A 144,179-nucleotide genomic window follows, 5' to 3' on the forward strand; every position below is an offset into this window, starting at 1 on the left:
CCCCCAAAACAGGTTTGGCCGCCATGGTGAAGGGGTTTTTGCACTGCAGAGAAGCTGACTTCTAGGTTTCTTGACTAGCTTCAATACTTTGAAGTGTAGCGATCGCGGAGAACCGCGCATCCCTCCGAAGCACCGCGCGCCGCGGAGGATGAAGGGGACAAAAGCATTCCTTCTCTTCCGAGGTTGAGTAACCCAAACGGGTTTCTCGATAGCGCCGCGTTTCCCTCTTCCCTCGCCGGGCGCAGGAGCGCACCGCTAGGCGTCGCAGACGCGACGCTCATTGGCCGAAAAAGGACAAAGGGCAAGATGCGCCGAGATCGGCGGGAACCGGCTACCGCCGAGGAGAGACGACAACGAGCCGCGACAACGGAAGGACGCAAGGTAAATACCTCCCCGCTATACTTCTTTGTTGTCGCCATCTTGCCCTTCGAAGTGTCAGGCCCCATCCAAAAGGATAGGGTCTCCAGCAAGACCTTCACCAGCGTTCTTTTTGGGAAGCAGGGTTGCCAGATTTGGCTACTTTACGCCAAATTGGCTACTTTCTGAGCCGCCTGGCGACAAAAATTTTAGGTTGGCTACTTGGCTACTTTCTGGCTACTTTGAAAAATTTTCGCCTATTCCAACGAGCCCGTTTGCGCGCTGTTCAGGATGCTCGTTTTTATAGATAGACAGATAGCAAATCTATCAACGGTAGCGCTGCAATACAACTAACTCTGCATGGTGACGACTGTCCCCACTGTGTTTCAAAGCGGACGCTCTTAAAGGGCAACTCCGGGGGTTTTTTGACATTCGAATATTGTAGTGAAACTTTTACCACAGGTTCTTCTCTCCGTCCTGACGCATTCTACAAAATTTGGGTGCCGTACGATAATCCGTTCACGCGCAATACGGCTTTAAAATATGCCGTTTTCGTGGCTTAAGTTGAGAGTATTTCTGCGGGCAACACTGAGTTTCTGACGTCACAAACAGTATACAGGCGTTAATGTCTACTTCCCGCGTGATTATGAAATTGTGAGGTTTATATTGAACTACCTCAGACATTTTATGTAGTGCGGCATGATTTCCATACTTTATTTTCACCATCCAACGCACGTACGAGTGTTTTTCTAATACTGAGTGTGACGTCACCATTTCGTCAAATGTGACGTCGTTTCTGGCCGTGAAATCAGTTTCGGTTTCGATCTGCTGTTTTTCTTTTTTAAAAATACTTCTAATTGGAATTTTGGAAAACGGTTTTTTGTGTTGGAGTCAGGACGTGCCGAAGAATGTAATTCAATTAAAAACACAAAATGATGAAAAAACCACCGGAGTTGCCCTTTAACATCCATCCACTAAAACCCCTTGATAATTTGAAAGTAGCGACACTCTCCTCCGCGCCGCGCTTTCCTCTTCAATTCTCCTCGCGCGGCTAAGGGGCGCGGCGGCTACGAGCTCTGCGCACGACACGCTTTTTCTCCCTGGCGCCCGCCGTCCGGCGGCAGCAGTGAGTGATCCTCTGTCTGGCTGTGTTTGGGTTTTTTTATCTTTTTTTTTAGTGTGAACTCCGTCACCGCGGTAAAACTTCGCAAAACGAGAGAACGACCCAGGCTGGTGCTTTGAACTTTAAGATCAGAGAAAGTAAAAGCGGCCGCTTAGTTTATTTCGCTACTTTCAAGCTATCTTGGCTAAGCATAGTATATGTCACGTGATAAACCTTGAGTTTGGATCATTGGTTAATTATACACTTATTTTGACCAACTACGGGCGAAATTAAATGATATTTAGTAAATCGCACTTGAAACCCAAATTTCCGCTGCAGCATCGAGTCATATACCGCTGGAAAGCTTAGGCCAAGTGTAATGGCACTGTGCTAGTGATCCTCATTAATCTGCGTTAATCATTTAATTTTGTATAAAACCAAACTTTAAGCTAGACGATCAAGTCATATACCGTTGAAAAGCTTAGGATGTCATCCAAATGCTCTGAATTAGTTAGCAATCCATATTAGTTAGCGTTAGTGAGCTATATGCATCGTCATATACCTTTCGAAAGCTTAGGTTGAGTGCAAATGAGTTGTGGTAGTTATCGAACCAAATTAATTAGTGCTAATTATTTAACTGCACTTAAAGCCAAACTTTGCATTATAGATGGCAAACTAAGGGCAAATGTAAAAGGTTTATGCTAGCTAGCCAAACTTAGATAAAAATCACAACAGAGCTAACATACTAACTAGGCTTTCCACGAACTGCTTCGAAATGTTTTTCTTTGCCCGTGCATATTTGCTTGCAGTACGTCTTATTTAGCGTGCACCCGCTGACAATAAATTAGTCATGAGTGCATCTTCCGTCCATAGGTTTGTCTCATCAGTGTGAAAGTGGCTTTTGCACTTATACTTTGTTCGCAAAATAAAACAGTTGCGCACTTTCAATGCGATCAAGGAGCGCGGACAACCATTCATTGACCGCAATTCGCCGAATATTATTAGGCACTAGTGTCAAGGAAGCTTACGAATATACTCGGTATACCTATGAAAGAATGATTTCTATATCTCTAGGCAAGGTAAACGCCTCTCGATAATGTAATATTCTTGAGAAACCGAAGGTTCCCGTCCAACGCCTAGTAGTCATGATCAAAAAGAAGTGTGTGTGATCATGTGAACACCCCCTGCACATTGGCCATATCCTTGATAAACCCAAACGATGATTGAGAAGGTCAACTCAACTATTTACGGCAGGCCTGAACATCGCACCTGAGTGGTTGCAGTTTCCTTTCATCGTGTTCTCCTTTTGTAGACATTGTTTGAGACATCCAACTCCACTAACATTTTATACTTACATTTTCGTGGACATAATTTTATGCATTTTATATTGTTTCTAATCATCACAGACAAGTTTCTGATAACATGTGTGTTTATCTGGTCAGTTTAGTTTTATGTCTGTTTATATAATATCGCAATCTTACGCAGCCAGTTTTTTTTTTTTTTTTTTTCAGAAATCTTTTCTACGTGATTTAGTTTCTATAAGACGCAAGTGGCATTTGTTTCTTCACGAGCGTTGGAATAAAATGACGATTAAACGAATGTTTTTGGTTGTCTTTTTGCAGTGAGCGCTCTATTTACTGCCCCATGCATGGCCTCATGGCTCCTTTTTGGCTACTTTTTATTGCTCTTCCTCTGGTTGGCTACTTTCTGGCTACTTTTCCCATTTTTGTGGCGACTTTTCGTTTTTTGGACCTGGCAACCCTGGGTAATAAACATCTGGTTCCGGGCAAAGTCCTGTTCTGTGTTGTGTCGTACTTCGCATTACCACTTTGCGGCCGTGAGAACGGCTGCCCATGGTGTGTGATCGCGGGAGCTCTGTGTTTGCGGCCTAGACCTCAGAAGAGGCTCGACGGCTTAGTAAGAACCCCCACAGAAGGAGTGTAGTCACGCGCGCCTCTCCTGGCGATTGAATGAACTCACTTTTACTGCTTTTACCTAGATGGCGCTAGCAGTAAAAAACCTTTAATGACCGAATACAGGTGCAAATACTAATTATCACCATTGTTTGTGCTTCTTATTTTAACTTTATTTTACAGTAATACAATATTTAAAAAAAGCCAACTCAAACAAGGCTCACGTTGTTGAGTATGACGGCCTTCTCGATTGAATGTCGTGTAGGAAAAATTGATTATATTTGAAGGCTCAGTATAATCGTGCTAATTGTATAAAGCGCAATTTGCGCTCATTTTCACAAATAACTACTATTCTAGTTTCGCCATGCATGATTCCTAGGCTGTAGAATGAGCGGTTTTTCTGGTCAAGCTATGCGATGTGAGGCAGTATTACGAAAATCTTCAAATTGGAAAGGTAATTAAAAACGAACTAGCGAATAAATTTCGATGAAACTTCGTACACTCAACTATTATAATGTGCGCCCGAAGTGGTAAAAAGTTTACTGCTGTGCACGTTGATAAAGCGCAGATATTCGTGCCCAAAATAGCCAAACTTTACCATGTTTAAAAGGCTACCGATCAAATACTGATTAAATTAAAACTGATTACGCGCCCTGTTTCCTAATATAAGTACCCATTCTATGTGTAGGCCAAAGGAAACTGTTCTAAGTGCAGCAGTTTCTTCAGCAAATTAATCCGAAGTAGGGTATATCAACGACGCTAGCGAATTTGTCATCTGCAATACCACCTCTCATGCAGTTGATAACGTTGACACACTAAAGCAGCGCACATCATTTGACAGAGAGTACATTAAGCTTTCGAATGATGCCTACATTGTGATGTTCGAAAAAGAACGCGCAGAATGCTCACGCAAACATTGCCTAAAATGGCACATTCGCGCTGCCGGAGTGGGACCCCCGCCTTAACTTACGTGGCTTAATTGCGACCTGAAATGACCTGATCGCCATCAAATCGGTCAGTGAAGGTGCTCCGCGCCAGTTTGAGACATTTTCGGACAATCTACGTCCATATTTGCTCATGTTTTGAGGATTTCGTCTTCGTGCCGAGCGCGTCTCGTCAGGCCTAGCTCACCAAGGGCTCATACATTTGTCGGTCAGGCCTAGCGCCGCCGGCTGCTCATCGCCCAAACTCCTTTACTGCTTCATCTTTCAAGATGGAAGTTGGTGTAGAAGGAGAAGATATTTCACCAGAGGAATTTCATAACGATCCTCGTTGGACCCGTGCGGTGCGGGCCCGGAACAAGCTCTACCCCAACCTGAAGCAAGCCTCGGACAGCGGCGCGTCCGCGTCTGCTGGAGCCTCGACAAGTTCGGACAACCTTGCTTCCGCGCCGAAAGGCAAGACTTCCACTCTCAAGCTGAAGAGGCATGCTCCTCTTCCCCGGTTGCCGACATCGGACTACAAGGTAGTTTTCCGACCGGGCGGGGGCTTGGATCTTCGCCTAATAAATGGAGGTGCACTTCTGCCTCTGATCTGTGCTGATGCAGTAGTCGACTACCACGAAGCGAGAATCAACGACAAGTTGCGCATCAACCCGCACAACAACTCTTTCACGGTGAGCACACCTTCTGAAGCTCGAATGAAACAGTTTGTCCGCATGCAAGGTCTTCGCCTCAACGACCAGATGTACCCCCTGAAAGCTTACGTCGCGGCCTCCGACAACGCCGTAAGAGGCATTATTTACAGAGCCGTCTACAATCAGACGCAAGATGAAATCTTCCAAGACCTTGTGGCCCTTAATCAGAGCAAGTACTTCACCATCGCCGACGCCCGGCAGCTCGGCAGGAACAAGTCAATTTTAGTCACGTTCATCGACACCGCGGAGGTACCGCGTCAACTGAACTTCTACGGCACTATTTATTCTTGCTACCCATTCAAGGCAAAAGTTGAAGCTTGCTTCAACTGTTGGAAGCCTGGACACCGTGCCGACGTCTGTCCCAAGGAGAAGACTTACCTGTGTTCCCGCTGCGGCGTTGCCCATCCACCCAAGCAAACGCCGGACTGCACGCCCAGGTGCATCTTATGCGGTGAAGCCCACTTCACGGGGACCAAATGCTGCAAAGTGCGCTTCGAACGCTCAGGAAACACTTCCAAAAAATCCACACCGCCGATAATGCTTTCGGACGCACGGCCTCCTGAGACAACTCTCAAGTCATCTAGACCATCAAGAAGCCGGTTTCGATCGTCTTCGAAGTCGCGCAGCCGCTCGAAGACGGGATCCCGCCATGGCCACAGCAGAAGCCGCTCGAGGTCCTTCCCGTCACTCCCGGACCAAACAGTCCAGGAATCCACGAAACAGGTGAGCTGGAGGCCGCAGTCTTTCCCGCTCGAGCGAGAGAACGCGGAACTTAAAGCTCAGTTAAAAACACAGTCTGAAGAAATTGCCGAGCTTAAACGGCAGCTGCAACTCCTTTTAAGGCGAGAGCAGTCCCCTGCAGTATTGCAAACCCAAGGTACCTTTCACCATTTCCAAAACTCCTTCAAACTCTCCCCCCTCCGCGTCCTCTTCGCGCTCTACGTCGCCTGCTCGTGGCGTTCCCGCAAAACGCAAGATAGCCACTGGGGTAGTTCCTTCCGAGCCATCAATGCCAGACCAGACTGCCCTCCTTATGATGGCAATGCAGTCCCTGGAACGCTCGGTACAATCTTTCCGCGCCGAAACCCAGAACTGGATGACGAACGCCGCAAAACGACTAGAGGCTATTGAGAAGCGTCAAAGTGCTCAAGAGGCCTCGTTTTCTCAAATCCAAACCCAAGTTTGTGAGCTTCTCCCCAGAGGTTGCACTGTACTACCCATCCCTTTAGCTATTACTAATAGCACCCAACATGGCGGCACACCTCAACAGAATTAGCGTGCGGCAGTGGAACTGCAGAGGTTTCCGCACAAAGCGGAATAATCTGCAACTTCACTTATCTACCCTATCCCCTAGCGAGATACCGGCAATGATAGCGCTGCAGGAGACGCTTGTTTCGGTTAAGCTCCGCGACTATACTACTTACGAGCCCTCCGCCCAGCCTCAATCCAGGGTAGCGTCGTTGGTGCACCGCAACTTTACCGCGGTCGAACACCCTCTTGAGGTGGATGACGTGGATGGTCTCTTGCTGGAACTCCTACCCCGCACACGAAAAGCACACACCCTTTTTGTTCTCAACCTCTATGCCCGCCCAAGAGCCCTCCTGCCCCCCTCATTGGCGCAATCAAGAAAGCCCTCACAGTTAGCGCGGGAGGATCCCTACTAGTGGTAGGCACAAGAATGCTAAATTGGGCGAGTTGGTGCATTCGCATTTTAGGAAAACGTAGCGCAAAGAAGACGGTAGGCGACTTCAATGCTAGCCATACCAGCTGGGGCTACCGAAAAAACTGCCGTAAGGGTACGGCAATTTTGTCCTTCGTTCAGGGCGAAGGGCTTTCTATTCTCAACGACACCTCCTATCCCACCCGAATCGGATCTAGCGTTCAGCACGACACAAGCCCAGACTTGACTCTCTGAAAAGGCGTTCGAGAAAGCCGCTGGACTAATACCACTCACTCATTAGGCAGTGATCACTACATTTTATGCACTGAGCTCTCCATCTCTTCCCTCACCCCACCCAAACGCAATCGGGCCTGCGTGGTCGATTGGGATCGATTTCGCCGCATCCGGCAGAACACACCGGACACCATTGTGGACTTGGAGGCCTGGGTGGCTTCTCTCACACAGGATGTAGAGTCGGCGACATCCACTATCCCGGAACCAGAGGACACTTCGGCTGCGGATAGTCGCCTTCTCCACATGTGGGAGGCACACGCCAGCCTTCAGAAACGCTGGCTGTCCCAAAAGCATAATCGCACCCTCAAACGGCGAATTTCCCGCCTTGTGAAAGAAATTGAAGCTTATACAAGGGACCTCGCTCGCCAGCAGTGGGGGCAGGTCTGTGACCGCATGAGCGGTAATCTAGGCCTTAAAGACACCTGGTCGCTTTTACGCTACCTCCTTGATCCTAGGCACACCATGGCCACGCAGCGTAAGAATATTACCCGCATTATTCATCAGCTTCCCCTAGATGATGACGCCCTCCTTCAAACCTTAAAAGATCAGTACGTCACTACAACCCCCTCTACCCCCTTCCCTTCCTACACCGGTTCTCCCAACCCTACCCTTGATGAGGAAATCTCTTCAGCTGAAGTCAGGGCGGCGATGCACCGCCTCAGGACGACATCAGCTCCGGGGACGGACCGAGTCACAAATAAGATGCTTCGTAACTTGGATGACCCGTCTGTCGATGCGGTCACGGACCTCTTCAACCAATGCTGGCGCACGGGAACCCTTCCGGCCCAGTGGACACACGCCCGTATCACATTTATCCCTAAACCCGGCAAACCACTCGACATCAAGAATCTCCGACCCATATCTCTAACTTCCTATCTTGGCAAACTCTTTGAACATGTTGTGCTGGCACGCCTCCAGAACCACAGAGATGACCACAACCTCTTCCCTGACACAATGGTCGGCTTCCAGCCACATCTCTCCACGCAGGATGTTATGCTGCAACTGTCAGAAGATGTCCTTCACCCCCGCCACGCAAAGCGCACCCGAGCAATTCTCACCCCTGATCTCACAAAGGCCTTTGATAATGTCCGTCACGCAGCCATTTTAGATGCTCTCTCATCGCTTCAAGTCGGCTCGCGTGCCCACCAGTACATATCCGCCTTTCTTAGTCATCGCATAGCAGAAACCACAATCGGCTCGCTCTCATCTCCATCTTTCAAACTCGGTAGCATTGGCACCCCACAGGGTTCTGTCCTCTCTCCACTGCTTTTTAATATTACCCTTATCCCCATGGCACACGCCCTCAACCACATCCCTGCCCTGTCCCACTCTTTATACGCCGATGATATTACACTGTGGACCACCACAGGTAGCATTGGCGCCATGGAAGATACATTACAGGCCGGAGCAGACATTGTAGTATCTTTTGCCGCAAATGTCGGCTTGGCTTGTTCCCCTACCAAATCGGAGCTTCTCATACTCCGAACTCCTAGGTGTCGTAGCAGGCCGCGGAAAGTCAGGGGCACTTCCGTCCCGTCTAATTCTCCCAAGCGGGGGCGAAAGGAGGAAAGAAAAAGCTGAGAGGAGGACTTCTCCCTCGCGCCTAAATTTTCCCCTCGCACTGACTCGTCTGCTCATTGTGCATCTCGTCTGCTCATTGTGCTGGCCATTACAGTCGGCGATATCCGCTGTGTTTTTTTTTTTTGTAGTGGTTATTTATTGTATGTACAAAAGGAAAGAAAAGATGTTTGCCAGCCCCGGTATCTGCTATCTTATATCTGAAGCACCTGAACTGGGGCGGCGGAAATAAAGGGATAGCGAGGAGAAGGTAGAGGAAATCAAAGAGGTGAGTGATAGGGAGAAAGAAAAGAGTAGGTAAAAGTTGAACTTGTTACCTTCATGTACTGTGGAGAGACATGCGTTTCGAAGACGACGGTTCTTCCAGGAAGGGTAGTGTAAATTTTTAATCATGCATTTTGGTTATGTATAGCGCAGTGACATGTGATTACTTGCATCAAATACCAACCACTAGGTAACTAGAACGCAGGCATTTGCTCATGTTGCTACATTGTTTTGATGGTATGGAATGCGTAGAATGAATATGTGCATCATTTATTTAATTTCATATCAACTGTACAAATGCTGACAGAAGCAGTGCCGGCAAACTGGGTTCTTTTGTAGTGATAAAGCAAGCATGCAAGATTACAATGTTAGCGCAGAACACATAACACTACTGTAAACTGTTAGCTATGTAAAGTGCGCGTGTGTGAGGGATACCTTGTCGCATCTTTTCATTTTCTGTTTCACGTGCAGCTAATAAAAAAGAGAAACGATATCTGCTGTTCTCTGTGCTATTTCTTGCTGCGGTCGGGTACGCTTGCTCGCGAGCGCCTGCGCCCTCGAGAGCGCTATGTTTGTGGTTTTTCTTTCCATCACACTGTTCCTGCCGCGAGCCGGTCGCATGGTCGCGCCGCGGCAGAACGATGATGCGGTAGAAAATCCACGGGCAGAGCGTTTTCCCGGGCGCGGGCGCACGCGAGCGCGCGACCCGCGCTGCTTGAAGCAGCCTACCGACACCCCCTTCAGCGCACCGTTTTTTTGGACCAGTCCGCTATACGGCCTCCCCCGTCAAGTCCATTTTTTACGCGCCCCCGCCCGCTATAATCCTATAATGGGGAGTTTGGCGCTAGCGTCTGTAATTCGTGGCCGCTGGGAGGTATAGGGAGTTTCACACCCCTGGTCGTAGAGACAAAGGCCCTCCTCCCCCCATCTTCTTGACAATTGACAACACCCGGATACCAGAAGTGGACAACATCAGGATTCTTGGTATTCTGATACAAAACAATGGCAAGAATACCGCAACCATCACTAAGCTGACGGTGATGGTTCATCAAACAATCCGCCTCATTCGCCGCATAGCCAATCGCCATCGCGGCATGCGCGAGCATGACCTCAGACGCCTGGTACAGGCATTTGTCCTGAGCCGTGTTGTGTACTCGCTCCCCTACCTTTTCCTCACGCGGGTGGAGGAAGACAAGGTTAACGCCCTTATTCGACAGGCGTACAAGGCCGCCCTCAACTTACCCCGCTACACTTCCAATGAACGCCTTCTTCACATGAGCATCCATAACTCCCTAACTGAGCTCACGGAAACCCACCGCTCAGCCCAGTTGGAGCGATTATCATCTACCCTCACCGGCCGGAACATCCTTGCTCGCATCCATCTCTCACCTCCCGGCCACTGCTCTACACAACATACACTTCCCCCTGCGATACACCGCGTTCTTAAGGTGCATCCCCTGCCAAAGAATATGCACCCAGAGCACCATGTCACTCGCCGCAAGGCACGCGCAGAAGCTCTTCGCAAGCACTATGGCTTCCAGCCAGAGACCGTTTACGTAGACGCTGCCTCATACCCCTCCCGCCCAGCGTTCGCCCTCAGCGCTGTTTTCAACTCTTTGCAACTGGTCGCGGCCGGTACAACTTTTGCCTCCACTTCCCTGGAGGCGGAGGAGGCGGCGGTTGCCCTCGCCATAGCTATAGTGCTCTAGAAGATTGGGCAGTGTGTCGACACCTGCCGGTCGCCACCGCGCGATCTTGGTAAGCTGCGCATGCGCGAGAAGAAAGAAGGTAGGCGAGGAGGATTTGTTTATAATCTGGCGGATGTGACGTAATAAATTGCTTATTTTTGTTTTTTGCTTGCGTGTACTCTCGTACCCAGACGTTTTTTTTTTCATCGCCGCCTCCGCAGCCGCAGTTGCTTTTTTTTTTTTTTTTTTTTTTTTCCCCGTTTTCAATTTTGGCGCGCAGTGGTACAAGCAAGCGGGAGGCTTGTTCGCGCCGCGTTGGTTCAGATTGACCAGACTGGAATGTATTCTGCAAAATAGACTGGGCGGCACCCATCCTTGCAAGTTTCTTCAGACTTTCGTAAGTACAGCGAAAATGCAGCGCAAACCACTTACGGCGGCATCCCGTACTTTCCTCGCCAACTTAGGAGAGCTCATGGCGCCGCTCTTCTCACGTTACAGCTTGTCTGGAAAGTTTTTCTGCATCGATGCGTTATTGCTAAGTGATCTCAATTCTTTTTTCGGCATCTTGCTGTGAGTCGGTGGCTTCGTAGAGGATCTACGAAGCTCTTTTGCGTGCGCCAGGAAGCAGTCCCTTCAATATCCGTGCTTCGATCGGTCGCCAGCGGCTCATTTTCGAGTGCGCCTCCGTTTTGCTCCCGAATAGCCCTGTCTTAGCAAGAGCAACCATTTCTATTTTTTGTTTCAGTGTGTGCCGAAATACTCTTGCTGCACAGCGTTTTTGGGATCTTGGCTACGTCGCAGCTTCTGCTCATGGGCTCTCCTGCACCATGAATGCCTTGTGCCTCATGAAAGGTGGGTACAAAATGTGTGCTGGCAAAAACAGGTTGCTCCACAAGAGCGCTACTATATGAAATCGAAGTGACCTTATTTATGAAGCTGGCACTGGGCATGCATTTCGGTCAGCACCGTCACAGCCAAAGCAGTAGAAAAGGGGGAGGGGGGTGGGGGTGCCAGTACATATCTGCCGGATTGTTCTAACCACTAGATAGGACTAACCCGGTCATGCGACTACAATTGTATAACATTTTAGCTAAGCGTGATAATATTAATGTTGACATTTTTCCCTAGGTGAATTCAAATTCTGTTTCTAGTTATGACTGTATATTGTCTTCTGTACCATACAAGGTAATTGCTGTTCATGGGCACGGTAAAAAAAATGTTTTCCAATGTTCACCAGCAAATCTACTCAGTGACAGTGCTATTTCTGTGGCCATTGTATAGATCCTTTTTGTATTCCTGACTAGAGCTGGTGAAATTGCTTCTTTCAGCTGTAGCGCGTTAACAAAATGAATGCTGGTGCATATTTTCCAGTAGCTGTCAAATACAGTGAGAGGGCATTCAGGTGCACAAGGTGGGACTAGGCTGAACCAGTCTGTTCCATATAGAGATAATAGTGCCCACGTAGGCCTGTCATGGTAGAAAATAGAATTGTATAATTGCTCGAAGAGCTTTCCAGTAGCATGTTTTGATGGGCTAGCTGGCACACCACTGCAGTGTGGTTTGGCTGTGCGAACAGGCCAAGGATGAAAGGAATGCACATGGAAATGCCAAGTTTGTTTTATCATTTCTTCATCTCCGTGTTTCTTTGGTTTACACTGCCAAATCATATTCACGCTTTCCTATATGTTATCTTGCAAACAGCAAATGCACTGCTGACACTAGGGGCAAATGTTATTTGCTCTTTTTAGTTGAGGCCAATTTATTTTACTGATAGAACATTAAATGTTTCCATGTGAGTGCCATGCGACAGCTACTAGCATTATACTTTCCTTCTGTGTTGCAGCGGGATCATTCATGTCTTACCTTTCCCAGGAGCCGGCATTTATTGCACTGCTCTGATTTCCAGGCCCTTCCCTGTCTGGTGCGTGTGCTGAAACAGGAATCCCTTGGAGGCGATTTGCAGCTTTTGTTCATCATCTTGATTCCGTCTCCACATAGGTGATAGCCACTGCGGTGGCACAGGATTAGGGTGCTCAATTGTTAAACCCAAGGACACGGGATGAAATCCTGGTTGCGGCAGTCCCTTTACAATGGAGGCGAAAAGCAATGCCGTGAACTGTGCGATGTTGACACACATTTAAAGATAAGGTTGTTGAAATCTCTGGAGGCCTTCACTAAAACATGTATCTATGTCCCAATATGGAAACAGTCTGTCCGGGCAATGGACAGGGAGAAAATCCAATGAGGTCATTGAGAGCATATTTACCACGGTACCAGGGGTGAATCCAGGTGCCTACCCTGTTGGGGGGGGGGGGGGGGGGGGGGGGGGCACAGCTAGTATTATTGCAACATATCTGTAGTGCTTCCTGATATCTATTTTTTTACATAGTGGCCATGTAGACCAGTTGGTGCAAACCTAACTTGCTGGACATGGACATGGGAAGCCAAGGACATGGGAACTCAATACAAAGAAGTACATGGGACAACACTGTTTGGTCTGAGACCCATTTCCAAAGCATTTTTATTTATTTATTTATTTTATTTATTTACACATACTGCAGTCATAGAGACCAAGCGGGGGGCAACATTCAAAAAGCAAAAATAAAATCAAACACTACGCAAATCCAGCGTTCCGGCAACAATAAAAGAAGAAAACCAAACAGAGGGCAATGATATTGTTAAATTTACACATACAATAAGACACTCTTTTCAAAAGCAGCGGCATCCTGAGCCGAAAAGACATTTGCTGGCAGTGAGTTCCATGTTGTGATTGTTCGGGGAAAAAATGAGTTTTTGAACGTATTTGTGCGTGCAAAGTACGGGGTAAGGTTATGGTTGTGGCTATTGCGTGTCTGTCGTGTAGAACGGGGGAATATATAGGGAGCAGCATTAATATTAAATTGACTAGAGTAAAATGAGTACAGAAATTTAAGCCTTGCAAGTGCTCTCCTTCTTTCTAGCGTGGATATGTTCTTCGTAGACATCAGAACGGATGGCGAGATAGAGCTATGGTAAGCGTTAAAAATGAAACGGACTGCTTTTCTTTGGATCATTTCAAGTTTCCTTATATCCTTTTTTAAGTGCGGATCCCATACGACGGAAGCATACTCAAGTTTCGGACGAATTAGTGTGTTGAAGGCAAGTTGTTTAAGTTCAGAGGGAGCGTGTTTTAATTTGTGTCTTAGAAGGCCGAGGTTCCTTGAAGCAGACGAGCAAATGCTATTAATGTGGCTGGACCATGAAAGGCGATTTGTAATGGTGACTCCAAGATATTTGTATTCGCTCACCTGTAGCAGTGGAAGATTGTTTATTGCGTAATTAAAACTGTATGGCACTTTCTTGTTAGTAACCTGAAGAAGAACCGATTTGTCGCTATTTATTTTCATGGACCAAAGGGTGCACCACTCTAGGACATTATTAAGATTTGACTGCAAGCATTTTTGGTCGATAGTGCTGCTAATTTTCTTAAACAGAATGCAGTCATCTGCGAATAGTCTAATACTGACTTCGGACATATTTACGGAGTTAACCAAATCATTGATATAAATAAGGAATAAAAGAGGCCCAAGTACGCTGCCCTGAGGCACACCAGAGGTAACGGGTAAAATACCTGAATGAGATTTTTTAACATCGACGAACTGTTTTCTGTTGGAAAGATAGGTTTTAATCCACCTGACAAGTGCTGTTGGAAGACCAAGATGTTGAAGTTTAAAGATGAGCTTATTGTGCATGACGCGATCAAACGCCTTGCTGAAATCTAAAAAAATGACGTCAACCTGTCCAGCATTGTCAATCGATGAAGCGAATTCATGCACTGTAGTGACGAGCTGAGTAACCGTAGATAAGCCTCTTCTAAAACCATGTTGAAAGGGAGACAGGATGTTATTTTTTTCCAGAAATGACATAAGATATTTAGATATAACATGCTCCATAAGCTTGCAGGTACCTGAAGTTAGCGATATGGGACGGTAATTGTTAACGTTCAAACGATCACCTTTCTTAAAAATTGGAACAACGCGAGCTAAGCGCCAGTCATCAGGGACAACAGAATCTTTTAATGAAAGTTCGAAGAGGCGAGTTAAAATGTGGGCTAATGGTTCGGAATAACGGCGCAGAAACTCATTAGGGATATCATCAGGCCCCACTGCCGATTTCGTTTTTAAGTTTAGCAGCATGTTTAGTACGCCTTCATAGCTTATAAAGTCATCTGATATATCAGATCCAGATACCTGCAGTTCCAAATCTTGATCACTCGAGGCAAAGACAGAGTGAAAGAAACTATTGAAGTGATTTGCAATATCCACAGGAATCTCCGAGACCATGCCGTCAATAGATAGCTGTTTTACCTCATCTTTAGAATCACGTAGGTAACGCCAAAACTTCTCAGGGCTCTCTCTTAAGAATTTGGGCAGTGCCTGCGAAAAGTAGTGTTTTTTTGCTTCGGAAAGCTTAGAAGCTAGCTGAGTTTTCAGCGTGCGAAAACAGGTAGTTTTATGACCGCTTCGTTTAGTGCGTTTAATTTTGCGATGCAAATGAATGATTTCTCTAGTAATCCACGGATTAGGCTTATTTGTACGTACACGCTGGTTGGGAACGAAATTTTCAATGCAAAAGTGAATAGTGTCCTTAAGTGTAATCCATAATGCTGTGACGTCGCTAGGCAGGTTATCACATAAATCCCAGAGTTTGTCTAGGATCGCAAGATCATCGGCACGTGAAAAATTTTTTACAGTGTTATTGTTCGCTATCTTATGGTTTTTCTGGGCATCAAGCAGCAAAGACAAATGAACGCTTTTGTGATCAGAGATAGCCGTGTCAACATACACACTGTATTCAGATAAACTAGCGCTGACAAATACCAAATCAAGAATTGAACGAGCGTTACCCACTTCTCTAGTGAAATCAGAGACAGTCTGCACCAAATCACACATCAGCATAATATTCAAAAGAGGGTTGGTTGAATCATTAAAAACACAATCAGGGTTAGCCCAATCAAGTAAAGGAAGGTTGAAATCACCAGCGAGAATAAGGCGGTCATCTTTGAACAAAGACATATGATCATACAGCTCAACCAAGAAATCGGGGGAGGCAGATGGTGGTCTGTACACTGACTGTGAACAAACTACCCCAGCAGTTTACCCTAACAAATAAACTCTCATGATCATCTATCTGGTTAAGAACATTCAAACAGTTTTTTATTATGACGGCTACGCCCCCACCACGGGTAGGTCGGTCTCTTCGGAACATTTTATGTGACGCGGGGACAATAACACTGTCAGTAATGCCGTCATGCAACCAAGTTTCGGTAATTATCATTATGTGGGGATCATGGGCCAAAATGAGAAACTCAAGCTGGTCAACTTTATTGGCAATACTCTGTGCATTCAAGTTCACTACCCGTAATTCTTTGGGCGCAGTGGATGCATTCCGTCATGTCTCTACGGCGTTCCGAGAAGGAAGCGCGACGCGTGTGTTATTAACTTCGTCCCAAACGAACAGGTTACCGTCAATTTTCAACTTATCATAAACAAGATACACCTTTACAAGGTGTACAAGATACAAGATTCACCCCAAAAGAGCCAAGCATCAGGTCGGAGGAAATCCTGTACCAATTGGAAAACTGTTGAGTACCTGGCGGCACCTGAAATCAAACCTGGTACCTTCTGAATGCGCAGCATTTCTTTTTCTTGTGTTCCAGTGTCTTTGGCTGGTCCAATATGTTAGATTTAAGTTTAGTACAATACCCCAAGAAAACAAAAATGACAAAATATTTTTGGTGAGTACATAATCTAATTGCCCACTGTTCTTTTAGTTTTCATGCCATTATTTGTCTATAAAATATATATCCATGAAATTTGTTGCCGCCTAACTAAATTTGTGCAGAGCAAAACACAAAATTTCACCAATCCAGTTTTTGTGTGTGTGTGAGTGTGTTCAGGTAAAGACTATCAGTGTTAAAGAAACATTGTTCTACATGCTAGTTCAACATATTTGACAATGGCTAAGTTTAAGAAATAAAAAGCACAGTTATGAGGTTCCTGAAAATTTTCAGACAGCTCGTCTCAGTGTATATTATTATTTTTTTTTAAGAACATTGGTAAGTATGCTGAGCACTGATGTCTTCTTACAATGAAATTTTTTCTAGCTTGGTCAGTTCTTTCAAGAACAAACTTAGTATTATTTTTTAACCATAATCATCACGGAATGACACCTGTAAAAAAAAAAAAAAAAAGACGAAAATGTACTGCATACACCAGCGCACCTTTGACCAAGGCCTTTCTGAATTCATGAACGATCATTAAGCTTTTTTAAGATCTTCCAAAGCCACGTTGAACACCATTAGAACAAGAACCCGAGCAAGGGCTACTACCCCACCAAGACATGATGGTCTTGTGATAGAATCTGCCTCACATTCAGGAGGTACCGGTTTCAGTCCTGGTGCTGGTGGGTACAAGATTTCTCCCGGCCTGATTCTGGGCTCTTCTGGGATAAGATGCTTGGGAAAGGTATTCTAGTTCACTTCAGGAAAAGGGTCATGAACCAAAATTCTCGCTTCGTTTTACCATTAGACAACCCTAAGTCCGCTTCGTGCAGCAGAAGCCCACATGCAGTTCCTTTTTCCTCCTTTCCTAAGTCATGAGCCCTGGTAAGCCAAGCACCAGGCTGGGCCATAGCTGGTACACATTTGAGAAAATTGGCAGTGGAAGTCGAACCCACCACATTGCTGTAATGTGGAATGATGCTGAGATAAGGAAATAGTGAGCCAGCCCAATTACTAACCATTCAAGAAAGACTACTGATTACTCACACTGTGGTTCATTAAAAGGATGTACTCAGGGGTGCAAAAGCTCAAATAAGATTTGTAGCGATTTTTGGAGCAGCAAAATCTTCGTTTTAGAGCAATAAAATTCATATTTGGAGCAGCTCACAAGAAAAAAAACATTAATTCAAATTTTGGAGCTGTTAAACAGGGAAGAAACTTTACTTTCGGCACAAAAGAATGAAGAGGTATGAATATCGGACTGTATGAATGTGATCCAAAGGAAGTCTAGCAAAGGCCACCTATCACCGATGCTGCTTGTACTATTTATTTTTGTAAATAAGCTTTTTGTACTGCTAGGCATGCTATCACACACACAAAAATGTGAGTCATAAAATTGAAGAGGCTAATAAAAAAAGCTAGAGAATATGCTTTTTTTTTTTTTTTTTCATTTAGCACGGTTTGACAACCTTAATCATGGGACTTTATGTTGCTTGCAAGGCTCAAAAAACATTGTTTTACTCTCTGCGAAATCCACAGCTCGTGTCGTGCGAGGGCAGCTACGAAAGAGCTTAATTTGAAGCAGTGACTGCGATCAGCCTGTGTCCAGAAGCAAGCGCAGTGCAAAGACAAAATGTTGATTAAAAAGCAAATACAGAAACAAAGACAAAAAGAAACGCCGACCAAAAGGCGAAATGGCAAATGCCGAAAGCAAGTTTTAAGCAAAGAAAACCGATGAGCGAGCACATCTTCGGCTTGTGAATTATACTTCTTGTGGACTGGCGGTGGCTTTGACACAATATTTTGATTAAGGAGAGGTGGACGATTATTAGGTTATGTATTTCATTCACAATGCATACTTTATAGTACTTCAATGTTGCAGCATGCATAAATGTTAATTTTGGCAGTTTTGGGCTCCACTGCGGCATTATGGAATTCAATAGCTAGGCTGCTGTGCGTTTCTCGACCTTCTGATGTTCGAAATAAATTTCACATGTTCCACCTCCAGTTGTATTAGCACAAACTTCGGCGGTGATGCAGGCATTGCGAAATCAGGGGTTAGACGAGTCGTATGTGAAAGTGCTGCAAGATATATTTAGTGGGTGCACAGCAATCATAGTTCTGCATAAAAAAGTAACAAAATTCCCATACAGAAAGGTGTTAGGCAAGGAGACACGATCTTTCCAGTACTATTCACAGCTTGCTTAGAGGAAGTATTCAGAGACTTGGAATGGGAACAGTTAGAGATAAGGGTAGATGGAGAATACCTCAGTAATCTGCGATTTGCTGATGACATTGCTTTGCTAAGTAGCTCGGAGGATGAACTGCAAATAATGATTGATGACCTAGATAGCAAAAGTAGAAAGGTAGGCTTAAAAATCAATATGCAGAAGACTAAGGTAATGTTCAACTGCCTCGGGAAGGAACAGCAGTTTACGTTAGGTAGCGAAGCACTGGAAGTAGTAGGCGAATATGTATACTTAGGACAGGTAGTAACCGCAGATCCGGACCATGAAAAGGAAATAACAAGAAGAATAAGATTGGGATGGAGCGCATTTGGGAAGCACTCGCAGATTATGACTAGCAGCTGACCGGTATCGCTCAAGAGGAAAGTATACAACAGTTGCATCTTACCTGTACTCACCTATGGGGCTGAAACGTGGAGGCTAACCAAGAGGGTTCTACTTAAGTTGAGGATAACTCAGAGGGCTATGGAACGAAAAAGGGAGAGGGCAACATTAAGAGATATAGGAAGCGTGCAGAGTGGGTCAGAGAAATAACTCAAGTTACTGACATTCTAGTGGAAATTAGGAAGAAATGGGCATGGGCAGGACATGTAGTTCGAAGAGAGGATAACCGATGGTCGCTTAGGGTAACAAACTGGATTCCAAGGGAAGGAAAGCGTAGCAGGGGGCAGCGGATGAGGTTGAGAAGTTCACAAAGGTCAAGTGGATGGGAGAGGCCTTTGCCCTGCAGTGGGTATAGTCAGGCTGATGATGAAACACAGAAGCCACCTCCTGCACTATCTGATGATGGGAAAGTGAGTCTATCGACAAGACAGTATGAAAATAACCTTGCTGTACATGAATGAACCAACAGGATATCGAAAACTTCCATGAGCCGCATAAAAAACTAAGATACATCACATAAGAACATGCAGCACTTAAAATGCAGTGTTGAAGTATTGCTCCAAAATCACAAGTACCACCACGGCCCACCACGGAAGCAATAGCAGTGGTGCCTCGTCACAAACAGCCCATTTGCGTTATAGGGTTCCTTCAGCGCAGAGACAGTGACTGAACTGGAAAGCGGTGAAAGCACATGGATGCAAAGAAAATATGAGTAGGCATTAGAATGCCATGCCGCCATCTCAAAATAAAACTAAAATGCCAGTGACGCATGCTACAGTGTCTGAAGTATCGTGATTGGTTATATCACCTCCGCAGAAAGTTGTCACTGAGCATGGCAAACTTTTGCGGATAGTCGGGGCATTTTGGCACAGCATGGCGCAAATTTCACGCTTAATGCACAGCTTGGTGCAGAAATATGTAGCCGTATCAAAATATGCAATTGGTGCAGCTGTTGCACCCCTGTGTGCTGTCCGCTCATCATTCTTGGATATTCAGGCACCAAGCCGCTTCTGCTCTTTGAGGCCTGGGAGAGGTCTGTTGTCTTTGCCTTTTTAACTGCTTGGGGCACGACAGATTTTATTAACCCTATTCAGTATACCAACTCTTTTCAGCCTTCCGTTAATAGCTTGGTACGCAGATTTAGGGTGTCTTTGGCAGGCGCACCTCCTGCATATCCTTCAAAACCTCTAGCAGTCTCTCCACTGCTTTGAAGCTCCGTTCGATCGATAGCCTTTGTCCTGCGAAGCTCCCTAGAAACCAAATACTGAGATTGTTGCACTGGAAGTCTCGTCACTGACACGAAAGAAAAAGTAAGGGGAACAAAGGACTCCTTTGCGGCGCGACGGAGTCCTGTGTTTTTTCTTCATTGTGCATGATCATCCTTTATAGATGTGGTATCGCTGTCATACCTGCTTAAGTGCTTCCGCACTAACTGGGAACCAACATGGCGGCCCACCAAGCCTGACTGCCGTTTTTAGCCAAAATAGGGAACCCTAGAATGAGATGTCACCACCCTAAGCCGGGCGCCGCGGCGCAACATGTAGGCTCCCTATCCTCTGAATTCGGCGCCATCTACTATTAGTGTTGTGAGAAAGCGTCTGCTGTCCCATATTGTTTCCAAGATCATCCCCAAGCTTGCAGGGGTGATCTCTGAGGCCATGCTTCCCGCCCTTCCTCGCAAACATCTCCTCGCCTTCGACTGTCTTTTGACCGAGCCACTTTTTTAAAAGAGCGAGAATAAGTGGCGACTCACTGAGCGGCCACTCTTTTGGAGAGCCGTCGCTTAGTGAGCAGTGGTTCTTTTGGAGAGCCGCTGGTTCAGTGAGCCATCGGGAACCGTGAGCAGCGTTTCTTTTGGAGTGCTGTTAGGAACCGTTCTGCCAGAGTTAGGTCTTCTGTTTTCTGCTACTTTAGCGCCATCTATTAGCAGTACGAGAAAGAAACTCCAGTGGGCAGGCACAGGTGGATTGGGCCGGCATATAAAGAAAAGAAAAAGGTGTGCTGTCTGCACAATCCTTCGCACGTAGTTGGTCGGCTGTTTCGGCGCCGTGTCGAGGCTCCGCGCCGGCGACCTGGCAGCCGCAATGTGTGCATGCTTCGGGTGGTCGCCGCTGTTTTTGTGCGTCTTTTGTTTTGCTTTCAATAATTGCTATGCATAGTTTTCTCAAGCTGCATTACAACAGGGCGAATGTGGAATGCATAGCCCCTTCCGCAGCCAGCCCAGCAGAAAAAAAATATCTGGTTCAGTTATGAACAGCACCGACTGCAGCGCGTCGTGTGCTCAAAACGGGAACAGATGCTTTGAGAAAATTAAAACCACACTTCAGAGCATGAATGGCGAGCGATTCGGCTTGAAGTAGATACAAAATGAATGAATGAATTAAATACGGTCGGTGTATGTATGTGGCGGCAGAAACAGGAAGGTTGAACAAGTTTGGGTTAGGGTACTGGGCCAAAAACCTGTTGCCAGGAATAAAGGAAGCAATGGGAGAAGCCGGGGCGCTGAGAGCTGTGGGCATTGAGAAAAACTGTCGCAAAGTTGAACGGGGTTATAAGAATATACGAAAAACGAATCAGCTAGAGAAAGCATGTAGGGGGAGGGGGGGATTTAGAAAGTGAAAAAGGACTAACGCGGACTCGAGCTACAAAGCGCACACTGCATTAAAAAAAATGATGCATTTACATTATACTTCAGGCTCCTGAGTTCACTGTCTCCGGGAATATAAGAGGGACCTCGAATCGGGTAATCTGCTTTCTCTATATTTATAATTCACTATCTATATCTGTCTACATTGTCACTATCAGTATTTATTAACAGTCAGTCCACACGAGATTTTGGGCTAGAGATTGATGGCCCGAAGTATTTATTAAGGATAATTCTCAGTGTGTTTAATGATGGCCAATGTTATTCAGATAATTTTGAAACGATAGGGTACCAAAAGAACGAAGTCCTCTCTTGGGGAATGGGTGCACCTCCAGTAAATATAGTGGACTTAAATAGAAAGAATCACGTCTAATGAAATATGGATTTTGCTGTTTACTGGGATTTTGTAGTCATCATGAGGGGAGTTAGGATGGACACACAAATATTTCCATGCTTTCGTTTAGTTTTGGGAGGTCGAACGGGTGCGGATCAGTGAACGAGAGAGAGGCAGAGTTGTCTTTCTCTCCAATAGACCGCTGTTCGCTCCTGAGCGCCCCAGGCTTAAGTGAGCCAATGAACCGTTAAAATGAGCCGGCTCACTTCAGTGAGCTGAGCCGTTCTGAGCCACTCACTAAAGTGAGCCACGTTGCCTATCTCTAGGTCGTCGTCTCTTCAGCTCACTGTTCCCGAGTCTGCGTCGCTTAGATGGTAGCCATTAAAAGGTACTCTTGAGAAGATAAAGGTGGCAAACCTGCCACACGGCGGCTGCGACGAGGTACTGGCGAATCCAGGATGTTTTACCCAGCACCTCCACCAAATGTAGCGGATGAAATAGGTTTAATAGAGGTGAACGTTTGAATAATGAAGGCTGCTTACAAACGGCCCAAAGCCCAGACCAGTCTGCACGCATCTCTCTCTGCGTCAAACTCCTCATTTGAAAGTAAAAAAGGGGTATTTCACATATAAACCTCTCTGGCACCCATTGCATTGACTTATGCTTTAGTTCACTTCAGCAGACCGTAATGGTTGCGGAGCACTGCAAGTTTCATTTTCAACCCTGTCAAAATGTAGAGCACATGCAGTCGAACCCCGCAATAAAGAAACTTTCTGCAAAGGAATTTTTGTTTTGTTTTGTTTTGTCCCCGCGAGAATTTCACTCTTGCAAAAGTTGACAAATAAGTAAATATTAGCAATTGGCAAATAAGCTATAAGTTGTGATGGCCCAAAAAGTGAGCATGGAAATGGCGAATACGCACTTGTCGGAATTCACAACCAGGCCGTGCCGTTGGAGGCGCTGTAAACTGCACGCAGGTAGTTCTCGTTATCTATAGACATATTGCTGACTGTGTTTGCATACATCAATGATCGATGTATGCGAACACAGCTGGGAGGCCTTTTGTGACCTTAGCAATGAACTGCTGAAAGGTTTGAGCTGGGTTCTGAAGTCCAAAGGGCAGTTGTGATGGCTGTTTTAGGTATGCTGGCAAACACAGTGGGTATCTGGTGATGTGCCTAACCAGGTCCACTTTGTTAAAAATGGTGCAGCCATTCAGATGTGATGTGAAGCAGTGGATAGCTGTCATGGATAGTCTTGGCATTCAACACTTTATAGTCACCGCACGGACGCCAGTCACTTGGATCTTTTTTAGATACGAGATGGAATGACAGAGCCCATGCGCTGGATGATGGGTGTATAATGTAGAGCTGCATCATGATTGAACTCCCGTTTAGCAGGAGACCACCAAACAAGAGGTGTGATCGTGCTGCTGGTGGTGGTCACACCGTATGCTTTGGTGGCTGGTGAGATTGCAACGCTTCGCCAGTTACTGAAATTACACCAGGATGTTCTCAAAGGAGGTGACGGTATCAGCATGCCAATGCCAGTGGGGGACAAGGTTAGACTCGACACCAGATATAGATAGCCGAGTGAAGCTGTCTGTCGGGCTACATGCTGAATGAAGCCCAAGTCAAAGTATGATAGGAAATCTGCGCTGATGATTGGGTCAACGTCAGCGATGACGAACACTCATCAAAAAGTGTAGCAGAGTACCAAGTTAAGGGTGAGGGAGCGAAGTCTGTATGTCAATATGGTCGAAGAGATGGCAGCCCGTTGCGATTGCCCCGCCAGCTAGGCACGACGGCTTTTTTTGAAGGATCACGCTGACCTCTGCACCATTGTTGACAAGGAACGGATTACGACAGGTCTTGTCAATTACCACAAAAGATGGCCGCATTGGGGAGCCACGAGTTGCCATTAATGGTCTTGAGGGGTTTTTCCCAATCACGAGACGTGCACTCCATGGCAGGATGTAGGAATTGCCAGTCATACCAGCAGTGTTAAGTTATGGCTCTTTGTGCGCGATGGAAAGTGGTGACTGGAATATGGTGAATGGTCTCTTGGGACAGGCTTCTGAGTGTCAACTAAGGTAGTAAGCTCATCAGTACATGCCTCGAGGCAGGAAATTGCAGAGTCTGCCAGTGGTGAGACAGCTGTGCCTAGCTGGAAGGCCACCTCATGAACCTGGTTGGTCAGCTCCATGGTTGTGTCACTGGCCACTGGGAAGGCAAGATGCAGATGCTTGGGCATCAGCAAGAGCTGAAGAAGAGCTCTCGAAGCAGTGGAACATGGGTGGAGAGTCCTCACCGAATAGCTGCCAAATCCGGTGAAGCAGTTGTGAAAGGAGACAGTCGCCAAGGTCCACCAGTAAGGAGCTGCTGTAGGTGAGAGCGTTCTTACGCCATAGTTCTCTCGGGTACTTTGGTCTTGAGAGCTCTCTTGGGTATTTCGGTCTTGAGGTGCTGATGAGGGCATCTCCCATGAGTTCATAAGAATATCCTACAGGTCACTGATCATGTCAGGAGAGAGCGCAGATACGACATGATTGTACTAAATCATCTTGTGAGGTGATGTGGTCAGTAGAAATGTGCACGGGCGGAAATTCTGAGCCCGAACTAGCTTGGAATCTGTGTTACAGACCCGAGTCTGGCATGGCAACGTGTTCAGACTTAAAGGGCCCACGAAGAGCTATTTACGAAAACTAGAAAACGCACTCTAGATAAAGGTATCCTGTCAGTCCTCTTTGCAACACGCAAATTTTTATGCTAGTGTCAGTAATACCGAAAATATTGGCGACTGAAAATGACGCTCGTCCTCTGCACGCTTAACCTGACGCACGGCGGCACGGAAGAAAAAAAAAATGAGAACAAGCTGAGACGGCACCCCACCACGTTCCATTCTGCCTGGGTCACCTGGGAACATCCAGTGAGCGGGCACAACCAGCAAGCCCCGATGGAGGTTTGCGCAGGGGAACATGTCGCCCTAATCAGTCGAGAGCTTTAACCAGGAGCACTTTTTAAAAATTAGTTGTCAATTGTCTCCACGCAAAGTGTTTAAATTTGACTCAAATACTCACAAAGACCCTCTCTATTGGATTTCTTTCACTAGAATATTAGAGCAAATATCGTTTTAATGGCCCTTTAAGGCCCTGGTCTGCCCCAGAATCTGAAAGAAATAATTTCCAAATAATGAGTTGACCTTGAAAGACCTTGAAATGCTCAGTTGTCACGTTTAAGATTGAAATTTGTGGAATATATAGAGACACAGGACAACATAGAATTATTATTTTTTTATGTTGTTATGCAAGAACAATTTATGCATTGATGAATGCTTAAGACATTTGTGGCACTCCTGGATTGTGAACCCAGCAACGCTGAAGTTCTTTTCACTGCTGTAACTTGTGGCTGCAATGAATAATGTGTTCTTAGCAAGAAAGGAAAGATTTAGGTACATGGTTTCCTCACTTCACCAAAAACACGCGGCCTCTGAGCAAGGGGTTGATTCTGTGGCCAAGTACTGTACTCGGTAAGCTTATCTTGTTCACTGTGCGTCTTTCATGGCACCGACAAGGTCGTGGACCGCAGATGCTTTGACTAGGTGTTACGGCCCATTTCTACTGAGGCTTGTTGAGGCCTGGCACAACAGACGTGGAAGAGCTGACAGCATACCGCGAATCTGGAAACTGATACCTAAACATCTGCCGAAGAGGAAGAGACAAAAGTCAAAATTCGATAGCCCACAATCAGCCCTTTTGCTTGGTCGTTGACAGCTAGCAAAGATCTGTTCATGCCAGGGGTGTGTGGTGTAAAGGTGCATAAACATCTGTATAGAGAATTCACACACTCTTGTGTGGGAAGGATGCTGCAAAACACTGCTGTATTGTGACACCTAGCACACCACAACCATATTCGTGCCTTTAAAAAAGTTGTGAATACTCTGGATTGGTGTGTCTGGCCTGGCCCCGCCCAAGCTTGAGGCACAGGGCTTCTGAGCGGCCAGAGTACGAGCTTTTGGGCTAAACCGAGCCTTCGCATACCTCTAACGGTAAGGGCCGAATTGTGCCTCAATCTGGAGAAACCACATTTGCGGGTTCTGGGGTCAGAAGGGTGAAAGGCAAAGTTGCAACAATGAAACGTTCTGCGAGAGTAAGGGCGGCTCTGTAGAGCAGGTGCCGGCTTCAGTCATCCTCTAGTCCTAGATAATCAGTTGTAGATGTGGTGCTCTAGGTCGGAGGGAAATATAAGCTTCCCACACATTTTAAGGCATAACCAAACTACTGAGCTGTGGCAGCACGTGCCTCCGGCCCAGTGCATTCTTTGTTGTCCTCCTCTTATGCAGCCGCGCTTAAGGCACAGCCAAAGAAGGATGCTGCAAGGGTAGTTTTTCTAACCAATTATTCCAGTTTAGTCTCATATTTTATGTTGAGCTTCTGTACTCTGTGAAATTTCTGGAACTCAGCGGAGAGTACTATAACTGTCGCAGCATTCAACAAATTCTTTTATTACAGTTCTTTATTCTCTGCATGAACAAGACAAATTTATATAAAAAAAGGAAATGAATACATAACTCCTCAGGGCTGTTTCTTGGACTAGTTAGTGGGGTTTACTCATTTTGGTGAGGCCTGAAGTGCAAAACAGAGTGACGTGAAAGAAACACAGGGCAAAGCGCTAACTTGCAAATGAATACTGAGCTCACAAAAATATTGGGGGAAGGGGGGGGGGGGGGACTTAAACTCTTCCTTTAAGGTCATGGCATGCCAGCGTTAATGGCGCCAGTTGCCGGTTTTCCTTGTGGACCTTGTAGACACATTTTGCCACTCACTTGTTCAGAAGCTTTTAACTTGCGGCTGCATTGTCCCATACATAGTCGCAAGATACCACATTATAAAACCACCGCGACAAAGATCTAAAGCACCATTTTAACCAAGCCACACAAAGGTATCTTCGTGGCCTAGGGGTCCTGAAGGGCTGGATTCCGATTTCACCCTTCCATGTCACACCTGTGTTGGCAGCGCCTACCAATTCGGCCATGCCATGTCTCATGCCATCACACAACTCAATGACTAGTCATGCATGACCATGTCGTCTGCCAGCTACCACTTGCCAGAGCCATGCCCATGATTTTTTGCTCATAATGCGGACAATGGCTTTTCTGGGGGACGAAGCCTTTAATGGTGCTGAATGGGAGAACTAGGGTTGGAACACTTTCATCCAGCGATAGAACTAGAGCAGTTTCTTAGCACCAAGAACAGTCAAGAGCAGTCCAGGCTGCACTTCAAACACAAGTTTGAAGGACGTTGCCTGACATCAAAAACACTGCATAATTGCTGTTTCACTCCTTTTAGCAGAACATTTTCGAGAACACTGCAGGATCTGCACTGGAGAAATGCGTAAGCATGCTCATTGCTGTGTTGTCCGCAAGATGTGTCAGCGGGATTCCGAGAGTAACAGATACTGCGCCTCTCCTTTCCTGTAAACCAATTATAGAAGGGTGGTGAACTGTGATGCGTTCAATGGAACACTGGTTGTGTTCAACAAGGGGCATGCGATGTACTGTGTGCAGCAGCAATGCTCAGGCTTTCGCATTTCTCCACTGCAGATCCTGCAGCGCTCTCGGAATTTTTCAGATTGCAGTTGGCTGATTACCTCTCTTTACACACTTTCTAACCATTCCTACCATTTGTGCACGCAAATCACGCCCTTTCCCGCTTGTTCACGTTTCAAACATTTCAAATTTCCCGCCACTGGAAGTTAGTACCACGTGACCCGTTTAGATGTCGCCATTACCCCTCTAATTAATTACCTAGTTAACCCACATGCATCAAATTATTTACCCAGCAAGATTTTTTGGCCCTCTATCTAATGCAACCATTCTTTTTCTTATAACTTGTTTCGTTCAAATGTAATTGTGATGACAATTCTGGTGACATGAAACTGCCGATATACCTACATAATGCTGACGCATTAAAATGGCAGTGACAAAGCATTACTGCCCTGTGAAGTCATACCTATTTGACAGATGGTGCCTCTGTTGCCACAGAGGACATGGGCTCAACTTCAATGTCTTAGCCGTGAGAAGCTGAGGAAATGGAGGTTAGCATTTCATTTACAATCATGCCAGTCACAATACTGCGGTCTGGCTAGCGGTGGTGATCGTTCAAGGGGCAGAACATGCACACCCTCTCTTGGCATGCTACTGCACTACTCCTCACTACTTGGCATCTCTGCTCCAATCCGCCTAATGCAATGAGCTATACGAGTACTGATGCGACAGCATTTGCTGACCGTGAAGAATGTCAGGCATTCGGCGTCAGTGTCCATGCGAAGCCTTCGCCTACTAACTGTGGCAGGTGGTGTTAAGAGGTATTTCCCGCCCTCCATTTATGGGAGAGGAGGGAGATATTTGGACATGAAAGATACAGCAAAGTTGAACCAAAAGCCACGACGAATAGAAATAGAATATAATCGTGATTGGAATAATTGGAGAGTGAAAATACGATGGAATTAAAATTGGATTGGTTGAAACATTCCAAATTGACTCTGGCTATGAGGGACGCTGTAGTGGAGGGATGCAGATAATTATGACTAAGTGAGGTTCTTGAATGTATGTACTCTGAAATCGCACAGCACGTGGGCACCTTGCATTTTGTCTCCATTGTAACATGGCAAGGATCGAATCCGGGTTTCCAGGCTCTGTAGTCAAACACCCAATGACCAAGCCACCACAGTGCACAATGAGAGTAGTAATACATTGGTGAGTGAATTTCGTCTGCAGTCAGTCGAACTAACCGTCCTTAAATTTGTTTTTCCTACCACAAAACTTCCTATGAAAATGCTCTTCATGAACCGTTCCCAGCACTCGGAGGTGTCAGGCATTGCCCCTAGTATGTGGGCCATTCACTTCTGATCTCTTCAGTAGGCACTCCAATCCTGAGTGACCCTAGTTCATTGCTGCAGAAGTGGTGGCTGCACAGGATATTGGTGGCTGCAGGAGACAGGATAAAATGGAAAAAAGTCCAATTGACTTATTTTCAGTAATGCTACTGCACATGTGCGAAGCCTTCTTCTCTATTTCTACATAGTAGGGCAGCAGTTCACTGCGTGTGTGAAAACCATGCTGTTGCGCAATAATTACATGCATTGCTAGCATGTACTCTGCTCTCAGGACCGCATGCATTGTCACTGCCTGCTATTGCAATAAACGAAAAGACTCTGCCAGGCTTGCCATCTAAGAGATCAAGTGCCGCTTGGAAAATAAACCCACCCTGCTATTGTGAAAGAATTTCTGCAGAAAATACGTGAGGGAGACCCGGTCACCCGCCCTGTCAAACATACTTTGCCTGAAGTCTGCAAGAGGAGGCGTGACTAGAAAAAGGTCCATAACAGAGCTACATTGCATGTGCTTAACAAAGTTGTTTGCTGGGTTAACTAGTATAGCATTCTAAAATTTGAAAGTGCTTGGAAAGACAAGGACAAGAGAAGTGGACGAGACAAAAGCATTTGTCCTTGTCTTTCTGAGCACTTTCACATTTTAAGACTGCAAGTGCTGCTGTGTATAGCAATAAATTTGGTTATTCATAATTTGTCTGTTTTTTATTCTTTTTTTGGCTATTCATGACAAGCTTACAGAGGGGTATTTACATGACCTCACACGTGCCGTTTTATTGCCCAGAAGATAGCTTTTGCTAAGAAATCCGGAGTAAATTGTGGTGAGCCGATGAGACATGCATAGCAGTTTTTTGCAACGCTCCATGAACAGCAAATTGGTGGCCACTGTGCTGTTGGTGAATAGACCAAACACGCACGCACAGTTTTATGTAATGTAAACCAAGGATTAAAAAAAAAAGGCGGAGCACTGCAGCTGACTGAAACCGACGACATATTATTAGTCTTCGTGTAGTTCTGTTTGGAGTATTCCTTATATTTTATCTAGTTAGTTAATTAGTTGAGATTAATTCTATTTTTTTTATATTCAGTTTAGGCCCAAGTACCCTTAAGTTTTAGAGGGGGTTCAAGTACAAATGACCCAGTTTTTTCTACTAACATACTTCCTGCATGATTGTTTTTTTCCAGCATTTAAACAAAGTGCGCAAATATGAAAGGAAAAGAAAATACCACATGACTACGGTCTTGCTTTGCTAAAGTTTAAATTATCTGAATTCAGGTTTTATCTTGCATGAAAGATGACAGAATCCTCTTCATGAGTATGTGGCTTCCGCCCACACTGAAAATCCGGAAAGCCCGTCTTTTTTTTTTTTTTTTCCGAATCAATGAAGCATACACGCCCACTGTTTCAAAGTGAGCAGCCACCGCCACTGTCAGCCAACTCTGACAAAGCTTTTATCGAGCTGTCCCACTGACAAAATTTGGCAATGGCAAACACAATGATGATCCCCAAATTTGGTCCAAACCACCCTCAAAATTTGGCTTCGTCTGATTTGGACCAAAACCGACGTTCAGGCTAATTCAGCTATGTCAAGCATGATGGTGACTTTCAAATTTAGTCCAGGCCACTCTCTGCTGAAGCTGGATTCAGTTTATTGACAGGCACACTGGACAGCACTCAAAATATTGTTATGTCGCTAGTGAGATCATGTATGTAACAATGCAATAAAACAAGGTGAGCGCTTGTTAAAGAACAGAGAGCACGTGCAATTAAAAAAATCATAGACTTTTTCCCGAGACGTGGTTACAGGGATGATGACAGTGTTTCACTGCAAGAGATTCCTTCAGTCGTTTTTATGCAATTTCAGTGCCAAATTAAAATAAATCCTCAATTCTTGGATATTGTAGTGCTCGATCTATACTAAATCAGGCATTTTTTTTTACACCATAATCTAATTTAATACATATTGTTACATTTTGGTCCATGTTTTGTCCCTTTACAGGTCCAATGGGCACATTCAAGTGCAAGGCCCTTAGTAACAATTGCGCAGCAATAGTACCGTGTAGCTGTGCACTATCAGACATAAAGGGCCAGTTCTGGAAGGCCTTTTTGGTGTCCATGGGATCAAAACATAAGTTATAGTCCTGTGCATTGTTGATAAATTCAGTCTAGCCCCACCATCCACTGGTTGTCCTGGTTAGATGACTTTGTAGACAAACTGCCCCACATGAGTAACAGTCCAGGGTTCACTCCTTGGACCACGTCAAATTTTTCACTACTGAAGCTTCTGGAAAACTTATATAGCTTTTCTTTTTACCTGTATGGCTGCACTTATATGGGTGCTAATGAGTAAGTAGCCTTTATTTGAAGTCTACTTTATCTTGTTTCCACTAAGTATACATTTGACTGATCTAGCAGCCAATGCGTGGTACTGCTTTCTTTGATACACATCGCATAATTCAGCACTCTGCCTGAGATGAGCAGTGCACCTGCTGCTAATCATATTGCTGTAACGCATGTAGCTCAGCCAGAATGTTCTCCTCAGTTGAGCAAACCAACCGTTTTCTGGTCGGAGCATTTCATCAATTAAAATGATTAGTGGACAACACACTTTGAAACAAAATTATCTTTATTATTTCAATCAGTAAGCTACTATCATTTGCTTACCATGCATGAAACATTTTGTAGATTTTGAACTGTATACTCACCACAAGATGAGTTGAAACTGTTCCGACTGATAACAGCTACAAGTGAATGGCATCCATCCTTCCACCAGTGTTCTTGTGATCTGCAAAGAGCAAGGCTCCTGAAGTGAAAGCTGCATGGGCCACAATCTCCACACGAAGTCTTGTATCAAGGAATTTCTAGAACAAAAGAGTTTATTCTAGTAATGTCGATAGGCAGTTCATTGAAAGGTTTTACAGACACAGCTGCTTCTAGCCAAGGAGGAGCTTCAGTTTCTTGGGGTGTATTACCATTTTGTTTTTGTTCATGAACTTGCCGCAGAATACATATCTTTATCTGCCAACAGAACTTTTTTTTATGTACTTTGTTCTTTTCAAGGCTGAAGCAGTACAAGAAAGATAAGGCTGCAAAATAGATTGATTCTTGTGGTAAAGTATGTGAAGTAAATGAAATAGGCTTCTGCCACAGCAAGAACCCTCCACCTAGTAAACAATCTATTTCACTCCGGCAATGTAGTGCAAAGAGCGACGTGTCAAAGAACGCGAACTAAAGAAAACTAAGCGCTGTTAAAGCTGATCACACCATCGATCACTTCAAATCTTGCGTGCACGTTTCTGTACGGTCCTGTCGTTTTTCAGAGAATAACTGGCACTTTTTACATCGGAAACAATAAATTACTTTCTTCCTGCCGATACATTCCGAACATGTTTTTAGTGCGCTCGCCCAAGTTCTGTACTTGCCCCACGCATTGACATTATAAATGGCACTGAACCATTTTAACCTCGCAGAAGCCGCTGAAATCATTGTACTCTCCTAAGCTCGTTTCCGATGCACGGACATTTTTTAAATAAGAGCGAACTTACCAAGATTAGGTGAATTGCGCGTATCGGTGGTCTCGGTTCGCCGACGTTGCAAGTGTACGACAACAATGTTTTAGCACAGCGTTTAAGGGTCTGGTTGCAGACTTATAAAAACTGGGAAAGCATATGACAACCAAAGAGGAAATGTAACAGCATAATAACAGCGCATATTTCTGCCTCTAACGCCGTACGTTAAATGCTTCAAGCACGGCGCCATGAAGAAAAATGCAAAAGCGAATGCAGCGCCACTACTGGAAATTACAATTGCAACTTCATGCAAAATATTAGTAACAGAAAAAAGTTCCCTTCTGAATGACATCTAACGACATGACTTCAACATTTAGAACTGTATTCTTGATGAGAAAGCCGAGTATGTTGCATCCTAAAGAGAAGAAAAAAAAAAATGATTGGTAAGTGCCGCCATCTGCACCGCTCGCAAATGCAGGTTCGGCGCCCTATTTGAAATAATTATTTTAAACGAGCGCATGTTTGCGCAGATAGACCTCGCAAGGGCCGCTTTGCTCCTTCGAAGCATTTGACGCACATGTAGCAGTGATCGCAAGGCACATCCGCGCAGACCTGTGAGGAACCAGTGCAAACGTGAAGATATTCCCTTGCTCCTTTTTCTTCTCGCAAGCAATATTCCAAGCACAAATAGAAGTGACTATGAAAATACTTTGCCGAGCCCAAAAGGAAGAATACACTGACGCTGAGCAGTCCCATTACGAATCCAACTGGATTGACATGTTGGAAAACAAGTGGCTGATTTGAGCCTGGCAGTTTTGTTGATGTGCTCAACTGACAGCAAGCAGCCTAACTACTGGCATCAACTAGAGCACAACTCACCCTTGACGATTTTTTTTTTTTTTTACTTTTTACAGTGACTCATGCTATACAGATATTTTATAAATGCACTAAACAAAGCGGCCCAAGCATACAAACAAGCGATAGTTTGTTTTGTCTCGCACTCTTATTTTTTCCTTCATGCATGAGCGCCCACACACTAGGAGGATGAAAATCCTGCAGGTTATGCACCTGTATGGATATGAACGAGGAATGACCAATGATGCAGCATTTGTCCAAACAAAGGCACATAATGCTCTTGAGCCTATAGAAACTCTCAAATTGAAATAATCTTATACTACAATCCTTCTTTTTTTTCTGGATGAACACAACGCTTATAAAATATGTTCTGTAATGCAAGCACCTTTCCTGTCATCAGCAGGACATCCGCAGCTATGCATCTAAAACTTGCCGCCACTGTGGGGAAGCAATATGAAATGCAACAGTAAGATGCACTGCTTTGATCTAGCAATCTTTTTCCGCCTCAAATGAGAATTCAGTGTACTCACCACGTTTACAACTATTACAAGGTCCTTACTACCCATCCGGTTAGCCCCTGAATTTAAATCTCCAAAATGAGAGGGCATGTGCTGCACTTAACATATTTGCTAAATATGCACTCAGGCACAACAAAACATAGTGCCTTTCAGGTCTTGCAGACATGCGTTATGTTCATCTGTCAAGAAATGTCTAAATACTTGCGTGTCTAGTTAGAAACAAGCCCCTATTTCACAAAAACTGGGGCAACTAAAAAATGTTAGGAACTCACACAAGCCGCACAGTTTCATGCTTGCAGAATAGCAGCTATGTTCTTCTACCAAGCACATATATGACCAACTGCTTATTTCTGTTATCTGAAACTGCTTCCCCAACAAAATCTTGGCTCTTCAGTAAAACTTCCCATCATGTCAGAAAAGAAAGAAATGAAGCACCATACAACACTTCCTAGCTGCGCCATAGAACTGAGCAGTGTCCACTTTTATTTTTTTGGTAAAGTTGTTTTTCTTTTTTAGATACGAAATGGCTGCGCTATTCCAAGTTTGACATTGTGTCCACTCCTATCTTCGTCCAGGTTGGATCGACAGTATGTATAAATCGATAAATAAAAAATGAAGCTAGTGTGACTCGATGAAAATAATGCTCGGCACTTTCTGCACACAGGAAAGTACAAAACACTAGCCATGCAACAATGACTAGCATCTCACAAGTAGGTTTCCATGGATATTGTGTACGTTTTTATGTAGGGGTGTCTTGCACTTTTTTTTTTTAGGTGAAGAGGATGCGATAGTGTGCAACAGCAAAGAAAAAAAAATGGCAAGAGCATAGCCGAACAGGTTCCTCATCATCATCCTAACCAGCCTGACTACACCCACTGCAGGATAAAAACTCCTTTAATTCTCTTGTAAGGAGGAAGATGAGCATGCAGGAAGCTCAATGTCGGCAGCCACAGCCAGTTTGCTCAAAGTGGGAGACAAATCATCAAACTGCATGGGAGAAGTTCTAATTAGGCATTAACGCAGATGATGATGATGATGGTGCCGTGGTCAGAGAGAAAGTCAAAACCTGAAATGGTGTCACAGCAGCACGACGAGAGAACAAATTCTATGGTACATAATGAGCTGTGAATGGTGGCCCTGGCCGTGCAGGCAGTCAAAGGCGAAAGACGTTGCGCATTACGATGCGAGAAGCGAAAGATCCGATAATGTTGTCCACACTTTTATTAGCTTGTGCAGTTTCCTACACATCACAGATACAGTAGCCCCAGTATCAACAAGGAACGGCCCTACATTTGTTGACGTATTTGCAGTTCTTGCCTCAGGCAGTAACTAGTTTTCCTGGGGCAGAGATGCAGCAAAGAAACCGAGTGGCATTATGAGGATGGAGGCGAGTAGGCAGGTGGTGAGTGGAGGTGTCAAAGTTGTCTGCAGGACAGACGTGGCCAAGGCTCAGGGGCGCGTAAAGGCAGGCACATCTGCAGGTGGCGACAATGACTCACAATGTGACCAGAAACTCTGCACGCATAACAAATAAGAAGGTTGTCATATGTGCACCAGGAGTCCACACAAAGAGGGGACAGTTACGTAGGAATGAAGGTGGCAGGCTACAGTGGAAGGCGGAACGGGATAAACATGTCTGACCAGATCTGACGTAGCCATACATGAGCGTTATTGCAGCAGGAACCTGCAGATGAATGAATGGCAGCACTTCAATCACTTGCTTTCAAATAAGCCTGAAGGGTCATGGCCATGGAGATCCCCAAATGTCCTCAATTAGGAGTAGCTGTTATATCACCTCCCCAATCGCAGTCTTTAAACTGGAAGTGCACAGAAGGTGGCTGAACCAGAATGCGCTGCTTTGCTCCTGGCAAAACATGAATATATTGGCAACAGTGATAGGGTTTAGGACAACTGCGTCAGCCTCAATGTTTTTGAGAATGTGCTTTATCTGGTCCATCTCTGGCTGGAGACTTCTAGATGTGTACACAGGTTCACAATGTCTTCAGTATAACTGGTGAAGGATCCTTGCAGCTGGGTTTAGGCTCACAAGTACTGTTTGGAACACAGCTTTTGTATGCAAGGGCAGCCAAAGATCTAAGAAAAGGCGCGTTTAAAAGCAGACTAGGTGGTGAAGTTTGCTTTGCGGTTTCTGCTCTACAAACTGGCAATGCCTGTCACGTAAAACACCATGTCGTTCAGCTTCACAGCGTCGTCTCCCTGGTTGTGGACGCTTAACCGCTTGTAAGAGGTAAGCCAATCCTATGTATCTTGGTCATTGAACCCATTGAAAATGGCCGGGTCCCACTATCGACATCAAGGTCCCTACATACCTATCTTAATGTTTAGCCAGCTGTGGCGACCTAATCCTTGAAAACTTCATCTCATTCGCACACTTAATTTTCTGCTGCCCCTTGCTACACGAAGTCAAGAATGTAGCACAAAAATAAAGAACAATGGACGAAGAAGAACACATAAGGCGATTGACTAGCGCTGGTCAATCATTTTATATGTCCTTCTTCGTCCGCTCTTTATTTTTGCGCTAAATTCTTGACTTCATGAATCATCAACTAGCCCGGCAGCAAGCTACACTTGGGAGGGAACGAATAAGGTTTGCCACATGAGGGACGGTGCACGAATTCAGGATCTCTGAACAGAACAGATATTCAGCTTAAAGGGCCACTGTCCAGGGAAGGCCCTTTTAAGAAAAGGAGCCCAGTGTTTCGATCAGGTACCGGAGATAGTCTGTGCAAAATTCTACAGCGACACGCGCGCCGCAAAGCATCGAAAATACAATTCAAAGCTCCCTCATGCTCTCCTTTGAGAAGCCAGCTTCACCGCTCCCTGCGCTGGCCCGACGGGCACCGATAATGACGTACGTATCGGGAACGACGTCCATTGGTCCGTCTAGCTGACTGACGGGAGAAGGATGGGTGTCTACCGCTCGCAGCGCGCTTTTCCCTCGCCACGGCCAGACTAAATCCAGCGGCGCGCGCTCCCTCGACCGTTTTTTTTTTTTTCGCGCTCGCGGAGAGCCACGCCCCACCTCCCGCCAAACGCGGAGGAGGAAGGGGAATTTGTATTGCGGAGGCTAGACGACCTCGGGCACGAGAGTGAAAAACCTTTGCGAGGGAACGGAAGGAGAGAGGCAGGATAGAATCGGGTGATTGCGGTGGCTGTAACTGCGTTATTAGTTACTCCTTTCAAAAACATTTTGCGGCCTTGCGTTCCAGGGGCGAAGTCTCACAGTCACCGGGGAAGAAAATATTTTCGACCGGAGGGTGGATAGTGGGCCTTTAAGCGACGAAGGCGATCTTAGTCTAGAAGCAATGAGCGATAATTTCAGAGCCATTGATAATGAGTGCATGGCAGAGGTAGGCAGTAGGACAATTAGACAGGCTACCAGTAAACTATCTAAGCAGACGAAATATCCGATTATGAAATGGCAAGGCGTGAAAACCTCCCTCCGATGGGTCAGGATAGAACTGGCAGAGATGTTAAAGGTACTCAGTGAACGTAATTTGTTCGACGCAAGGGAGTATATTACGGAGAGAATCGAGCATGCTCTAAAATACAATGCTAGCCTGAAAGAGGTGAAGGGGAAATTAAGTAAGTGAAAATCCGATGTATGCATACCAAGGTAGCCGAGGAGTTCTACACTTAACCAGGCTGATAATGAGATTAGCAATAGTGAAGAGCAATCAGACATTCCGTCAGTGACAAAGGAAGAGGTTAAGAAAGCTTTAGAAGCTATGAAAAGGAGGAAAGCAGCTGGGGAGGCTCAGGTAACTGCAGATTTGTAGAAGGACGGTGGGGATATTGTGCTTGAAAAATGGCCACCCTGCATATGCAATGTCTGGACATCGTCACCGGAGTTTTGGAAGAATGCTGACATTATTTTAATCCTTAAGAAAGGGGATGCTAAGGACTTGAAAAATTACAGACCAATCAACATACTACCTGTTGCGTATACGGAATTTACTAAGTCATTGCTACTACAGTTATATATATATTGAACTCGAAGTGGATCACGGAATAGTTAGATACATAGGCAATTTCATATATAAGGCAAACCAACAGATGAGGCTCTCTATAACCAAGAAGCATGAATATGGTACATGTATGGCAGTGGTGCGTTGCCTGCCGGCAACACACTGCTCACCAAGGGTGCGGCGATGACCTGCAAGGTGTACACACGCACTGAATGTCACCTGCCACCTAGTGTCGAAAAGGAGAGTGGGAACACTTCCAAATGCCACTTCGCAGGCGCCAGAAATCTTGGCAGGCAGCAGCTGCCATGACTGCACAACCCGGCTCTATGCATGAAAAATGATTGCCGGTGAGCTGTTAAAACAATCCTTTGCAGGGCACGACGCGCAATTCGATGGACATGAACAACGCTGCTGAACTTTAATGTGGGACTTTCAGGGGGATATTTTGAGAGTTCGATATAGGAAAATGATATATATGCATTTGATATATCCGGGATCAAATACAGAATCAGGACAACCTTAGACTTTAATCAACCAAATGATCAGGCAGGTTTTCGGAAAGGGTACTCTACCATCGATCATATTCATCATGCTATCAACGAGGTGATAGAAGGATGTTCGGGATATAACCAGCCTTTATAAATAGCATTCGTTGATTAGAATAAGCATTTGACTCAGTCGAAACGTCAGCAGTCATTGCCTAAGGGTGTATATGAGCCGTATGTGAAAGTATTGGAAGATATCAATAGTGGCCGCATAGCAACTATAGTCCTCCATAAAGAAAGTAATAAAATTCCCATAAGGAAAGGCACTAGGCAAGCAGACACGATCTCCCCAGTACTATTTGCCACTTGCTTAGAGGAAGTATTCAGAAACCTGGAGTGGGAACAATTATGAATAAGGGCTGATTTAATACATTGCCTTGTTAATTAACTCAGTGGACAAATTACAAAGAATGCTTAATGACCTAGGCAAGCAAAGCAAAAACATAGGCCTAAAAATTAATATGCGGAAGCCTACGGTAATGGTCAATAGCCTCGGATAAGAGCAGCAGTTTACAAAAATTCCGAGAGCACTGTGGAATCTACACTGCAGAAATGCGACAGCCTGAGTGTTGTTGGTGCACAAGGTGCATCACATTTGCTCTCATTATCATTACCAACTAATTGCATCGTCATTGTTAATTCCATCACTGTCATTATCACTAATTGCAGCATTATTGTTATCGCTACTATCATCCTCACTGTAGACAAGAAGAATTATGATGTGTTTCACGATTCCGGGCATGGCGCAGTAGGTTAAAGCGCTCGGCAGGGGATCCGAGGTATGGAGGTTCGATTCCCGGTGGAGATCGGACTTTCATTTTTCTAGATTTAAGGACAAAGTTTTCAGCGCAAAGGCATGCGGCCAAAGGAAAGAAAAGAAGGAAGACTATAGGGCTGAACACAGCGCAGTGTTTGTCCCTATAGTCTTTCTTTTTTTTTTTTTTCTTTGGCCACGTGCCTTTGCGCTGAAAACTATGTCCTTAAATATAGAACACCAACTAGCCCAACAACTTACTCTACTGAAGTTCATTTTCCTGATGACGTTACTTTCGGTTTTGGGTGATGACGTCATAGGATTGATAGCTTTGTCTGACCGGACGAACAAACAGCAACAGTATGAGCCGTTGAAGGCTTTCGCCTTAATAGGTACACGGGTGGAAGCAGGCACGAGCATTTTGGAACAGCTCAGGGAGCACTGGTAATGCCACTTTGGAGCAGTAAAACGAGTGTTTTGAAGCACTCGAATTATGCTTTGGAACATGTTTCTAGGGTCAAGCACTTTTAATAACTACAATTTTTTTTCTGATATACAAAAAAATCCAATTTGATTACTTTTTATTCAAGATTCAATGCTGTACTACCTATGCACGCATATCTCAACATGTAAAGATGTTTAAAGTAACACAGCTGACTAAAAGCTTTTGCCTATTCTGACTTGACAGCTTTAGACATGTCCACGCTCAAGCACCACCACTACGTTGGAATTAAAATAAACAAGCTGCACATCGCCACTTTTTGATTCCGCAGCTGTGCTGATAAATTCCTGGGCACTGCTCAGTAGTACCTTCAGGAAGGATAGATGGCACTGAAGAATAGCCTTTTCTTCCTTAAGCTTCTTTACTTCATGGTTGTCTCCCAATGACTCATGTTTTCTTTTAAATAACACTGGGGCTACACGTCGGCAACAGGCAATCTATGCCTTTCCAACACTCTTGAAAGCATTTCTTGCAATTAACACCGTCCTGGCATCACCCCCATAATGCTTCAAGTATGCTTTTGTCTATGTAGACTTGACAGGTTTGTTGTTAACAACGATTCTATAGTGAAGTACACACTCATTTTCACAGCAGAACTGTTGGAACAACTCGTGTAGTTCTTTGTAACCAGAAAAGTTTCCTCAACAGCTCGTGGTAGTCTGTGGCAATTGCTTTGCTCCTTGCCCTCACTTCTCTCACCACCGGCGATTCAAAAGGCTGGGAGAAGTTGCTGTCATGCGCACAAAACATTTTTCTCGCAATTAATTCCTCCCAGTCGTTTGTGACTCGTTTTAGAATAACTTGAGATCAAAATATTTCTTATGCTCGCTTTTCTAGTTTATTAAAATTTTATATGTGTTAGCTAGGCCCAGCCAAGGTGCATTGTACCTCCACCACTAGTGTGCTGCCATCGTTTAAACTATGACGACCCTTATAGACCAGAATACGGAGGGTAAATTGATCGCTGCCATATTGAGGGCGCTATAAGGCTACCTAGAGGTGCTGCAGCGAAATGACTGCTCTGCACTACCAAACGAGGTGGCCATGGCTATTCATAGCGCTTACGCCTTTACGTTTCTTTGAAGTTTTCACAACTTGCTGCTCACAAAATCGTCAAAATTGCATTTCTGCCTCATGGAAAGGCTGTTCTACACATCTCGCAATGGCAGAGGCAAGCACAGCGTCCACAAGTGGAGCGAGTGGTTCGGTTAAGTGCATGGTACCTTTCTATGCGAAAAATACTACGGTTGTGACTTTTCTTACCCTCGCGTGGTGTCTGCAAAAATTTGTTGCAGTCCGCACCGCACAAACAGGTGGCATGCCACAAGTGCGAGTAAACCTGATGTCTCCGTTTGCATTTCAGCAAGGAAGTGCCTTTTTTTTTTTTTAACAGCCATGATAAGCAACGCCAACCAGTCACAAAAATAAGACCTTGATATCTCCTGTTTGGTTGATGTGCTGCTGATTCATTCTTCAACCCTGCTGGAAAGGAAAAAAAAACAAAAGAGACACCGGGAAGTCATCGCCAATGAGAAGCATTCGCTCGCAGTAGCGGCATGTGGTCTGTTTTGTGAGGTGTGGGCTGCGGCAGATTTTTTGCAGTCACCACGCAAAGGTAAAACATATAGCAGACTGCAAAGGTTTTGCTGGTACATGGGACATTACTTGGGGGTGCAAATCAAATCAGAAAAGTCACAGCCATAGCAAGCCTGCATGCAATGGTACCATGCGCTTATAGGAACCACTCACTTCACTTGTGGACACTGTACTTGCCTCTGCCCTCGCAAGATGTAAAGAATAGTCTTGCTGTGAGGCAGAAATTAACTTTTGACCATTTTATCAGCAACCAGTTGTGAAAACTTCAAAAAGAAACATAAAAGCAAGAGCTAGACACCCACGGCTGCCTCGTTTGACAATCCAGAGGCATAGTTTCGCTGCGGCAACTATAGATGGTGCTAGAACGCTTTCAAAATGGCAGTGTTCAATTTACCCTCCTTGTTCTGGTCTATAGACCTTTTTGAAAAGGGGTCGTGGGCGCTGCCATATTGAATACTGGGCTGTGCTGCTAGCATAAGAAAAGTTGAGAATTATTTCTCCCAAAGCCGCCCCACAGCCCAGTCAAACCGGTTTCGCCGAGGCTCGTGAAAAGGTCTATAGCACAACATGCCACTGCCCTGCTGCACTTCTCAGTCACCTAACCAAATTGCATCGAACCGCATTTCTTGTACCTGGCGCAATTAATGGCCCAATACAATTAATGTTAAGCAAAAATCATGTTTCGCTAAATTTTATGGCAAAATACCAAGGCATCAAAACATCATGGCAAAACATCAAGTTTTGGAGTTTTGGAACAATATTGTGTTTTGGGGCAGGATGGTGCAGGCAAAGCAGTTTGGAGCAGAATAAAGCAAACGGAGTGAATGGAGCAGTACTTCCACCCTGCAGGTAACAAAGCTCTGGATGTTGTTGGCAAATGTGTCTGCTTAGGACAGGTAGCAACCGCAGATCCGGACCATGAAAGAGCAATAACTACAGGTTTTTCCCCCCGAATTTAATCCTAGTGCTAGTGCAAATAATCTGAGCGCTGACTGATATAATCTGCGTGCCATGTAATTTAATTCGAGTGCCAAGCATTTAATTAAAGCGCCAGCATATCTATTTCAAGCGCGAGCTCAAATAATGCCAGCGCCAACTAATTTAATTTGAGTGCCAAAGCAATTAATACAAGTGCCGGCAAATTTAATCTGTGTGCCAACCAATTTAATCCATATGTGGAAAATGAATGCAATAGAGGGCTCCAAAGCACGAAACATGAATTCCAGAAATAAATCAAAATTGAGATCATCTTTCAGACAATGCGCCGAATCAGCAAAGTGTCAACGTATAGGATAGCCTTCATCAGTATTATGACAAACATTGCCTTGATGCAAGTGTTTTAAACCTAATGTCCCCCAGAAAATAAAACTGCATTTTAAAGACGGCCGCTTCTGTGCTTTTACAAGCCTGTAGTTTCCTACGCTGCTACAATTACAGCCCAGGCAAATTAAGCACTGCTGTTTGGGTTAAAAGCTCTGCTGTACATAGTTTCAGCCACTTTGCCATGTCAGAGCCAGACTGAATGCAACAGCACGCGCTCTCTCTTTCCGTGGTAGTGGCCGTGTAAAATTGAGAAAGCGGCAAAATGAGATATGTTTCTCTGGCTCCATGTCTTCTCGCCTGAACCAACTCTGCTTTACACTAATCCTTCTTTTCTGCTAGTGGTGTTGAATCATTATTAGAAACACAAATACATTTCTGCACCGGTTGCCATTTCACAAAAACAGCAGGCTGTTGTGTGAAGGCCGAAATGCCATCAGCATGCAGATTCAGTGCATATGACAACCCATAATAAGCAGTGCTTAACCAGCCAATTAGAAGACGACAGTCATATTTATTCACTTGTCATGCGTCTAAACTAAAAGCTGCAAGAGGCGTGTCATAAACTGCAGTTTTTCAGCTGCGCGTGGTTCTTGGTTTTTGCAAGATACAAGAACAAAGCAAAATAGTGCATGCAGATGTGACGCTTAAGCGTCGCATGGTCTGCGAAGTGATCTCAATTTCTATTTATTTCTGGAATTCATGCTTCGTGCTTTAGAGCCCTCTACCGCATTTATTTTCCACATATGAATTAAATCCACTGGCGCTTGTATTATCTGCGTTGGCAGTCTGATTCAATTGTTTGGCGCTGTCATCATTCGAGTTGGTGTTCGGATTAAATAAACTGCCGCTTTTATTAAATGCTTGGCACTAAAATTAAATTACACGGTGCGCAGATTGTATCAGTTGGCGCTCACATTATTTCCGCTGGCACTAGGATTAAATTCAGAAGGAAAACCTGTAGAACAAGTCTAGGATGGAGCGCATTTGGCAAGTTCTTGCAGGCCATGACTAGCAGCTTACCGGTATACCTCAGGAAAACGGTAAACAACAGTTGCATCTTACGAGTACTCATCTATGGGGCTCAAATGTGAAGGCTAATTAAAGGGGTTATACTTAAGTTGAAGTAGATGCATAGAGCTGAGGAATGGAAAATGGTAAGTGTAGTCTAGAGATAGGAAGTATGCAGAGTGGGTCCAAGAAATCAACTCTAAATAATGGCATTCTAGTCGAAATCAAGAAGAAATGGTCACAAGCAGGACATGTATTGCAAAGAGAGGATAACCGATGGTCGCTAAGAGCAACAAATTGAATTCCAAGTGAAGGCAAGCGTGGCAGGGGGCGGCAGAAAGTCAGGTGGGTGGACGAGGTTAGTAAGTTTTCAGGGGTCAAGTGGGTGCAGCTAGCACAAGACCGGGTTAACTGAAGGATTATGAGAGAAGCCTTCGTTCTGCAGTGGGTATAGTCCAGCTAACGATGATAATGATGATGAGCTATGGACAAAGAAAAACCGTATGGCAACAAAGGGCTCCTTTATCACATAAAAAACTGAATTAAAAAAAAAATCTTCCCACCAGTTGAACCAGACTTGCAATGACCTCATTAAAATGGCCAGTTTGCCGCCACTCTGAAATTAATGGCCGAGCAGCATAACTTTTGGGATCTGCACTCGCAAAATCAATACTGACATATACATTTCACTTGAGAAATCTGTCACCACGGTGACACCAGCATTTCATCTCTCCTCTTGAGTATACCCGTAACTCCCTGCCACTAAAAAGAAATATTGCTGACAAGTCGTATTGTCTACGAAGAGGCTTCACAAATTCATAAAACATTTAGCGTAAACATATGTGCGGCTCCAACGCCTCAATTCGTCTTTTAATTAAACTGCACGTGCTCTTTTCTCTCTGTCTGAGCACGTGGAGGGGCAGCTGAACTGTGCATGTGCAAAGGTTATCGCGGCGCGAGACTTGTGCTTGACGCGGCAGAAAGTGTAGATAAAGGGACAGAATGGAAGAATCGGGGGAGTCTGGCGGGAGCCCCGCTTGGGGAGCGATCACGTTGTTAGCTGTTGGCGAGCAGCCCGAAGCATCCTGATGTAATGGACTGTGGAGCAGAGCAATACCAGGATGAAGACGGAAGCGATGCCTCCTGAGCTGGGTTTTTTTCTTGAGTTGCAGCCAGACGAGGAGCAATGTATTTAGTATTGCTCGGAGCCCCTTTTGCCATGTCACATAGGCCATCTTCACACCCCACTATGTTTTGTCTTGCCATGTAAAAGCACTGGCCCCTTACTTTTGTAGCAAAGCATTGTCCTGTCACGAGTCTCGACCACATGCTTCGCATTGCAGCAGCGTGCAGTGTTGTATCTTTGCAAAGTGCTTCTCTGCTGACCCGGAAATAAACTGGCATTTTTATCATCATCATCATCAGCCAGACTATACCCACTGCAGGGTGAAGGCCTCTCTCATATTTCACCAATTGGTATTTTGGAGCAGAATGGAATTCATGTGAATTTGTGACTAGTAGTCGGGCGAGGCCCTGACTCGCAGACCCATTCTTTAGAAGGCGGGGCCTTCATATTAAACTACAAATAGATTAGGTATTTTTAGACCTGCACCATTAACATCACCACGTCGCTTTGTTGCTTCAGCAGCGAGTCATGGCGAGTCAGTGTGCCAGGTTCATCCATGCTATGATAGATGAAAGAATTCAGAAAATGTTGATGAATTCTGAATCAACAGTTCCTGAATTCCTGACCAAACCAAACCGAATTCTGAATCAGGTGAAAGTAACACAGATGAAAAAAGAACCTGGAAGGAAGTGAGGAGCAGTCACAAAAAAAAAAAACTTGGCAGTGAAAGGGTTAATAACAGTGCGCTCTTTGTGATTAGGGTCATCGGCTCTACCTCGTCCATCCATCCCAGAGGTCTTTCATCCTGCCATTTTCCATTCACTTCACGACATCTGCCATCTCAGCATCAGAGCCACATAGTGCCTCATTACCCAGCGGTACGTCTGGCCAAACAATAGACGTTCGCCAGTGGGCCCGCTTGTGTTTTGCTTGCCAGTCCGTCAAAATGACTCACTATACAAAGACTCCTCCCCAGTCTTTCCTGCCATCTGGTTGTTGCTTTGACCACGTTCACCTTGACTTGGTTGGACCACCACCTCCATCTAATGGCTGCCGGCACATTCTGATGATGACTGACCGCTTCACTCGTTAACTCGAAGCAGTGCCCACTCTGGACATTACTGCGCAAACAGTTGCCAAAGCCTTCGCTTCAGCATGGATTTCCCACTTTGGCTGTTACCACGGATCGTGGCCGCCAGTTTGAATGCATCCTCTTCACTTCCCTTACCAGTCTGCTCGGCACTAAACACTGCCGCACCACAGCATACCATCCTTGTGCTAACGGCATGGTTGAGAAGCTCCATCGTCAGCTCAAGACTGCCCTCATTGCTCGCCTAGATCGCAAGCACTGGGCTGGTCACCTTCCTATGGTGTTTCATGGCCTACGCACCGTTTTTCGTCGCGACCTTGGCTGTTTGGTGGCCGAAGTCATCTCGGAGACTTGTTCGTTCCTTCGGCTTCCTCGTCCCAGCCCCTGCAGTACCTTTAACGCCTTTGGGACTGCATTCAACACCTAAACCCAGTCCCACCTCTATCATCTGACCGTCAGATCTTTGTGCACCTAGATCTTGCGTCCTCGAGGCATGTTTTTCTAAGGCGATACACTGTAAAGGCGCCTCTTAGCCCCCCCTATGATGGCCCGTACCATGTCCTCAACAAGACTACAAAGTCGGCGACTATCCTGCTGGATGGTCGTGAGAGGTAGTCTCCCTGGATCGCCTTAAACCCAAATATATGGAGACACCTCCCCAGGAGCTCCCCTCGGATGTTGCTGGCTTATCTGTCGACATGCCTGCCGCTGAGGCACCCTCATCCCTGCCCCGTTGGCGCATACATTTCGCCGCTCCGTTTGGTCGGGGGGCCCTGTAGCGCACAGCGCCGCTGTAAAGCGGAGGCGCTAAGATCGGCGTTCACAGCCAGCAAGCACGGCACAGGCTGCTCGGTTCGAGAAGCCTGCCACGCTGGTCCTCTTGTTCTGGTGCTCCGCTGCAACGCCGTAAATTCCTTACATGCTCTTCACTGCAGGACACTTCCTGCCAGCTGCAAATATACACAGAACCAGCACTCCACTGCTTCAATACAATGCTGCTTTAGGCTTGGGCACTGCCAGCTTCGACAATAAAGGAATCTGCTGAAGGCCACGGACACAAAGAAAAATTTAAATGAAGCTGTAGTACAGCAGAAGGATCAGAATTCCCCGCAAAGTAATTTGAGATGCGGATCAAAAAGCTGCAAAGAAGACTGTTCTTTGCCCGCAGCTGCGAGGAGGGCCATCAAATGCAGGTGCCATATTCGGTTTGAAGTCGAGCACAGAGACTGGCATTCAACAAAAACAGTATGGAGCTCCTATCGGGATGGAGTCTGATGCCGATTTACGACCTACGGGAAGTCGGCGCAGCCGTGGGCGAGCAGCGCACCACGGGCGTACTGGCGGCCCATGACCGGTAAGCGAGCCATGATAATTCGCCCCCTTATGTTTCCTCGTGACTGCGGCGACGGGGATTTCAACAGAACGAGTCGGATGTACGGCCTGCATGCGGGGTCCTTTCGGCATAGAGGGTGGCCTGCCTCACTTTGGCAGCGGCACCAGGAGCAGAGCCCAACAACCCAAGTCCGGACCCCTGCCCTGATTCCTGTATTACATGGGCCTGCTGAAGGACCAGCCGTGCGACTCCCAAGGGGAAAACGGCACCCAGGTGGAGGTCATGATTAAGGGAGGAGGGTGTGGGAATTTAAGATTACCCACGCTTGCACGACACGGCTCTGTCTGCCTCACGGGGATACCTCATCTCTCTCCTTCCCCTGAAGCAGTGGCGGAGAGGGCAGGGGCGAGAGACCTGGCGTAGCGTGCCGGGCGGCCCCTCCTTCCCCCTACCCTCTAATATCGATGCACAGCATCTCATCGGGGGGAGACGACGCCGCGACGCCAGAGCCCGCGGATGCTGCTATGACCAAGGATAAAAATTGGGCACTCCCAATAAACAGCCCAGCCCGGTGGCTCTGCCTCAGTGTTCCGTTCTTCCCTGCCACGGATGTGGTCAGAGCTAGCGGCGGGGCGTTCCGTTCTGAGCACAGAGCCCGAGTCCCGTGAGAACCCCCACAAGGTGTTGTTACATGTCTCCTTGACGTCAGCTCCAGCATCCATTGCAGTGAAGAGCAAGCACAGAGCAACGCCAGGGTTCAAAGCGATCGCTGAATGGAAATGTTTTTTTTTTTTTCATCTAAAGCACAAATTAGATTAAGCTCTAAAAAATAAATGCCATTGAATGGTACTGTGTCATGCAATATATATATATATATATATATATATTACCCCGCACCTCCACCAAGTGTTAAGTGGGGATCCAGGCACTGGTAGCGGGCACTGGTAGCGAGAAGAACCGGAGCGGTGGTGGCTTAACTTTTGAGTCAGCTGGTCCGCAAAAGCACTTCCTCTTCCTCCTTCTCGGCTATCTGTCCGCTTAATCAGAACTTCTTCTTTACAATACACATATATAACTGCAAAAAATTTGCACATTTAAAGCTGACAGTGCCCAGGCCTAAAGCACCATTGCACTCAAGCAGTGGACTGCTAGTTCGCAGCCAGCAGAAAGTGGGCTGCTGCGATGAGCAGGCACAGAGCAACACCGTGGTTGCCTGCAAAGGCTCAACTTGAGAAATTATTTTCTCACTTAAAAGCACCCTGAATTAACTTTCAGTATTAAATGGCAATGAATGGCTCTGTGCAAACTAGTATTTTTCATATCTTTAATAGGGCCACTTCATTACATAACTGACGGAGGAATAAACCTCAAACCTCAATAAGGTAATTTTCTCTGATTTAGTATACTTTTGCAGGTGCACCTTACATTGTTTGATCTCTTTTATAATGTTTTCGCAGGTGCAGCTTAAGTTGTTTGATCTCTTTTATAGGTTTTTTGTCTTCTAAAAAAGTTGGAGAAATAGATTGAGTACTATAATAGTAATAATTGGTTTACAGGAAAGGAAAAGTTTTCCCGTGGACACCTGAATCACGCTACAAGGGAAGGAAGATGGGAGCGAAAGCGGAAAGAGAGAGGCCCCATAGTGGAGGGCTACGGAGTAATTTTGACCACCTGGGGATCTTTAACATGCATTGACATCGCACAGCACACAGATGCCTCTCCGCTTTGCATCCATCGAAACGCAGCTGCCGGCAGTCAGATTCGAACCCAGGCACTCTAGTCTAGTGCCTAGACCATAAGAATATAAAATTTGACAAACATTTCAAAATTTCAGCTTTTTGTACCATATTTTATGATTTATATTTGAACAAATATAAGGCAGAGTTTGTTTATTCCTGCACATCAAAAGAACAATGCATTTTATTAATATGAAAATTTTTGTTTATAGTGATGCATCAAAAAGTTAATTTTTTTACAAATTTATCTGTGTGACTAGGTTTTGCTATTACTTGCAAGCTTAAAGGAGTATAGACCACCTTCACTCTGGCTACGTCATGAAGATGCGGTGGCGCTGTCGTAATTACAGACTTTCGCGTGGTAGGAAAAACAATGCTTCAGTTGCTTTCGCCTATTGTGATTGTGCGATGGTTTGCTGCAGCCGAAAAAATAAAAAACAAAGCACCATGCTGACTAGTTGCATCACCGTGGCATGTGCTGGAAGGCAAAGAACGCAAAGTTTAGTAAGCTTGCACAGGTTTCTTATGGGCGAAGGTCGCCGTAAACAGTGGGCCATCGCAGTGTGGCGCGAAGGCTGGATACCGACACCTTTACGCCAGAGCGGTTATGGGCTCAAAGGCCATGAATAACTCGAGTTTGGCCTTCTTTATGACGCGTAATGGTATTTTGTGAGTGCACGTAAAATGTTGACGAGGCAGCCAGTATATTAATGCGTAGACCTGTTTATAATGTAAGCAATTCCTGAAGCAAATTTTTTTTTCACTTTCTAGTTGTATGTATTATGTGCATAGTGAGCTGCTGCGCATGCGATCAGTATTGCACTCCTCCGTGGTTATATTGTATGGCTAACATTAGCTTTGTTCACCTCAAATTATTTTAAATTTTGTGATGAAATGTGCGTGTGCTGACAGCCACTGATTTGCTCAATTGGAGATGAATTTTATTATACCGAGGGGTTTGAGTGGTATTCACTGCAGCTAATTTTGAATGCGAGTTGTGGGGTTGAGCGTCCCGAGTGACATATGGGCCCCTGTTTCAGATTTTGAGGATCTTTACATCAACTACGTACTGCATGGCACACTGTCGCATTCAGAGTTTATCCTACATAGAAACGTGGTCACGGCGGCCGGGACCGAACTGGGTAGCCCTAACTACGGAACCAGCATGTGGACGCTGCAGCTTGTAATGCAAGCTAAAAGCTTGAATACCCATGAAGAAATTATAAACGCTGACGCCAATAACCTTCCACGAACAGAACAGATAGGCGTGCAGCGTGGTGATTTAAAGGAATAATGCAAGGATAAGCAAACCTGTACGGTGCCAAGGCACAGTGCCCTTGCTACTGTTGCCATGCTTACCAACAACGCTCATTTGATGCTCGGTATGAAGAATCATCCGAGAATGCAATGATGTTTTGAGCGGAATACTTCCTACCTGGTTTGTGTGTGCTGTTTACGAGCGAGAAAAATCACATTCCACTTACCCGACTGAAAGTTGTTGTATGCACCCAAAGCTTTACAATTCTCGACGCATTCTGCGGCTAATGTGCTGGGCAAATAGCAAATAGATATAAATCAACGCTACTCATTTTCAAGGCAGCAACAACTTCGCTCGTGCGCTTTGAACCCGCTCTTGGTCTGGTACGGTGTGCAGGACAAGGCGATGCATGCTGTGTACGTGAAGTTTTTCCAAGTATTGCTTTTGTACTCACACAGCGCGTGGGTATTTTATCTGCCAAAAAGGTGCCTGCATATCACAATAACACGCTCTTGGCAAGTATGGCCACAGCAGTGGGGTGGCACCACAGTGCCGCTCCCGTGCTTTCCGCCTGCTCTGGGGCCATAGACGACTGCCACGCAACTTTGATTGCTTTGTTTGTTTTAAACATGGCGGAGACCTATAGACACCTAATTTTTGGGTTCGTGTTTAATTAGCTGTAATGATGTGCAAGGTATTACTGTACAGAAAGCACCAGGTGATATCCACCTATGACCGCTAAACAATTTATCATTGAATTTCTTTCCTCATCCGTTTCGGTTTCAAAAGCTGTGTGATGGCTGTGACGCCAAAGTTAAGTCTAGGTGACGTGACGGGTGAAAAAAAATTGTGATATCCTGTGATGTTTAAATTCACTGCAACGCTGAAACCAGCCTGCCTCAAGAACAGGAATCGCAACAATTGAAGAGCTGGAGATTATACTGTGGCTTTTTCATGCTGTGCATGGCTTGGACTTGATTGTGATGTCACAGCCATCTCTCAGCTGTTGAAACCGAAATTGGGGAGAAAAGAAAATTGAACTGAAAATTATTTAGCAGTCGTAGGCAAAAACCACTTGGCGATCCGTATACAGGAATGTCTTACAAAAATGCCACCAAAATTTGGCGTCTATACTCCTTTAAGATGGTGGTCACGGGCAGAAAATATTTTTTCGCCAAAAACAAGCTGGGATAATATTCCTCATAGCAATACAATTTGCTATGATTTTTTAAAAAGAAATTGAGGATGGTCAAGCCCACAACCTGTATCAGTTGGTGCGGAATGAAACCAGCACTTTTTACCTTAGCAGATCATGCTAGCCATAACAGCCTAGCATTATCCTTGATGCATTAGCATGACAGGAAAAAAAAAAAAAAAAAAAAAAAAAAAAATATATATATACAGTGGTAGCATACCATATATACACCATTACAAAATCGAAGAACTTGAAGGTAAGCTGTCTAAAAATTGTAAAAACATTTTTTTTTTTGTGTGGAACTGCAGCAGCATCACACCTTGTACCAAAAAAAATTGCCTTGACAAGCACTAGACCATATATATGCTGGTCTGCAAATATGAAACGCCTTTGCCCACACGTACCAGCCACAGCTATCCGATGGAAACTAAGGCAGAATCAAAAGCACAGAAGAAAGCCCCAGGTTGCCTCCAAAGGATCCTGTTTCAGCACACGCACCAAAGACAGGGAAGGGCCTGGAAATCAGAACAATGCAATAAATGCCCACTCCTGGGAAAGGTAAGATGTGAAGGATTTTGTTACAACACAGAAAGTATAATGAATGAAAGTATGAATTCCGCAATTCATGGCAGTTGGTTGTGTCTACTATCTTTGCAAACATTTGTCGTCACTTCAAGTAAAGGATCCATTTCTCGTTCCTAATTCTGAGGCAGTTGCTGATTTGCTCCAAAATGAGAGCTTGGTATACAGTGCTGGTTTTAGCGTAGATGTGGTTAATTTGTATAATCTCTTCCACACTCTCAACTCATCCAGTATGTTCAGCAATGTATTACGGAGGACAATGATGAATGCTGGTTCCAAAATGAGTGTGGAACCTTAACCGGATCCTTTTTGGAAATGTTATCTTACTACCCGAGTAACACGTTTTTTGAGTGAGATGGTTGACTTTATACGCAAAAATCTGGTGTGTGCATAGGTGCCAAGATAGCTCCCATCCTCAGCGACATTTATCTAAGCAGGGTTGATATGAAAGTTGAGAATGATTTAGCCAGTTGTTGCATGCACATTTTCCGTTTCGTGGAGGATTTTCTGGTGCTAGCTAGCTCTGTGAATCCTGAATTTGTGTCAAATGTTCTTGATGTTTTTGCACGTAATGGGTCGGGACTAAGGCTCACGCATGAAGTCCCCCAAGAAACAGCCTGACAATTTCTCGATTTAATGTTGTCTTTCCAACCCCACCATGTCTGTTGGCAGTATTCACCTAGGAGTGAAAAGCCCCTTCTGAATTACAGGTCCTTTCATTCAAAGCTCGTAAAAAGTAGTATTGTTACGGGATGCTTAGGCATGGCAGTGAAGAAATCTTGTCATCATAAAATGATGTCCAGTCTCTTAACTCAGGCGGACAAATGCAGGGAAGCTGGTTTCCTGAACTCAGTTCTCGTCTCGAGTGCAGACAAAGTCCTCTGCGCGCTAAAATTGTCTTCAAGCATGTGAGGGCGGGAAAGGTGTTCGGAGGAAGGAAGAAGAAAGGTATGTAGTAGTCATGCCATATGTACACACGCTGTTGCACCGAATTAAAAGAGTAGGAAGCAAGCATAATGTAAACGTTCTGTTTCCTTCTCCTAACAAACTAGAAAGAGTGGGAGCCGCGGTTCAAAGAATGCACGAGGGGGCAGAAGAAATGTGTGCAACATAAATCATGAAAATAGATATGTTCCTTGTAAGACTGGCATAGTATATCAAATCCCTCTGTCCTGTGGCCTTACCTACATAGGCCAGACTGTGCAATGCATTAAAGTGCGGCTCATGGAGCACGCTAATTCGCTGAAAAAGAAAGAAGCTAACCTAGCGAAGCACTGATCCATGTGCGAATGCACGTCATTTTTTGATGACAGTGAGGTTTTGTTCGTTCATTCTTACCAGTGCACTAGAGAAGCTTTTCACATCAGAAAAAGTAAAGGGTGCGTGAGTACGCCTTTTGTCACATTATCTCCTCGGGAAATGAATATGCTGCACAGTGGGCAGCAGTTCTGCCGATGCACTCGTGCTTTTAAATGCTTTTTTTTTTCTTTTTACCAAAACTTGAGGTCGTTGACGTTGCGCATGTGCGCTGTTTCTCTGTGTGCGTATATATGATGTGATTCTTCCCAATAAAAAAAAATCAGCTGTAAGTTCAGCGCTATTCGTGTGTCTCGTTTCGTTTATTTCTTGGTCTCTGTATTTTTTTCGCTGTTGGGCCACCATTAATTTCGATACTCCCCCGCTTTTTATTGCTTTGGCTGTGGCGGTGCTGATCGAAATTCATGCCCTGGCCACATCAAAGTCATGCTGTGGACTATCTTCATAAATAAGGTGAGTTTGATTACATATATCAGCACCCTTGTGGAGCAACCGGTTTTTGCCAGCACATATTTTTACAAGCGGGTGCACTCAAGTGCTACTCACCTTTTCATGAGGCACAAGGCATACCATCGGGAGAGGCCATGAGCAGAAGCTGCGACGAAGCCAAATCTCACAATCGCCGTGCATCAAGATTATTTCGGTACATACTGAAAGGAAACAGAAATGGTTGCTCTTGCTGGGACAGGGCTAGCCGGGGCCAAACGGAGGCGTATTCAAAAATGAACTACAAAAGGAAAGCCCTTTCGTGCGAGCCGCCGGGAACTGATAAATAGACTCATAGCAAGATTACAAAAAAATAATTGAGATCGCTAAACAATAGAGCGTCGATGCAGAAAAAAAATTCCAAACAATTTTTAACGAGAGGGCAGCGGTGCAATGGGTTGGCGAGGCAAGTACGGAATGCAACACGTGCTTTGCGCTGTATTTCGCAGTACTCACGAAAGTTTGGAGAAAGCAGCAGGGATGCGTGCCACCCAATCTAATTTGCAGAATCCATTCCAGTCCGGTCATTCTGAAACAACGCGGCGCGTACAAGCCTCCCGCTTGCTTGTAGCACTGCGCGCCAAAATTGAAAAGGGAGAAAAAAAAAAAAGGCACCTGCGGCTGCGGACTCCGGAGGCGGCGATAAAAAAAAAAAAGCGTCTGGGTTCGAGAGTACACGCAAGCAAAAAACAACAATAGGCAATTTATTACGTCACATCCGCCAGATTACAAACAAATCCTCCTCGCCTACCTTCTTTCTTTTCGCGCATGCGCAGCTTATCAAGATCGCGCGGTGGCGACCGGCAGGTGTGTCGACCGCGCCGCGAAATGCATGGGAGCGGGGGGCCGCTTTTGCGATGACGGAGGCGCCGCAGCGCAGAGGGCGCCACCAGCAACTGGTGTGTCAGACCTGAACTTGCAGAGAGCCGGCTCCGTGAACTGCGCATGCGCGCCCAGGACCAAAGTGGAAAGGAGGATATGTTGCTCTTCTGGACGGATGTGACGTCAAATAGCTTTTAGTGCTTGTTTTTTTCTAGAAGTAGGCCTCAAACCCAGATGCTCACATGGTATGGCCCAAAGAAGGAAGACTGGCGCGCTTTTCAGACAACGAGCATTTGCGCTTTGCGAGCCCTAGGCACCCTAGGTTGTCTTTCATGCGTCGGTCTGCTGCAGTTGGCGGGCCATCATCCCGGTAAATGCAAACTCGGTGATATGCGAATTCAGTTCGTGAATTATAGCCTTAAATTCAAGGGCGCAGCCTTCGGTGCAGTCCTATTTGCAGCCTTCTGACTGCGGTGAGTCGTACATACATGCCCGCGAACTCTAAGTAAAGCATTTGTAGTCTTTCTGCCATCGCCTTCCTTGCAGCTTCTTGTAACGAGTTTTTGCACGGCAGCGCAAGCATGCGTTAGCCTCAATTATTGACGCGGCGTAATCGCGCGACGGTCTCCGGGCGAAGGCGTAAGGAGACTGCGTAATGGCGTCCACGATCTCGTTTCATTGCGCTTGGAACAGCTTCCATACCTGCTGCCGTGCACCGATCAGTCGCCGGTTGCTGTTGTCTTCCGGATGCACTGGAGTATTGGGACATATGAGGCGACTAAAAGATAACGTAAAACTGTTTCTGAGTTCGCTTATATTTGTTTGGGCAGTATAAGGCATTTTTGCGTGCGCCAGCGTGAACGCGCTGGTTTATAATCAGGAGGTTTTATTGCCTTCCTCGCAGCTTCAACCGATGGAGCGGCTCAGCCCATAGAAAATGTCGGGCTTCTTTCGGAAAACTGTTGGAAGGTAAGTGGCACTCATCTGTACAGACCATACGTGGTAGTGCTGCAATACATGAGTATATCTGCGGACTGATAAAGGGGGGTTGCTGGCCAGCTGAGAGATGGTTTAAACGTGAGTTGGCCCTGTGCGGAATGAGCGTCGAAGTGCAACAAGCCTACTGCACATCATGAAATGGCTACAAAAGTATGGTTATATACATGACCGAATTCCTGTGCTTATTTGCTCAGACCTTCCACTGTCAAGTACTCACTTATTTCGGTGTATGCAGCAATGAGGGTGACCTCAATACTCCTCAGCTAGCATAGGTTCATGCCTGTGACAATATCTCTCTTTTTACTGCCGAAATAACTGCATTGGTGGAACTCACTGAGCTTGTTTATATACATTTAACACTGGATGCATGTTGCTACCGCAGAGTTCCCTAATATATATATCTTTTGCCTGCTCCAACATAAATAGTTGGCAGTGCTTGGCTTCAAGCTGCTGCCAAGTATCTTTTGCCTGCTCCAACATAAATAGTTGGCAGTGCTTGGCTTCAAGCTGCTGCCAAGGCCATTGACAGCTTATTTGAAAACAGAGCAATAATTAATCTGAGCTAGCATGTTTTGTGGGAGAGTGAGGCACCATTGCGAGTACCTCGTAATCCTGTCAAAGAGCTTGGCAGTTGCTGCTATAAGCACTCTCCATTGCAGTTCCATGCAAGCCGCAGCATATTGGGCACTTACTGCACAAGTGATTTAACTTAGATTCTCTTTGTTGCTATTTCAGTGTTTTGTAAGTGTTCTAAATATTTGTATTTGTACTAGCATTGACAGCCAGTCTCATTACTACCTTTTTCCTTCTGCAGCAGGCACTCTCACTTGCTTTACTCGAACCAAATTCTATTGTGAGTGAGTTTGCTGAATTTATGCAAACTAAATGTAATTGCTGTATTACTCTCATTTATTTACATTTGCAGAGGCAACGAATTCTTGGTGCCGACGAACGAGTTCCCTCCGCCAGTTCGGTTACACCGCCACCTCAGTAGTGCAGTGAGCTGCGACTCGCGTGACCAAATGGATACTCTCACTGCTTCCACAGGTTTAGAGCGTGCTCCCAGTTAAGTTTAAAACACCTTGCTTGCCATGTATTTAATTTTGTTGTGTAATATTGTCACCCTTGCTGATATGCTATTATTTGAAAATCATTCTGGGTGGTTTGGAACACATATTTTGCAATGGGGGGAGGTGGGAAGCACAAATGTGTGACTGCAATTTTTTGCCAGTCTAGCTTCTAGCCTTGCGAATTAAAGTAACAGATTACTACCTGAACAGGCCTGACATTTATTGGAGAGTTTGTCATATAGAAGAAAACTTGATCCCTTGTGGAGGTAACACAGCTGTGGTTCTCCGAGAAAAAGCTATCCGTGTGTGATGGTGTCTAAAACATGGCATTGTCTTAGGTAACTTGGCATGGAATCGGCCACTTCTTGTACTCTCTTGACAGCATCTATTGTACTATGTGCTAGGTGATATGCCTTCAGGGATAAGAGTAGATGGAGAATACCTCAGTAATCTGCAATTTGCTGATGACATTGCCCTGAAGCAGTCAGGATGACGGGCAGTAATGTGAGCAGGTTGTACGTCATGCTGGTCATGGAGGAAGTAAAAAAGCCTTAGAAGCAATGTAAAGGGTTCCGGAAATCGGCTGGTATGGATAGGCAACTACAGATCTTTGAAGAGTGGTAGGGAGATTGTGCTAGAAAAACTGCTTGCTTTGTGTGTGTAGCGCCTCACGACCTCAAGTGTATTGAAATCTTGGAAGGATCCTAACAGTACCATAATCTATAAGAAAGGGGCTGTCAAGCACTTGCAAACTTAAACTGATCGGGTTACTGTCCATTGCCTACAAGATAATAGAATTGGGACAATCTTGGACTTTCTATCAGCTGAAGGAGCAGCTGGCTTTCATAAGGGCTGCCATGTTTTTTAATGTGTCTGCCCTGCCACTGTTGTGTGCTGGATTGTAGCCTACATCCACATCGGATAGGAGGCTGTGCAAACAAACTGCTCTTTACAGAAGGGACATAATTTGAACTGCCCATATCATACAATGCAGCAGCAGTAGTGAAAAGTGCTCCACAAGAAGTGACTTATTTTAGAATAGTTGCTTTATTGCGGTAGCGTAAAAGGCGTCACCCTTGAGAAAAATCACAACCATGCCTTTGGCAGGTGACCTGGCCATGCACTGATTGGTTGTCTGGTTCTGCGATGTCATGAGGCCACATGATATGGCCGAACTGGCTGGAGCTCATATTGTGGAAAAGCGAAAAAGAGACAAAGGATCGAGAAAAGAGAGGACGACGCTATCTGGAGCTGCTAACTCAAGCAGCTCCTTTGAGGTGAGAGGTTGAGGTGGAATAGAACCGAGACCCTTGGATCTAGTATCAGACATCCTACTCCATGTTCATACAGCTTTGTTAAAACAGAGCTTTATACCCATGTTGGGTGGTCTTAGGCACAATGTGGTAGATTATGGTTGTATGCTGATGATTGTGTGTGAGATAATACCGGCACAAATTAAGGGATTAGGGCTTATAACCTTTCAGGACTGCTTTAAGCCAATCGTTCATATATGAATGATCGTTCTCACACACTGGCAGACGTAAATTTATGTATTTGGAACATGTAGCCCCATTTAGGCAGATAGTATGACAAAAGTAATTATAGTAATTAGTTCACAGGAATGGAAAAGGCACAGAATCTGTCACTTGTTTCTGTGGGCACCTGAACTGTGCCGTAAGGGAAGGGAGGAGGGAGTCAAAGTGGAAAGACAGAAATGGGTGTCGTAGTGGAGGTCTATGGAGTAATTTTGACCACCTAGGGATCTTTAACGCGCGCTGACATCACAAAGCACACGGGTGCCACTTCGTTTGCATCGAAAGCAGCCGCCAGCGATCGGGTTTGGACATGGGTACTCCGGCACAGTAATCTAGCATCTTAACCACTGCACTACCGCAGTGGGGCTATTGTGACAACCATAGTTTCTGTTTGTGTGCAGCTTGTTTATTTTTTTATTTATTTATTTTTTTTGTTCTTTCTGGCACAGTGTGACATTTAAAAAATTATTTGAAATAAAGAGGTCTTTGGCGCCATTCACACGATTCTGCTGCTTCTACTATAGTTTTCTGTTTATGAGAGTAGTAGCGAAGTCTCTTGAAGACAATTTTACTAGCTCTCAGTTCAGCTCAGATGATGAATCAGTCAAATGTCAGCCTCGGACTTCAGCTAGTGGCCAAGAAAAGCCTAGTTTCAATCTCTGATCACACTTGGTCAGTTACACATGCTCATTTTGTGTTCCCACTGTTCTGTTTCCATTCGCTGGGTTTCAGCAGTAATGAAAGCTTGGTACTACTTGATATGGCTTCTCCAGAACTTCAAGTGTGGAACTTCTTCAAGCAAATTCAGTGGAGTTTGAACACCAAGCTTCTATTGCAGATTTTGAAATTTAATGGCAAACTCTCCCACCTTCTGGAAAACATGTCACCAAATAATTCAGTCATAAATCCTGAAAGGTTTGGAAATGCCAATACTATAAACTGTAAAATGAGTAGAACAAGGCCGAGCATAAAAATGGGTGTTCTCAGCAACTTAGCTATATTTCTGAGAGAACAGCACACCTTCAAAATGAACTTCAGAACCTAAACTAGTAATAAAAGAGGCAGTGTGGCATATTTTTAATATTCTGAATTATTTTTCTTGCTGTCTTATTTTGATATTCATGCCCCCTTTTCTTTCACTTTTTGGATTTTTTCTGCAAATTTCGGAGAAAAAGTTTTTTATGCTATGTATAAAGCCAAAACAAAAACATGGGCATTTATTTAATTGAGCATCTAAATACCTGCATTTTAGTATTATCTAATAGCAAGATTGTTTAAATATTTCATTTAATAAACAAATTACATGGTGCTGAAGGAGTTGAGGCAAAAAAAAAAGCTTCATTTGCAAGCTGTAGTTCAAGAAATGACCATTTTTCTGCCTTTTGTATATCCTCAAGATTTTATTACAATTTCTTGATTTTATATTCATGTTTGACAATACTTTGTGAATATTTTACCCAGTGCTGAGAATTTATCTTATGTATTATGCTTATATTCATAATATTCACGTGTCTAGAGGGCATTTAAATAGCTGTATTTTAATTGGCTCATGTGCGTCATGTACAGAAAGTGTGATCAGAAATTGTCATCAAGAAACGTCCTTCATACTGGAACTTGCGTGTGAAGAGCTCTGGCAGGTGCGTGCTCTGTTGCCGCGTTGCAGAGAGGAGGAAAGGAGGCATCCTGGCTGTGCAAACCGCTGCAGAGAGGTGACAAAGAGGGTAATGGCAACCCCATGCATACGCGGGCCACTTATGCGCTTATTCACAGGACCTCGGAGGATGGGCGTGTGGTATTCGATCTGTCATTTGACGTGCGTAACTATAAGGCTGCATTCCCTGCACCGTACTTATTAGTCACATATTCTAATTCTGGTGCCGGGTTGTGTTTGCCTTAGCGATCTTAGAGCTCTTAAGCACTTCCTACATTTTTTTTCTTTTTTTTTTTTTTTTTTGTAGGTTGCAGCAAAGTTCTTTAAAGACTTCATTTATAAAATAGCAAGGTGCATGTATGCGATCAAGGATCTTTGAGGGAAGCTGCAGATGGGAGCTGTTGACGCTACCATGCTATACTCTTAAAGACAGATCTCAAGTGTCTCCTAAATTTTTATAACAAAACGAACATCCGCACAGTGTTTGCTGGAGATGCTTACAACCCTGCTGTCCTGTCCGAAGACAGGGGTACATGCATTACTGCCCGCCATATGCAAGGCCAGCCACAATTAAACATTCGTTACCAGAGTAACATGATTGCCTGGCTTTTTTGTGTGTTCACTTCCTTAGCATACTGTAGCATAGCCATAGTAGTGTGCACCTTTCCAATAAGTGGTCACGGGGTGTCACCATATTACCTGCTGGACTGCTTTGTGCATTTGGTGCTAGCACAGTGGAAGCAGAGCCGGTTTGCAGCAGTCCAGAGAGGAGGAGCGAACAATATGGTGGCACCGAGTAACTTATTGGAAAGGTGTATATAGATTGCTTGTTCCTGCAAGATGCGAGTTAAACTGCTCTCATACGAACAGTTTCGATCCTCATTGAACTGGATCTACATTCAACTCATTGTAGATCGAGGTTGTCACACGGCAACTGTCAAGTGCAGTTGAGCTCGAGCCTGCTTGACTCAAGGTTGCTTCCTCAATCCCTCTCGAGATTTCAAGCACACTCAAAAGCGGTCATTGACACCCTCGTCATCAACGAGCTCTAAAACTTGAAAAACGAATAAATGCAGTAGAACTGCACATAATAACACATAAATGTATTAAAAGGCATGATAGAACATTCGTAGAACAGCTAATTTTATAATATTGACACCGTAGTCTACTGCCAGTGGAAGCTAAGGTGGCGTTCTCTTCGACTGCGTCAGTGTGGAAACTGTGGAGTGGAAGAGAAACTGCACTGTAGCACTTGACCGCTGGGAAGATAGGTTAGATGACCTGAGGGGCCAAAAGCGGAATGCTGCTGTGTACACTGAAATCGTGCAATCATTACCCCAATCTTAAATTTCCTTTTGAGACTCATTGCGACTGACAGCAGACGACGGACCACGTAGGAAATTTCTCAATGCTGACTGAAAACGCTCGTGTAGCACCGGATGCTTCAATCCTTCTTGAAAGCCTGAATGCAGATTGAGTTCAATGAGGATCGGAAGTGTTTGTGTGACAGAGGGATTAGTGTAGCGCTGCTAAAGCTTTGTGTTAGCTGGTGTGCACAAGTTGGGTGGCCAAGCTGTGTTAAATGGTCTTGCAATGCATATTTAGAAAACAAAACAGGGCACCCCAAACGGTTTATTCAACTTCTCAGATTATTTGGCATTACACACATTGTCTTGAAAGCAGTCCACAATATGGCCAGCACAACTTATGTCCTTGCTTATTTCAGATTGTTCATTTAAGAGAGCTAACATATTCAAGGGCTACTGACCAGGCTGACATTTTAACCACGCCCGATAAGGCGTTGGACATGGTCTCTGCGAAATACTCAGCGATGCACACACTGGAAAGCAACAAAATGCAAACCAAAGCTCTCATGGTCCTTTTAAAACAGCCAAACCTTTTCATCCTTTGCACTGGCCATCGAACTTTGTCGATGAGGTACCCACAGATACTGCATTCATTGGTTTCTCTCTGACTGATGGGCGAGGGGTGTCACTTGGTCTGCTGATGTCACGCACTTTTTTGTCTTGCATTTCGTTTTCACTCATGCATACACTCACACAAGAAAGAAGGCTTTTAGTTTCTTGCCCTTGTCTATGCATGCTTCAGCGTGTTCTGTGCACTGTGCTATTCATACACCAACGGCTGGACTCAAGTGGCAGCGGCGCGCACTTTCATACAGCCTGCGCATTCGCCGCAGATATAATGGCAGCTCTTCTAAGCAAGCAGTGCTCTCTTCCCCGTGAAGTTAGTGCAGGATTTACCCAACCCTGGCCACTCGCTTCTGTGGCGGCGCTCGGTGCGCACCTGCGTTCGCGCCTTCAAGTGTTCAAGTGTTCAGTTTACGGAGTGAGCGAAATACTTAGAGAAATCATGTAGTCTCAATTTTGTGTGCGCAAAAGCGGTGCAGTGTAGGCTCAGGCAACAGTATTATTTTGATCATAGTAATACTTACTTTGTCTTATTTCTTACAGTGCGCAACATGTGCTAATTACCGTCTGAATACAACAGTGATTTGGGTTATCAGTCTGCAGTAAGGCAAGTAGCAGCATACTATTGTAAGGTCAGTCCCATTATGCTGCACAAAAGCTGATTTTTTTCTTCCTGCTGTAACTTTGTTTCCTTCATGATATGAGGGGAACTGTCAAAAATGCATTGACATGGCTACAGAAGCACAGAATTTATCACATGAACATTTTCGGCCTCTCGGGCCTGTTCTGCCAGGCCTGTTACAATTAGTGGCCGAGCAAGGAGGAGTACCTGTTTTGCCTACATGCATTATTTCAAATGATATGCCAGTGTGACGGCATCTTTTCGCTTTTGGGCACATTTCTGTCTGCTTCTGCACATGTACCAAAATTTCGGGCACCTTCACGTGTCTGCAAGTCAGGCTGGTCGTTGACCTGTTTTAAGTTGTTAGTGCAAATTAAAAAAAAAGGTAACCTGCTCTTATTGCACTTTTTGTGCACTTTGAACAGCGCATTCACTGTAACTGCTTTTCCTGTTCTGAGGCGTGCACAGCATCACCTCGAAATAACAGGAGACATTCATCACCATCCTCATATAAGGATAGGATAGTAGGAAAGCCTTCCGACCCTTGTCTTTGCCTGCCACCTATGTTGCTAAACTCTGCGGCTAGTTTGTAACGAAGCTAACTTCATGACAATAATTGAGCTTCTCGGCCGCAGTGTGCTTTTGGTATTTCCTTCGGTCCGGACCCATTCGTATGTTTTCTGCCACGCATTTGAACTTTATTTCCTCTGAACGACGTGCCCACGCCTGCAAGTTTGAAAAACTTGCAGTGCTTCCTTTCATCAATTTCCGAGTGATGGAGAACTCTGTTCCAATAATTTAGCTATATTTTATGAGAGTTTTTCCCTGGTTTTGGCTCTTTGGCAAGATGCTGATACACAGCCAGAGCCTGTAAGGATGGCTCATGGCCGGCACACCTATCATCTATAACTCTCAATACAACGGCAAAAATCACTGCAGGTCGCTCTGAACGCTCAAGTTCATGACATCTCGTTGGCAAGAATCACAACCGGGTGAAAGTGCAAACTTGGCCAGCCTCCGCTTTTTTTTTTTTTTTTTTTTTTTCCAGCTTGTTGCACACCAAATGACGGCATCACTGAGTAGACGCGTCAATGCCACACAGTGCCACGATTTCGCAGCTGTAGCAGACAGGAAGCACCCTCCATGCGTAGGTCGTAAAGAGCGCACCGTCGCCACTCGAATCCAGCCATGGTACACCGTGCATAACCATAATACAGAAAACACAGAACATCCATACATGCACGGGCTTGGTTTCCTGTTCCAATAATTTAGCTATATTTTATGCGAGTTTTTCCCTGGTTTTGGCTCTTTGGCAAGATGCTGATACACAGCCAGAGCCTGTAAGGATGGCTCATGGCCGGCACACCTATCATCTATAACTCTCAATACAACGGCAAAAATCACTGCAGGTCGCTCTGAACGCTCAAGTTCATGACATCTCGTTGGCAAGAATCACAACCGGGTGAAAGTGCAGGCTTGGCCAGCCTCCGCTTTTTTTTTTTTTTTCCAGCTTGTTGCACACCAAATGACGGCATCACTGAGTAGACGCGTCGATGCCACACAGTGCCACGATTTCGCAGCTGTAGCAGACAGGAAGCACCCTCCATGCATAGGTCATAAAGAGCGCACAGTCGCCACTCGAATCCAGCCATGGTACACCGTGCATAACCATGAATACAGAAAACACAGAACATCCATACATGCACGGGCTTGGTTTCCTAAGAAAGGCCAGAGGCCTCGCACCTATGCTTCGGCCACCCATTGAGCTCAGCCTCTCCCCCTCCTCCTCCTTATTGGCATTGTAGCTGGATGAGCCAAAGCTCACTTCTCAACCTTCAAACAAAGGTCACTGGTGGTGCTTGGGTAGCAGAAAGCAAGAAAAAAAAAAAAGCTGAGGCGGTAGCGTTTTGATAGAAGGCAGAAAGCAAGGCACCCGTGTTTGTGCAATGTCAGTGCACCTTAAAGAAAGAACTCCAGGTGGTCGGAATTATCGGGGCCCTTCACTATGGCGTCTATCATACCTGAGTCTCTTTAGGACGTTAAACCTCACAAACCAACCAGCAAGAAAAAAAAGAATGCCTGTAAAAGTCGGGGCCATAATGACTGCATTTGATGCATTCTTGTAGCTGTTTTTACCCAGCACAGGGCAGCGTTTCATTTTGTTGACCGAACCAACATGGCGGGCATAGTTTCTCAAAGCACTAAGAGATGGCGCTCCACATTTCGCGTATTTAGGGAGCCTACATGTACCAGCCCTACGCGTATTGTCTCTTGTGGAGGCTAGTCAACCAGGGAGGAGGGAGAGACTCTTTGGTGATGGAAGGGAAGGTGAGAAACATACCGGTTTTGGTGGTTGTAGCTCTGTTATTAACGAGTCTGCTGCAAAAGTATTTTTGGCCACCGCGCATTCTGAAGGCGCTGCTTCATAGGCAGCAGGTTTGAACACATTTTCGAACCTAGGGTGGTTTATAAACAAGTTCAGTTTATGGAATCGCACCTGAAAACGAAAGGAATGATTGAAGCAGGAGAAATGATAGCACCTTAAAATAGAAACAAAGGGTGGATGGGTTTTAAGATGCTTTGCAGCTGTTTTCCACTTGCCCAAAGGCAGTGCAGAGTTTTGGCCGGTGTGCAATGAGCAGTTGGGCGCATGGTTTTGCTGATGGCATGGCAGCTACGTGCTGGTTGGTGACATTTTATACACAAGGTCTTGTAGACTTTGTGTCTAGTTGGAAAAAAAGAGTATTGTAGCAAATGAGCATTATGCTGAAATAATTTTGTGAGTAGCTTCAAAGAGCAGCCTTTTTTTAAAAATGGCTGCTTTCCATGAAAACATGGCATTAGATTTTTGCTTTTCTAGATGGGGTTTTAAATTTTGTTTTGATGGTTTCTTGCAATCTTTTGCTTGTTCTTCACGACAAATGTATTTACTTCATAGCTTGCAATAAAATGCTTTCATTGCAAATAAGCATTCCTTGTGTGTCGTGCTCTTTGGTCTCATTATTTTGAACTGTAGTAGCCATGACAATCGGAAAACATTTGGGTGAACAGCATTGCATCATGTCTACATTATATTCCTGTAGAAAAAGAGAACGGGCATTGCAGTTGATGTCGATGAGACTGAAATCGACATTTGTTTCAGCTAAACTGTTTCCTCGATTTCGAATCTGGTTTGGGCTATTGCATGTCTAAGGCCCCAGCCAAATATTGCCCACTGCCTCAATAACAGCACATGCTCAAGGACCTAAAGAAACTACAAGATGAAAGTTTATTTTTCAACCCTTTGTGATGAGAGCAACTTTACAACAGGTAGAGGTATTGACATGGCACACAGGGATCGGGAATGCCAAAACCTAATGCGGTCTATGAAAGACGGCAAGCATGGGAAAGAGCTAATTAATTTTGATTGCTTGGTGTCCTTTTTATATGCACTGACATTGTGTAGCCCACAGGTGTCTTTACATCTTGCCTCTGCCAAAATGTAGCCATGTATTTAATCTTAAAACCTTAGGATTAGCAGTCGAATGCATAGCCACAAAGTCACTGCTGCACATAGGTAGGAAGGTTTCGGACGTAGGAAGGGAGTAATGTTTTTAAGCCAGTTTGAATCTGAACCATGAGAAACATTTCCCCAAGAGCAAAAAGAGGTGAATGTAAATTTGGAAGGTGCTGTACATATAATGTAATAAAAGGCAGCTTGCTATCATGTGATCATTTGAAAGGCTGAAAAGTGGATATTAACGCATTAGTTTAAAATACCTAAGCAAAGGACAGTGCAGCAGGTTATAGAAAGTAAAATAATTTGGAAAACCTTCACAAACACAGATGTGGATTAAAGTACAGTTTCAAGGTAATCATAACAAGGAAGTAGTAATCAGCTATTATTGAAATGAGCAGGCCCTATTTGCCCTGGGCAGGTGGCGTCCTTGGTCCAAAAAGGTGAGGGCATAAGCAGGTCCTCATCTGATGGTTTGTGTGGGTGGTACTTCTATGCTGCCGCAACACCATACCATATGACACAGAGTGCTGGGCATCTTGCAGTAGAGTACCTGCAGTTGAGATTGCAGCACATGGTGCACATCTTTGAGTATGAAGATGCAGAAAACTGAAAAGAAGCATTAGAGAGGGACATGTGATCCAGGAAATAGGGCTCTTCAGCTAATCGATTAGGTTTCGAGGGAGTGAAACAAGTAAGGGATACCAGACACTGGGATGAAGAGATAATGTCGGCAAATGAGCCAAGGTTAGCGGCTGCAGCTAACGCATGAAGCAGCGATGATTGCAGACCATTAATTCCCTTCAGCATACCTAATGCAGGCAGTGATGATGAATCAAAACTGTGTTGCCAATTTATGAAATAACTATAGATATGTAACTGCACTGTGGGAAGCCCACTTAGCCTCTTGATTTTTCTTCCAAGTTTTTGTTATGAATGGACAGAGTGAAAATGCGCAAAGGAAATAAATGCCAGACTAGGAATAAGTGTAGTCCTTCATTGAATGGCTCTAGTGTCGCATTGCTGAACTGTGGTTTAAAAGTTACTTGTGGCGAGATAAATGAGTCATACAGCCTCTGGGAGGCTTGCAAGAGAGCTGAACTGAGAAGAGAGAACTCAAGAGAACAGCAGAGACTTGTGCGAGCACCGTACAACCAGCCGGTTCAAATGGCGCGCCGTTGCAACGGTTGAGTGACAGCGCTGCAGGTGGCGAAAACGTCCAATGCCAACAAAAATTAATTCAGTAAAAGGAAACCTTTAGATGATTAAAATTGGCACTTTTAGTTTATGCGTCACCACCTCCTTTGTTTAACTGAAACTGTATAGTTTCATTTGCAACAATTTTAGATACGATGGTGCGTGCGCCATTATCATCATCATCGCCCCCTCCGCTAAATTATTTTGAGTTGCGGCGCGTTACATGAAACGTTTTAAAAAAATGTTTGACGCGTTATTGACTCTAGTTATTCTCCTTCCAGTGCTTTGCGGACCCTGTGTTGCGCTTTATCTATTTGTTGTTAATGCTAACGAACCATAAAATGGCTGTGTTCTGTGTTTATACAGCACAGGCGACGCACTTCGCACGGTGAGCATCACATTGGTAAGTCGGAAGGAAATGAGTTAATATATTGATTTGTGGAACATTAACGTACTCGAGTGCCATGTTGGTAAGCATGGTGCCTGCGCTAGAGCCGCGATTCTTCCGCGAATCGCTGTGTGAAATTAGCTGGGAACGATTTGTTTCGGGACGTTTAACTGTGAACATTGCAGCAAGGTTACTTTCTTGCTGCACTTGAGGTTGTCTGAGCGAAGTTCTGAGCTTGCCTGCGCAGAACTAAATAAAGCGCTCCGCTGAAAGTGTTTAGGCATTGTGACTACAGAGACATCGAAGGCTTACGTTTGTGTCAGAAGTGCTTTGAATTAATTTTTAGTGTGAATGTGAGGCATGTAGCTTTCCCCTAGCAGTCGTAAGATCACCGAGGCCAACGTCAGTTTTGCACTTGCATCGGACGCGCCTTTTCAGCACATGCTGCATGTATGCGCCTGTTGCTTTTATGTATGATGACTGTGGTAATAGTTTGCAGACTAGCTGTGTTTCAAGTGTGTTGACCGCTTCTTAATAGTGTGTAATGTTGATTTACTAGCTTCGCTTTTTTTTTTTTGGCAAATGATAAGGGCCTGACACGCTGTCCGTCAGTCCCGAGACGAGTGGTACGCTGTACAGCAAAGTAAATGTACTGCATTACCGAACGGGGTCACGTACTCGTTAGCTATGATTTTTATTTTTATAACTGTAGTGCACAACGTAGATGTAATGTGCGATCGCTTGGTTCTTTCCTAGTGTATTCTTGTAAAACAAATAAACTGGTCAGAACAGCATAGAGATGTGGCTTTAGGGAATGCATCGAAACAGGCTTACCAGATGGCTTGCCTCTGTTCTCATTCTTGCTCAGATCCAAAGGCAGTACATTTCATTTATCAACTTAATTTTTTTGTAATTTCAGTGTTTGACTTTACAGTAGTTGTCTGCATGTTAGGTAATCTTCCCAAGTATAGATGACTTGCAGCACTGTCACATTCTTGGTGGACCAGAGCCATGAACGAACCCTGTTTGCCTGCCTAGCCTGCTACTAGCTACCTGCCCCATGGAAGATACATATACCTGATTTACTATCGTGGAGTATGTGCGACAGCCACCTGATAGCTTGCAGCTTCAGCCATGTTTTTATGTTCTACACCTGTGCACTGCAGTGTAACGCTCTATCACGCATTTTAAAAAGGACAGTATTTAATGGCTACACGACATTCATAGGTGCCCTAGTGAGGCTCAGAGGAGTTTTGAAAATTCTTGTGCAGTATTGTTGAATTATTACTTACAAAATATTGTCCAGTGAACCAGTTTTAACTGTGAATGTATTTATTTTTTCTAAATTACTACCCACGCAATGTTGTTATTACGGCATTGTGAATGCACAAGATTGTTAGTCTGCTAGAGTTTCCAGTTTGTACAACCCATAGCCATTTAAACAAGAATTGCAATGGTGGCGCTGAAGGGCAGCACTTATCTGCGAGATGGCTGATGCATTGTGAGGGCACCAGACATTCCCCTCATCATCTGCGGCGACTGTCATCGATACTACGAAATCACAGTGGTTGCCAGTGTTCACGTGCGAACTTCTCGGGGTCGCAGTCAACAATTTCAAGCCACTACAAAAAGTGTTAATTGCATTGATTACATCTTTGCATGACAGCCGATGTATCCAGCATGAACTATGTCTTACTACAGGTACCATATGCCATTACTTGCTGTACTGTACGACAGCACAGAGCACATGTGTGATTAGTGGGGTAAATGAAATAAATAAATACTGTCTCCACTGGGAATCAAACCTCCATCCCTTGTATTCCTCACATACTGTACTTTGTTTATGGCAATAGAACATGAGTCAGCACAGATGCATTCTTGCAGTGGAATTATCTAGGCATAGCACTGCTAATTTTTGTTCTAATGTGGCACCTTTTATGGAGTTCACCGATTTTTTTTTTTTTTTTTTTTTTGCATCGTTCATATAATAAACACATAAAAACCCTGCAGCACTATGAAAATTTGCCCGGAGCATTCAACTCGTGCTACAGTATGTGCAGTAAAGCTACCTTTGTCTTTGTGTGCAAAATGAAATTTTTTACGAAAGATTTACACTTTGCATGTTGATTTGATCAGAATATATTGGTTTTGAACATCATTGGAAGAGGCTTTTCAATACCCGAGCTGGTTGTTAACTACCATGCTGAACTTTGTAGTCAAGTACAATATGTGCATAGTGCCTATATGCATACAATATATGCATAGAGGCAGGTAGAGTGATTGTTTAGGTGTACTGTAATTATCAGGCTGTGCTAGTATCGTTACAGCTATGATATAAAAATTCGCACCAGGTTTGTAGAACTTGTATTGTGAACAGTGGTTATATGGTGTCTGTGTATTTTATTTTAGCATAGCAGTGATATTGGTGCAAGCTCTGTCAAGTTTGGTTTTGTTTTGATTTTAACTTTGCTTATTGCCACTTATGGACAGCCTTATCACACAGCGCTATTCAGGTTCTACTAGTGTCGAAGATCATTGATTTCACTTTCTTTAATAGACACTGAGGGTTCACTGACACATACGCCACCAAATTTTTTTGTTTCAACTGCTTCAATTGTTTTCCTTCCCAGTGGTGTTGTACATTTTCACAAAAATTTGCTCTCAAAGTGAAGTTGTCGACTTTCTTCCAAGTTGTGTGATATGCTGTGAAAAATGGCATGCGTGTCATGAAACTTGTTCCAGATTTTTTGATCGCATTCTGCATGTACAAGTTTTTCAACCTTCTATGAATGCTTTGTCTCAAAAATATTAAGTATTCAGGCTAACGTAGGATTAGGTTGCATTCTGGGTTCTGTTGTGCCGGGTAGCAGCTCAGCAGTCAGATTCTTTTACTGGACTTGCCTGAGAGTACGAGTTGTGTGAAGCCTGCACACAGACCCATATCATGCCATTTGACGCAATTTTTACGCTCGACCGCCGTCAGTCTAGAAAAGGACTGTATTGGGTTACTACGACAAACATTACCCCAGCTTGTTTTAGGCGGAAAAAAAAAAGTTTGTGCCATGGTCGCCATCTTGCATGTTCTCATACACTTTAATTTCAAATTTGTAAAATTTGCTGTTCTCATCGTAGTTGTTCCAACAATATCCCAAGTTTTCTAGAAGTAAAGGAACCCAAGAAAATTGTTTTGGAGATTAGAGAATATAAGCCATGCCAGAATAAAATTCTCAAGTTTAGAAAATTTGCTTTTTGCAGCATTTACAGCTGTAAAATACAGAGTAAGGTGGTTCTAGTAAATATATGACGTGTATTAAGAAAAAAGTACCACTCGGTGGCATTTATTTTGGGAAGTTAAATCACAGCACTCAATTCCTTGCTCGCATACAGCCGCCCAAATCTTCAACTAGACTGCACAACGCCCACTTTCAACAGTGATGCTGTTTAAGCTGGAGGTTGTTTCATCTATTGTGCGCAGCTTAATGTGTTCGCAGTAATGTCACCATGACCGGATGTGACATCATCATGACGTCACATCCAGTCATGTCTAATAACCAGAACTGAGGTCACCACATGACATCATGTCCGGTCATGACCGATGACTTCACCGTGCGATTCACGCATATATGAAGCTAACCTTGCCAGGCATCCAATCCAGGCATCCGTGCTGCGCCTTTCATTTGTCGCTTCCTCAAACGCCGTACCACACAGGTATCAGCAGTGTTTTAAATTGGTTTACAGGAAAGAAAAGCCATAATATCTGTCACACTTGTCCGCCGACAACAGATAGCCACGATGAGTCTCAAAGTATAATCACGGATAACTTGAGGCAAACAGAAACAGCATCATTGTGTCATCAGTCTTGTACATGACTGCAATCTGCCTTAATTTTTTTCTGTACCCCTGTGCCTTGGCAGGGATCGAACTTGCAGAGAGGTAAAAATAAGGCAAGGCCTTATTTTAGCTTGTATCCTAAGGTCAACATGAATTCCTAGAGGATCACAACTTGTTGAGAAGTGAGGACTGCAGCTTGCCTTTACTACTTTGCACAGATTTACAGTTTCAGAAGTGGTACGAATTATCTGCTACTTGGCTGAAAAGCGGAGCACGCAGCCTGGTTATTTTTGGCAATGGTGGTACTTCCATTATCTTATACATACTCTTTAGCATAGAGTCATGAACTACCACATTATGTGAAAGACTGCCTGACACAAATATAAAGCCTCTCTTAACCTAGCCATATGAAGTGCCTTTGTGGTCTACGGGTAGCATGTCTGACTTGAAATGCAAGAGTCCTGGAGGGTTCGATTCATTTCACCTACCCATCTGATTCGAGAAGCTTGAGTTGGCAGCTCCTGCCAAATCTGCCATATTATATGATCAAGTGACTTTGCACAACCCTGCCACCAATCAATTCCCGGCTATCACCCACAATTTTTTTCACAACCCTGATACCAAATTTTATGGTGAATGGCAGCCTTTAACGCTGTCATATTAACATGTAACCAAAATTTGGTTTCCTTCAAGTGGTGGCTTTAGACAGCTTGTGTTGTTTGTCCCTTTGAGACCTTGATTGGCAGGTGGCAAGGTAGAGACAAGAGGGATGATGAAGAGAAGGTAGGAGGCAGAGGGTGGAGAACGGGTACAATGTGTCGCACTGTGATTTGTAGATTAGGTGGCACAACCTGCTTGCATGGTCGTAACCCATCAGCTGCATTGAGAACAGCAATGCTAACTCCTAGCTCATACTCCCCTGCACAGATCGTATTCATTGTCTATACTTTTTTTTGGACAAGTTTTTCTGAATATCTCTAGGAGGTATGGCCCCTGAAGGCTAGGTATTGCTGCAAAGCACCTTCTCCAGAAAACGGAAACATAGAATGACCAGCTTGTTCAGCTTGTTTCTGCAATGGGCACAAAACTGGACTCCATTCCACTCGTGAAATATGGAGGTGTCTCTATGAACGGTTACAGTAGAACCCTGCTATAGTAAAGTGAAACTGAAGTCCCATCATAGTAGTGCTTTTGGTAAAACTAGGTTATACTAAACAACATCTGGCCGTGGCGTCGACTTCTCACGAAATGGCATTGCTGCACACGCATTACATGGAATCGCGAGGAAATTTTTTCTTAAAAAAAAAATAAGTAGTGCTTTTTTTTTTTTATGGTTTTACCGCTAGGCTCATCAGCACTGAGAAGAAGCCAACTTTAAGGCCTTGGAGCCGTGAGGGAAAGCATGCAGCACGTAGCGGGAAAAATGTAAAGCTGACCAAACACAAAAAGAAGACGGCCGGTCACTTAAAAATAGAGTAAAAGTGCAGCAAGAAAAAGGGAAGCGAAGAAACGGCCGAACATTCACACAACACTGTTCAGCACGAAGGAGTAGTGGCAAAAATTGGAGGCGTGGCTTGTGCGGTTTTGCAGTGCTGGACTGTCGCGCATTTTTCATCTATTGCCTCTTAAAAGATGGAAACAGCGGAAGATGATGCCACGCTCACGCAATGCTTTGGTTCTCAGCTGAAATCAAGCTCGGCTATATTCGTATCCATGTTGCATTCATGCTAAACAGGTACTTCTACAAGCGGTAAAAAAAATGAAAAAGGAAATGGCACAGAGACGATAAGAAAGACATGGAAGGCATTTTAGAGTGTTCTTTTCATAAAGCAACAAGATGTGCTTAGTAAGCAGACTTTAATTACGAGATAGTATCTTCAGGACCGTGTCATCACTAACAACTGATATAGTAAGATTTTGGCCGGTCCCGGTGACTTTACTGTAATGGGGTTCTACTGTACTTATCAGTTCGCAAAGAGCACTTCCTGGCAGAAGGGCAGCTCAACACTGTTAATGTGGAAAACTCTGCTTGTGCTCAAACTGAAACCCACATCTGAATTTGATTATGCTTCCTGCAGGAACGACCTTTAGTCTGCATCTCAAGTGAGCATGCGGGGTATCTTGATGCTTATTTTTATTTTTTGTAACCGCAACCTCGAGCAGACTAATTCGCCAAAGCTGGCAGCGCTGGTTATGTATACGTTTGCCGCTGGCTCAAGCCTGCACTGCAGTGAAGTGCAGGCACAGAGCAACGCTAGAGAAGAGCACGGGCGTTCAAATTGCGAAATATTTCTGCTTCAGTCAAAAAGAATTCCATTTAAGCTTCCGGGAAAAAAAAAAATGCTAGAGTGGCCCTGCGCAATATAATACCAGCTAGTACCACATCACTACTCTCTACAGCGACTTTCTGTTAGCTAGTGCCAAGTTACTGTATATCTGGCAGAACCACATAGAATGGTTTGTGGGGTTTAACGTCCCAAAGCGACTCGGGCAATGAGAGACGCTGTAGTGGAGGACTCCGGAAATTTCGACCACCTGGGGTTCTTTAACGTACACTGACATTCCACAGCACACGGTCGCCTTGCCTTTCGCCTCCATTCGAAAAGCGGTCGCCGAGGCCAGGATTCGATCCCGCATCCTTAGGAAGCGCCCTAACCACTGCGCCATCCCGGCGGGGTAACACATGAATGTGTCATGACAAACACAAAATAACATAAAAGGAACAGCCAAGGTCGCAATGAGCGACTGCAGGTGACAAATGCATCGGTCCCTGGTACTCGTGCTTTTTTAACATCACACTATGCAGCACTGAACTGAATGCTCATACGAGCAAAAAGTAAAAACTCTAGGGGCACTTTGGACCACTAAAGAGCAATGAGGTGAAAGCCTTTATTGCATGGTGGTCTGATGCCCTCCACTATGGCACCTCCTTCCTTGTTTTCCTTATGGCTCGATTCAGGTGTTCGCGGAGAAGTGTGAGATACGCCTTTTCTTTCCTGTAAACCAATTTGAAATGCTGCTGATGCTTGCTGTACTGCGTCTGCTTTTGTATGCTGTGTCATGTGGCGTTAGAGCAAACGCCAAATGAAAGGTGCTGCACTGACGACTGGATCAGGTTAACTTTCACATGTGCTCGAGTCGCCTGGTAATGTCATGACATCATAGTAATCTCTGTCATTATCATCACTGTCACTATCATTATCAATCAGTATCTATCACTAAGTTCTTCACTGACAGATTTAAAGGTAAACAGCACAACCATGCAACTGCTCGCAAGATTCCAATGACAGCTCTCGCATGTTGGAATGGGGATGGAGGAAAGCAGTGGCAATGTGAGTGGCAAGTATGTATTTCCTGGGGCGGCTGTGCTGGGCAGATATCGTGCTAGAAAAACTGGCTACCCTGTATACGCAGTGCCTGGTGTCATCGATAGTACCGGAACTATGGAAGAACGCAAACATTATCCTCATTCATAAGAAAGGGGATGCTAAGAACCTTAAAAATTAGACCAATCAGCTTACTGTCTGTTACGTAAAAGGTGTTTACTAAGGTAATCGCTAATAGAATCAGGGCAACCTTAGACTGCAATCAAGCAAAGGATCAAGCAGGGCTTCAGAAACGGTACTCTACTATCGATCATATCCATACCATCAATCAGGTGATAGAAAAATGCTCGGAATATAACCAGCCCTCATACATAGCGTTCATTGATTACGAAAAAGCATTTGACTCAGTTGAAACCTCGGCGGTGATGCAGGCATTGCGAAATCAGGGGGTAGACGAGCCGTACGTTGAAGTGCTGGAAGATATATATATAGTGGCTGCACAGCAACCATAGTTCTGCATAAAGAAAGTAACAAAATTCCGATAAAGAAAGGTGTTAGGCAAGGAGACACAATCTGCCCAGTACTATTCACAGCTTGCTTAGAGGAAGTATTCAGAGACTTGGAATGGGAGCAGTGAGGGATAAGGGTAGATGGAGAATACCTCAGTAATCTGCGATTTGCTGATGACATTGCCTTGCTAAGCAACTCGGGGGATGAACTGCAAATAATGATTGATGACCTAGACAGGAAAAGTAGAAAGGTAGGCTTGAAAATCAATATGCAGAAGACTAAGGTAATGTTCAACAGCCTCAGAAAGGAACAGCAGTCTACATTAGGTAGCGAAGTACTGGAAGTAGTAGGCGAATGTCTACTTTGGACAGGCAGTACCCGCAGATCCGGACCATGAAAAGGAAATAACAAGAAGAACAGGATTGGGATGGAGCGCATTTCGCAAGCACTCGCAGATTATGACTAGCAGCTTATCGTTATCGCTCAAGAGGAAAGTATACAACAGTTGCATCTTACCTGTACTCACCTATGGGGCTGAAACGTGGAGGCTAACCAAGAGAGTTCTACTTAAGTTGAGGACAACCCAGAGGGCTATGGAACGAAAAATGGTAGGCATAACATTAAGAGATAGATAGCGTGCAGAGTGGGTCAGAGAATTGACTTAAGTTACCGACATTCTAGTAGAAATTAAGAAGAAGAAATGGGCATGGGTAGGACATGTAGTGCGAAGAGAGGATAACCGATGGTCGCTGAGGGTAACAAACTGGATTCCAAGGGAAGGAAAGCGTAGCAGGGGGCGGCAGAAAGTTAGATGGGCGGATTAAGAAGTTCGCAGGGGTGAAGCGGATGCAACCTAGCACAGAACCGGGTTAAGTGGAGAAATATGGGAGAGTGCAATGGGTATAGTCAGGCTGATGATGATGAATCCCACAGACTTTCGGTAGAAGCAATGTTAGGTAACCCAAGGGCCGCCTTATACGCCAGCCTAATCATAGCGTCCACCTTGTTTTCCTCCGTCACGTCCATATTCATACAAGGCGTCGCATAAACTGTTCTACTGATCACGAATGCCTGTACCAAATGACTTGACTCCTTTTCCTGCAATCCTCTCTTTAGATTGGCGATTCTTTCAGTGAGCCTCATAGCGGCGTTTACCGTATTCTTTAGCTTTCCTAAGGCCTCCTTATTTTTCCTGTTAGTCTGCAAGTACATGTCCTGTTGTAGCATATCCTCCTCCTCCAATTGTCTGTCTCTACCCCTGGTGACACAGAGTAACATCGCACCAAGTGGTGACACACAAGCGATCTGTATCTGAAGAATGGTGGCAGCTTAGATGAAGAAATGTTCATGTCAGGCCGCACAACAAAAAACACTGAAATTGTGTGATTCAGCAACTTCAGCTACAGATTTTTTTTATCGCACTAGCAGCAAAGAAGCCAGAAGAGTCTGTCAGAAGAAGCTCTGATTTCAGCTTTTAGCGATTCAGGTACTACAACCACCTGTAATGCCAACTAGTGGCCAAAGGTGCACATAGTTTCCGTACCCACTTGCTTTTGAGTATGTACACATGATCGCTGCATGTCCTCAGTTTTATCTCTGTTTAGGAGGGTTTCCACAATCGTTAGCAACGATCTGCTGACACTGGCACACAAGCGTGTAGTTTTCACATAGATAGGAACCTAGTGTATACTTGAATGAAGGCTCTCCAGCTTATACAAACTATTTGTAAAAATAAAAATAAATATGATTGTACAGGGATTTTGGGGAAACCAACAGGTTGCTTGTTTTGACGGATGTTTGGAAGAAATGACTAAGTGAAATGCTCAAGTTCATAGGCCTCTTGTTTGTCCAACACGGGCATTGTGAAACTTCACTGGCTGAAGCTGCACTGGAATGAGGACATCTACAGTGGTTTGCCTCCACCAGGAACAATGCTGGGAATCTGCTTCATAGCAGTGCTGGTGCTCCTCAAAGTGGCAGTCCTATACAATGTAGACCAGCTGCCACAAATAATGCACCGGTACATCAATCAAGTGCAAAGCCCTCACAGCCACATTAGGCAGTATTTGCATGTAGCTTCCCGAGAAGAGTTCAATAAACAGATATTTAACCTTCGTGGCACACCAGCTCAAATTTTGTCACCCTCTGCAAAATGTGCCAACCATAAACCACAAAAAGTTGACAAATGCACGAAATGAGTTGTGCTATGAGCAAAAGAAGACTGGGCTTAAAAATAATGTTTCTAGCAATTTGGCAAAGTTACGAGAATGGCAAGCCTTCACAATGAACCACATAACACATTGGTTCCTGGTATTTGGCTTCACTGCATTTTATTGGTGTAGTCTGGAGAATAGGAATTTCAAACTCGCAACAACCACCCCATCTTGATACATCAAGGCAACTGCTGCAGACAGATCCGAAGGCATGTCGCCTAGCACACATTACAATAGATGCTGTCAAGAGAATGCAAGAAGTGGCCGATTCCATGCCAAGTTACTTAAGACAATGCCGTGTTTCGGACACCATCACATACAGAGAACTTTTGCTCAGATAACCACAGCTGTGTTACCCCCGCAAGGGTCAAGTGTTGTTGTATATGACAAACTCTTTAATCCATGCCAGGCCTGTTCACATATCAATCTGTTGCTTTAATTCTAAAGGCTGAAAACTAGAGAGGCAAAAAATTACAGTCACACATTTGTGCTTCTCGACCTCCCGCCACTGCAAATCATGCGTCCAAAATCACTCTGAATGCTTTCCAAATAATAACATATCAGCAAATGCAAGGGTGACAATATTCCACAACAAGATTAAATACATTGCAAGCAAGATATTTTAAACTTAACTAGGAGCACGCTCTAAATCAGTAGAAGGAGTGAGTGTCCATTTGGTCACACCAGTCACAGCTCACTGCGCTACTGAGGTAGCGGCGGAATCCAACTGGTAGAGGAAACTCGTACGTCGGCCCCGAGTATTCCTTGCCTCTGTAAATGTAAATAAAAGAGTAATACAGCAATTACATTTAGTTTGCATAAATTCAGCAAACTCACTCACAGTAGAATTTGATTTGAGTAAAGCAAGTGAGAGTGCCTGCCGCAGAAGGAAAAAGGCAGTAACGAGACTAGCAGTCAATGCTAGCACAAATACAAATATTTAGCACACTTGCAAAACACTGAAATAGCAACAAAGAGACTAAGGTAAATCATGTGTGCAGCAAGTGCGGAATATGCTGCGGCTTGCATGGAATTGTAATCAAGAGTGCTTATAGCAGCAACTGCCAAGCTCTTTGACAGGATTACGAGGTACAGTCTTTGTCAAAGGTGTAGAGCCCAGGGGGTCTGGTTCTGAGCCACTTCCTGCGACTTGTAATGAATTTCCGGTATTCCAACTTTGTTGATGGCAAGAAGATTTTTGTCCTACCCCCTTCAGTGGGAAAGGCCTCAACTAATTCTACATCAGTGCCACTATTCGGCTCAGAAGCGGATCCCCGGGCTCTACACTTTTGACAAAGGCTGTACATGCAACGGTGCCTCACTCTCCTCAACAAAACGTACCACCTCAGGTTAATTATTGCTTTGTTTTCAAATAAGCTGTCAATGTCCTTGACAGCAGCTTGAAGCCAAGCACTGCCCACTATTTATGGAGGCATTGTTTCTGCTATCATTCCCAGTTTTCTCAAAGTGATGACGCTGTTGGAGCAAGCAAAAGATATATATTAGGGAACTCTGCGGTAGCGACATGCATTCGAAGTGTTAAGTCTATATAAACAAGCTCAGTGAGTTCTACCAATGCAGTTATTTTCGTAGTAAAAGGGCAGATACTCTCATGGGCAAGAACCTATGATAGCCGAAGAGTCACCCTCATTGCTGCATGCACCGATGTGAGTACTCGACCAGTGGAACGTGTGAGCATATAAGCACAATAAATTCGTGCGGGTATACGCCCGTATCTTGTAGCAATTTTATGCTGACCAGTAGGCTCGTTTCACTCCGGGGCTCATTTCGCACTGGGCCAGTTTACATTTATACTATCTCTCAGCTAGCCAGCAACCCCCCTTCTTTAGCACTTCGTCGACACTGTAAAGAAGCTGACCTCTTGCACTGCAGCACCACGTATGGGCCGCATAGATAAATACCTTACGACAGTTTTTTGACGGAAGCACGACCGTTTCTATGGGCCCAGCCACTCTATCTGCTGAAGCTGCGAGGAAGGCAATAAAACCTCCTGATCATAAACCAGCGCGTTCACGCTGGCGCACCACACCAAAATGCCTGCTACTGCCCAAACAAACTAGACCACAAACGAAGAATCTTAAAAAAAAAAAAAAAGGCAAATTACAAACTTCCGTGACTCTCGACTCACAAATAGTTTCACATCATCTGTAAGTCGCCGCGTACGTCCCAATACCCCAGTGCACCCCGAAGACAACAGCAACCGGCGGTGCACAGCAGCAGGTATGCAACGGTTGTTTCAAGCGCGAAGAAACGGGATCGACGCCATTGTGCAGTCTCCCCATGCCTTCGCCCGGAGACTGTCGCGTGATTACGCCGCGTCAGTAATTGTGACTACCGCATAGCTGCACTGCCGTGTAAAAACTCGTTAAAAAAGCTGCAAGACGGTAGCAGAACGCCGACAAATGCTTTACCTAGAGCTCGCGGGCATGTACGAAACACCATCATTCGCGTACGACTCACCGTAGTCGGAGGCTGCAGACAGGCCAGGGACAGGACCGAAGGCTACGCTGTTGAATTTAGGGCAACAATCCACAAACTGAATCAGATTTTCACCGAATTTGCATCTATCGGGATGATGCCCCGCAAACTAAAACAAGCCGACGCATGAAAAGCGACCTAGGGCTCGCAAGGCGCGAGCACCCGTTGCCCGAAAAGCGCGCCAGCTTTTGCTCGGGTGCAGCACTATAGGGAACCAAAGCTGGAGTTTGCTCCGCGACGCCAGCGCTCGGTTTCCAGCGGAGCGGAGAGGAACTACAAAACCTACGCGCATCCGCGCCCGCGCTGCGCGCGGCTGTCTGCGGAGTCTGCGCAGCCTGCTCGCTCGGGAGCGCGTGCTACAGGCAGCCGCACGTGCAAGCGGAGCGGGAGAAGGAGAGTGAGGACGAGGGTGGTCGTGTGTCTGCGCGCGCAAAGCCGGCGCTCTTTGCCAGTGGTGTTTCTTATTTTTGCTTTTTTCTGTGCCCCGGCTGACATAGAGGCTGGCTGGGGGCACGCTTTTTATCGCTGCTTTCGAAAGTGAGAAATTATGATTAATTGATCGCCGCGGACATAGTTTTCAAAGAGCGCTTGTTGGCAGGCTCAGACAAAAAAAAAAAAAAAACCATGAACGCGAATTCGGTACTCGAAGGCAGAGGCAAGCGACAGGTCTTTTGAAGGACTTGAGGCGGCACCTCTTGATGTCACTTCCATGTTGCTCAGAGAATAAAGGGTCCAACCTTCTCGTTGAGAATTGATACGCGTGTACACAGCGACGAGTGCTCCGGGCGCTGGTTGGGGAGCTTCCTTTCCATTTGTGACTGCTCACTTGAAAGGGGCCTATTAAACTCTTTGGGGACAGACGTTTTAGGCGATGCTGCCGGCGCCGTGGTGCCTGTTTTCGGCGCGTTTAGGACGCGTTCCCTACAAAGGCACAAAGCATGCCGCCTTGTATACCCTTTGGTTCCTGCTGACAGCGGTCAGGGGGAGTTCGCTGCTGTGGCGCTGCCATCCGAAATCAATGACTTATCTACCTTTAACGATGAGAGGTTTCTTAACGACCTGGATCACTGACGAGAAGCCGAGGCATGCCATTTTTTCGGCAGTTTCCTCTCTCCGCGAGACGAAGAACGAGGAAATGCCTGACGACTTTTCATGCAGGCGGGGACATCTCTCCAAGTAAACCTTTGTCTTAATTCCACAGCTACGCTGTGCAATCCCTAGTTCAGTTATCTCTAGCGAATGCGCAGTTTTGAGCTCCCGAAGCAGGATCGCGTATGAAGATAGAACGATTGACGTATGTGTTTTCCCTTTATAAGCGCCGAGTGATGGCATTAATGACATATATCTGTTTCTTGAGGCCGACTTGGTTCCGCGATGGCTGTTGCGGCGCCGCCAGTTACAAACAGAGGTGCGAGATACCTAAAAAAAAACCGACAACCATCGTTTCAACACGAAAGGGAGAAGAGAGAAAAACACTTTCACGAGTTTTGCGAAAAAGCGCACTGTCACTTTTTCATTCCAGTTTTTTTTCCTTGCCCCCTTTGTTAGAGCGCGACGGCGGCCACAATGCGGCCGGAGGAGGAGAGAAACAACCGAGCGCGCGCGCGCAAACACGTGCTGGAAAGCAGCGCGGAGCAGACGACAGCATGCTTTTCTATGAGGCGGGGAGCAGACGACGCGGCCGGGCTGCGCGTAGATTTTGACGTGGTCTCCATGGAGGGCGCTGACGCACAGAGCGGCGCAGCGCCCCCTGGCCCAGGTTTTCTCCCCTATAGCGGTGGTTCGAAACGGGGTAATTGGCATCTGGGTTTGAGGCTTATTTTCAGAAAAAAGCAAATACTAAAAGTGCTAAAAGTTGTTTGACGTCACATCCGTCGAGAGAATCAACGCGTCCTCCTTTCCACTTTGGTTTTGTGCGCGCATGCGCAGTTCACGGAGCCGGCTCTCTGCAAGTTCAGGTGTGTGTCAGCCGTCCGAGCGCCCGCGTATGCGCGCTGTGCGGCGGGGCGGATTTGCTTGTGCGTCGTCTCGAGCTGTTCGTGACAAGATTTTACAAATATGCCGGTTAACGGTGCTCAGTACTGTTAGCAATCACCTAATTTATTTTCCATTTTGGCCGTCGGCAACACCTCGGGGAGGTAACATGACAGGAGTTGGCTCATGCCCAGCTTTTTGGGACATGTACTACTCACGCCATCTACCGGCAGGTGGCGGCGACAGGGCGCGTTACTTAATGGGAACGGGTACAAAAAAATACGTAAAACGTGAACAAAAACACGTACGCAAAATGATTCCGGGATTTATATAATATAGAGTTAGCCGAACATTGTGCCGAAGTTTCAGCTCTGTGCTCTTATTACACGAGCTTCCCAGCGCGTCTGAATATTATGCATTGCTTCCTATGGCAAGGCACCAAAATTTCCCTCTTTTTCAGACTTTGAAACTGTATAGCGTCGTAACGCGGATAGATATCGAAAATGATTCCCGGTTTTAGGTACCCTAACATATGCTGATTAAAATGGTTTGCGTCGATCTGGCATAGATTTAATCATGCAGCTTCCTGGGGCCGTTTTATGTGCAACCTGATGTCGCTTCGCATATGAAACACGGCGCCTGCAGTGGGCAGTTACGCAGAAGAGATGGTTGGGTGATTCCACATCAGATGGATCAAAGCGTGGCTTGTCGAAATTTTTATGTGATGTTTCCTGATGTTTGAATAAAAAAATATCTGCAACTGGTTTTAATCCATTTTTGTTTTCTATAAGCACCGGGTATAATTATTGGCCACGAGGTCTAGCGCCGCGATTAAATGCTCTGCTGTTTGGCTAAGTTTTTATGAATGACATAAAATGTTAAAGTTATGTAAATAAAATCGTTTGACTACATATCAAAATATTTTTATTTCCGCTCAAATATTTTTATTTTTGTTTTTTATAGCGAAATTCTTAACGAAACGTCAGCCCAAGGAAACGACTTTTTTTTTCCTATTTTGCGTATCTAAAAAAAAAAAAGGTTACTACAAAGACACAGAAATGCGCATTATGTTTCATGTAAACTTATCTATCAAACTGCCAGCGCTCCTATCTAACGTTTCCGATTAAGCGTTATGATCGGGCTAACTTCAACAAACGCTGCGCAATGGAAAGTTCGGACAACAATGAAAATACTTTGTATTTCTTAAAATTAGTCCACATATTATCCTCTACATCAACTTTCATAATCACTAAAAACTTACTGCGTAATTTCATTGCACTAATAGTTACGGCTTCTTTAATGAGGTCCCTCCGTAAGGCTGAGCGCGCAATGCGGATTGTAGAGTCTACGGGGTCATTCCAAGCCAACGCATCCAGACATTGCACTCGACCATCTTCGATTTCTTTTTAAAAAATTATGGCCTGTTGTATTACTGTGATGAATATTATCCTGGCCTTGTTTTAGCGGAAAAACATTTTCCAACGTCGCCGCCGTTTGCAAACGGAGCGAAACCTAGCCGCACAATCAAATTTGTAAAAATTAAAGTTCTTGACGCACAACTTTTAAACTTTTTCATGCAAATAAAACAAACATGTTTAAAATGAGTGCACATATAGATTATTTATTGTAAATAAAACGCGCATAATTATGATTTACAAACATTTCAAGCTCTGAAAGTTACATTTCGTTCTACTGCATACCCTTTAGAGGAGGCACTCGAAGCAGTGGAATAGGTCTCTGTCCATGCCGTCGCAGTCGCCGCATCGCCCCTGTTACGCTAGCTGCTAGCTTTACTAAAAAAAAAGGCAGTTCGTTTTGAAAAGGGCAATATAGTGCGAACATAAAATATTTTAATACACACTGTCCTACGCAACAATTGGAAACAAAATTTGTGCAGTCAGAATCACCGCGTCATTACAATGTATTGCTGTTACATATACAACCTAAACAGTCCTCTAAAGATGTCGCTATAATATGAATGTTGCTATAAACATTTCACAACAGACAGGACACATAAAAGAAGCAATGCTTTAAGAAAAAAAAAGGAAGGCAAACTTCTCGTCGGTTAGCAAAGAATAACAGTCAGCAAAAGTTGACGTAATTTGAATATAAATATGCTCACGGTTTATACAGCCAATGCAGCTTATGTCGGACAATGTAGCAATATCCTTGAGAGTTTCAAATGTTGTAGCTCGAGCTCCCCAGATGGTGCAGAAACAACGGCACAGAAAGGCAGACTATCACATGCAGGAATAAGCGGACAAAGGAGTCAGGCCCTCCTAAATAACCTCGGGCGTAGTTTTGGCGCCTTTTTTGCCTGACAGGAGTGCTTTCTTCTATATATCTTCAGTCCTGCTGTACCTGATTGGTGTATTTTCCCTCGCCGGAGACGTCTCCGCAGTCTCACTGACTTTAGATATTTAGCTTTTGGCATCGCAAGTGTGTGTGTGTGTGTGTGTGTGTGTGTGTGTGTGTGTGTGTGTGTGTGTGTGTGTGTGTGTGTGTGTGTGTGTGTGTGTGTGTGTGTGTGTGTGTGTGTGTGTGTGTGTGTGTGTGTGTGTGTGTGTGTGTGTGTGTGTGTGTGTGTGTGTGTGTGTGTGTGTGTGTGTGTGTGTGTGTGTGTGTGTGTGTGTGTGTGTGTGTGTGTGTGTGTGTGTGTGTGTGTGTGTGTGTGTGTGTGTGTGTGTGTGTGTGTGTGTGTGTGTGTGTGTGTGTCGCGCGGCCCTGCAGCCTAATATATGTATATGTTTATTTATCCACTGCACAGACGAGAGAGTTTTCTTCTTGGTCTCAAATTTAGTTCGCCGCCTGTGCTACGCTATGAGCAAGGAGGGCAGGCGTGTGTAGCTTAGAATGCTTCTTTAGAGGATCTAAATATACACACTGCACGTTCGCTACTCCCAAAAGCACGATTGAGCCCCATGTCCCATTTCGTTTCTCCGTATGTGTACATGAAGCGCCCCTCTCCACCCATAAAAACTGGGCAGTAAATCGTGCCTACTTAAAGCACTCGAACGCTGCACTCTTCGTTCTCTTCGCGCATTTGTCCTGACTCTTAGTGTCATACATCAATATGTCATCGGGAAGGCCAAGTCAGGTAGCCATGTCAGTCACATAGAACTGACAAAACGAATGGCGATGCAGGGAAGAAAAAAGCGACAGTATGGTGCTCTTTGTTCTGGTGCCTGTGACGGGCGTAGGTGGGTATTAAAGCGAAAAAAAAAAGAATAAACCAAGACCCGAGGATAAGCCCCTTTACCATGCGTTCAGCAGGGAATCTCAGAATGTGAGAATACACGCTTCCAAGAAAAAAGCAATTGCCCTGCCCGCAGTGGCCCAAGTGTCCGAACCCCACTTTGCGGAGACATACATCTCCGTTTTTTTTTTGTGTCTTTTTTTAATATAGCCTTCGTGAACTTAAGGAAATGCAGAAGACCTCTTCTTGCAGCTGGTCGCGTGCTCGAATTCTTGGTAGCTGCAAGGAGGAAGTTTGTACACCAGTTCTGTAGCTTCAGGTCAAGCGCAGACGTTTCGGCCCGACATTCTTTACTTGGGCTTCCGATGTTTCAGACTCGTCAGGCGAGCAATAAGCTGGGCTTTAAATCAAGAGATGTCAGTTTTATTGCCTGTCTCGGCTGCAAATGCTTTCTTCCTTTGTAGGACACGCGAGGGGCGCAGGCCAGCTGAAAGGAGTCAGTGGCGAAAGCTTGGTTCCGCACAGAGCCAACGGGCACAAAAAATACAGGCAGCGAAGCTTCTTTAGTAAGAAGACTCCCCATTTCTTTCTCTTTCTGTCCCCCTCTTCACACTAAGCGGGCGACGGGGGTCTGGGGTCCCACAAGAGCAAAGAATAGTCAGGCAGAAAGAGGGTAAGACCGTTTGGAGAGGGCGGAAGGCCTGCATCGTTGCTCTAGTGCTGAACAATGAGAGAATCTGTTTGTTCAGTAGCAGTCGCGACAACCCAAAGAGGACCGGTCCAAACCTTGGTGGTAGGCCGGCTACATTCACGATATCGTGTTTTTTTTTTTTGTTTTTTTTTTTTACTTGAGCTTTTGTAGTGTTACCAGACATATAACTTTTCCCGGAGTTGGGAATCGCTCGTTGCGGTGCCAAGTCACATCGCGATGGCACTTTGCAAACATTGCAAACGTAGTTCGGAAATAATATAAGAAAGTTGCGAAGTGTGTTCAGTGTGAGGTGGTCCATCAAGAAAATGCAACATGTAAATCAAAGCGATAATAAGGCTTATGCTAAGGGATATACATTTCATTTTTGCGCATTTTAGTCGTAGGATGCCTAGGTCGAAATAAGGTCTGGTTAGAAAATGGGATTATATACCTCTGATTATGGAGATAAAAGCTGCTCCCCAGTGGTACAAAAGGGTTTAACTCTAGTTGTAAGATTTGCAAAACGAGTCTCCACGAGGTTGAGAAGTGAAGCAAAGAAGGGCGCAGTGACACACAGTGTGCCATGTCTCTCCACGCAGGACCGTATATTTTCGTTGTGTAATACCAACTATAGCCCAAACCGCCGCCTTAGTAAGCTCAGATTTACACCCGGGATCAGAAGCCAAATTAAAGTTTATAAAACTATTTACGCAGTCCATGATGCTGAAAGCAGGGATACCAAGTGTTTGGAGAAGCATCTTTAGGTGAAGGCAATGAGGGCCTCTAACGGACCAATCTCAAAAATCATTCAGGGCAGCTGCAGGTTGCCGCCAATATTCTATAATTGCTTTCACCTGCCTTTGCTTCGACTGAGTGAATCAGCTGTTTTATGGACGTAATGCTAGTACTAATTTCGTGTCCGGAACTTAACTTATCTCATATAAACCAGCCATAAAGGATAGCTGCGCTCATCACGAATTTTGTGACGGGAGTGAGACACTCCGTTACAAGTTGAGGAAACAACGTTTTGTTAGAAGACGTCTCTCGCTTCGTGCACGCCGAGCGTTCGTGAAATGAGCGGCCAGCAGTGACAAAAAGAAAAAAAAAATGGCGTTTTTGGAGAACTTTGGCTTTAGCGGACTGTGCTAGAAAAGCGATCTTCAAGTTTAAGTACTCAGGTCGCGGAATTGCCTACAGATAGAGTAAAGATAATCCCCCGATAGAAACCACCACCACTGCTCTCGCAAAAAGCTGCACAGAGCACGAGTAGGAGTATTCCTTGGTTCTTTTACATAGTTGTCAAACAAATGCATGTACTCTTGCTTCCGTTCAATTGTTCAATTTTAATTTAACGGTTCCAACGGCAACATAAGCATGTAAACTTAATTCAGTATTCCCCTACGACATTACGTCATATTCTGTTCCGCTGAAACAAAGCATGTCGCTTTTATAAAATATAGGCTGCACTTTTAACGACTCCAGTGGTGTGTAGTCCTAAATTTACAATACAAGGTTACCGTGAAGTTAGCCCCAAAGCTGCCCGGGCCTAGAAGTAATTTTCCCTCCCTTCAAGCGTCGTTCACGGGTTCCTTGTTTCTGGGAAAAGTAGGGGGAGCTAGTGGGGTCGGAGTACAAAGCCCTTTTCTTCCGAGCGCGCAGTCTTTCTTCCCTGTTTAGTTCTCGTTTTCGATCTACGGGGTTCTCTTTTGAATAATCATGTCATCAACATGTTGGCAGTGTTGTACGCTCTGAGGTGCTGGTTACGTAGTGTTTTGTAAATGTTAGCCCTAAGTCGAAATAAGTGTCAAGAGGATGGGATTGAGAACGGGTAATAGGCAAGGCTGCATAGCTGATTGTTGCATGCAGTACAGCGAGTGTTGTGCTATCTTTAATGACCGTCGCTGCGCTTTCTAACTCGCAGAGAATTTAAAAGGTGGAACATGCGGACATTGTCCCGCTTGATTGAGAGCGTAAGCGCGTGGAGAATTCTGACTGTGTACCTTGAGAATGCTCCACCTCAAACCTGCGCTGCGTCTGAGCATTACTCACCGCACTGCACTTGAAATTTTTACTTTTTCATTTTTCACTATTATTTTTTCCTTTCGGTTCTCAGAAAGCAGTATGGTGATGCGCCACTTTTCGACCGCATGAATCTCGTTGGCCAACTACAAGACCCCTTTAGATTGGGAATACACCGGCCTGATGCAAATCATGAGCGCGCACGCAGGTGTAAGTGCTTTTTACCCACACCGCGAGAGTTGAGAGCGGAGAGCAAGCTCAAGACACACATTCAGAATTCATCACGCACTTAAGCTCTCAATCAAGCGGAGTATGATCTCATATGTTCGACTTCATAAATTCTAAGTGTGTTAAAAAGCACAACAAGAGTCGTTAAAGACAGCACAACACTCACTGCACTAATGCAGCAATGAGCCTTGCCGCATTGCCTATATTCCCATTCTCAATGACACCCGTTTGACAGTTAGTTCGACTAACATTCACAAAACACTACGCAACCATCACTTCAAGCTGTACAACTTTGCCTACATAATGGCAACATGACAGTAATTACCCAAAATAGGACCCTGTGCATCGAAAACGAGAACTCAACATTCCAACTCCTGCATGAAAAGTCGAATTCAAGCTTGTATACTGTCGGACACGCGGAAAACAAGAAGCTCATGAATGGTGACCAATGTCAGAGCTCAAGAAAAGTCCGTCGCGGCTACGATATATATCTGACGGAATCGTTCTCGGCCACGCAGTACAGTCATTGCACCAACCTAATCCAGAACGCAATACATACCCCGGAGAACGTGCGCAAAACCTGAGACAAACAGGCACTGAGACCAGCGACAGCCATATCAAACAATATTAGAACAAAATTCTAAATATTGAAAATAGCAGTCAACTCACCGCCAACTGTGAACCCGCTGAAGTGTGAGACTCCAGTTTACAAAAAAGGACGAAAGTAAAACTACGAAAACACTAACCCTCATCCCACCAGGCTTACGCCCAACAGTTAGGATCTGCGAGAAAACGAACTAGCACTTGCAAGCGAGCGTACATTCCGAAACGCTGCTCGCAGGTTTCCGTCTATATATATTTCGAAGTGTCTAAAGGTACGTCCGACGGATCCATTCGATTCTCGTAAAGATACGGCGGACGTCGATATACAGGCTCATGGCTATATGCACGTCGAACGCGGCCCCATTCCGCTTGCTACGCGTGAATGGATCTCATCCTCTATGATATCAGCTAGCCGCGACTCTCGATGAGGTGCTACGAAGAGTGCATCCGTTCTAACATAGATCACGGTCTTCACTTAGGGTTGTGTACGGCAAACATCGCTGTCAAGCGCATAGCTGCAGGCGATATGCTACGTACTGCACCAGCTCCACCAGCTGGCATCGAGATACGCACATTCACGAGCAGCTTTCGCTTCGCACTAAACTATCACCCCGATCTGCCCGTAATGCGAGCGAGCTATTCCTAGCATTTACGCTGTCTTAGGTCCTGCATCGACCTCTGAAGATCTAGCGCCGGCACAACACACACACACCTCGCCGTGCAGAACATTCGGCAGTCCAAAGTATGTGTGTGAAATGGCATTATGCTCGTTCCTCACATGCAGACCGAAGAAACAGGATGTTTCTAGCTAAATTCTTCGTTTAAATTCTACCTCAGAGCCGTGGCAGAAGACATGCCGAATCTACTAGAGGCCTGCACATCGACTCGTCGAGGCGAAGACCTACTGCACCGCACCGCAAGAGTGCACAACCGGAAAGCCGGAAGCGTGAATGATCCGAATTCCCTGTGAACAGCAATGTTCTTTGGTATATAGGGGATTACTAGACTAAAGTGCTTAGGCTGCATCTTTTTCTTGTCGTTGAAGTTTGCGTACATGTAGTTTAAACCCCCGCATGCTCGAGGTTAGCGTGATCCGACTGAACGGCCGCGCAGCTTTGAAACGATCGGGATCGATATGCATGCATCGCCGGGCTTAGGTACGCGGTAGAAAATGTGCGCTGCACATTTCGTTGAAGAAGCTGGCTCTTGGAATTTTGCAGAGTGTGCCATGCAAGCGATCGTTGCTACAACCACGCATCCATGTTCCCACGGCTGGCCTACCCCGAGGCGCATAAATGTTCAACCGTGGACGTATCAATGATCGAAGAGAGGACAGATTTTCACAATATTGGGCGCGAAATCGATAGCTACCAGTGCTCAGTGTTAGAGAAATTCTGCCTTGATCATGCGCAATTCAGTGTTTCAGGTGTGGTCAGTAGCTATACAAGTTTGAACAGTTCGCCTTTCAAGTCAGCGGCGCCAGCGATGGATCGGCGGAGCGATTTTCCACGCTACACCGCTGTCTTGCCAGAAAGCCTATCTAGGCGGCGTTTGACATTCACCTGCTTTTTGTTGGCCCCGTAATTGAAAGCAACGCCTTCAGAAACGCGTTAAATGTTCAAAAATGTATTTTCTTCAACAGTTTCACTCCAGGCTGTCAAAGCAGGCGGACGTTGATAAAACAGTTGAGCACTCCAGTCTTCAGAAATCTGTACAATCACCTTCAGTTTGTAAAATTATTGGAATAGGTCACTTTCCGATCGCTGGGACATAGACCCTCATGACAGCGCTGTCACGTGAATAAGGACCACACCAGGCCGAAAGCTTGACTCATATAACATAGCTAACCAAGGTATACCTTACTACAGCATTGTGTTGATTTTTATGGTGCCTAAGCGACTAATGCTGCCATGCACCAAGAACAAGGTTTAATGTATTTATTTTGTGTGTAATGACTAAAATGTTCTTTAGGATGTAGCTTGTTAGGAACATTTTAGGAAACCAAAAATGCAGGAAATTTGCACGTCTCTCCTAGGATCATGCTGGGATGGAAATGGATCTGTTGGAAATTGTACAAAATGTTTCCTCTTTTCTCGACTCTGGCGCATGTGTAAGATATGGTTTATTATTAGTTCATCTCCACACTCCTTGCATATTGGTTTGTCCACTTTCATAAGTATGAAGCTGTGTGTGAGGTTTGGGTATGTGTTTTGTGAAGATGACCTAAAATGTCCTCCATGTTGTGTTTTTGATTACTGCATGATTTCCATTCCTTAATGACAGGTTTGACAAGTATAGTTTGTAGTTTATTTCAATGTTTCAAAAATCCTGCCATTTCACTCTCACTTTTCTTTGTACAAGCTTCTTGGTATCTTCATGCAGCATATTCACCCTCTGTAATTTAGCATTGCGTCAAGGTAACCTGGTTATTTCTTTTCATCACCTTTCAAGACTACTGTCCCGATTTCATAAAGTTTCTGACGACAGGAACTCCTTGGAAGTCATAGAAATAAATGAGATCCACAATCATGAGCTATCTAGGGTATGCATATACATGTCCATCGCTCAGTGGAATGGCGTCAGTACGCTGTTAGAACAGGTCTTGAGATAACAACAACCATTGTCTGAGGTGGTCCTTTAATGGGCATTGAAATGCTATGTAACTACAGGTACTGATAGAACTCTTGATCATGTTATGTGATGATGCGATCCTTGCATGAATATAGGTATACATTTCAGAATCTGCAGTGCACCACTTGACCATTTGCCACCAGTTTGTGTGAAAATGTATTTTTCATGCATGTTAACCAGTGTTTAACAGATGACCCCTGTGCACAAGCCAAAAGTGCCACGAGCCAAATGTCATGAGGCCACACGACATGGCAGGAGCTGTTAAGCCAAGCTTACAAAGTTATATTTGAAATATTTCATCTTCAACGTTTCAGCTCCAATTAAGAAAGGTTGAGGCTTACAGAGGTCTATGCCAGGTTGTCTATCACCTAACAGGGCAGCCTACGACCGTATGCTAATGAGTATATCTGAGATAACAGAGACATGAATTAAGGAATTAGTAGTAATGTTTGTAGCAAAGGGCATGTAAATTAACGAGAATCCACAGTGGGATCTGCAGACAAGAACCATTAACGCTGGCACACCATACCCTTACAGGTGGAGATTAGGAGTCTCCCTAATTTTTTGTCTGCTCAAAGCTTGTCATTTCCTTCGTTCTTCCAGATGAGGAAGATGTGAAAATGATAGCATCTAAAATGCCAGAGACCATCGTTAACAAGGATGCTGATCCCAACAGCGTAAAAAGGAATTTCAGAAAAGATGGGTGACTAGTAATGCTGGCAACAGTTGAAACTAAGTGGAAAGGCATGAAATTGAAATGCAACATATGCAGAGATATGTTGCGAGACGACCAGTCTGTGGTGTGCGACATCTGTCTCCGTTAGTTCCATCAAGTGATTGGCCAAAGCAGATGGGGCTTGTGGTTTTGTGATAAGTGCAGTGTAGTAGCATAGATGCAACCTTGCCCATTAATAATTCGAGTGGAGTAAGTGCATTGTTTTGTTTTGTTCATGGTTTCCATGAAAACATTATGAGAAATTTTTTCCTAGAGAATGTTTGCTGAAATGTGAATATAATGTGCAATAAAACTAGTGTTTTCTTGCTGTTTACTTTTCCTTGTATACATTAGTTCTGTGAAGAAAACCACAGGCTAGAAAGAAATGTAATGGCATGCATTTTGATACTTGGCCTCGTTGTGCTGGCTCAGTAGTTAGAGTGCTTGGCTGCTGAACCCAAAGATGCAGATTTGGTTCCAGCCACAGCAGGGACATTTTAATAGAGGCGAAACAATAGGCCGTCATGCACCGTGCGGTGTCAGTGCATGTAAAAGAACCCCAGATGGTCGAAATTATACCGGAGCCCTCAACTATTGTGTTCCTCATAGCCATAGTTATTTTGGGATCCTATACCAGATATATATCACATCATACTCTGAGTAAGATGCTATTCATGGTCAGTTAATCATACACTAAATGATCAATTTTTTTTCTGCATGGTACAGCAGCTGTTGTACAATTTTACTTTAGCCTTCATGAAGAATATAACACTGGCTCCACATGGCCTTCTGTTGACCCTTGATATGCGTCACAATCACACACCCGAGTATGTATTTGTCTAAAGGCACCTATGCATGCAAGGAGGGGACCGTTACTTTCCACTTGTCAGAACTGAAATGCATGATCCACATCATTTCTGTAATTCAACTGCTTGCTATTTGAACTGTCCAGCATTGATGCAAGTTTCAAAGAACTGCAATTAGCAAATTAATCTAAGCAGCAAACCATGCCAAGAACTGCTTCGGTTTCATCTTTAGCAACTGTTTGGGAACTAAAATTAGCCAAATGTTGCAAAACATAGATAAGAGGTTACAAAATCTAAAAAACAATGCAGCCTACCTGTGGCATGTAGGGTTTCACATCCTAAAGTGACATATGTAGCTATGAAGAATACCGTAGTGGAGAGCTCCAGACTAATTTGACTGCGTGGGCTTTGTACTTTGAATTGACATCTTGCAGAAAACAGAAGCATTTGCATTTCACCTGCACCAAAGTGCGACTGCCATCACTGGTATTAAACACCACGACCTTGGGGCAAGTAGCCTAACGTGCCACTAAGATGTCGCAGCGTGTACGTACATGCTATACATGTCAACCTTTCTAGCATTAAAGCTGTCACATGCATGGCAGATATTCATGTTCAGCTTTGGACTGACAAGTTTAAAAGTGTACTATTTGTGTTTGTCTAGCATGAAAAACAAAGGAAACTAAGGAAAAACGAAAAAAAAAAAAGAACATAATATGTTGAAAAAGCATTAGTCATTAACACATAAAGCATATTCGTTCCTTTATTAATGATAAAGTGGCCTTCAACAATAGTACAAAGCCTGAACATTTAGAAAGGTGCTGTGCCAGGCAGCTATTTTACAGAAACCTGAACCATTTCACCTGTAGTAATACGCATCCCGGCGGTGTGGGCTGGGTACTTATTTTTCGGTCCACTCCAACATGCGAAAACTGCATCGTGCATTCCCATTTTCCGAGTTTTGAGCTCTGTAGTACAGGCTAACAAATTGTCGATGACTTATTTTCGTCTGATTGTTGCACAGCGCGTGTAAATAAATTACCACTGCACCTAATAAACACTGACATGCACGTGCAACATCGCCGATCATAAACGGACACACTGATGTCCGTCCGGACATCGGCGCACTCATCACAGCACTCTTCGTAGTCTCACACAGCACTCTAGTAGGACGTAATCCGTAATCACAGCATCTCACGGTAAGCACAAACCACACCTCCAGTTGTACAACAAACACGAATGACGCGATGCTTGGGCTAGAGACACGCCGGCGGTGCCCAGCTTTTTCAGCGCCGCTTGTACTACGTAGAACTTGCAGCACCAAACCTCAATGCGAGCAGAAAGCGATGCGTTACGTGACGCATCTCATCACAGATGGAAGTGAGGAAACTTTGAAGAATCAAAACTACATAATTACATAACGACCGTCGTAGACGTTAATCCACATAATAACGAGGACCAAATGAGCGGGCGTGCGGGCCGCGGGCTGGCCGTCAACACCGCGATTACATGCGCTTGCGCTCTGGTCGTGCTTGCCACCCTGCCGCGGTCCAACTCACGTAAACCTATCATCATGCCATCACGTAGTATATCACCCATTCTAGGCACTATTCTTGCCACTGTACTATTCTTTGTAATTTCACATTTCACGCATGCAGTATGTAGTACATACTTCTTACACCTCGCACGTACACCTCATACCAACTTCGATTTGGCTACATATGGCTACCATGTTGTTGCTACAACCACATCTGAGTCCGGCTTTCCCGACGGATCCCAAGGCCCATATCGGAGAAAAATGCGTTGGGTCCGTCGGAAGAACCCTACCGATCGGGTCCGTCCGCCGTACCTCTGAAAAATATTTCCCGGATCCGTCGGACGGATCCCGAAGAAAAACGCACCGGGTCCGTCGGACGTACCTTTAAGACCATTGATCGGGTCCGTCCGACGTACCTTTAGCCACAGCCTATATATTTTTCTTTACGCCCCCTTTGTTGGATGCTTTTCGCGCTCAAGGCCGGAACATCTGCAGACCGACTCGGCAGGAATGAGGTGCTCGCTAACACACAGAAAGGGAAGAAAGTCGGCGCGTTCGGAACTAAAGGCATTTGTGCTCCTACCCCAGTAGCTTCCCCTACTTTTCCCACAACCTAGGGACCCGCGCACGACGCTTGGCGACACAGTGCGAAAATTACTTCTAGCACAACGCAACATTGCGGTTAACTTCAGAAAAAACTTTGTATTGTAAATATAAGACTACACACCACTGGAGTCATGAAAAGTTGAGCTTATATTTTAAACAAACGACTTTTGTTTCAACTTAACAGAGTAATGACGTAATGTCTGTCGTACGCGAATATTGAATTAAGTTCACATGTTTATTTTGTCGTTAGAGCAGTTAAATTATAATTGAACAACCGAACTCAAGCAATGATACATGCATCTTTTTGACAACTACGTAAAAAGACAATGGAATAATCCTGCTCGTGCTTTGTGCAGCTTTTTTGCAAGAGGAGTTGGGGCAGTGCTGTCTATGGGGGGATTATCCTTGCTCTGGTCTGTCGGCAATTCCGCGACCTGAGTACTTAAATTTGAAGATCGTGTTTCTACCACAGTCCGCTAAAGTCAAAGTTCGCAAAAAACTTCGAGAGTTTTTTTTTTTTTTTTTTTTTTTGTCGCTGCTGGCCGCTCATTTCACGAACGCTCAGCGCGCACGAAGCGAGAGACGCCGTCTAACAAAACGTTGCTTCCTCAGCTTGCACCGCAGTGTCTCACTCCCATCACAAAATTCGTGAAGAGCGCAGCTATCCGTAATGGTTGGTTCATATCAGATAAGTTCCGGACACGAAGCTCGCCCTAGCATTACATCGATAAAGCAGCTGGTTCACTCAGCCGCAGCAAAGACAGGCGAAAGCAATTATGGAATCTTAGCGGCAACCTGCAGTTCCCCTGAATGATTTTTGAGATTTGTTCGTTAGACGCCCTCATTGCCTTCACCCAAAGATGCTTCCCCAAACACTTGGTATCCCTGCTTTCAGCATCATTGACTGCGTAAATATTTTTATAAACTTTAATTTGGCTTCTGATCATGGGTGTAAACCTGGCCTTACTAAGGTGGTGCTTTGGGCTAGTTGGTATCACACAACGAAAATATAAAGCCCTGCGGGGAGAGACATGGAACACTGTGTGTCACTGCGCCCTTCTTTCCCGGGGTGCATCACTTCTCAACCTCCTGGAGATTCCCTTTGCAAATATTACAACTACAGTTGAACCCTTTTATAAGGTACGTGCTCTTGGGGGGGGGGGGGGGGGGCAGTTTTTATATCCACTATCCGAGGTCCCTTATAAGCAGGGTATATAATCCCATTTTCTAAGCAGACCTTCTTTCGACCTACTATGGGTAAAATGCGCAAAAAGGAAATGCATATGCTTTGGCATAAGTGTTATTATCGTTTTTATTTACATACTGCAATTTCTTAATGGACCGCCACACACTGAACACAATTCGCAACTTTCTTATATTATTTGCGAACTGTGTTTGAAACGATTGCAAAGTGCCATAGCGATGTGACGTGGCATCGCAACTAGCGATTCCCAACTCCGGAAAAAGTTATGTGTCTGGTAACACTACACGAACTCAAGTAAAAAAAAAAAAAAAAAAAAAAAAAAAAAAAAAAAAAAAGAACGCAATGAAATTGTGATTATAGCCAGCTTACCACTAAGGTGCTAGAAGCAGCCAGAACTATGAAACATCACCTGCAGAAATATCACTCGGAAGTTTTTGCTTGTTTGTCAAAAGGTAACATCGGCTGTGAGTAACAAACCTGTGAATGTCGTGACGAAAGATTAAAAAAAAAATGCCAACAGGACATTCCTGAGTGGAGTTGATACCACGGTTGAATAGCAACCAGAGCAGTTTATTTGTCTTAGCTAGAGCAGAACCACTTCTGTTATGAGGTTTTTTTTTTTTTTTTTTGGCCTTGGCTTGGCTGTCTTGCTTTCTAGTCACAATGGTTTGTTTACGTCAGCAGCACAAGCTGATCGCTTTCTTCGCATTTACCGGATAGGTTGTTCATATTGGAAAGGTAAAGCTCAAAAAGACACAAGACGAACTGTCGCAACTGTGAAAAAGATGAAAAGAGAAAAAAAAAAAAAAACTACCGCCCTTTATTGGCGAAGACTAAGATTTTATTTCGGCACCGGTATAGAACAGAGAGCTGATGGAGGCCTACTTGATCCGAAAAAGACAGTCGCAATGTTTAAGCCAGCCTTCGGTTATGTTAGCAGATAAGGAGGTGTCGTTCCTGGATAATTCATAATCTTGTCCTTATTGTTTTCACGGGAGAAGGGAGGAAAGCATTTTTTTTTTTAAATATACCATCCGGTGGTTGCGCCTTATGATATGTTTTGCCCCCTTGCAATATGTTTCGCGCAAACGCTATAGGCTTCCTGTTATCGCTTGAAAGACTTGTATGAAAATGTGTTTCTTCCCAATAAAATTTAGTTGCGAGTCAGCGCACGTCTATCCGCCTTCTTCATTTTGCCTTGTGTCTTTTTGCGCTGTACCTTTCCAATATGAACCTAATACCAACTTGCCCGATTTTATATCCTTTTTCGAATAGATTGTTGTTTATACTGAATTTCAACGTAATTGACAATTCCCGCTGTATTCTTCTAACTAGCGGACACAACATCTACGGTATGCCCGGATAGGAAGTTCCAATAATTGGAGAACCCAACGCGCACTCCCTGTATAGGCTCCGATATGAAGTCGCGCTTGTGTTCCTCGCGGCAAACCTGAGGACCTCATCTACGTTGCATTCCCCCTGCAGGTGCTCCTTTTAGTCATTTGATAGCTGACTGACTTGCTTTTTTCTTACTGAACTTATGATTAATCATGATGACGCAAGCGTGTCTCTCTTTTTTGTTTTCACTATAGCTGTGCTTTGCGCACGTGCTCCGTGCATGGTGTGTATCCGATATAGTAGCCCCGACGGAGTTTTCCTGAACTTTGACGCTGGTCACCTTTGATGGGCGTCTGGTCTTGCGCGAGTCCGACAATGTCAAAGCTTGACTTCGGCTTTGCATGTAGATTTGTTAGAATGTTTAGTTCTCGTTTTCGATCCACGGGGTTCTATTTTGAATAATCCTCTCATGTCATCAACACGTTGGCAGAGTTGTACGCTTTGAGGTGCTGGCTACGCAGTGTTTTGTAAATGATAGCTCTAAGTCGAAATAACTGCCGAGAAGTGATTGATAACGCAAGGCTCATTGCAGCATCGAGTGTTGTGCTGTCTTTAATGACCGTCGCTGTGCTTTCTGACTCAGAGAATTTAAGAAGTGCAACATGCGGACATTGTCCGTTTGATTGAGAGCGTAATTACGTGGAGAATTCTGGCTGTGTGCCTTGAGCATGTTCCACCTATTTTGCGCTAATTATCAACATCAAGCCAGTGTCTTGTTCTTGACCAGTGAGGTTCATGCAGTTAGAAGTGGCGGATGGCCGTGTTACTTTCCTAGCACAAAACGGAAAAAGTAATGATGAAAAAAAAAAAAGGAAAAAGCAAAGCTTTCTTGTGCGGTGTGGTGTGGTGGGTAATAGTCGGGCCGCACAGAAAAGGCAAACTGAGGACTGCCGACATATCCTTGGCATCCAAGTGGATGTCGGCTCTCCATGTGAATTTATTGGTGCTGTACCCAGGGACCACTTCAGCGGGAAGCTTTGTTCCATTCTTTTCATCATTACTCGCAGCCTGCCCTGCGAGACTAGCTTAAACAGTGGTTGCAGCTCGTCATTCTCAAGGTTGTCTTTCCTGACTTTTACCATGATGAAAAACTACGCCATTTTCAAGCAACGTAAGCTGAAAGCCAATGCCTTCATAATACAGCTATGTCAGAGGGCTGTTATACTTACTGATCACTACCGATCTAGTAGACCTCATTACGTCCTAAATGATGCTACATACAGCCTACCGCAAGAGTCTCTTCTTGTAACTTTATTGATATTAATACATAGCAGCACTTATTGTTCATAAAGCTTCTCGCAAAATTCACTTGTACGCAGAGGACTGCACCGCGTACAGCCCGACAATCAGTGAATACGACGTTTTCGTGTTACAGTATGATCTAGAAAGCATCACCAATAGCGCATCACGGAGAAATGGACGCTCAATTGAAATGAATGAAAATATACTGGAGCGACTCGAAAACATAATCCAAGAAGCTCGGCATACTGTTCAAATTCCAATCCTTTAGAAAAATCTGTTTTTAAGCGCCCTGGAATGTATATTAGAGAGAATATTTCATGGAGAACTCATATCGAGTATGTAACTAGGAAAGCACACAGGGTATTCAATATCTTGGCGAAAATTTCATACAGCCTCAGATGTAAAATATCTGATGTACCTCATGCATATTACAGCTATTCTTGAATGAGTCAGCGTCGTGTGGGATTCACGTATGGTTACAGTATCAGATGTCTTAGAACGCGTAAACTCTGTGGCCCGCTTTGTTGTTAGTGGCTACAGTTTTCAGTAAAGCGTTCCAAGAGTTTGGATGAAAGTTTCTTAGTAGTGCTAGCACTAGCAGCCTACATAGCTTTATCAATTCCATTTTATCAAAATTGAACTCTAGGAGCCTGCATGTGCTCTATTTTGATATAACTGATATTGAGAAAGCTCTGTAGGTTCTGCTGCCACGTTTCGCATCTACATGATCATTTTGCGCCTACTTGAGCATGCTTTTAAGATACAAGAAATCAAATGTAGAACTAAAGAAGGGTTGTTCTGTAGGCCAGTTCGTATCCATACTTCAAGGAATGCTTCGGCGCGGCAGAAAAGGACGGCATCTTGTAAACTGTCAAAACTATTCCCGTTGGTTCGCAGGGTGCAATGAGAAAGAATAGTCTGTGGAAAAAAAAAAATTAAATTTCTTTCATCCCATGTTTTATGTTGTACAAACTGGCAGGTGCGTAAATGACAGATTAATAGAACACTCAAACACTCTCAAGAATCGCACTGGGGAGCACCTGCCGGCGAACTGCAATGGATGCGGCTGTTTTCCGCTTTTCAGCGGTACAATTATCTTAAGCCGCAGAAAAGACCAGCTGGGAAGAGAAATTTTTGAAGCAATAGTCATTCTTCGTTTTGGGACAAACACATGCGTGAGCAATCCATCTGTGACACTGCTCAAGAAAGAATTAAAGTTTCTATCAAAATGATTAGCTTTGGTGCAGAAGATGTTCGCTTGCTAATGTGGTGTTTGCTAATCATTTCATGCCTAGTGCTCTCTTCACTGTATATTTATCTTTTCTGTCGTTGGTGAGCGCAAGGCATATATTCGTTGACGCGGGTTTCAATAAAATCAGTTGTTAGCTGGCGCTCTGTGGTGTGCTTTCTACGTCTTGTATGCCGCGCGGAAGCCTTTCTTGAAGTATAGAACTAAAGCTTATCAGAATTCATTCTTTCTACATGTCATATCTCTGTGGAACAAACTGCCTAAAGATGCGACTGACTGCACATCTCTGGAAACGTATCGCGAATTTATTAATGAATTGATGTTATACAAAAATTACGTAACACTATGTGCGCGAGTGTGTTTTTCTTATGTCTATGGCTATGGCTGTTTCATGTGTTTGAATAGCCCCATCATCTAGCTAAGACATTCGTAGTGCTTGATATTATTCTTCTTAGCGCTGGCAATAATTCCCTCGAGAGATGTACGAATCGTTCAGCACTGATTAAAAAGTAAATACGCACTCACGGCTATTTCTCACATTGAAACGTTCCTCGACGTTTAGTGCCCGTCTAGTACATAATCATGACGTCAGTCCAGGCCAGTCAGGGATTACGCGCGAGCCAGCTCGGACCTGGCCTAGGCCCGCAAAAAAAAAAAAAAAAAAAAAAAAAAAATGCGCCACCTGGTCCGGTCCGGCTTGTCCGGCTTGCGTGCCTGGCCGGGCTCCAGCTTCTGGATAAGCCCGATCCCGTGCAGTGCTCTAAACCAGCCTTCCGCGTGGAACAGTGATGCAAACACAGGGTGCAGGTGTCAGTCTTTGCCTTTTCTTGTTTTTTACATGTAGGTTTAAATAGTGTAATTAATGTATATAGTTCGGCTCTGCCTTTTCTTCCGCAATCATGCTACTAAATTCTTCAGTCCCTTTTGTTTTCCATCAGCTCCAGCTCAGGTGCTTACGGAGTAAAACAGCAGCGGCTGAGGCCGGCAAACACATTTTTTGTTTCATGTTTATCCTTATGTGTAATAGCTACTTCAGAATCCTCAGCGGCTCCCTTAGGGGCTTTCAGTGCGTTGAGTCAGTTGCAGGCTCGACTGCCAGTCACCAATTAGGCTCGTGTTCTAAGCAACGCTTTCCTGGAACGTTTTCATTTAAAATGTGCACCCGGCCGCTCCCCTCAGGGTTGTCGCGACTGCAGCTGAACGAACAGATTCTCCCATTGTTCGGCACACGATGCAGGCCTGCCCCTCTCTCCAAACGGTCGCACCCTCTTTCTGCCTGACTTTTCTTTGCTCTTGTGGGACTGCTGTCGATGAATGTGAAGATGGGGAGAGAAAGAATGAAATAGGGAGACTTCGCCGTTTGTATCTTGTTCCCGTTCGCTCCGTGCAGGGCCTCACTTTCACCACTGACGCCTTCCCTCTGAATGCCTGTGCCCCTGCATGGTAAAAGACGAGAGCATTCGCTGTCCAGACGACCTAGCGGCAGTACAACTGCCATCTCTTGATTTAAAGCCCAGTGTGCCTCCCCTGACGAGTCTGAAACATCGAAAGCATTGGTGAAGTAAAGAGTGTGGGTGCCGAAAAGTCTGCGCTTGACTCGAAGCTACAGAACTGGTACGCGAGCTTCCTCCTTGCTGCTACCGAGAATTCAAGCACTCGACCAGCTGCAGAAAGAGGTCGCGTCTATTTCCTTAACTTCCCGAAGGCTTTCTTTTAAAACAGAGATGTCTGTCTTCACAAAGTGGGGTTCGGACACATGGGCCTCTGCGGCTAGGGGAATCGCTTTCTTTGTGGAAGCGTATTCGCACATTCTGAGAATCGCTGCCGAACACGTGGTAAACGGCCATATAGCGGGTCAAGAGGAGGGCTATGGGCGTGGCTTATTCGTGGAGGCTTACCGATCAACAGAGCGCAGCTACGCCATCACAGGCAGCAGACATCGCCATTCGTTTTGTCAGTTCTATGTGACTGACATGGCTGCCTGACTTGGCCTTCCCGATGACATATTGATGTATGACACCAAGAGTCAGGACAGACGCGCGAAGAGAACGAAGGGTGCAGAATTAGCGTGCTTTAAGCAGGCGCGATTTACTGCCCCTTTTTATGGGCGGAGAGGGGCACTTCGTGTACACACACAGAGAAACGGAATGGGACATGAGGCTGAATCGTGCTTTTGGGAGTAGCGAACCTGCAGTGTGTATATTTAGATCCTCTAAAGAAGCATTCTAAGCTACACACGCCTGCCCTCCTTGCTCATAGCGTAGCACAGGCGGCGCACTAAATTTGAGACCAAGGAGAAAACTCTCTCTCGTATGTACAGTGGATAAATAAACATATACATATATCAGGTTCCACGACCACGTGACACGGACACGTACGCGCGCGCGCGCGCAAGTGACAGACATGTGTCATTTTGGACATGCGAGGCTGAAATCTATATATCTAAACTAGACTGTGGCAAGGGAAAGTGAACCAATCGGGTACAGCGACACAAATTTAAGACAGACCTGAAGATAACAGAAAGCAATTTTGCTGATTGGGCAAAAAAGGCGCCAAAACTACGCGCGTGCTTATTTAAGCAGGCCCGATTTCTTTGCCCAATCGTCCGCCGTTTCGTGCCGTTGTTCGTGCGCCAGCTGGAAGCTCGAGCCACAACATTCGGCACCCTTCAGCGATACTGCTGCATTGTCTGTCGTAAGCTGCATCTCCCTGACCAGTTTTCGAAGTCCATCCGATGCCAAGTTTCGATGCACCATCCGGTTGAGAGAGTCATCGCCAAGACGGTAAGTTACAATCTGTCATCTGCTTTTTTTTTTTTATATGCTTCGCAATATGTTTGCACCTATAGGCTTGTTCAGATAAGATGGGTGTGATTGCATGCCCACTTTCAGCTTTCAATTATTTTTTTTATGAAAATGTCTAAGTATCAGCACAGCGAAATGTAACTTAGTTTTGTGAGGCTGGAGCATTTCTTGGAAAAAAAATGCATTGTAAATTAGTGCAACTTGAAAACTGTGTTTTTGTTATTTTCGATGCTCGAAGCTTGCATAAGTTAAAATGATCGTCCTGACTGCTAACCGCGTGGGTGTAGGTTTATTCTGGAAACAGAGACGATAAGCCACGCGATGAGGAGATGACAGTGGTTCAGATCGTATTGCATATTTGTGAAAAGTAAAATGACTGTATAATTTGCGTCTTAGTCGTTAGTGAAACGCCTATGACACCCATTGAGTACTAAACCTCCCGACTGTAAGGACAATAGCTGCCTTTTTATTTAACCTATTTTGATGTTAAGCGCAGCCGCAATGTCTTTACTGTAAGAGGGAGGAGGAAATCATGCCATTGGTGCGTTGTTTTTCCTTCCGCTTTGCATTTAATGTGATTTATTCCGATAATCACCATAAGCCTAATTCCTGTCAAATGCCAACAGTATAAAAATAAAAAAAAAGGAAGAAACCCGACGTTTGCCTTGCACTCGTAGACTGATATATGTGTGTATGTGTGTGTCCCAACTAACTTGAACCAAGGGTTAAAAAATAAGATATTTAAGGTACGCCAGGAAAACCAGTTGCATACAATACAATTTCCAGCCGCCTTGCGCACCACAGGCAATTTTTGTTGTGAAATTGCTTAATTAGCTAATTATGTTCTTTTTTCTAATTTAATATATATTAAATTAGAAAAATGTAAATGGGAAAGTTGAAAATCGCCTTCAGAAACCCCCATTCCAGTAACTGCGAAAACGAAAGCATCCCAAATATCTTTTTTTTTTCCGGGCTCAGAAGAAAGCCCGCGAAATACAAATAAAACCACGTGACTAGCCCATTCGTGGGCCACGATGTGTCCTTGCAGTGCTTCTTAATGCATGCGCAATTGTCTGCTCTTTGATTTCAACCTGTGTGTAATCGTGTACAGTGTCGAATGTGATATCCGACGCCTTGAAATTAAGGTCCTGTGCAGTACGGCCTTCACAGCAGCACATTTTTGTTTTATGAGTAATACGCAGATTTGCCCCGCAAGAAGTTGTATAATTAATCTCACTTGCGCATGTGTATCCTAGAACCATAATAAATATAAAACAACCAAAATGGTGAGAATCGGTTTCAGTTTTCCCCTTTTGGTTTTACCACCTCCCTTAATCTTTCAGATAAATTATATCCTTTCCTATAGTCTCGAGAAAACATCTCCGTTTCTCTTTCATGTAGGGCAAAGGCTACCTGGTGCAATGGAAAGGTTTCTCCAAGTGGCATTGTACCCTGGAGCCTAAAAAAAATCTCAACGAGGCCTGCCTCCGCGAGTTCACATCCCCAAGAAAGCCATCGAACAGACGCCTGCAGTCTGCGTCTGAAGATTTTCTTTACGAAATCCAGAAAAAGCTCTCAAACTGCCGACGATCAAGCGGGCTACTCAAGGTGAACTTTGAACAAGACATTTTTCGCTGGGTTTTTCACGGCAAAGGCCAGCCATTGGAAAAAAGTTGGCTACTTTGTGAGGAAGAAGACTTTTCGAGGCTTCAACTTCCGTCTGCGTGGTCTGTGCGGGAAACAAAACTTGGAAACGCGGTAGCCATTGAGTTTCCAGTCAGAATTAAGGCTGTGGTAACGCGTCAAAAATCTTGCAAGAGGTTTCCAAGTGGATTTCCTCGTGAAACCTTGCAGGTGTTTTTTGTGACAAAGGTGATTGCTGGCCTATGGTAATGACATTATAAATTTTTATTCTAATAGAGCTGTACTTTTCTTCGATTTGTTTTGCTTTCTTGATGTTCTGGCTTGTAATGCAAAGCGTGTGATTGTATGAGAGCTACTGTGTAGGCCATTGTGTTAATTTCTTGTTCATGAAATTTCCTACTTTTCATTCGTTTCGTTGTAACAGTTCTGCGACATGGCTAAGCAAGGTAAAGATAGTAACCTGTCTGCAATCTTCAAAAGTAACAGTGTCACTTTCACGCTTAGCAATGCGACAGCTATAAAGATAAGACACGAAAAGGGCCTTCTTCAAAAAACGTACTTTGAAACTGTGCAGTCATTTTTGCCAGCGAATGTTAGGCTTGCCATTGCAGGCAAATATTTTGAGGACCGATTTGTGTCACTGTGCAATGGTGCCGATAGGCGCTACAGAGGTTTGACAGGCCGTGCAAAAGCGTCCTTTCTAAACAAGAAGAGGCTTATAAAGATCGACTTCGAGTCTCAATGCAGCCCACCTAAAACGAGGACAGGAGAATCCATAGAGGATATCATAATTGATTATTGTTTCGGAAAACTATGGGCGTGCAGGTTGACACAGTGGAGCGAATTCATCGCCTTGGTAAAGCCCAACCACAGAAATGTAGGCCAATTATTCTTAAATTCTACGATTCCAGAGAAAAGGAAAGTCTCCTGAAGAAAGGCACAAAGCTGAAAGGGACTTCTTGGCGTATTGGCCCTGACTATGCCAAAGAAACTGTAGAAGTACGCCGAAAACTATGGAACAGTGCGTCCGCAGACAGGGCTAAGAAGGCAAAGGTCTTCCTTATCCATGATAAACTTCGCGTAAACAACCAAACCTATATCTGGGATCACAGCCGAAACGAACGCTGTCTGCTGTCTACAGACCGCGGAGATAAGGCTGATAATTTCAAACAGCACCAGTCAGATGAGCCAGGCAGCCCAGATAACCTTGATTCCTCAATCAAGAGTGCGACGTCGGACACGTCATCACAGATATCGCTACGCCTTTTAAGTCTGAATGCGCGTAGCATTGTAAATAAGACTACAGAGTTAGAATACTTGCTGCTTTCACAAAGTCCGCATGTTGTAATAATAACAGAAACCTGGTTGAATAACAATATTTCTTCTGACTGCATTGTTCCTCCGGACTATATAATGTTTAGAAAAGACCGGGACACACGTGGTGGGGGCGTTTGTATCATAGTAAAAAACTCTTTATAATGTTGCTGAAACAGTTTGGTGCAAGATAAAGTTTTACAACGTTGCTTACATTATTGGAGCTGTGTACCGCGCGCCCTCTGCTTCACCCGAGTTCTTTGATGAAGTAAACACTTTTTTATGTGCGAATGTGAAAAAGAACACGAGACTAATAATGACTGGCGATTTTAACCTCCCACACATAAATTGGCAACGCCTATGTTCTGTTGGTCCTGATTCGTCTAACGGAGAGAAACTATTAGAAATTATGTTCGCGTATAACCTAAAACAAATTGTGCATGATACAAGAATAACGCCCGATTCGCAGTCATTGTTGGACTTGGTGTTCCTGTCAAATAATATAAAAGAACACACCGTTAATGTTGAAGATGGTGTCTCTGACCACAAGATGATTATTGTTTCCTTACCGCTTAGAATCAGTGAGTGTTCAAAGCCTTATATCCCTGTGCGCGTTAAGGATTATGAGCGTGCGGACGACACCTCCATTCTTGACTACCTGGAATCTGCCTTTGATGATTTTGAAATTGACTATGATTCCAAAACAGCAGAAGAGTTGTGGCAGCAATTTAAGAAAATTATACAACACTGCGTTGACAGGTATATCCCAACTCGTGTTAAAAAGACGAAGCTCCGAAGCCCCTGGATCACCAGGGACATAATTCATATGAAACGTAAAATAAAAAGACTACGTAAAAAGAAAAATAAACGTATTCGTGTTTTGCGACTTCGTGCTGAGCTGAAGCAGGCGCTGAAAGAAGCTAAAAAAAAGTTTTTCGATGAAACGCTTAGCCGCTTCCTCAAAACGTCACCGCAAAAGTTCTGGCGATACTTTAGTGATAGGAAGGAGAGAATACAGGAGATTAAACACGAAAATCAGGTACTGATAAAAAAGGAGCATATAGTAGATCAGTTTAATCATTTTTTCCAGTCCGTATTCACCGCAACCAAAGATGACATAGACCTTAGTTCAGAACGCTTGTTGCCTAGCCGAATGAATGACGTCATAATTTCGCAGGAGGGCGTATTTCAGCAGCTCCTCAATTTGGATGTTAAAAAGGCCAATGGACCAGACAACATACCAACCCAGTTTCTCCGAAGATATGCCGAGTGGGCCTCACGATACCTTAAACTTATTTTTCAAAAATCCTTGCACACCCATTGTGTACCACAAGATTGGCGCAATGCACTAGTAATTCCGGTGTTTAAAGGAGGCAACCGAACTCTTGTAAATAACTACCGCCCAATATCTCTTACATCGATTTCTTGTAAACTTATGGAACATATTATAGCGAAGCATATCTTTCATTACCTAGAAACAAGCTGTTTACTTTACCCTCACCAACACGGATTCCGAGCAGGCCTTTCCACCACTACACAACTTGTAGAGACAATTCACGATTTGGCAATGACGATGGATGCGAAGCAGCAAATTGATATAATCGCTGTAGATTTGCCAAAGCTTTTGATAAGGTGCCACACAATAAATTAGTTTTTAAACTGGAAAGAGTTGGAATTAATATGAATATTGTAAAATGGATTAAAGCGTACTTAGGAAATCGGAACCAGGTGGTCAAAGTGGATGGTCATGTGTCCGCCTCACTACCAGTTCTTTCAAGAGTTCCACAGGGCTCTGTTCTGGGACCGTTGTTATTTTTGGTGTATATTAATGATATCTCTGCTGTCATGGAACCGAATGTACGACTGAAGCTATTCGCAGATGACTGTTTAATTTATTCCACAGTTAGAAACACGGAAGACCAGCTTAGAATTAACAACTCTTTACAGGCATTAAGCGAATGGTGCAAAAAATGGAACATGGAAATAAATTATTCCAAATCAACGTACATGCACATTACAACGAAGAAATCTGTTCTTTCGTTCCCATATTTCATTGGTGACAAGTGTTTGGTAAACGTAACTCAGTTTAAGTATCTAGGAATGACAATAACACAAAATTTAAATTGGGGCACACATATAGAAGAGGTGTGCTCTAAAGCACACCAGAGGTTATGTTTTTTGAGAAAAAAATTGGAGAATGCTACACGAGATGTAAAACTAATTGCATATAAAACTTTTGTGAGACCAATCCTTGAGTATGCGTCAGTAGTATGGAGTCCTAAACAGAATTATTTAAAGAAACAATTAGAAAGAGTTCAGAGGTACGCAGTACGCTTTATTTGTTGCCGATATCGAAGGACAGCCTCAGTTACAGATATGCTTTCTTCCTGTAACCTGGATTCATTAGAAATACGTAGAGAAAAAAATCGCCTAAAGCTACTATTCCAGATGCTCCAAGGACAGGTAAACATTCAAAAGGAAACATATATACAAGCGCCAGGCAAACGGAGTTCTAGAACAAATCATAGTCGGATAATTCAGCCGTACTACGCCCGTAGTGAAGCTTTCAGAAATTCCTTCTTCCCCCATGTAATTGAAATGTGGAATGACTTGCCAATGAGTGTTGTAGAACAGAATGATCTGCATGAATTTGAGCGATCTCTGGATGACCATCTGCTTGAAAGTGCTATTTGATGCTTGAACGAATGTACTGTCTTCTGCTGATGTATTTAGTGATTGTGAATGATTCTATTTTCTACGAAGTTTTCATACCCTCCCTGTAAGGACCCTCGCTTGAGGGTTAACAGTATTGTTAAATAAATAAATAAATAAATAAATAAATAAATAAATAAATAAATAAATAAATAAATAAATAAATAAATAATTGCGGCTCTACAAAAAGAGCTCGACAAAGTGGAAATGGTTTCGGAAAAGACCATAAATGAGCTCAAGGACACCATCTCCGCCTATGAGGCTAAGTGTCTTGACCTTGAGCAGCAAAAGGAAAAATTGAAATCGCGACAGAGTGCAGGGCTACTCAACAAAGGTATAAAGGTCGGCGAGGGGTGCAAAAAAAAACGATAAAAGAAAGCTTAATGCTGCTGGTTACTTCATCACGCAAGCACTTGAAGATGTACTGGAGAGTTACGGCCTAGATGTATGCCAGCTTCTGGTTACTGATCTAAAGGGCCTGCTACATAAAATAGTATTCAAGGAAGACGGAGAAATTAGTTCTAATTATAATGTCAAAAAAGGTTTCTGCAGCAATCGTCAGGTTAACTACAATTCCCTTTGTTCCCCAGACAAAAACAAGTTGCGAGAAGTTGCAGCCCTCTTAGACTCGCATTTTGTAAGCAATGTTTTCTGGGAGCACCTCACCGCGAGCGTTCCTAATCTGCCCTCCATAAGACTGATAAATTCTTACAGAGAGCACATCGACAGCAGGATAACAGTCTTCAAAACACCCGGGACCGTGCCTGGCGCACAGGTTTCATTTGAGGAAGACTTAGTGTTAGCTGTGGAAGAGCTAGCCAAAGATGTAGGCATGGATATGAAAGAGCTCTGCACCGAGCCTCTTCTGGTAAAGATAGAGGGTGATGGCTGCGTTGTGAGCAGAAGAACGACCTGGACAACATTATCATTCGTGATAATTTTCAAGCTTCGACAGCTACAAAGCCATAAGCTTCATCGTCTTCTTGGTGTGGCGGAGATCTCTGAGGGTTACTTTGAAATAAGAGAATGCTTTCGGGATTTGATAACAGAAATTAACATCGTCGCAGAAAGGGGTAGCATATCTGTGGGGGGCCACAAATTGGCAGTTCACGTCTGTCTAGGGTCAGACTTGAAATTTTTGCTTGTTGTCCAGGGTATGCAGTCTGCTGCATCACGCTATCCTTGTCCATTTTGTCGAGCGAACCCGCAGACAAGGTCCTCAGCTCTAGCAAGCAACAGAATTTTTAACGAGCTTCCTTTGATTCGTACTCTTGAAAATATGAAAGAGGATTGTTGCTCAGAAGCGAACGGAATGAAAAACGTGCCATTATTTCATTTAGACTCTGCATTAATCATTCCTGATGTTTTGCATATGAAGCTGAGAATAGTTAACCGCCTTGTAGATGGATTGCTTGCAGAAGCTGAAGACAGAGATGGCCGAGAAAAAGTCCGCAATCCGCGATGCATAACTGCACATGTTCAGGACATCGTTGACGCCATAAATAACTGTGGGGTTAAATTCAAAGTCTGGGAAGTTAGTGAAGGAGGCAAGGGAAAAACATTCACGTCCCTATCTGGGGGCGATTGTGAGCGCCTGCTGAAGGCATTGCCAGGAAAGCTGGCTGGCAAATTGTACCCTCAAACAGAGGAAAAATCTTTGCTCCTTTGGAAGCTTCTGCGCAAGATTTTGCACCACCTAGAAAATGATGTTGAAGGTCGCAGCATAGAAAGTGAAGCCTCAGAATTTTTCCACACATTCTTAGAATTAGGAGCTCACGGTTACAAAGGTTATGGTGGCGATAGAGTTACACCGTACATTCATATTCTCGCGCACCACGCTCCCTCAAAGCACGAAAAGTTTAAATGCCTCGGCTGGTTTTCAAGCCAAGGCTTAGAGAAAAAAAACGACGTGCTGAAGCATCTACATCACGGAAAGTCCAATAAATGGAATGCGGCCGCTGACGCCCTCAAGCTGGCGAAAAGGCTTGAAGTGAGTGAGAACCTCAGAGTAAGCCGTGCATATAAAAAGAAGGACCAGGAGTATTGGTTTGAAGATGGCGAAGAGGCCCCGCTCTGCGGAAGAAAGACCGAGAGGAGGAAATCCGCTACAAAATGTAGACGCTATGGATGCGGGAGAATTGCGCACGGAGCTTCGGGCTTGGGCCTATGGGAGTGTCGACGAAAGTCAAATCAACTGAAAAATTGCGCCACCTTCTGAGGAAAGAAAGAGATAAGCAATAATTTGAGTCCCTGTAATAAGCAACAGCTACGTTTTGAGACAAGTGCCTTAAAGCTTTGCATGTGTTTTTTTTTTTTTTTTTTTCATGTTTCTATATGCGTAGTATTGTGTTACCCTTATGAGTTTGAAAATGTATCACTGTTTGATGATGAAGAGTGTTTGGGATCTCTCATGCAACATGCCTGTAAAGAAGTGTTCGATATATACTAAAGGTAGTGTGATTGTAATATGAGTATTTCCTTGCCATATACGCCGTGAGCAATTATATGTACAATATGAATGTTTTAAATGTGTATAGCAAGTATTGCAATCGTCACCTTTAAAATGATCTTGTCGCTTGATTTTGCGTAAGCGAATGCCCTTATCTCATCAAGCAGAGATAAAGGTTTATAGGGCAATCAGTGCTGATAAAAAATAACTGTGCGGAGTTTTGAGCATGACCATGCACATGACCTTTAAGTTTTCTGGCCTAGCAGGAAAATGTATTGTGCCAAAGTGAAGATAAACGCTCAGATGCTATAATTGAGTGCACAGTGCACAAAACCAGGATCGAGAAGAGTGACGACAGCAGTGCTTCAATCCGTGAGCATATTTATGTTCATTTGACTGCCATCTTGTCTGACTGATTTTCTTTGCCAGCTGACGAGAGGTTTGCCTTGTTCTTTATATATTTTTTTTAAAGCGTTGCTTCTTTCATATGCCATGTCTGCTGCGAAATGTTTTAGTTATATTTATATTATAATTGCATCTGAAATGCACTGTTCAGGTTGGATATTTAAGAGAAATACATTGTAATAAAAATGATTGATTCTGACTTCATATATTTGGTTTCCGAATGTTGCGTACGTATGGCAGTGTGTAATAAAATATTTTATGCTGGCACTATATTGTCCTCAATAAAACGCATTTCCTTTTTTTTTTTTTGGTTGGAGTTGATATAACCCTTCCCGTACCTGCTAGCAGCTAGCGTAAGAGGTGCAAGGAGCTTGACTGCGAAGGCATGAAAATAGGCCCATTCCACTGCTTCGAATCCCTGTTGGAAAGGTGAAGCAGAACAAAATATAGCCTTCACAGCTTTAAATGTTTTTTTTTTTTTTATGTAGTTACATGTTTGTTTAATTTGCATGAAAAAGTTCAATAGTTTTGCGTCAAGAAGTTTAATTTTTACAAATTTGATTGCGCGATAAGGTTTCGTTCCGTTTACTGCATGATCACGGCCACGCTGGAAAAACTTTTCCGCCCAAAACAAGCCGGGCTTTCCGTAACGACTCGTTGCTGTTGTGGAAAATATCCTACTGCAGTTTTCCACACCTCACGCGCGTCGTACGAGCCTCTACTGTGCTTTACTAAAATAAAGTGGTAATAATAAATGCGATCTGGAGAGTGATTGCAGTTTCTTTCACTTTGTTTTCTTCTTGTTTTATTTTATGTATGATAAGTAATTTGAGACTAAATGCATTATATATCTGAAGTAATTGTAATTTAATGTCGTCAATTTTCGAAGATTAATTCGTATTGTTTTATAATTAATTTGAAACGCAATTTTACCGTGTATGCATCAGCGGCATGTGCCAATATATGCAATTAGGTACCTCCTAATATTCGCTAGGTCACGCGTGGCGGGAGCTTTTATCGCCGTGGCATGTTCCGCATTATTATGGCTGGCACTGTACGTACAACGCTCCAGTGCAGCGCTGACGCGATCGTAGTTGCGCCAGCCTTTTTGCCGACTTGACTTCCTCGCTGCTCCGCTCGGACAGCGGAGACTGCTGCGGCGAGCAACCGCGCGACGATGGTGAGAAAGCGAGGGACTGGTGCCCGCGCGTGAGCTTCGTCTCCCCGCGCCCCATCCCCACCCCATGTGGTGGTGGCGGTCGGTGGTCTAGCTTCCAAAAAGGGGGCGCAAAAAAAAAAAATAAATAAAGGCGCAGTGCAGAGTCTCCTTCTATTCTCCCCACCCTCTCGTCCGCGGCACAACGTAAAAAGGGCCCACCGCTGAGCCCGGCAGCCCTGGCCGGTGATCGTGCCCTCCCTTAGGCGAGAGAGGGAAGGGCAGAAGAAAAGAGAAAGGAGGAGCTCACGGTGCTACGCCGCGTGGTGCCAGTTTGTCGAACTAACAACCTGTGTCCCGGAAAGCTGGGCATGCCGAAGAAAACAGCTTGGAGAGGGCCGGCGTACGACTCGCACAGCACGCTTCACTTCAGCTTGCTTTAGCATTCCTAAAGCACCTAATTCACGTCCAGAAATGTAGTCGTTTTGAAAAGGGGGCAGTTTGGAAGCAGGATGTATGAACGTGCTTTCGAGCGCTGACTAAAACTGGTCACAGTAACCCCATTATCAAAACAGTCCAAAATGGTATATTCCGTTGTTTCCCACGCCAACTATGCCGACTACAGTACGTCACTGAAGCCACAAGAGAAGTCGGCATTCAGTTGGAATCAATTAAATGTGGGCTACCCCGCATGGAGGTAGAGATGACCTAATTGTTCAAGAAAATGTTTCCATTCTAGGGTACGCAAGCCACCGGTAATATGCAAGTCATTGCCTCCAGAAGATCGCTCTAGTCCTGTTTTATGTACATACAAAATAAAAAAAAAATGAATAGCTTTGAAAAAGAAATAACGACGGAAAAAAGAGGACGCAGAGGCTATAGGGTATCCGCTTATTCGCTTCCCCTAGATCATCCTTCTGCGAAAGAGAGGTTGTGAGGCCGGCACGGTTTCTCACCACGAACAAAAATAGCGCTATAGGTTCGAAGCTAGGTCGCAATTTACTTAAAAATTTGGCTCGATACACGGTCCTTTTCGACTGCTTTGCACTTCAGAATTTGCAAACTTCCTGTAAAATGTGAAGGTTCAAAAAGTTTACCTACTTGGAGCACCAGAAAGGCTCCCACTTGAAGCAATGAAATTTATAGTGTTTTTGCGGCTTCGCTCTTTGCGAAGTAAGCGAATCACGACAAGAGTTCCCAAAGGGAAAATAATTAAATTCCCTTGGAAGTATTTCACGTGTAATACCAACCTTGTTAACAATCATATTCTGGTTAGTACTGCAAAGAGCACCCGCGGTAAGTACCCCGATTATATATAGTCCGGTAAGCAGTAGGTGCAAGTATATCCAGTCGATTACTCATATTTTATACCGCACACTCAAAGAATAAACACGTATTATGTCCGCATTTGATTTCGGCATTATTTTAATTGCTTGCGTATTAGGTGTTCATCTTTTTCGCATTTTTCCGCTTTCTCTCGGTGCGCGCCAAGAACTACATCATACCTGCCAATTCGATGCGTAATTATCAGTGCTTTTATTTTTGTTTGTTTGCTCTGTACCATTTGATGCCAGTAAAGCGTCCGCACTCAAGTGCCCACTATGAACGTATTGCGTATGTGACAGGTTTAATTTTTGACATTTTATTTGAAGTAATGCCGTAGCTGTACTTGACTTTTTTTTTCTTCATCTAAACAGCTAGCTGGTTCACCCTTTGGTTAGTGGCACGCAAACAAATGTCCGTAATATACGTATGTGTTAATCACGAACAAAGAATAAATGCTTGAGTCGCGTATACCTTGCTTATTTCTTTTTGCCGGTAAATACCACAGTGCTTTAAATTAGTACGGTAGTGAATAAATGTGTTTTGCTCGCACACTGTATTTGCAATTTATATAAGCGGTGATTAAGGCACATAAAGAACACCGATTAAAGGTATATATTACAGATTGCTGACGATTAAAGATAAACGTTGTTATGTATTAATAAGTGCAAGCTGCAAAATGTAAGCAGGTGTTCGTAAATAAGGTTTGTAAAAAATAAGTGTTCCTAAGGAGGCCTTACGAAGCACAAGCTTTGATTCGCATGTACACTGTTTTTCTCCGCGTGTTAATAGCTAGCGCTCCTGGGCAGTAGCCTTTATTTCCTTACGGGAAAAACGAATGCAAAACACCACGCTTCGTTGCAAACATTAAGTACAAATTGCTCATCTGGACGATTTGTAACTGTCCGCAAGAAGAAATGTTGAGAGTTTCAGATAGCGATTCAAACATAGCGCGTTGCTCCGAAGGACTACCCAAGGGTGCACAATGTCTCCAGATAGACGTAAAAGAACGGCAGGGATCAGTTTAAGCACCTGGAATAAGTCGCCTCTTTATTAATTATCACACTAATTGCGTAGCGTCTGAAAATCGCTTCAAAGAGAACCGCAGCCCTCCTCTGTACCCCCGCTATCCCGCGGGCGCTACGCGCCGAGCGCCGAACGTGGCACCCCTGTTGCACGTCGCGCCCTCTCGCGGGAGTCGGTTCTTGTCATCGCAAAAGCGGCCCGCTCTCCGGCGCCGGTCGTCACACTGCCCAATATTCTAGAGCACTATACCGTAGCTACCACCCGAGCCACAACCATCTTTAGCGATTCTAAATCCGCCGTGCGGAACTTCGCCCGCGGTCGGATCTCTACCCCAGCCTTCCGGTTCCTCGCCTTCCTCTCCCCACTCGAACACCCTATTCACCGCTGCCACCAATTGTTACATTTGGTGGTCGCGTGCTCATCCCACCGCTGCCACCAATTGTTACATTTGGTGGTCGCGTGCTCAACCCACCGCTGACGCCAGTTGTTAGGTTTGGGGGTCGCGAGTGCCGGGGTTGCGTACCGCTGCGGCGCGCGGCCTCTCGGTAGCGTTGGCCTGGCGGCTCCGTGGACGGCGGACGGCATCAAAGGTGCCAGCAAAGACGAGGCGTTTACTAACGAAACAACCTTTACTGCAACATCATGAAGAAACGGGCAGTGAAGCTGACCCGGAGAGATTACAGACACTCTCACACAGCTGGTGTCTAGCGTCGTGTCAACGGCGCGTCAAAGTAGTCTCTTTCTCGTGACGTTCTCTACGTTCACGCATCTCTTTCTCGTGACGTTCTCTACGTTCACGTTCCTCTTTCTCTTGACGTTCCTCTTTACGTTCGTCAATGATCTCAAGGCATTCCAAAAGCTCGTCATCTTCAGCTTCCAACGCAAGAATAGCCTTTAACACTTCTGGTTTTCTGAGTTTGTCTGACAAATCCAGACCCAACTCCTCCGCAAGCTCCAGCAATTTCGGTTTGCGCAACGACTTCAAATCCAAACCCATGGCTGTTCCGAGTGCTGCCTTCTCTACTGCCCACTATTGTCTTGCTGCAATTAACCCAGCAACAACGACAACACAATTACCAGCTCTGTTCTCTACTTAACAAAAGCCTGGCAAAACTCAGTAGAAGAAAGTCCCGCACTCACCAAACCTCGCAGCCAAGAATCCAACGCAGTCGTTCCGCTGCAGGCAACCAGTCATCACACAGGGCTCGTTGCACTGCTCCCGCCTTTTCCGCTGAGCTGCTTTGATTCACGAGTCACGCCTCGGACATCTCCGCTCTTCCCACCAGATGTTGCACTTCGGTCAGGCCTGGCTCGATTCACCGACCACGGTCACTGCTTGGTCGTCCTCGTCTCTCCGCTGTTCACCAGTTGTTAGACGACGGTATCGCCTGGCTCGTCCCTCCAACCACGGTTACGGCTTGGTCGTCGTCGTCCCACCGCTCAACTAATATGGGTGCCCGCTCACACGGGTCACCCAGGCAACGAAGCAGCTCACTCTTTTGCTCGAGGATACGTCAGCCGAGCAGGGACTGCCACTGCCTGGGGAGATGCTCGCGAGCGCATGGTATCCTATCACGAAATCTCTCTCCATTACCGTGATCAACGAACCATCTACCCTCCTCCTCATAAATATATGACTAAGCTACAACAGGTGACGTGGCGCCAGCTTCAGTCCCGTACATTCCCATCCCCTGCTTTCTTATCTTTGATCCATCCAGGACTGTTCTCGCCGCAGTGCACCCTGTGTGGGGCACCTAAAGCTGATTTTGAGCATATTATGATCAAATGCTCGGAATTCCACCCTCCAGCCACTTGGCAACTCTCCGACCTCGAGCGATGGGAGGCTGCGGTGTCCAGGGGCCCGATCCTCGATATTCGCCTTCCCCTGGCGGCGCCATATTGTCTTTCTAATTGGCTCAGAAAAGAGTCACGTGCTTCAAACTTGTGGCGCGAAACCATCAGTTGAGGCAAGCACTTTTAGCGGTTACGTCAAAATGACGTAGCAGTGAGAATTGATTTCAACCGGAGCTATTCTTGTTGACTGGATGACAAATACGAATGATTTTGGAGTGGAAGCAAAGTTACTGATGGTGGTTTGGAGAACACTTACGCTCGATTAACCAATGTGATGAAAATAATGGCATACTGGGAAGGAGCGGATGCTCAAATTTGATTGGCTGGAGCTATGTCACGTGAAACACGTGATACGCAAGCATATTTAGATTACGTCAAATTGACGCGTCATGACGTAACTGACGTGCCGCCATTACCGAAAATGCTGACGTTTGGCCGCCATAATTTCGCCGAGTGGCGAGGCACCCGAATTATGCTAATGAGGCTATGGCGACAGGCAAGCTGATTTATGCAGCCGTTAGCCTACCGTAGTTTCTTAGCTTGTTATTAAAAGTAAAAGGATAACTTTATATACACCTTGTATGGCTTTTTAAACGGAATAGAAAAGCAAATTATGAGCGCGTATGAAATAAAGGACGTTTGAGACAATCTCTAATGGGGGCAGAAGCATGCGGCCGCGTGACGACGCTAACTGCTTTCTTATTTCAAACCCTTTCTTCCCATGGTAAGAAATTATTGGTCTGCGCGGTTATAATAACCCAGCAATGGCGGCGGCCATGGAGGGAGGTACGCTTACATAGAGGAAGGAAAGAACTTGTACGCTTACGAACGGTCTTCGTGCCGTTCGTCGTCTGCAAGTAGTGATCGAGGATTTGCTGCAGCACAGCAATGCTGTCGAATTGTCTTGAAAGATAGCTCGTCAGTACAGTCAGATCTGAGGAGTGTAGTGTGGCGGCTTTGCAAACTCCGAGGCGAGAATTGCCCTGCGCTCGGAGTGTTGAACTGTTGAGCTACTGGTGTTTCGGGTGGAATCGGCAGTGGTGAACGCCTCTGATGTAGGATGGCACGAAATGTATTCGTTCGGCCGAGCAACGAGCTCCTGGAATGTGTCGGGCTTGTCGATGGGTGTCGACCAGCAAGGCAACGCAGTCAATCTGCTGGAATGCTGCAGCACGTCGAGCATCACAGAGGTAAGCGCAATAGGAAAACCTGTAAAGGTGACTGTTCATACAGTGTCATTCGCATTCAAGTTGTACACAGGCGGGAAATGACTGAAGATTAAAGGAATACTTACAGGACGCATGCGGCGAATCCGATATTTTTAATCAGCACTATGCGTTGCTTTTAGCTGCCTATTTCTACGACGCATTATAATTTTCTTCAACTTCTCTACACTGCACAAACTTAAAAAAAAAAACAAAAAAACCTGAGTGTGCTCGTAGTTGTCAAGATTTCTTGGTTAATGGTTTCGACGACCGATAAAGGAAAAACATGTAAAATCGCCTGATATAAGTCGTTCCTTTAGTTGCAAAATAGAAAAAGTTAACCTTCGCACTACAACCTGTTACGGAAATGGTTCACTTAGGTATAGGTTTTGCACTGACCATTTCTTGCATTCATAGATTACACTTTACCGCAGCATAGCTTGCAGCTTTGATGATTTTGAATGTTCCTGTGCCATGCGTGTTTGATATTTTATTTGCATATAATTTAGGCACTAAACATTTGCAGGTGATCGTGTGGACCTTGTGCAGCCGTTGCAGCACTTCCGATCCGAGTCATCATGTGGGCGAGAAGTCCTGGGGCCATATTCATCATTAACCTCTCTGCTAGGCTTGTATAATCTGGGAGGCCGCGCCTTGTCCCTGGACGGCCACATCAGATGTGAAGTGCTATGCAGATGGACAGCTCTTTTTGAAGATCGTTACAGCTTGTAGTGTGTGCAGATCACATGACATTGACGCCACCTGCAAATGGTAATCGCAGCAGGAACATCGACAAGTACAAGGAAGAGGACGTGCAACATTTATATTAACTCGGACAGGAACAACTTGATCACCTGCACTTGAGATTTTCACTCGCTGCCATGATTTTGATATATGCCACAAGTGATCAATGTGCACATTCTTACTGCTTCATGTTCGATAGCATACTGCTGAAAAGCCGTCCAAGTCTTAATTTTTTCTGTGGTTTTGAGATATAACCATCTCTTTGGTGTACATTTTGTTGATAGCATGTGCAAGAACCAAGTTCAGCTTTGGGGTGGCGCAGTGGTTACGGCGCTCGACTATTGTTCCCAAAGACGCGGGATCGAATCCCGGCCTCGGCGGCCGCTTTTCGATGGAGGCGAAAAGCAAGGCGCCCGTGTGCTGTGTGGTTAGTGCACATTAGTGCGATGTTAGAACCCCAGGTGGTCGAAATTTCCGGAGCCCTCCACTACGGCGTCTCTCATAGCCTTAGTCGCTTTGGGACGTTAAACCCCACAAACCAAACCAAACCTTTCCTTGGTGCTATAATTTTTTGTCTACCATCTGTAGACATACTGAGTGTATTCTTCTACAAGTGCTGTGGCCCTTGCTGAGAGCTGTCATTCTTTGTTGTATACTTTGCTTTTTTGTGTTCTGCTTAAACTCAGTGTGCATTTTATTAAGTGCTTCATGTCAATGAAACACAGAAAGGTACAAAAACGTTCTCCTTCTACCTCCAGAAGTGCCATTCTGAGTAGGACGTGCATGCACCAATAGTTCACAATTCACTTTGGTGTTTGTGGCAAGCAGGCAGTCTGTGATGTACTACTTCAGTGAGAATATTTGACATACGTGCACCCTGGTGGATGTGTCTGCAGTCGTTTACCATAGCAGAGTCCATTTCGTTACATCTATCTTGTGTGCTACTAGGGTGAAACGTAAGGTGCCCACTGTATTTTCCCACAAACTGCAGAGTGAAGCGAGCTGTGCTTCTTTGTATTTGGTTGCCTTTATGCTTGTTTTCTATTGCTTTCTTCATATGCTGAATGTAGATGAACAGCAATCAACTAGTTTTCCCAAGGATAATTTGTGCATCTATTTGGTGGTCATTGTCTTTCATTGTTGTATGCACGGAAAATGAGGCCCCCGCCAACTTGTCAACCCAATTTGGCAATTTTAGATTCCACTTTTGCAAAATTTGCCAGGTTCATTTTGCACTGCAATTACTGATGCTTTGTAGTAATGTTAATCAAGATCCCAGATAACCTGTTTAACCTCTGCATCATTTGTGTGGCTCGGCTATCAATGAACATTTTTGTATTCTTCAGTTTTTTCACGAAGGCAACTATTGACTTCTCTGTTTTGTAACTAGGTGATATTGATGTGCATGTGCACCCACTGGCAAAAGTTCTTGAAGGTGGCTTCGCAGGGGAAAGAATGCATTCATTTGTGTACGAGATAAATTGCTTGACATTTCATGTTTCACTATATAACCCATAGTCACAATAATGATGCACAAGCGCAGGAATGAAATAAAAACTTTTTGATAAGATTGTCCTTCATAAATTTTTGACTGCAGCTCTACAAAATGCTTTGCTCCTTTTGTACATTGCTACATATCTTGTTCCATAAAATATCTCCCTCCATGATAGCGTTGTGTGTAGACCTTCCATACCCCTATTATGAGGCTGCTATCTGGGCCAGTTGCTTCTTGACACATTCTTGCTGCTGCCACATGCCCTCCGGCACTCACATATGTTAAAAGAGGGTTGGCAAAGCTCACATATTCATGCTCTAAGCCACTGAAGCATGGCTTCATCACTCGAGATGTTTATCGAATGATTGCAGCTGTGTATAACTGCTTCATTATTTTTTTTCTGTTAGTTGCTTTTGTAGCCTTATCTTCATTGTTCTTTGTGAGCTTTAAATTGAGAATTTTAAGGAAGGGGCATAAATTTTATGCCAATCACTTTCATTTCATTTATGTAGGAGCACTTTCAAGGAAACTTGTGTTTCATCATCACTTTTCAACATTTTGTACCATTGTGCTAGTACTGAGTTGTATAACTTTTTGCTCTCATAAGTGACAGCTGCGCTAGTTTCACTTACACCTATCCTATTGTCACGTTTTCTACGTTATCTAGTATCCCTATGCTTTCCTATTATATCAGCTTCAGCAATCCTCTCTGCATTTAACCCTCAGAATGTGTTCCATATTTTGCACGTCTGCTATGTGTACAGCCTAAATTGGACACCACAATATATTCTTAAGATTGCATTCAAAAGGTAACTTCCTGAAGGTACAATCCTATTGAACACAGTAGACGTCATACTATCCATAAGTGAGCCATCTTTTTCATGATGTATTGAAGAATTTGTGAACACAGCGATTTCATTTTATCTTGACCACATTCATCTGTTGTTTCTGTGGTACAGCCTCTGCCACAGCTGCATCTATAACTTGGCTCATGGCACTGTGGTCAAATGTCTTGCGAGCCAGCAGAGCCTAATGTAGCGTAGATGTTCAGCTATTGGCTTCTTGCTTTTTTTTTTTTTTGATGCAGCAACGTTAAAGCCTCTTTTCTGCACAAAACGCGACGTTGTGAGTGGAAAATCTTGGGCACATTTCAGACAGGTGACATGGCCGAGTACTCAATGTGATGTCTCTGGCTTCACCTTTGAGATGAATGTGTGAGGTGATAAACCTTGCAGGATCTTTGGGTAATAAGACAGGCAACCCTTAGGCCATGGAACCGCATCCGTACAGCTTGGTTAGAGTGGGCTTTATAGGTATCTAGACAAGTGGTCTTCCACATAATTGGATAACTTACAGGTATACGCTACTGATATGTATCATAGAATAAATACTAGGTGTTAGCAGTAGCAAAGTCGATTCACACGAATGAGAGTCTGCAGACAGGAGCCATAAAAGCTGTTGTGTCATAGCGGTAAATGCTGAGCTTGCGTGTCCCCACAATTGTTTTTAGAGCATGAAGTTTTCAAGTGCTGTGCTGGTTTGCCTGATAGCCGTCACATTGAGTGACTTGCTGAAATATTGCTTAAGGCTTGTCTTCCTGAGACAAACATTTCTGCTTTTTGGTAGACTGCATAAAGGGAACATTCTAGGTGTGGCAGGCATTTATGCACAGATAAAATCATTCTTACACTTACTATAACTACCTTTGCCCTGTCCATAACGGAATCAGGGAATACTTGCTCTGTCCCAGGTGCCGACTACCATTTAAATGACGTTGAGTTCCATAATCTTTGATACTGGTAATACTGCGGAACGCATAGCATCCCTTGACTGTAGTTGCAGCCTAGTGGTTTGAGCATTTGGGGACCAATCCTCAGTGGTGTTGGGTACTCTTTGGTAAAACAGTGGGTGCTTGCTTTGCTGGTGCTGGGGTTATCTTGGGCCAAACACTTGGAGAATGGGTTTTTGACCCTATCTTGTGTTCCCTTGCTTTGTATAACTAATTTCTCTTCTTTGGTCTCCAAGGCCGTGCCACCTTTCAGATATGGCGATGAGCTGTACAACAATGCTGTAATTACTTGAATGTGTGACAGCCTTTCATTTTAGGCTGTGTATTGTAGAGTGTGCAGTGCTGTAAATAAATTTTGTATTGTTTTGTATATTGTAATTTTCAGTTTTTTTATAAGCAAGGCTTCATGTCAGGTGCATGGAAAAAAAAATGCCAAAAAGTACCGAAAGCAAATGATACACCAATTGTTAGTCAACGACGAGCTGTTTAAAGCTACAGGGAATGTGTTACGTGAGTAGCAGGTCTCTTAAAGTGTGCATGTTTTGCCAAAATAATGGACAGAAGCTATACTGCAACCTGTTGGAAAAACCATGCATACAAGACACACTAGCTGCAAATCATACGCTCATTTAAACAAGCCATCACATTTAATTTTCCAATGATATGCAATCAGAATATCGAAAAAGTAAATTCCATGCTTTATTCCCATATTTATGCCCGTATTCAGGTGAGGTTCATTTGAGCATGTTTTTGAGTCAGAGTGTAGAGAGTGGATGTTAGACAGTAGCGCGTTGGACATTATGCATTGCTGGAAGAGCACACAGGGGATGGCAAAGCCAATACAAATCATACAGTATTATCACCTGGCATTAATGACCCTTTGCCAAAAAATCCAGAACACCACCCGATTGCGTTGCTGTCTCTCCTAAAAATAATGTACTGCAGGCCACATCAGCCTTGCAATTCATGCCTCTTTTTGTCTAATATTGTCCCTGTGCATACTTCTGTTTTCCTTTTTTGTTGCTGTTACTTTTTACTTATGGTGTCCTTAAAGTCATGCTTGTTTTCCCCTTTGGCTCCCTTGCTTCACTCAGAGACAGGTTTGGGCTTTGTGTAGCATGTGCACTGGTTAATGTGTGCATGAATGCTACATTCAATGACAATTGCTTCAAGAAAATGGTTTTCATACTGCATCTAGCTCATTGTAATTAGGCATCATATATCATATTCACTCTTCATGTCTGTTCCTTCACTTCCTGAGCGTCAAATAGTATATGTGAAGGCATTTCTCTAGCCGACCTCTTCACCCTTTTCTCTCCTCTGAAGAATCTTGTTGCACTGAAAGAAAGTGCCAGATGCTATTGCAAGTGCAAAACTGGTAAACAGTAGCAAAGGAACTAGGCTGTACCTGACAAATTTTGTTTCACTTGTGACATTGTGGTGTGATGTGTACCTGCATCAGACGAACAGTGTTGCTACTTTTATAAAATGTTTTTATGCAACATGCTCAGAAACCAAGGAGAATATTTTTTTTTTATTTTAACGAGGTAATACATCTGCCACAACAGAGTGACACACTCTGCATGCGGCGAAATGTGCATACAGCGTGCTATGTGTAATTCAGGGCACATTAAATGCCATCAGCGTGAAAGCTAACCTGTTGTTGCCAGTGGGCATCTGGCTACACTTTTTATTTCATTTTGATTGCTGCCAGAAAATCTTCTCTGCTTATTTTTGTGACGAAATTCGCGGTAACGTATCCTGTGCGGCAGCGTGAAAACGTCCCAGCCGCGATGGCTCAATAATGATTATAGACGCTCGGCTCTCTGATCCGCAGTATGTGCGTTGCCCAGCCATGACGATCGCATTTCGATGTAATTAACGCGCTAAATGTGGTCCGACGTCAGCGCAGGCTAAGATCGCCAGATATATGGCCTAATCGAGCTCTCCACTATGCGTGTTTTCGCTACGCCGCTCCACCGGGCCGACATCCGCACGCTACGTCACTGAAGCCGACACGTAGCCGTAGCAGACTTGCTAACATATGATGGAAGCGGTGGGCTGCCGCAGGCAGTTTCCAACGACAGTGATACCTTGAGAAGGCCAGCATTGTCGTCGAACAGGTGTGTCTCTTCTCTAGTGGCAACTGCAGCCCGAAAATCTGCTGGGCACTTCCAATTCTCAGTATTCGTAAACAAATTCTTTATAGCCACTAGCTGAGAAGTGAATGTGCAAAGCTCGATCCTGATACTCGCCGATTTCTCTGCGCGACTAAGTCCATAAATGAAACACGCACAGCTAGCCACATGCACTCATCTCAAGTAAGGCATCGCTCACACTTGACGACCGGCTGTTTGTGGGGTTTGCGTCGAGTACCGCCGTTCGCTCAGCCTATACTGCTGCTGGACGTCCGACAGCGTACGTGTACTATGATGCACTGTGGTCGCAACGACCGTAACTAATAGTATAGTACAGCCGCAACGTATATGTAAGTATCACTATCTCAGCCTTGCCCTGCCGCGCGACGCGTATATGCAGCGTAAACACGGTTCTCACCGACCCTTCAGCTTCTCGGCATCGCAGCGTTGGCTTTTTTGTAATCGGCGCCAAGTAGCAGACGACGGCGTTATTTTTTGTAACTTTTTTCCTTGTTTTTTAAATTTCGTCACCAATTTCTGTGTTTACGCGCTTTAGCACCGCCTCAATTTTCACGTCACGGGTACGTCACAACATGGCCGAAAAGGCGAATATCGAGGATCGGGCCCCAGCTCTGACCCGGCCGTTCAAAAGCGGCTGACAGACTGGGCTTTGGGTGTCGCTGGGAAGCACCAGCTTCCGGCCACAACACGCAGCCAAGAGCCGACCCATCATTAGCATGTATTCCCTTAAAGGGGTCGTGAAACGAAAATGTAGCAGCCCAGTTGCAATTTTCCTTGCTTCAGTAAACATTAGGCATGCCGATTCCAAAATATCTCGTCGAAATATTGCTTCTGCATTTAATAATACCATTCTGAAAGCGCAGCATTTTTGCGTTTCTGAAGCGACCATGCGACCCTGTAGGCCGGAATTAGAAGTACTCGCCTACGTCATATTTAGCCGTTTAGAAACTCAGATATAATTATTATTTCCCATAAAATAATAGGTTGCTGTTAAAGTTAGCAAATAAAAATATATTACATCAATTATTCGCTCACGCAAACGCATTTCTTCAACAATACTGTCACGTGACGCGCGGTCGGCGGCGGCGGCGGAGCAGGACGGGTGGTAAAGCTCACTTTACGGGTGGTGTCTGCTTCTCGCTGCGCTCTGGAACAGAGCGGGAGGTGACGCTCAAGTTCAGATTTTCGGTAACGACGGCTATACCTCGCTCCGCCGGGTACTCCAAATGACAATGGTTCCAATCTAATTTGTTGTTGTTATTTTCTTTTTCTTTTTTTGTGAACATTCGTGATCGAGCACAACGTCTTGAGCAGTCTCATACCACCGGTACAACTTGGTTGTGCGGCCGCTGCTGTAATTTTTTTTTTATTATTATTATTCTTGGCGTCATTAAAGATACGATCTAAATACGGTTCCAGGTCAAAGAAATCGACAAGTGTGTTCAATCCGAGTGGTGGGTGGAGTGTTTCAGGAGCGGGCGCCGCGGCGCGTACTCGTATATTAGTTGCTCGCCTCCGCGCTGCATCACTGAGAATAGCGTGTCGAGCTTCGCTTCCTTTATTTCGGCCGGATGACCTGAACTATGGCACTACACGGAAAGCCGGAAACCGAAAAAAAAAAAAAAGAAAAGGTTGCTACAATGCACTTGGGTGGCCCTTCCACCCTACGCGTTGTCGCAGCTTTGCTCCCCCACCTTCCCGACGCCTCTTTCGTAATCTTTCTAAAAATACGTCTGCAGTGCTCAGACTTCGCCTATTTTTCCTGACAACGTTAGGTTCTGGGTTTAGGCGTGTTGTGCGGGTTTGAGTGCTCGCTATGCCAACCGTGTGCGTCGCGAGATTGCAGCACGGCTTCTCCGAGTGGAAGTAACGTTCGCTTTCACAAGTTTTGGCACACCGATTGGGTTCATATGTGTTCGTACTACTTTCTACTGGAAGTCCTAAATGAACCTCGGCGTCATTCGAAGCCTCGGCATGGACCGGAAACGAAGAAAGCTCACCTCAAACGATGCGTCGTACCGACGCAAAACCGCTGGCCCAGTGCATTGGCAAAAAAAAGTGTAGGTCGCGTGATAAAGGCAGTAAACGTAGTTGCGATTTGTAGCCTTACAGATATGTTTATTTGAGAACTACTCGACTCGCAGAAGCCACCAGTTCTATTTGATTGTTTCCTGCCAGACTGCCCTCATAGCAGTAATATGCGCATTTTGGATTTTTTTTTTATTTTGAACGATACCGTGAGGCCAGCACAACAGGTGCCCCTACCATATCGTACCACCCAGAACAGGCCCCAATTGGTTCCACTTCGATCACGTTCTTTCCACAGCACTCATCTAGTCCCATAGAACCTGATGAAGACTCCAAAGAGGAGGATCATGTTGAGCAGAGCTCAGAATCCTTCACATCATTTAAAAGACATTTCTAGGGTAAAAATTGTTCACCTCAAAAGCTCATACGCCCCATGTCCTTGCATTACGATGGTGTGATTACCAGATCAACCATCCAGGAGAAATTGGAAAGGCGGATAGATTGGCTTAAAAGTTTAATATCTGACCTGCTACAGAAAGAGAAAAACAAAGAGGGTCGTGACTTGATTAAAATATATACAGAATCCTTCACATCATTTAAAAGACATTTCTAGGGTAAAAATTGTTCACCTCACAAGCTCATACGCCCCATGTCCTTGCATTACGATGGTGTGATTACCAGATCAACCATCCAGGAGAAATTGGAAAGGCGGATAGATTGGCTTAAAAGTTTAATATCTGACCTGCTACAGAAAGAGAAGAACAAAGAGGGTCGTGACTTGATTAAAATATATACAGAATCCTTCACATCATTTAAAAGACATTTCTAGGGTAAAAATTGTTCACCTCACAAGCTCATACGCCCCATGTCCTTGCATTACGATGGTGTGATTACCAGATCAACCATCCAGGAGAAATTGGAAAGGCGGATAGATTGGCTTAAAAGTTTAATATCTGACCTGCTACAGAAAGAGAAGAACAAAGAGGGTCATGACTTGATTAAAATATATACAGGAATAGTAACTTGCACCACAGTCACGAGTCAAGTCCTGTGTCATGCAAGAAGCAGCAGAAAGCCTGCACTGCCTGTAGAGCTTTCCATTTCTGGCCAACCGGCCAATAAGTCCTCTGAGAGAGGCCTGTTGCCAAAACACTTCAAAGAAGTAACTCGAGTTATTGTTTTGCACGCATATACTGGGACACACCACTAGTACACGCTCCAGGGTCTCCGTAATGTCACGTGTGGAACATTCTGGGCAGTCCGCCTGTCCAATTAAGTATAAATATTTGTGTGTGAAACCACATTTAGATGCAGTCTATGGAGAAAGCATGCATAATGGCATATAATTGGCAAGTGGGTATGGATCCACTAAAGCACTACCTTGTGGCCTTGAGCACAAGTAGATATAAGGAACTCAGTGATGTGTAGTGCCAAAGGCTGGTAAGGGTGTGGTGTTGAAAACTTCCAAAAATTTGTAATGCAGGCTTTGAAACTGTGAATTCACACCACTTCTAAAGTGGTTTCCCACAGATGTGGAAAGCCTCTTACCAAGGGGCCACAAGCTCAGCAGAGGTTTGTGGAGAATTATGCCCTTAAAAAAAAGATGAGTCATGTTCTGAGCGGCATCACCACAATTGTAGGCGACTGTTGCGGTGATACAGATCTGTGTATACATGGATAGAGTTGTAATATTCTCACCAGATATATGTCAGATTAAGTTGCTTGAATCTACTAATTGATATCTTGGATTTCTCCAGTATCCCGAGAACATGCAAACGCACCAAAGGTTGAGTCATTACACACAGAGGTTGGGTGGGGTGGTATGGGAAGTCGTAGCGTGATAGCATTTGTAATTAATGGCAGCGGAGTGTACGTGAAAAACTGCTGTTCAGCTGCTCATCATCAGTGGGTGGCAATGGTGTTGTGCAAGTAGTCGTAAATACACACAAAGTGGTTCGTGTGACAATTATGTAGATATTGGGCAGGCACGTGACATTCTGAAGTAACAGCACAAAACGTGGATGGGAGCACAAGACGAGAAGACGACACAATGTCTCATCGTCTTCTCGTCTTGTGCTCCCGTCCACATTTTGCGCTGTTACCTCAGGATGGAAAACCAACGAGCCCAACCTGCTATTCTGGCTAACATGCCATTGTTTGAGGCGCATTGCGGCAGCCAAGGTTTATCCCAAGCACCTGCACTTTTATGTACATGTTAAAGAGTACTGGGAGTGGTGCTCATATGGGTGTGTACCATTTTCCTGGCTCGGGCAATCAGATTGCAGGCGGGCTAGCACACACAGCCCAAAGCACATGTAGTAGAAGTTTGGACTGTCGAACCGCGAAGTCTTCAGTTCAATTCCTTTCCTTATATTTTTCAATTTGTATGAGTATCATACAGTCTGTGCTTGTATGGTTAAATTGCGAGGGTGTACATATCACCTGCGCTCCTGACCAACCTCACTCTGCATAAGTATTCAGCAAGCAGTTTTCGTTCCATCAAAAGGCTTTCACAATATTCAGCGACACAAGCAGCTACTCAGACAGCATCAGTGTAGCATTCTTGGAGCTTCGCAAATCTGTGGTTACATTGTTTACTAGCAAAACATGCACGGTATGTAGATATGTGTACTAGGACGCATAAGATGCCGTGACAATGTGGACTGCCCTTACGTCTACAGCTGCCCTTTAATCTTGTTACATTCTAGCCTGCAGTGAATTCAGCAGCAAGGTTTCACAATTAAATCATCCCAACTTTATATTTCTAGACTTGACCCCAGCACCGACAAAGTTCATTGTATTACCAGCATTTTGGTGGCATATTCAACCAGCAGGCCAATTAACTCAACGTCATGCAGGTTCTAGTGCAGATGTTTTCATGCAAACTACGGGTATCATCAACGAAGGAGGCTTTACTATACATACCTTTTCAGCACGCTGTTTTACGACTGGTTAAAGTCTGGTACATTTCAAAGTATAAGGCACATATTATTGTATGCATGTCTACAGATTGCAGATTATGCTGGCTTGCTTCTGAATGAGACTGCAAAATGCTGAAAACAGTGGCCACCTTTCAAAGCAGCTTTTGCAGAAAACGGTTTGATTTTTCTATTCCCCATGAGCCACTATTTTTCGAGGTCGTGTAAAGGTGAACGCGGCAACTAGAAAATCTAGGTTTCTCAGTGCCACAAGGACCACCACTTTGTAGTACATTTGGGCATTATATAATGTTACCAAGTGAGTGTTAGAGACATGTTGCTTTCAAAATAATTTATTGGTTGGCCGCAGGTTCATCAATGCATACAAAATTTTTAGGCTAGAAGGAAGTTGACCTAGAGCAAGACATCTTTTATTCACGCTTCTTTGCTGTCTTCCTCTCTCCTAAATATACAAATGTGTATATACAGCTTCACAATCATGATGTGTTGAGGTCAGTGCTAAATAAAAAAAAAATGCATCCGACAAAGGTATAGTTAGAGATTGAGTACACAAAATTCATTCTAAGTGAGCCTATATATGTCTTGTAGATTCCAAGGGAAGGCAAGTATAGCAGGGGGCAGCAGAAACTCAGGCAGGCAGATAAAAAGTTTGCGGGGATCAGATGGATGCAGCTGACAGAGGATCGGGTTATTTGGATAGATATGGGAGAGACATCTATACAAGCAGGTATATACACAACTGCACAATTATGATGCATTTGCAGTCAGTGCTAAAAAAAATTCCACCCATTAAAGGTATAGGTGGGGAGTGAGCACACAAAATTCATTCTAAGTGAGCCTATATATGTCTTGTAGATTCCAGGGGAAGGCAAGCGTAGCAGGGGGCGGCAGAAATTCGGGCAGACAGATGAGATTAGGAAGTCTGCGGGGATCATATGGATGCAGCTGATGTATCTGCGGTCAGTTCCAAAAGAAGAAAAATTCTACCCGTCAAAGGTAAAGGAAGGGAGTGAGTACACAAAATTCATTCTAAGTGAGCCTATATATGTCTTTTAGATTCCAAGGGAAGGCAAGTTTAGCAGGGAGCGGCAGAAACTCGGGCAAGCAGATGAAATTAGGAAGTTTGCGAGAATCATGCACCTGGCACAGGATCGGGTTATTCGGATGGATATGGGAGAAGCATTTGCCCAGCAGTGGGTGCAGTCAGGCTAGTGATATCAACAAGACTAACAAATGGATGAGTTGGTACTGATTCATCTTAAAACCAGCCAGAAGACGAAACACGTGAGAGGAGCACAAGACAAAGTTTGACTAACAACTGAAATGTTGCTGAAGGAAAGAGGCAAAAGAAGATTCGCACAGAAATGCACGTGCACGAAAAACCCCCAAAGCAGTGAAAGCGTGGAAAGCAGAAAGGGTCTAAAAAATCAAAATCTATAAAAAGCAAATTCCTTATGGTCAAGAACCACTCGTTACAAAAGGGAAGCCACAGATCCAAGTCCAAAGGCACACTATACTGCAAAGGCTAAGGACGTATGTGTGGCTAAGAAATCGGTCAACAGTCTTTTGGGGCCTTTTTTACATGTGCATCTCTGTGCAAGTCTTCTTTTGCCTCTATCCTTTAGTAAAATTCCAGTTATTAGTCCAGCTGTCCTGCAATTCTCTCTTCTCATATTTTCCGGCTTGTTTCAGAATGAATAAGGTGATGACTCTACAAACCTTGCACAAACTGGAAACCAGTGTAACTGTCAGATGGAAACCTTTCTCTTATTTGGCTTGCATTACAAATAGGGAGGACTTTACTGTGATGTCTGCCGAGGCATCCCCAAAGCCAGTGCGCAAGCTGGCTGTAGCAGATGTAGTGGTGCCTCCTGTTGACAAGAGAAAAAGCAATATTCACTTTTCAGCATAGCAAAATGAAAATATGATTTAGGTCTTTTACAAATTTGAAAGTTATTCATGCATCTGTACAATTAATTCCCGTCTAACAGAAGCTGTACAGTGTAACTTTCACTGTCAATTTATTCTCCCTGGAAGTATGGCAAACTTTGAATTCTGCTGCAGGTGATTGAGAGAGAATGAGACCCACCCAATATTAGAACTCCAGTGCAATCACAATTTGCTACTGCAGCAAAATAATGCCTGAAGGCAATGCAGCTTTTGACTGACAAAACCTGGTAGTCGTCTTACACCCTCTATACTAGTGTTGTGGCCGATGTCAATGTCCACGCTGATATCATCCGCATAGCACGAAGATGTTAAGTATGCGACTTATGCATTAAGCAGCTCTGTGCATGGAGTCATTCTATTCGAAGGAGCCATAAACTACAAGTGCACTTCTGTCAACAGCTCTCAGTTGTTTTCCCACAACACGGCACGTGCCAAACTTTCTGCAAGTGCCGCAAAACTACTCTATAACTTCATTTGCTAACTGTAAAATTTCCAACACTTACTCAAACTGTGGAAGTTTCGGTGTACTGGCCTTTGGGAGAACGTCTTTCTTTTTTTTTTTTTTTTGGTTGTTACATTTCAGCACATGTAAAATGTCAGTGTCAAAGCATTTTGGAGAGGTTTACTGTGTGCAGGTGTTGATGATGGTATCAGTGAAGTCAATTTTTTTAATTATATTTGCACACTATACAACACTCACCTAATGCAAGTGGGTAAAAAAAAAACTAGCAAATAAAACTTTGAGTGCTGGTATGGTGATTGTTCTGGCAGCAAGTGGGGACAGGCTATAACAAGAGTTGTCGGGCTAGTTAGTGATCGTCTGCAGAAGCCAGTCCTGCTCTGTGTGTTTTTCTTTTCTGTGTCGTTTTTTAGTGCATTTTCCCACGGCTTCCGCAGGAGACAGGCTACTTCACTGCATGCAATTTCACTTAGCACAGAGTCCTCCGAAATGAGATTGCTTTTGTACTTATTTACTGCATTTCTTGTGGCATTCCTTATGTATTTATGTTTTGAAGTGCTGCACTTGCTGAAGGTCATACCTGGCTAATAAAACAAGCAAATGTGTCCGGACAGCGTCCCCCCCCCCTCGTTACTTCACATCAATGTGTATGCCCTTTCCATTTAGCAAGTTCACACTATCAGATGATGCGTGTTTTCTCATTTACTCGTGCATGGAATTAAGCAAACCAGTAATTTGCATGGTGAAACGTCGTGCTCATGCGCTTCTACGAAAACAAAAATATGAAAACCAGCGATGTGTTCGCGCTAACGTGGCGCAATATCAACACTGTAGACAGTGTAGATGATCGCAGGTAAGTAACGTTAAAGGGGAAGCTTTATTTTATTAACACTGCCTTCCGCAATAGATTTCATTACAGCATTTCTTGCTCGAGAAAATGAAAAACAGGTGCCGCTTGTTCAAGTTATGTCGCCTTTCGCTCAAGGTTCTTACCTTGTGTTCTCGACTAGCAGTCCATGATCAAGAAGCATTTGGAGTAAATGCGGATGATCTGTAACACCCAGACGGCTGCTTCAACTACGTAGTCGCCGCCGGGATCTCGCCAGATGCTCTCAAGAGCAGTCGGCATCGGCACGCACCGCCCGCAGCTGCACCTGTTCGAAAGCTTCGGTTAGCGATTGCGCACTCTCGCAACGGTCAAACGTAGGCTAGGCTGCAAGACTCGGACATACATACCAATGCGTAGTTCCGAAACGGCTGGGATCGGGAGGCTGATGGTCGGGGCTTCTGCAAGCCAGAGTTGTGCCGCGGTTACCGCGGCCTCTCGACACAAGTGTTACTGTACCGGTCGCTCGCAGGATCCATCTTCGCCGACCTGGCACCCGAAAAGTTGCGTCGGCGTAAGGCTCAAAGCCCACGATGTAACCATGTTTTAACAGTAGCGACTATATTCTAGTTCACTATAGCAGCACAGCGACGCTGGAACCCACGGAGGAACCTAGGCGTCGGCCATATTAAAAAACCCTGTGCGAACGTAGAGTAGGGCACAATTAGAACCTCTAAAATACACCGAGCTTCATTTTTCATTTCATTTATTCATACTGTCAGCCCTGGGCGGGCTATTACAGGAGTGGATATCAAACTTGAAACAGAACAAGAACACATCAAACAAACACTGAGATCAACACTAAATTTCATACATAATTGTGTTTGCCACTTGAAAAAAAAACAAAAACATTGTCATAGAAATCAAGCAGTACATAAAACATTATGCAGTTTATCTAAAAATTCGCTAAGTGATTGTGACGTGACAACGGAGTTTGGTAACATATTCCATTCCTTAATGGCTCTCGGGAAAAAACTAAATTTAAAGCAATCATTTCTGACAGGCGGCATTGGGATGTACAAACTGTGACGATGGCGTGATGTTTCCCCTGTTTTAATTTCAAAGTATTTTGTTTGATCGATTTTCAAGTAGTGGTTAGCGATCTGGAAAAGAAACTTGAGTCTGTCACATTTGGTTCTAATGTCAAGTGTTTGCAAATCAGCAGATTTACACAAAGAAGTTGGAGAATCAGAATAACGATACCTATTAAATATAACGAAGTGTCTAAAGGTACGTCCGACGGATCCATTCGATTCTCGTAAAGATACGGCGGACGTCGATATACAGGCTCATGGCTATATGCACGTCGAACGCGGCCCCATTCCGCTTGCTACGCGTGAATGGATCTCATCCTCTATGATATCAGCTAGCCGCGACTCTCGATGAGGTGCTACGAAGAGTGTATCCGTTCTAACATAGATCACGGTCTTCACTTAGGGTTGTGTACGGCAAACATCGCTGTCAAGCACATAGCTGCAGGCGATATGCTACGTACTGCACCAGCTCCACCAGCTGGCATCGAGATACGCACATTCACGAGCAGCTTTCGCTTCGCACTAAACTATCACCTCGATCTGCCCGTAATGCGAGCGAGCTATTCCTAGCATTTACGCTGTCTTAGGTCCAGCATCGACCTCTGAAGATCTAGCGCCGGCACAACACACACACACCTCGTCGTGCAGCTGAACATTCGGCAGTCCAAAGTATGTATGTGAAATGGCATTATGCTCGTTCCTCACATGCAGACCGAGGAAACAGGATGTTTTTAGCTAAATTCTTCGTTTAAATTCTACCTCAGAGCCGTGGCAGAAGACATGCCGAATCTACTAGAGGCCTGCACATCGACTCGTCGAGGCGAAGACCTACTGCACCGCACCGCAAGAGTGCACAACCGGAAAGCCGGAAGCGTGAATGATCCGAATTCCCTGTGAACAGCAATGTTCTTTGGTATATAGGGGATTACTTGACTAAAGTGCTTAGGCTGCATCTTTTTCTTGTCGTTGAAGTTTGTGTACATGTAGTTTAAACCCCCGCATGCTCGAGGTTAGCGTGACCCGACTGAACGGCCGCGCAGCTTTGAAACGATCGGGATCGATATGCATGCATCGCCGGGCTTAGGTACGCGGTAGAAAATGTGCGCTGCACATTTCGTTGAAGAAGCTGACTCTTGGAATTTTGCAGAGTGTGCCATGCAAGCGATCGTTGCTACAACCACGCATCCATGTTCCCACGGCTGGCCTACCCCGAGGCGCATAAATGTTCAACCGTGGACGTATCAATGATCGAAGAGAGGACAGATTTTCACAATATTGGGCGCGAAATCGATAGCTACCAGTGCTCAGTGTTAAAGAAATTCTGCCTTGATCATGCGCAATTCAGTGTTTCAGGTGTGGTCAGTAGCTATATAAGTTTGAACAGTTCGCCTTTCAAGTCAGCGGCGCCAGCGATGGATCGGCGGAGCGATTTTCCACGCTACACCGCTGTCTTGCTAGAAAGCCTATCTAGGCGGCGTTTGACATTCACCTGCTTTTTGTTGGCCCCGTAATTGAAAGCAACGCCTTCAGAAACGCGTTAAATGTTCAAAAATGTATTCTCTTCAACAGTTTCACTCCAGGCTGTCAAAGCAGGCGGACGTTGATAAAACAGTTGAGCACTCCAGTCTTTAGAAATCTGTACAATCACCTTCAGTTTGTAAAATTATTGGAATAGGTCACTTTCCGATCGCTGGGACATAGACCCTCATGACAGCGCTGTCACGTGAATAAGGACCACACTAGGCCGAAAGCTTGTCTCATATAACATAGCTAACCAAGGTATACCTTACAGCATTGTGTTGATTTTTATGGTGCCTAAGCGACTAATGCTGCCATGCACCAAGAACAAGGTTTAATGTATTTATTTTGTGTGTAATGACTAAAAAAGTTCTTTAGGATGTAGCTCTTTTAGGAACATTTTAGGAAACCAAAAATGCAGGAAATTTGCACGTCTCTCCTAGGATCATGCTGGGATGGAAATGGATCTGTTGGAAATTGTACAAAATGTTTCCTCTTTTCTCGACTCTGGCGCATGTGTAAGATATGGTTTATTGTTAGTTCATCTCCACACTCCTTGCATATTGGTTTGTCCTCTTTCATAAGTATGAAGCTGTGTGTGAGGTGTGGGTATGTGTTTTGTGAAGATGACCTAAAATGGCTTCCATGTTGCGTTTTTGATTACTGCATGATTTCCATTCCTTAATGACAGGTTTGACAAGTGTAGTTTGTAGTTTATTTCAATGTTTCAAAAATCCTGCCATTTCACTCTCACTTTTCTTTGTACAAGCTTCTTGGTATCTTCATGCAGCATATTCACCCTCTAATTTAGCATTGCGTCAAGGTAACCTGGTTATTTCTTTTCATCACCTTTCAAGACTACTGCCCCGATTTCATAAAGTTTCTGACGACAGGAACTCCTTGGAAGTCATAGAAATAAATGAGATCCACAATATGAGCTATCTAGGGTATGCATATACATGTCCATCGCTCAGTGGAATGGCGTCAGTACGCTGTTAGAACAGGTCTTGAGATAACAACCATTGTCTGAGGTGGTCCTTTAATGGGCATTGAAATGCTATGTAACTACAGGTACTGATAGAACTCTTGATCATGTTATGTGATGATGCGATCCTTGCATGAATATAGGTATGCTATGTAACTACAGGTACTGATAGAACTCTTGATCATGTTATGTGATGATGCGATCCTTGCATGAATATAGGTATACATTTCAGAATCTTCAGTGCACCACTTGACCATTTGCCACCAGTTTGTGTGAAAATGTATTTTTCATGCATGTTAACCAGTGTTTAACAGATGACCCCTGTGCACAAGCCAAAAGTGCCACGAGCCAAATGTCACGAGGCCACACGACATGGCAGGAGCTGTTAAGCCAAGCTTACAAAGTTATATTTGAAATATTTCAGCTTCAACGTTTCAGCTCCAATTAAGAAAGGTTGAGGCTTACAGAGGTCTATGCTAGGTTGTCTATCACCTAACAGGGCAGCCTACGACCATATGCTAATGAGTATATCTGAGATAACAGAGACATGAATTAAGGAATTAGTAGTAATGTTTGTAGCAAAGGGCATGTAAATTAACGAGAATCCACAGTGGGATCTGCAGACAAGAACCATTAACGCTGGCACACCATACCCTTACAGGTGGAGATTAGGAGTCTCCCTAATTTTTTGTCTGCTCAAAGCTTGTCATTTCCTTCGTTCTTCCAGATGAGGAAGATGTGAAAATGATAGCATCTAAAATGCCAGAGACCGTCGTTAACAAGGATGCTGATCCCAACAGCGTAAAAACGAATTTCAGAAAAGATGGGTGACTAGTAATGCTGGCAACAGTTGAAACTAAGTGGAAAGGCATGAAATTGAAATGCAACATATGCAGAGATATGTTGCGAGACGACCAGTCTGTGGTGTGCGACATCTGTCTCCGTTAGTTCCATCAAGTGATTGGCCAAAGCAGATGGGGCTGGTGGTTTTGTGATAAGCGCAGTGTAGTAGCATAGATGCAACCTTGCCCATTAATAATTCGAGTGGAGTAAGTGCATTGTTTTGTTTTGTTCATGGTTTCCATGAAAACATTATGAGAAATTTTTTCCTAGAGAATGTTTGCTGAAATGTGAATATAATGTGCAATAAAACTAGTGTTTTCTTGCTGTTTACTTTTCCTTGTATACATTAGTTCTGTGAAGAAAACCACAGGCTAGAAAGAAATGTAATGGCATGCATTTTGATACTTGGCCCCGTTGTGCTGGCTCAGTAGTTAGAGTGCTTGGCTGCTGAACCCAAAGATGCAGATTTGGTTCCAGCCACAGCAGAGACATTTTAATAGAGGCGAAACAATAGGCCGTCATGCACCGTGCGGTGTCAGTGCATGTAAAAGAACCCCAGATGGTCGAAATCATACCGGAGCCCTCAACTATTGTGTTCCTCATAGCCGTAGTTATTTTGGGATGCTAAACCAGATATATATCACATCATACTCTGAGTAAGATGCTATTCATGGTCAGTTAATCATACACTAAATGATCAATTTTTTTTCTGCATGGTACAGCAGCTGTTGTACAATTTTACTTTAGCCTTCATGAAGAATATCACACTGGCTCCACATGGCCTTCTGTTGACCCTTGATATGCGTCACAATCACACACCCGAGTATGTATTTGTCTAAAGGCACCTATGCATGCAAGGAGGGGACCGTTACTTTCCACTTGTCAGAACTGAAATGCATGATCCACGTCATTTCTGTAATTCAACTGCTTGCTATTTGAACTGTCCAGCATTGATGCAAGTTTCAAAGAACTTCAATTAGCAAATTAATCTAAGCAGCAAACCATGCCAAGAACTGCTTCGGTTTCATCTTTAGCAACTGTTTGGGAACTAAAATTAGCCAAATGTTGCAAAACATAGATGAGAGGTTACAAAATCTAAAAAACAATGCAGCCTACCTGTGGCATGTAGGGTTTCACATCCTAAAGTGACATATGTAGCTATGAAGAATACCGTAGTGGTGAGCTCCAGACTAATTTGACTGCCTGGGCTTTGTACTTTGAATTGACATCTTGCAGAAAACAGAAGCATTTGCATTTCACCTGCACCAAAGTGCGACTGCCATCACTGGTATTAAACATCACGACCTTGGGGCAAGTAGCCTAACGTGCCACTAAGATGTCGCAGCGTGTACGTACATGCTATACATGTCAACCTTTCTAGCATTAAAGCTGTCACATGCATGGCAGATATTCATGTTCAGCTTTGGACTGACAAGTTTAAAAGTGTACTATTTGTGTTTGTCTAGCATGAAAAACAAAGGAAACTAAGGAAAAACGAAAAAAAAATGAACATAATATGTTGAAAAAGCATTAGTCATTAACACATAAAGCATATTCGTTCCTTTATTAATGATAAAGTGGCCTTCAACAATAGTACAAAGCCTGAACATTTAGAAAGGTGCTGTGCCAGGCAGCTATTTTCACCATTTCACCTGTAGTAATACGCATCCCGGCGGTGTGGGCTGGGCACTTATTTTTCGGTGCACTCCAACATGCGAAAACTGCATCGTGCATTCCCATTTTCCGAGTTTTGAGCTCTGTAGTACAGGCTAACAAATTGTCGATGACTTATTTTCGTCTGATTGTTGTACAGCGCGTGTAAATAAATTACCACTGCACCTAATAAACACTGACATGCACGTGCAACATCGCCGATCATAAACGGACACACTGATGTCCGTCCGGACATCGGCGCACTCATCACAGCACTCTTCGTAGTCTCACACAGCACTCTAGTAGGACGTAATCCGTAATCACAGCATCTCACGGTAAGCACAAACCACACCTCCAGTTGTACAACAAACACGAATGACGCGATGCTTGGGCTAGAGACACGCCGGCGGTGCCCAGCTTTTTCAGCGCCGCTTGTACTACGTAGAACTTGCAGCACCAAACCTCAATGCGAGCAGAAAGCGATGCGTTACGTGACGCATCTCATCACAGATGGAAGTGAGGAAACTTTGAAGAATCAAAACTACATAATTACATAACGACCGCCGTAGACGTTAATCCACATAATAACGAGGACCAAATGAGCGGGCGTGCGGGCCGCGGGCTGGCCGTCAACACCGCGATTACATGCGCTTGCGCTCTGGTCGTGCTTGCCACCCTGCCGCGGTCCAACTCACGTAAACCTATCATCATGCCATCACGTAGTATATCACCCATTCTAGGCACTATTCTTGCCACTGTACTATTCTTTGTAATTTCACATTTCACGCATGCAATATGTAGTACATACTTCTTACACCTCGCACGTACACCTCATACCAACTTCGATTTGGCTACATATGGCTACCATGTTGTTGCTACAACCACATCTGAGTCCGGCTTTCCCGACGGATCCCAAGGCCCATATCGGAGAAAAATGCGTTGGGTCCGTCGGAAGAACCCTACCGATCGGGTCCGCCGTACCTCTGAAAAATATTTCCCGGATCCGTCGGACGGATCCCGAAGAAAAACGCACCGGGTCCGTCGGACGTACCTTTAAGACCATTGATCGGGTCCGTCCGACGTACCTTTAGCCACAGCCTTCAAAATAACAATTCTCTCACCTTTTAGAACACTGCAGTGCCGTACATTTATGACCTGATTTATCTGCAGCTATGAAAATAACTGCTTTGAAAGGGCTCGTGTTGTTATATACCATTCACGTAGGCCTGTGTAACTTTGATGTCACAGTTCCTTATTGCACATTTTCTTGACTCCTCCTTCAGTTTAAAGCATCTGAGCAGTTAGTGGCGATGTATGTACCGAACCATCGCGACCCGCCAAAGCTTATTAAGACGAATAAATGACTGAACCTCATTTTCAGTGAGTAGGATAAGGGAAAAATACCTATGGCGGTCTTTTTTTCTTCTGTACATGTCATTAACCATGTAAATCTGGGTAGGAAATGAGGACATTGTTTTATTTTCTCTCAAATAGTCTGTCAGGTAAAAAAAAAAAAAAAAAAAAAAGAAATGCACACCTCATTCTCCACTTACCAGAACTACGAACTAAGAAGAGAAAACATTCTCCTCAACATTGTTCAGTCACAGTGGCTGTTGGCTACATAAAGAGCTGCTGATTTCCTTTCTGTTGTCTGGCCAGTAACTTAATGACAGCTTCTGTTTTGGTAGTCTTGATGCCATTGGCACTATAAGGAGGTTCTCACACTGCTTCGCTGTTTCATCACATTCCACATGACAGATATGGTAATGCTGGTAATTCTGCATCCGTTGCTGTAGTCAAGGGTGGCAAATACGCTCAGTGTTAAGATAGATGTCTCCATAGCTCAGTTGGACGATCCATGTCTGCACTTTAGACTTGGATGTAGGACAAACTGTTTCTCAGGCACGAATGCAGTCGGTACTCAGGCATACTGCCTTTGGCAGCATTGCATGTTGTGTATGAAATGGCATAGTGTGCAGAAGTCCAAAGCATTTTCTGTACAATGTAGCAAATGCTTCACATCTGAAGGACAGTCTGCTGACTTTTTTCGACTATATTTTTTTTGTGGCAGTCGAACACTCCGTGTCCAGATAAAAAAAGTATACCTAGCTTAGGGGTAAGAAACACGGCAGGACATTTTAAAATGTAAATTTTCAAAATAGGAATGTTGCTCTGAATATCTTTGAAACTTGACAGTAAAAGATGGTGTAACTGCCCACTGCCTAGATAGCGGGCAGTAACGAGCCCACCATTAAAATAAAGGTCAGTGATGCAGTGATGCCCAACACTCAACCTAAGGGGTATGTACAGCCCCCTTGTTTTTCTAAGTCAACTCCTTAATGAATGCTTTATTTTTTGTTTTGCACACTACTGAGAATTTTATTAATAGCGCTGGGAGACGAGCATTTATGCAAAGGGACACATTGTCTTTAGCTGGCTTATGGTGGAAGAAACTATGACTTCCTCATGAAAGAGAGTACGGCGAATACAATAACAATCCTAACTTCAAAGCGACAGAGCCACGGTGCAAGTATAACAATCATGCCACAAGATGGAAGCGACGCTATGTGATCCCCGGCGGAAGCCTATGCCTTGCTGTTTCACGGCGGCATAAGGCAGTATGTTTGCAGTTGTAAGGATTTCGCAATGTCACGCATACAATATTGCATCATTGGATGCTCAATGCACCTGCGTGAAGTGCCCACCAGGGGTAAAATTCTACCGTTTATTCCAATAGCAGCAGGAGCACTGGGAATTTCTGTGTGCATTTCATAAAAGGCTGCATGTGCATAGCTTTATGTTGATCTGTTATATCATGGTGCAAAGGTGCACATGTTTTGCAGCATTCTTAGGTTTGCTAGTAACCTGAAATGCCATATAGTTTCTCAACACATTTTATGTAGTCCTTGTTCTTTAGTTTCTTTCTTTTTCATAAGTACAACCTCTGCCCTTGTGTAAAGTGTTCATTTGCAATTTCTCATCAGTGTCAGAGTCATAAATATTGCTTGTCCTATGCGACCACATCACCAAAAATAAATATAACTGCTTCCCCTCTATAGTTTCGGATACAACTTAAGTCTTCAGTAACTGCCATGCACAATTTCTTCGTCACAGAAAATAGTCTGTTTAAGGTCTTTCTGGTTACCTAAATAAGAAGCTAACCATCAGACAAAATTACCAGCTGAAGAATACTCTCAATGCTTCTTGCTTGTTTGGTGTACTTACACATCAAAAACTGATTGTTTGCCGTTCAGTGGAGTAACACACATGCCGGGAAACATTCATTGTTCATTGTTAGCAACTGCTGTTTTCTTTAAGTTCTATCCTACTTATACCATCCATGTCATGCCCCCAAACATAGATATTTAAATGAAATCACAACAAAACAAAGTCTACCACCCATCACACACAAAAAAAAATAACAGGCGGCCGACACCAGAGCTCCGAGAAGTTTTGCTCGCTAAAGAGGCGACATGCCCGCTCCAGGTGGAACCAGACCTCCGTCCATACTCTTGCAAGCCCTTCGTGAATTCCCAGGTTTTGACACCTCTCCTCTCCTCTAATGTTAGTGCGTGGGGGAGCCCCTGAAGGTGATTTAAATAAGACGAATAATGTTTCATTACAGCTATAGTTTAAAGCCCTCAGTTACTAATTTAAAAATAGGTATTAGTTAAATAAGGCTGGTCATATCTATCACAGCTAAGAAAAATATTTTGTTCATAGCAATGCCGCCACCGTCCCCAGCCTTGAGAAAATATAAATTCCTGCAAAACAGATATTCTGTTACTACTGTCATCACAGGGAAAGATCTACAGAAATATGCCAGTATTTTTACTCTTCTCCAGCAGCAAACTTCCCCTTGTTGTATAGCTAAGTACTATTAGAAATTTCATATGTTTAGTAAGAAAGCAGACAGAATTACAGAAAATACACCCACAGTTGCATTTCTTGAGAAATTGTAATGAAAGGAATACCTTCACTCAGTTCCTTGGCTGGGCTGTACACAGCTGAGAAATTTCGATGGGCAGTATGTAAAAAAAAAAGAGAGAGAGAGAAAAGAAAGAAAAAAAAAAGGAAAGTAGTAAACTTCGGAGGTTCACTGAAGTACAGATGCCTATGGGACTAATGTGCTGCAACTCAATTTTTTTTGTCTAAGTTATCGATTAGATATAGAATAGCTTCTCAGCTTTTACATCCTTCCAGTTATTAAAGTTTTGCACTGCTGCTTCCCTAAAGGGACACTGCAGACAGCTTCATCCTACTCATCTAAAAAAAATCGTTATGTGGGTTCTTCCAGGTTGGTTGATATTTTTTTGGCAGCAAGAGTTGCATTTATTACTCTGAAAACAATCAAAATGCAACATTTGACTTGCACCTGTGGTGTCATGACCAAAACAACTACTTGTAGAGTAAAACCCATTTGCAGCACGAATAAAACAACGACAAGAAGGCAGTAAGCTTTGCTCTCACAGAAATGGCATAGAACAGTCTGAAAAATTGTTGTGGCCTGTAGCACAGCATGGCTGCCCAAGAAGACAGAGTTACGGACTCGGCCGATGGAAGCCCCCAGCGTTACCAAACTACCCCCTTCCCCTCTGACCTACAGGACTAGTGGAATAAGGGAGTAATTACTCATAAGCATCCACCAAAGCACAGCGATAAGGCTGCAGAGGAAAGCTATGCAGCTTTATCAAAACCTCTTTGGTTGAAAAAGCTGCATATCGTTTCTTGTAGCAATAGCGCTGCCATCGGATGGATGGCAATGAGTAATCACTTTTTATTGCAAGTCTGCTTAACCTTGGAGGGTTTCCCTAGGGCATATGAAGTGAGCATTAGACGATTTTTTTTTTTTTTTTTTCAGTGACCACATGTTGAAATGTTTTCTGTCTGCATGGTCTTGCTTTGTGACTAAACTGTGCACAAGTGGAAGTTGATGAAGACAGTGATGCACAGCATGAGAAAGTGGCTGTATAATGCGTGTGATGTCAGGTGAAGCTATAGCTTAGTTGTTTAATGCAGCGCCGAGAGAGTCTGACCTGTGTAGCTTGCCATGGGTTCAAATCACATTCGTAGCCGTGTGCCATTTATATGCTTTTTGTTATGCACCCATCACATGGTGCGTGGCGTCACACTCCGACGATAAGAGAGTGGCTTTAGTGCCCCAGGGCTTCAGACCAGAAATTTGCTTGCAGGCAATTTTTATTTCTGCGCATGCACCCTACTCTTGTACATGCACAGACCACATGGTCACAATTCAGAAAATGTCATGAAGGCATCACAAATTTCTCCAGGAGAGTCCCCTTAATCCTTACGAGATGCAGCTCATGCTGCAAAACACACTTATCATCAATCAGTAGTGAACGGCTGTGTAGTCGTGCATTGGAGATCTGCCGGAGTAAACATTAGGTAACGTCACCGCGGTTTACTTACAGAAGTGATCATTGGTGGCTTAGCTGTATTTTAGTTTCCATACTTTTGTAATCTATAAAACTTCTACCATAGAAAAAGCCTGTGTTTCATTATTAGAACACAGTAATTTATTGGTATAGACCAAGTTCATTTTGCCCTCACTATTCCCTTAAGTTGTTCTCATTTGGATGTGGATAGGTCAAGAAAGCTATGCATACAGTACAGGCAGATGATAAGGGGGAGGGGAAGAAACTGTAATGACATTCATGGTGAGCTTTATCATATTGATCGTATTTATATGTTGTGAGCAAGAAAGTTCTGATGCTTACTAGCAATGCGAGGAGGAGAAAGCTGTCTTGTTGAAAGGCCAGGACATTGATTGTGGGAAGGTGCTGCTGAAAGGTTTGTGATGACCAGAGCCTGTTTAATTCATCAGCAGGCCTCACTGCACCATAATTACGACGTGACATGAACGGCCAACACTGTTAAGTTGCGCTGACATATTCATGCGTTGTATGCATGCACAATGTCCATCATTTTTGGTTGCTGAGTGGGCTTACACATTTTTTTGATGTGATACCCAAAGTGTGAGCTCTTCTTTTTTTTTTTTTGCCTTCTCTCGTGCAGATCTTCATGCTTAGGCTACACATGACCACCTCTCTTGCATATGCTCTGGTCGACGGCTGGCAGTGACGCCCGTTTAGGTAATTTTTGGTTCGTCGAACATCGGAC

The 144,179-nt window shown here is 44.4% G+C and overlaps 1 protein-coding gene and 4 long non-coding RNA genes across 5 annotated transcripts; 3 read left to right on the forward strand and 2 right to left on the reverse strand.

Annotated features, from left to right (window-relative positions):
• The first annotated feature begins 1,356 nt into the window (after positions 1-1,356).
• Positions 1,357-66,759, forward strand: LOC146175284 (uncharacterized). The gene is made up of 3 exons (XR_014702181.1): positions 1,357-1,483; positions 3,082-3,224; positions 64,723-66,759. It is a non-coding gene; the product is annotated as an uncharacterized LOC146175284 (long non-coding RNA).
• Positions 48,323-54,046, reverse strand: LOC146175285 (uncharacterized). The gene is made up of 4 exons (XR_014702180.1): positions 53,931-54,046; positions 53,535-53,638; positions 51,494-51,604; positions 48,323-49,114 (listed from the first exon to the last, which is right to left on the reverse strand). It is a non-coding gene; the product is annotated as an uncharacterized LOC146175285 (long non-coding RNA).
• Positions 66,760-117,059: 50,300 nt separating the features above from the next.
• Positions 117,060-122,567, forward strand: LOC146175286 (uncharacterized). Its single transcript, XM_084584716.1, has 2 exons — positions 117,060-117,540; positions 118,082-122,567. Exons 1-2 carry the CDS (start codon positions 117,411-117,413, stop codon positions 118,285-118,287), a joined length of 336 nt encoding a protein of 111 aa, XP_084440842.1. The 5' UTR covers positions 117,060-117,410; the 3' UTR covers positions 118,288-122,567.
• A 6,463-nt stretch (positions 122,568-129,030) lies between these two features.
• Positions 129,031-132,628, reverse strand: LOC146175287 (uncharacterized). Its single transcript, XR_014702183.1, has 4 exons — positions 132,356-132,628; positions 132,113-132,273; positions 130,429-130,580; positions 129,031-129,207 (listed from the first exon to the last, which is right to left on the reverse strand). It is a non-coding gene; the product is annotated as an uncharacterized LOC146175287 (long non-coding RNA).
• Positions 132,629-133,223: 595 nt separating this feature from the next.
• On the forward strand, positions 133,224-136,715 carry LOC146175288 (uncharacterized). Its single transcript, XR_014702184.1, has 2 exons — positions 133,224-133,708; positions 133,804-136,715. It is a non-coding gene; the product is annotated as an uncharacterized LOC146175288 (long non-coding RNA).
• The last annotated feature ends 7,464 nt before the right edge of the window (positions 136,716-144,179 follow it).

Source organism: Amblyomma maculatum, chromosome 11 (assembly GCF_055883805.1).
Source record: "Amblyomma maculatum isolate TAMU_Amacu chromosome 11, ASM5588380v1, whole genome shotgun sequence".
Taxonomy (NCBI): Eukaryota; Metazoa; Arthropoda; class Arachnida; order Ixodida; family Ixodidae; genus Amblyomma; species Amblyomma maculatum.

Bases quoted from the DNA above. Each gene is read 5' to 3' on its own strand.
- LOC146175286 (XM_084584716.1), top strand. From the start codon at position 117,411: ATGGCACGAAATGTATTCGTTCGGCCGAGCAACGAGCTCCTGGAATGT. The intron at 117,541-118,081 runs GTAAGCGCAATA...AAACATTTGCAG, and splicing joins GCACGTCGAGCATCACAGAG to GTGATCGTGTGGACCTTGTG.